This window comes from Cryptomeria japonica, chromosome 2, assembly GCF_030272615.1.
Source record: "Cryptomeria japonica chromosome 2, Sugi_1.0, whole genome shotgun sequence".
NCBI lineage: Eukaryota > Viridiplantae > Streptophyta > Pinopsida > Cupressales > Cupressaceae > Cryptomeria > Cryptomeria japonica.
The window spans coordinates 668,342,686-668,486,864 of record NC_081406.1 but is presented as its reverse complement, the minus strand read 5'-3'; the positions used below and the strand labels follow the sequence as shown (position 1 = coordinate 668,486,864).

General features: G+C 36.2%; 2 protein-coding genes across 5 annotated transcripts; both read right to left on the bottom strand.

The window, feature by feature from the left end:
• Positions 1 to 24,564: 24,564 nt before the first annotated feature.
• On the bottom strand, positions 24,565 to 26,669 carry LOC131034030 (UDP-glucosyltransferase 29-like). Its single transcript, XM_059216827.1, has one exon. It carries the CDS (start codon positions 26,433 to 26,435, stop codon positions 25,002 to 25,004), a length of 1,434 nt encoding a protein of 477 aa, XP_059072810.1. The 5' UTR covers positions 26,436 to 26,669; the 3' UTR covers positions 24,565 to 25,001.
• A 6,083-nt stretch (positions 26,670 to 32,752) lies between these two features.
• On the bottom strand, positions 32,753 to 139,067 carry LOC131034032 (phenylalanine--tRNA ligase beta subunit, cytoplasmic). Of its 4 annotated transcripts, none has more exons than XM_057965377.2 (20): positions 138,891 to 139,067; positions 138,692 to 138,791; positions 138,527 to 138,582; positions 138,222 to 138,319; positions 119,555 to 119,684; positions 119,359 to 119,474; positions 107,393 to 107,459; positions 105,362 to 105,403; positions 94,078 to 94,119; positions 93,679 to 93,755; positions 93,294 to 93,420; positions 92,823 to 92,990; positions 82,244 to 82,357; positions 81,950 to 82,060; positions 62,502 to 62,636; positions 60,861 to 60,935; positions 55,826 to 55,933; positions 42,003 to 42,098; positions 41,779 to 41,862; positions 32,753 to 33,448 (listed from the first exon to the last, which is right to left on the bottom strand). In XM_057965377.2, the coding sequence occupies exons 2-20, from the start codon at positions 138,747 to 138,749 to the stop codon at positions 33,380 to 33,382; spliced, it is 1,773 nt and encodes a 590-aa protein (XP_057821360.2). In that variant the 5' UTR covers positions 138,750 to 138,791; positions 138,891 to 139,067; the 3' UTR covers positions 32,753 to 33,379. The 4 variants fall into 4 exon arrangements, with proteins under 4 accessions (XP_057821360.2, XP_057821361.2, XP_057821359.2 ...); XM_057965378.2 differs by having other exon boundaries at positions 138,877 to 139,063; XM_057965376.2 differs by having other exon boundaries at positions 138,692 to 139,063.
• Between the last annotated feature and the right edge of the window lie 5,112 nt (positions 139,068 to 144,179).

Here is a 144,179-nt window from a genome sequence, read left to right as displayed (position 1 = left end):
TGGCTACAATACTCGATTAAGGGTTAAACCTTGTTACAGGTTACCTTGTTAGAGGATTTCAAGAACTCAATAGCTAAAGGATTTCCAGAGCTCTCTAGCTTTCCAGATCTCAATAACTTTGAGTCACCCTGTTAAGGGATATACAACAAGCTAGTTAAGGCAACCCTGTTAGGGGATTTTCCAACTGTTGAGGTGGTTAGACATCAACAGGTATTTCAATGATCTGGTAACAACACTCAATGCCAATGCAGAGCCACTTAAGCTCCTCTTCACCTTATGTACTTACACTCTACAGGTATCACTTCTCTCCTCTGGTCTGGCAAGAATCGTGTATACCTTCTCTTGGATACTCCCACACAACTTTTGCCAACAACCTCTGAAAGAGTCACAACATCAACCTTATAGGACAACAGACAGGTCGGTAGCATAAACCCTAAACCCTAGACCTATTAGGTTAAGGAATTCAAACGATTCAATCCTGACCATTGATCATACTGTATTGAATGCAACAGTCTTGATCTAATCTCAAGACATTCTCCATCGTTTGTTTTCCATCGATTTCATGGCAGTTGATAACCCATCACACGTTATCACCGTTTACAGACTTCGCACATTCCTGAGGTAGATAGGAACAATCTCCTTTATGCAAGATCCTTCACGTGCACAAGGCTAACGTGGCAACATGATCTATTCTTCATTACAATGCTAACTCATCACACAATGTCACCGGTTGAGCCATACAGGCTTGAAGCACTTCAACTGGAAACCCTGAAGTTGAGACTACCAACCGGTAGTCATACAACGCTTCCATGTGTCGGCTCCCATAACCATATGTCGGTTCATCTTGAACAGGCACACCGCTTCACTTTGGCACAAATGTTGGTTCACAGTGTTATACCAGTTCTCACATATGTCGTTTCATACCTCTTCAACATATTGACATCAATGACAACATACGATGTTATTATGTCCATACCGGTTCACATAATTGCAACATCTAGTCCCAAAAAGAGTGTGAAACTGGGCCCACATCATTAAGGAGTATAATTTATGACACTACACGCTAGAATAATCTTGTGGATATAGACATTCCACATTCGAGTCATCCCATTGCAGCTAAATGGGTGGCCAACCCATCTAACTACATAACTTGTAGATCCTAATCAATGAAACATGTAAACTCGTCACCATAATAGCAATCAACAAACCAAGACATCAAAGAGGATAACCTGACATATATCTTGAAAAATTCACTACATGAATAATGTCAAATCTAAAAATAGATCAAAGCACACCAAGTCTATCTCTAGTACTTCACATAGAAGATACGACTAACTCCTCCATTACATAATGTCAAGGAAACAAAAACTGATGTAAATCCTACAACCAAACATTTTGCAATGCCTCTCTTATCACTAGTCTTCATAGATCTCCCAAGTTCTTCACACTCAACCATGTGAATACAAGCATCAAGGAAGAAGAACAAAACCAAAGAGAGAACATGCAAATCAAACCATGTCCTTGTTCCACATTAACATGTACATATTTGTGTAAAGTAAGATCTCCTTCACCATTCCCAAACTGAAAGAATATCAACATATAACATTTAAATCAAATAAAAAATACCAAAGGTAGATCAAATAATCCAATCATTCCCACAACAAAGGGAATATGCCCAAAGCCGCAAACCATTTCTTGGACCTCTCCATATAAATCCTTGGAATTAGATCCATAGCTCAAAACCAACAACAAGGAGTGTTAGGGTTTCAAGCAAATCCGAAGCAAATACGAACTAACAATTATATGCAGATCTAAATACAAAAGATAAAGGAATAAAACAGGACACAGATAACACAGAAATTTAACGTGGTTCACCCAAAATGGGTTACGTCCACCATACACAGTCGTCCAATCTTACTTATTATCCAGCAAAAATAGTACATCAACCTCTCAATGCCTTAAGCATCTCAGTCGCTTATAACATGCATTTTTAGGGCAACAAACAAAGTCGGCCTTTTTAGGGTTTTATTACAATGTCGGTTTTCATCAACAAAAAACGTCCAAAAACATTTTCTCGGGGGATGCCGCCCCCGAACCCCCGCAGCGGGCTACCGCCCACATTGCCAGGGCCCAGCCCGACCCTAGACCCCAGCGAGAATACGTACTGAGTGTACAGTACTTTGTTGATCAGTTGCCACATATCAATAAGGAGAACAAAGGAAATTCATATAACCATACATCTTCTTCTTACACAAGTCCTTAGAATTACTATATTCAAGATTAAAAAATGTGATAAGACAAGATACAAAATAAAGAATGTATCAAATAATCAAGTGAGAAATACCTCTCAAATAATTCACTTGTTTAGTAGACTAAGAGTGAGATACAAAATTAACATGTGCACACAACACCGAGCAATGAAATCTTACAATAAATGAAAATATTCTCTATAGCTCCATAATGGATTCGCATTCATAACCAGTTGTAGGCTCCTCAATATTTTGCTAATATCCTTACCAAAGAGTAACCAATTCAACACATGATATCCAAAAATAAGAGATCCATTAGCCTCACTTAAGTCTCTCTAATATACATGCCCAACCACTAATCATTCCTTGCCAACTTCAAATGCAACCCTACAAAATCATGAAGCTCCAAGAAAATGCTTTTTACTCAAAACCAAAGAGAATCAACAAGATCATTGTCAAAGTTACAACAATAAAATCAAAAAAATATCATATCATGATCTAGAATCTCCTCAAAGGAAGATCATATGCTTCAAATAACATATCATGATCTCAAGAGAAATTTCATCATGCCAACACTTTAATTTGAAATCAAGAGTACATCATGACATAATACAAATCATACTCTAAACCAATAATCAAAATCTCCAAACACATGAAGATAATCATCCATCATTAAATGATGAATCCATGCCACTTCCAAAATTCCCAATGATCCATGCAACCAAGTTACCCAAGCATCATGATAAATATATCTAGTCAATGAAACCTAAGATCTCAATGAACTCTCATTGTTGATGAAACATAATCCAAGAGCCCATCCATGAAACCAACAAACACTGCAAAACAACATCCATCTTCTAACCAAAGATTATGCATGACTCACTACACACTACAACAACAACAACAAATTAGAACCAAAATCTTGAAACAAAGAAGACAGAAGAAATTATGTAACTACATAAGCTCCCATTGGAAGTGATATCGATTTATGCATGGCATCCTAACCATTATCATTACCAAACTCCACTAAAAGTGAAAAGAGATTCTCATGCACCATAAACTACTACTAAGATTCAAATGAACAACTAGATCAGGTACTCCCAAAAATACTTTCTCACTACAATAAACATACCAATGTAATAATGGTGACCAACAATAAGGCATACTAGAATACACATTAGAAATTTTTACAAGATCTACACATATGCAACATCTCAAAGGAGAAATACATAATCAATGCTTCAATCTCAATAACTGAAAATATATTCAACTTCACATCAACATCATAAGAGATAAAGATACTCGGGCATAAAATGTAGATTTCTAAAACTCAAACACTAGAATCAACATTAGAATTAATTTTTCAAACAAACCCACGTAAATGTAATAATAGATCGATAAGAACTCTCCAAGAAGCCATACAAACCTATATCTATCTTTATCTAGAGCATCCTAAATATAACCTTATCACAAATATATACATATCACAAATTTTGATTAACATGTAAAACCTACCAAACCATCTTCGTAAACATAAAATCCACTTAAACATATAGACATTCACATAAAAAAATGTCATATGAATAATGGAATATGCGCATATGTACCAACCAACAACTGAAAACAAGAGAAAGTTACAACCCAATAAGAAAATCAAGTTGTCTGAGAGCTTATAACATATGGAACATATCAGTTGCACAACTCACAAAGAGGTTAATGGGTTATATCTAGTGCTTTCACATAATAAAGGGCTATGGATAAAATAAAAGAACTCCATTTTGTAGCCCAAATAGTCAATGTTTCTCCATGTAACCAGTATGTCAAAACTACCCATCCAACATGATTTTTTCTCGTTGCACATGAGCGCAATTTAAAGGAACAAAATCACCAAATAAGAGTATACACACATATTGTCAAAGAAGAGCTTCAAGTTACCAAAATATAGTCAACTCCACAAAGATCCATAGTCATGAGCTTCCACTACCCAACATAGATGACATTGACCATATCCATGGATCCCAATTTCCTAAATCTGCAAAACAAAGTTAACTCACCAACTATCCATTGCAGCCCCATAGGCCTTCAACAAATTTTAATCCCTTCTAGCAAATTTCCATGACTTTCTAGGCTAAGATATAAAAAATAAAGGAAGACCCTAAACTAGTTAACCTTTGACTCTAATACAAAATGTTGAGAAATATATAGGTTCCACTACCAAAGGTTGGAAAAATTAGTCAATATCCAAATAATCAATCAAAGGATGAGATATAAGACTTAGAATAATATAACATGAAAATTTGAGACATATAAAAAAATTGAAATAACAGCCCTGCACTTGGTTACTGCTCTAATCACATAGGGAATCGATTGGTCTATGTCTCTTCGATATATTTGTGTCGACTCTACTGTGCTTAGTCTATGTTCGGTCTTTCTATGTTGTTACTATCTGTAACGTCAGATCGTAAGAATGTTTGGAAGATTTGACTCACCTGCTTTTTGTCATATGTAGGTGGCGTAACTGTTTGTATTTTTTCAGAAATTTAATAGAGGGCGCTATCCCCTTACTAGATAGCACTTACCTTATATATAGAGAGAGAAAAATTAATTTGCCTTAATATGAAATTACCATGATTAAATTTTTCTTCTTTATGATGCATATCATGCTTAACAACACTAGCACCTTATGTATTTAAAACATGGTACTCAATAATGATACAACTACGAAGTCAGAAAACAATGTCCATTTGAAGGGACTGGAGAAAAGGTTTAAAGCAGCGAAGCAGTGCAACTGTGTGTGGCAAACATAAAGAATGATGTTGGGAGGCAAAAAAATGGCAATAGAGAAGCAAAGTGTTTGCAGCGTGTGCTCCGCTAGTGATGCATTCTTTATAGAGGATGACTATACAATGGATTGCACAATAGATTGGTTGCGAGTGGAAGAAGTGTGCATGCTTTAGAGCATGGGTTTCTAGTTTTTTACCTACTTGGGTAGACTTCTGTGTGGCTTCCAACACCGCAAATGGCAACTAGGAAGAAATTTCTTGTTGGTTCTTGGTTTGTTACTGTAGACTCCTCTGAGCCTAGGGTTTCCCATGGCTTCTGAAACTCCACAAACCCATTCTGTAGATGTAGCGATTTTTGCAAAGCACATGTATTGTCTTTTGGCCCTACCTCAAAGGGTTTGTGGGATTGAGTTTTTTTTTTCATTTGGGTTCAATGCCCTCTACTGCACAAGTGAAGGATTCCTCACTTTCCCTTGAGCTTTCACCTCTTAGCCTAGAGTTGGATTCTTCTTGTGCATTGTCCCTCGGAGATAGTTTTGTTACATTCATAGATGGCCCTAAGGAACTTTACACGGCTTCCTTAGAAATGTAAATGTCATTCTTTGGAGGACTTCTTTGCCCAGTGTTAGAAATCTAGGAGTAATTTGGCAATCTTATCCATGGATTTACTGGACCTTGGTTTTTTTCTCGGTCTATTTTTAGTTCTTAGAAGATTGCAGGTTTGCAATGGATCATGACCCTTGGTTTTTCAATAAAATAGGCTTCTTCATAATACCTTAATCCCCTTTCTTCAATCCTACCTTTGATAGGAGCATTTCCAACATTTCGATTTGGTTGTGTCTCTACAATCTTCCTCCAGTAATGAAGAACTTTGGTCTTATTCAAAAATTTGTGAATCTGATTAAGGCTTTTGTTAAGCTTGAAGATAATATTGAAGACCAAAGAAGAAGATACACCAGAGTTTGTTCCATGATTGACATATCCAAGCTTGTGACACATAAGATCATATTGCTTTCTTCACATGGCTCATGGATGCAATATAGCAATTTTGAAGCACTACCAAAGTGTTGTTTATGATGTAACCACTTCAGTCATAAAATCTTTGGTTGCAAGACCAAGCCTATTCATGGGCTTCGTTCTTGCAATTTCAGAAAAGGGGTTCGCAAAGAGGGAATCAATGATATTAAGTTCATTAAGTGAAATCATGGAAAATTTTTGGCTCATCCTCAACCTCCTCCTTATTTCTATGTTGTGGTCCACTGGATCCTCCTTGAGGTGAGGCTTCTTTGGAGGCTTCACCTCACAAAGTGCAAATTATTAATAATCCTAAAAAATATTAAACTACATGAGCCTTTGTCTACAACTCAAGAGCATTTGTCTCAGTAGTCTATGGAAGAGGATGAGGCTCTCCTTGCTCTTCGTCTTAATAGTTGGGTAACCCCCAAAGTTGCATCTATTTTCAACACAGCAAGAAATAAAACTAAGTCTGCCTATAATCAATTGGGTAAGTGTCGTGCCCAAACTTTTGGGCAAAAAACATAACAACAATTTTCTTTCTTTTGAACCACATAAGCTCTCAAAATAGTCTACACTATAATGAAATCAATTGAGTTTTGTCTTAGATAAGATGTAAGTAGAATTGTTCACTAACATTGGATTAACTAACTCACTCAAAAGGGCGACATTAAAAAAATGAGGGCTAATTATTCCCTAAGAGGGTCCTCACAATTTAATGAGTTAACTTAATTAACTTAATTAAATTGCCGCTAATTAAAGTCGAGGGAAAGTTAAATATCTAAATTGTATTTAAATTATTCTGGGCTAATAGGATAACGATGCAGATATCTTAAATCTAAAATTTAATTATTCGAGCGCAAGCAAAATTCTTGATTTATATTTAGCCATTAGGTTTCAAATTTAATAAGGTTATTTGCCAGCTAAACCTAATTTATACTATGGCCAAGTTTAATTTCCCCTAAACCTTCAAATTTCGACGATTAAATAATCTGGCCAACATTGGCCTCATAGGTTAAAAGTCCGTTTAAAATAATTAATAATTCTCATTATTTGATCCATTCATAAGATATGCAACCATATTTCTAGCATCATAATAAAGTCCTGCAAATCAAATAATGACATACAACGCCTCAATGTTACCCTATTCTAGAGTCATATAAAATTCTATATCTATAATGCATAGAAATGAAGCATCAATATATCAATGTTGCCCAATTCCTGGGATCATATAAAGTCCTACATCCATAATGAAATAAAATAGAGCATCCATAATAGTTCCAACATGAAAATCATTGAAATACTAGGATGGGTCAGGGTAGGGCCTCACACCCTCCCCCTCTAGGCATGAACGTCCTCCTGGAGTTCATCAAAACGATGAGGGTACTATGATCTCATACATGTTGCATCCTCCCATGAAGTTGTAACCTCATCATAGCAATCCCACTGGACCCTAACCTGGTCCAGCTCTCGACCTCGAAGGGCCAACATCCGGCTAGCCAAAATGCAAATGGGCTCCAAAGCTAGTTGCCCATCCGACTCCACCTGCACGGCATCCTAATCTAAAATATGAGACTCATCATAGATATAGTTCCTCAAAACTGATACATGAAACACATCGTGGATGCGTGACAGGCTAGGTGGCAAAGCTAGGTGATAAGCAACTGGTCCTATCCTCTCAAGGATCTCAAAAGGTCCGACAAAGCGAGGTGCGATCTTAGAACCCTTTCCATAATGGATTGGACTCTTATGTGGCTGCACTCTCACAAAAAATATGTCCCCAACCATGTAACTCTGGTCTATCCTCTTTGCATCTGCATACTTCTTCTGCCTATCCTGTGCCTCTCTAAGGTGTTGTCTAATCAAAATTACCTGCTGCTCCATATCACGAACCATCTCAGGACCTATGGCCACTCTATCCTCAATACGGTCTCAACTCAAAGGTGTCCTGCAAGGTTTGCCATACAAAGCCTGAAAAGGTGGCATCCCAAAAGAAGTGTGATGCCCATTATTATAGGCAAACTCTACTAAATGAAGGTACTCCTCCCATCTAGTCCGACGATCCATGACGTACATGTGAGGCATATCCTCTAACACCTGGTTAACCCGCTCTGTCTGTGCATCCGTCTTCGGATGATAGGCTGTGCTAAAATTGAGCTTGGTGCCCATTGCTGCCTATAAGGCCTTCCAAAAGGAAGAAGTGAAGAGGGAATCCCTGTTAGAAATAATCTTGCGTGGAACACCATAAAGCCTGACAATGTCTCGCAAGAACACCTGTGCCACTGTTAGTGTTGTGAAGGTAGTCCGGACTAGTGAGAAGTGGGCCACTTTGGTTAACTTGTCAACTATCACCAAGATAGCATCATGGTGACGAGATGACATGGGAAGACCAATGATGAAATCCATGGATATTGTATCCCACTTCCACTCTGGTATAGCATGAGACTGGAGCAACCAACCTAGATGGCGGTGCTCCGCCTTGACTCTGACACTCAAGGCATCGAGCTACTAACTCAGTGATAAGTTGTCACATACCTGGCCAATGATATAATTGTCTCAAGTCTGCATGCATATTTTTAACCCAGGGATGCGCTGCATAAGGAGCTCTATGAGCCTCCATGACAATGAACTCTCACAGTCCCCTAGGCGAAGGTACATAGATGCGCCATCTATGGTGTAATAGTCCATCAGACTCTAATGAGTAATCCACATACTTCCCCTCCAGGGTCTCCTGAGATCGAATCCTCTGACAAACCTCTATATACCATCCATCCTCTGGCAACCGCTGCAATATACGGTCTCTCAAATTTGTGCTCATAGATATGGTGTATACCTCATGTCGTCTCCTAATCAAGGCATCTGTGACTACATTCTCTTTCCCCTTGATGTAGTGGACATCAAAATCATACTCGCAAAGGAACTCCATCCATCTCCTCTGACGGGCATTAAGATTAGGCTGGGTGAAGATATATTGCAAACTTTGATGGTCTGAATGAAGCTCAAAGTGATGACCCAAAAGGAAGTGTCTCCACCTCACAAGTGCATGTACTACTGCTGCAAGCTCTAGGTCGTGCTTAGGGTAGTTAAGCTCGTGAGTCTTAAGTTTCGTAGACTCATACGCTATAACTCTACCCTCCTACATAAGGACTGCTCCTAATCCATCCAAAGAAGCATCTATGCATACCATGAAATTAGTCGTGGGGTCTGGCACAATAAGAATAGGTGCACTAGTGAGTGCCCTTTTTAGATCCTGAAAAGCCCTCTCACATCTCTCTGTCCACTCGAATTTCCTTCCCTTTTGCTGGAGGGATGTGCAACTCTGGAAAATCCCTCAACAAAGCTTCTGTAGTATCCTGCTAAACCCATGAAGCTCCTGACCTATGTCACATTGGTTGGCGTTGGCCATTCCATAATAGCTTTGATCTTTGATGGGTCAATTGAGATCCCATCACCAGATATAACATGCCCAAGGTACTTGACCTCTGATCTAAAGAAAGCACACTTCGACAAACTGTCGAATAACTGGTTGTCCCTCAAACACTGCAAAACCTGCCTCAAATGCTCCTCATGCTCCTTCTCATTCCGAGAATATATCAATATGTCATCGAGGAACACAATCACAAATTGGTCGAGGAAAGTGCGGAATACCCCATTCATGAGACTCGTGAATACAACTGGAGCATTCAGAAGACCGAATGGGACCACAGTGAACTCATAGTGGCCATATCTGGTGCGAAACGCGGTCTTGTGGATATCACTCTCCACAATCCTCAACTGATGATACCCTAACTTCAGATCTATTTTGGAAAACACTTTAGCACCCTGAAGTTGATCAAACAAATCATCGATCTTGGGCAAGAGATAATGGTTCTTGATGGTTACTTTGTTCAGTTGCCTATAATCCATGCATAACCGAAGGGACCCGTCCTTCTTCTTCACGAAGATGACTTGTGCGCCCCAAGGGGAGACGCTAGGACGAATGTGACTCTTCTCTAAGAGTTCATCTAGCTACATCTTGAGCTCATTAAGCTCATGTGTGGTCATCCTATAAGGTGCTCTCGAAACTGACTCAGCTCCTGGTACTAGATCTATGTGGAAGTCAATCTCTCTGCTAGGTGGCATACTAGGTAGCTCGGCTGGAAACACATCTGCAAACTCCTCAAGGATGGGATGATCGTCTAGGGAAGGCTCCCTCTCATTTTCTTCCTCTCTATCACTGATGGTGATAGAAAACAACTGGCATCCCTTTCGCATGCTCCGCTTAAGTTGCATAGCGAAAATCATACGAAGAGACACGGGCCTCTGAATCCCAGTGATTACTATGGGAGCACCATGATCATCCTCACACTCGATCTTTTTCAGGCGACAATCCATCTTGGCTCTATGGGCGTAAAGCCAATCCATGCCAAGTACGATGCCATAAGATCCGAGTGGTGTAACTCTAAGGTCTACTAAGGTGGTGGTATTACAAATCTGGAGCAGACATCCCCTAGCCTCTGAATCCACTGAAACTCTAGCTCCTGAAGCTAACTCCACTTCTCAACTGACACCTTGCCTAATTGCCACTAGCCCGCAACGCTCCACAACCAATGGAGATATAAAGGAGTCAGTCGCTCCTGAGTCAAACAATATAGAAATACTGATACCTCTGATCATACCTGCAGCCTCAATGACTATGGCCTGGTGCTCTTCTTGGCGGTTGTCAACCGCTGCGAAGACTCTATGGGACTTGCCCATATCTCCAAATCTAGGCTCTGATGCTGCCATCCTCTGACTACCTGCCATCTGACCCTGCAGGCACTCTCTCGCCATGTGCCCCATGGCTCCACATGTAAAACAAGCACCGCGTGCTTGAAACTGTGCGCCCTAAGGCCTAGAGAAAGGTTGCCCACCTGTCCTACTCGAACCACTGTACCCACCCCTAGAGGACTGTTGAGTCCGTGCCAGAGGTGCGTATGTACCCTGTGCTCTCTGGTCGTGCCTAGGACCCTGTGACTGCCATTGCTTGGGCTTGGAGCCCTGTTGTCCCTGAGGGGGCCTCTGCCTCTGACTCTATTGTGACTACTGCATAGGAGGGGGTTTATAGGACCCCGATGCATTTCTGTGGTTACCTTTCCAGTGGGGTTTTTGAAACCCGAAAGACTAGGGTGTCGGGTTTCGATTCTAAAACCGATCCCTCATGTCCTATGGCCTAACGTGAATCTCCTCGGCTATCAAGGCCTTCTCCACAGCAACCCAAAGGCTTCCTGGAGTGGCCATCCTCACCGGTCCTGCTATCCTGATGTTCAGTCCCCTGACAAAACGGTTAACGAGAAGCTTATCGTCCTTCAGGTAATCCACACAGGGTGGGAGCTCAATGAACTTGCTCTCGTACTGGGTCACTGAGAGACCCTTCTGTTGGAGGTCGTGGAACTCATCTATCTTATGATGTCTGAAGTGCTCTGATAGGTATCTCTCCCTGAACCTCTCTATGAAGATTTCCCATGTGAGGGTGTCTGTAGCTAGGCCACACTTGTATTCCCCCTGTCTCCACCATGTGGAGGTGTAAAGCGGAAAATCGAACCCTAGGTGTTCCCCCACTCCAAGGAGAGAGAAAGGAGGTCACTAGGATTGACGGTTTTCACTTAGGAGAGACTTTACATTCAAAAGAGGGGTTGAAACCCACAAGATCCAATCCCACACAATGCAGGACTGAATTCTAAATGAGTTTCAAGGGTTGAGACATCAAGGATACCCTCTTTTGTAAAGAATGCATATAGAAGGATTGAACTAGGAGTGTATGTAAAAGTAAGAAAGATTCGCTTGTAGACGGAGATAGGGACACAGGATGAAGCTACGAACCTGAAATTAGCAGTAAAATGTCGAGACGATGTTGTCCTGCAAGTTTGAGCGAAAGTTGAAGGGACGATGGCGCCCGAAGTGCACACGGTCCTCCAAAAAATCCGCGAAACGAAGGGGGATCTGTTCGTCTCTGCACAAGGATTACAGATCTTCAATTACAGCTGCGTACCTGCAACCTACACACAGAAAAGAGAGGACGATTGGGGGGTTAGGGATTAGGGGTTTGCCTTCAGGTCAAACCCCGGTTTTGGAATTAACCAAGAAATGAGAATGCTGTAAATGTAAGTGTTTGTAATGTAATCAAGTATTGATACCTTGTTGTAAGAATGTTTGTATTCTTACATGCGAAGGTGTAATGACGTTGTATGTTGTATGTGATCTCCTCTTCAATGGTTGAATCCTTGTCTTGAATGCAACACCTAGCCTTGAATGGAGACCTAGAATGCTCAATTGCTTGAAGGAATGCTTGAATGCTTGAATGTTTGAATGTTTGCCTATCGCTTCCGCCTCTTGCACACATATCTTTTTCGCCCCCTTCTGGGAGGGGAAATGTAGTTTATATACTTGTCAATTAGGGTTAGGAGACTGATTTTTCCGACCTTAGGCCGACCTAGGAGCATTATTTTCCAAATTGCAAACTTGAAGACCCAATGCCCAATAAGAGACCGGGCCCAAAATAGGGCCAAGGACCAGGGCGCTGGGCGCCATGGTCCCACCTCCCGGGACAGCAGGGTGCAAGGAGGATCAAGCCAAGGTGCAGAAAGATGCAGTTTTTGATGTCGTAAACAGGTTTCGGGGTCTCCATTCAGGTTCAATGTTGCGCCGCCATCGTGAAGACCCAAATGCAGTCGAAATTGCAAGTGTCACAATTTTACGACGCTACAGGAGGTCGTTCCTCTCAAAAGGTGGACTGCAACTCGCACCTTCAGATTGCTTTCGTAAGAACGCAATGCGAAGCACCGATCTAGGCTCAAAAGCCAAGCCTCGGCTTCTACCCCGTCGGTAGATCCCCCAAAAGATGGTGGCTGGAGACGCAAAACCTCTTTGATCAGATCACCTGGTTCCCGACGTGCTCTCTCAAAGTACACAAGTGTTGCTACTGGAGGTGGTCCAGGTAGATGAACGAACTCAGGCATATGCTCAGCCTGGCCCTCTATGGGATTAGGAGGTGGACTCCTACTCCGTTCCCTATCAGTTGATCTATGGCTCCCTGAGTTCTGGTTTTCTGTATGGCGGTCAACTGCTGGAAGCCTATCTTGCACTATCTCAATCAGGTTTTGAAGTGCTAATAAGATGTCTCGGTTTGGGTCAATCGGTGGTTCAGGAGGGGCCTTTGGGTTCCCTTTCGGAACCGGTTTCTCCCTATCAACATCCTCGCGTGCCATACGTGTATGCCTTGGACCCCTTCCGCTCTTGCGAGCTTGCCGCGTAGTTGGAGGCATCCTTATGAGAAAATAAAATAAATAAATAATTTTTGAGGAAAAATTTAATTAATTAAATAATTAAAGCGAAACGTAATGGAGAAAGGTTCCTAGTGTTGGAAACCTTGCTCTGATACCAAAATGTCATGCCCAAACTTTTGGGCAAAAAACATAACAACAATTTTTTTTCTTTTGAACCACATAAACTCTCAAAATAGTCTACACTATAATGAAATCAATTGAGTTTTTTCTTAACTAAGATGTAAGTAGAATTGTTCACTAACATTGGATTAACTAACTCACTCAAAAGGGCGACATTAAAAAAATGAGGGCTAATTATTCCCTAAGAGGGTCCTTGCAATTTAATGAGTTAATTTAATTAACTTAATTAAATTGTCGCTAATTAAAGTCGAGGGAAAGTTAAATATCTAAATTGTATTTAAATTATTTCGGGCTAATTGGATAATGATGCGGATATCTTAAATCTAAAATTTAATTATTCGAGCGCACGCAAAATTCCTGATTTATATTTAGCCATTAGGTTTCAAATTTAATAAGGTTATTTGCCAACTAAACCTAATTTATACTATGACCAAGTTTAATTTCCCCTAAACCTTCAAATTTCGACGATTAAATAATCTAGCCAACATTAGCCTCATAGGTTAAAAATTTGTTTAAAATAATTAATAATTCTTATTATTTAATCCATTCATAAGATATGCAACCATATTTCTAGCATCATAATAAAGTCCTGCAAATCAAATAATGACATACAACACCTCAATGTTACCCTATTCTAGAGTCATATAAAATTCTATATCTATAATGCATAGAAATGAAGCATCAATATATCAATGTTACCCAATTCCTGGGATCATATAAAGTCCTACATCCATAATGAAATAAAATAGAGCATCCATAATAGTTCCAACATGAAAATCACTGAAATACTAGGATGGGTCGAGGTAGGGCCTCACAGTAAGTCGGGGGATAGAAACCAAGGATGCTACAAGAGAAGGAACCTAATGGACTACAAATTCTCTTCTCACATGGAGCAAGAGCAAACAAAAGAAAAAGTTAAGTTTATGGCCTACTACTTGATTTTGTTCGAGCTAATTTCAATCTATGACTACGCTATTTTAAGTTTTATGTGGATTTATTCCATTTGATCAAAAAGAGAGGCCAAGTATTTATTATCTTCAAATAAATGAGATTACAATGCATTCACTTATATCATCCACTTTTCCACCAACATGGTAGTTCGTGTGTACCTATAAACAACCTCTTTATGCCGTAACTTGTACTTTTCCTACAAAGAAACTCTACATTTAGTTGTTCCTCTTTCTAATTCTACATCCAAGAAGCTATTTATATAGACATGACGAGCTCTAAAAATAAAATAAAAAGGCATCCAAAGAAGATTTTTCATTCCAAACATCCCCAAACCTTGTATTGCTTCCATGAAATGTAAAAGCACCCTAGTTTTGGCTTCATTACTTTCCCTCCAACTTGAGTGACCAAACATGGACAATAATTATTACATTAAATGCAATAAATGAAAAATACCAAGAAATACATATTGCCTCTTCCAAGTGTCCACTTGAAGAAGCCCAAAGGTCTCTCATTTTTCCTCTTCTCATGCCATTAATTATCCCATTCTAGGCGTCCACATGTGGGGAAAATAATATTAAATATTTATGTCCACAAGTCACCTTTATCATTGTTAGTAAAACTTATCACCCCTTATGAATATATTACAAACAATAGTGAGAATAAATATCACAAATTATTTTTTCAATACATGCTAATTACCTAGGGACTATCCAAGAATGTTGGAACCATGCAATATGACATAGGATTTACAAAGTAGACGACACTTTAATACTAAAATTAACAAGATACCTACCCCCACAAAAGCCAAGAGCCAAGATAAACTAGGAGCCTACTAAGAAAATGTCACAAACAATAAGATAATTACTAGTCAATCAACAAATGAATAACTAAGCATAATAAAAAAGACAACTCTAAATTACATCTTGCTCCCTATAAATCAAGTAAAGCTTGGAGTTTAATGAGTTTGTATATTCACTAGTGTCAACTTCCACTAACTCATCTCTCTTCATTAGGCCTTTGATATTGTCTTTGTACATTATCTTCATACAAGTAACCATGCATTTAAGGATAGCTTTGATCAATTTTATCATGTTATTTATAGATTCCTCTAAATCACTATTTTTGTATTGAGAGCATTGTAGCTTGTAGTCACCATCTATTTTCTTCTCATTAATGTAGCAAATGACACAAGGAACGCCATATTTACTATTCTCCACTTTCAACTTTATTTTCTTATCAACCAAGGAGTCTTCTTAAGAATTTCATCACTTTTAGGACATGGCTCTTTAGTCTTCTCAAGGGAATTTTTATCCTCATTCTTCTTATCAGCTTCACTAGCCATTTGATTAAATTGGTTGGGTTCTCCTTCAAATCCTCAAAAGATTAAATAAAATCTCCATCAAAGTTAGAATAAAAATTCGCATAAGAAGAGTTCTATATCCCTACTCTACTCCTTCGTAAACTCATTGCCCTAAGACTCATAGCTCACTTCTTTAATGGATCTCAAACCATAATGGTTATCTTCACTCTCACTTGAAATACCTATGTTGGCATCATCAACATCTATAATTGAATATTTGTAACTAATCATCCTAGTGTTGGTATGTTTGTCGTTGCACCAAAAACTCAAGCTGTCAACATACACCACAAACACCAAACTTACCCAGATCCATGAGAGGCGATTAAGCTATGTCATGAATCTCGAAGGAGGTGCTGACCGACTAGCCAACAATCCCCCACTCAACATCGATTGGGGGTTTCGCAGACTTCTTTTAAGGAGACCACAGGGTGACCTCCAGGGATTCAAACTCGTGACCCAAGGCTCTGATACCAATTGTTGGTATGTTTGTCATTGCGCCAAAAGCTCAAGCTGTCAATGAACACCACAAACACCAGACTTACCCAAATCCACGGGAGGCGGTCAAGCCATGTCACGAATCCTGAAGGAGGTGTTGACTGACTAGCCAACACCTAGTAGATAGATGAGTGGATATTCTGGCACCTTTAGAACTATTGCTAACATAATGTACCTATATTTTTAACATCTGTTGACTTGGTATTTTGTATAGCCATAGGTTTATTTACAATATTTTATTCTAGGTACAACTTTAATTAAAAATATATATCTCATACTTGTGTAGTTTTGTTTTTTACTCAAATTTTGACTTCAGGTGGATCATTTTTGGGGAATCTATTTGTGGTTGGATCATTTTTTTTGTTTTAAGCTACATGTGGTTCGATCATTTTAATGTGCTTTTATTTTGAATTATAAAATAATTGTGTTATCTATAAGCAATCAAATTATTCTTTAAAGAGGAAATAGATGAAGTGACAATTGGAAAATTATTAGCTAGAGTCAAACTTGTTGGAATGATCACCTTTGTCAACATCAAAGATTTGTTAATCCATTGGGAACATAGCTACTCTTTTGAACATCTACAGTATAGCTAGGATTAACACCTTCTGTTTGGCGTGCTCCCTAAGAATATATCGATACAATTTGGTATAGATTTTAGCTTATTATATCATATACTTAAATGACAAATTAGTATTTCTCTTATTATGTAATCAATCTTTCAAAATAATTTTTTTATATAATTATTTTGATTGTTGTATCACCACTATCCTCAAATTTTGAAAAAATATGCCATCCTCAAAACTCACTCCTTGTCTCAACACTCACAAATGGAACACTACTGAAAATAATTTTTAACATAATTTGAGAGATTTCCATCATTTTACATTTAAAGTTTCCAACTTTGAATTGTGTAAAGTTGGTGCAAGCTTCTACAAAATTTGATCATGACTACTAATGGTTTTCTCTTCTAGTACACTTTGTCTGCTATTTGATAATATAAATGATCCTTTCATTGCAAAATATTTGATGTGAATCACAAAATATATGATTGAAGAACTAAAGAAAAATTCCTTGGGTTAAACTCTTTGAAAATAAGAATAAATTCAGCTCAAACTCATATGTCATTCTTCTTTGAGGATGATTTTGTATGCAAATATTAATGTATTATGGATAAATTTACTGACACAAAGTGTTGGTGATAAGTTTGGTGGCACTTGTAAATATTTTACTCTAGGTAAAACTTCAATTAAAAAATGCATCTCATACTTGTGTTGTTTTGTTTTTTACTCAAATTTTGACTTTAGGTGGATCATTTTTGGGGAATCTAGACATGTGGTTGGATTATTTTTTTGGTTCAATCATTTTAATGTGTTTTATTTTGAATCACTCTCTAAAGAGGAAATAGATAAAATCACAATTGGAAAAATATCAACAAGAGTGAAACTTGTTCAAATGATAGTATCACCTTTGTCATCATCAAAGATTTATTAATCCATTGGGACCATAGCTACTCTTTTGCACATCTATATTATAGCTAGGAGTAACACCTTTTGCTTAACGTGTTCCCCAAAAATACATTAATACATATGTATACATTTCACCTTGTTATATCATTTACATAAATGATAAATTGGTATTTCTCTTTTATATAATGAATCTTTCAAACAATAATTTTTATCTATTAATCCGATTGTTGTCTCCCTGTTGTCCTCAAATTTTGAAAAAAATGACATCCTCAAAACTTACTCCTTATCCTAAACATTCACAAATCATGGAACACAACTAAAAATCATTTTTAATATAATTTGAATCTCATTAATAATTTCTATCATTTTACATTTAATGTTTCCATCTTTGAAATTGCATAAAGTTGGTGCAACCTTCTACAAAATTTAATCACGATTACCAATGATTTTATCTTCTTGCAAACTTGTTCAATGTGAAATGATCCTTTCATTGTAGAAGATTTGATATGATGCATACTATATATGATTGAAGAAAAACTCCTTGGATTAGATTCTCTAAAAATAAGGATAAATTTAGCTCAAACTCATATGTCATAAATCTCTAAGAACAATTTTATATGCAAATATTCATACATTTTGTTGGTGATAATTTTGGTAGCACTTGTAAATATTTTATTCAAAGTACAAATTTAATTAAAAAATGTATCTCATATTTGTGTTGTTTTATTTTTTACTCAAAATTAGTATTGAATAACAAAAATATATTCATTTTGTGTGGTTAATAACTCATACATTTGCATTGGGTAATTTGAGTTAACTCTTTCGAATAATTTCACCCAAGACAAAAAAAAAATTATAGAGGAAAACTTTAATTGTAAATTGTAAACATTTCTTTTTTAAGTTAGTTTTTAATAATTTTCAGGATGTAAATTTTATCTCACAAATTTAATATTTTTAATTTAGTGAAAAATTTTACCTTTGACATTCACATATTTATCTAAGGAAGACTTTTAGCTTAAATTTGTGGATATTTTAGCCTTGATATAGTTTTAGAGAAGATCTATAAACTAATGATAAGAGATTTCCACAATCCATATAATGAATCAAAAGTTGTTTCTGGATTAAATTGTGTGCAAGATTTTTGAATCATACAAAGATATAGCCTGGATTCAAAAATCTTGCACACAATTTAATCTAGAAACAACTTTTTGATTAGATCTATAAATATTTTGTCTGTATAGAGCAAATTTAACTTATGTTTGTAAATTTAATAGATATTTTAATTTTGGAATATTTTTAGTCAAATCTTGTAATTATTTAACTTAAAGAACAAATTTATCTCATTATCTTCAATAATTTTGATTTCAAAGCACATTTAGCTAAGATTTTAGTGTCTTATTATTTTCAATTTCTAGAGGTAATTTAACTTAGATACACATACATTAATGATAATTTAAGTAAAGACTTGTCCATTCTTTGTCCTAGGGAAATGTCATCCAATGTGTCAAGTGTTAAAAATGTTTTTATTTTTATTTTTTACAACCTTTTGACAATTGTATGAAAACAAATTGACATTTGTCTTTTATTAATAGAAAATTCACCACAAGTTTTTTATTTAAAAGTTTTTACAAATTCATATCATCCACTATTAAATATGAGTTTTTTGGTCTTATATTTTTTTTATGCTTGCATTTGATAATTTTTTTAATAGTTAATTAAATCCAACTATTGTTTTATAAAATGTTATGTACAAAAATATAACAATCATTTTTTAAATAAAATAATATAGATTTTGGAAACCAATCAATTTGTTTATAAAATCTAAAGAAATACTAATAGCAAGAGTTAATTCAATTCTTTAGGTCGCCTATGTAAGAGGAGAGCTATTAAAAAAGAGTAGTCATTCTCGAACTTTTGACAAAATAATTTTAATTTGTAAAATATTTTGTTTAGGTGTATAGATCAATTGCACATCAAACCTCTTATAAAGTAGATTATATATAGACAAACACTCAATTATTGCCAAACACTCATTAACTTTCTACCATATAAACTTACAAATATTTTTTTAGCGACCTAATTATTACCTAGAGGAGTAAAATGTAATGCCTACCAAAATGCCCTAGAGGAATAAACCAAAATCTACTAACAAAAGAGATTAAAAAAAAAAAAAAAAAAAAGATAACCATTACAACTACGCTATTACTAGTATTTATTAATGCAACATTACTACCATTATTCATCAATGCATCGTTAACTATAGACATGAATACATAAATCAACAAGAACATAACCATAGAATCATATTACACAAGCAAAATAACCATTTAATCATTAACGTAACTCTATATAAACTCATACAATGCAAATCCATTCCCTAAGGTATCTCAACGTCACTACTTGACAAATTCTTAACACATCACATATTCATCTTAGAAAATCATATTCTATCATCCATCTATCCATTCACTTTCCATACAACTATGATATATCCTTGACACATATGCATAACTTAGTCACATAACATACTCTTTATATTCTTTTAGAAACTACCAAATCAAAAGTTATTATGCTTGCATAATATATCCTAATATCCATTCTCCCATTCACCATAAAAGCAACATATATAATATAACCATTCTCTTTAAAAAGACTAGAATATCTTTTAAGTTTTTACTACAAATCTCTAAGACAAGAAGCTCAATCTCCTTAGTAACATAATCCATCACACTAAATGATTTCCATTACTTAAACAAAGTCTATAACAACAACTACTAATCTTTCATCTTAAATTTCCTTAAGGTCATACATACAATTCCATCTTACAATTTCACACAATACAAACATACAAATACTATCTCTTTCTTTCACATAAAATTATACTCTAACATTACATAAATGAGTATCCAATACATCAATGAATATTCCATAAGAACTTCTCCTACTACTACTACATGTCTCTTTTTCAATTACATCACCAATCATTCGAAGATACATAACATAAGGATACATAATCTCTTTTACAAATATAAAGAATCATGATACAATGTCTTCTTTTCCATGCACATAGAAATCAACTCCAAAGAATAATCACATGAAGAATCCAAGAATCTAATCCACACATGCTAACATCCAAGAAGAATATCCCAATGGTAGAAGGCATCAAACCACCCAACCATGTGGAACCAAATAGGAACACCCCCATGCTAGGAGAAGACATAAGGTTCCAAATCACACTCAAGACCTAAGCTGATACCTAACAACTAAAGGATACAATATAAAAACACAAACTCCAACACAGGAATACAACATCAAAATACATCACATGGCTAAATCAAAGAAATCAACCTCCAGAGGCATGATTCAACAAATCAAGGCTTATGGATAATGGACACATGTGGGGTAGATTGTCATCACATGCTAACCTCATGTGGCATCTATCTCCACCTTGGAGTCACTCAAGGGAGATCAGGTATACCGCTCCAATGGTCTTCCCAATCTAGGATCCCAAAACCACCTCTTGGGTCCGTCCAATTAGGGAATACAACATCATATTCTTAATCTTGATTAGGTGAATTCCTAAATACCCAATCTACTAATCAATTATTAATAATTTTATCACTTGCAAATTAAACCATAAACTCTTCATGTGGTTCCATAGGTCTAGACCCCCTTCCTAAAGATCTAGTGCTCATAACCTAGGTCCAACACATGCAAGAGCCCACTCTCCCAAACACGAACCAAGACCATATGGTAAAAACACAAGATACATCTTACAACAACATGAAACTCAACATGGGAAGCATCAAAAAGTCATTACAAAACTGATACAACTCAATTACAAAGATAGCCATCAACATACAACCAAGAGCCACTTAACAAGGATCAAGCCATAAGCTCATAATGCCAAAATGAAACAATAAAGAGAACCTCAAGAATGTCAAATACACATGAATAGGGGAAATACATGAATCCAATAACATAAAATGATCCTCCACAGCGAAGCACAACATAACCTCTCATTGGAGCTACAATTAACCATCCTCAACAACAAGGAATCACTCAACTTGCTGGAGCAACATATCAAAACCTCAATGGACAAGCACAAAACCACTTGTCGGAGCCCAAATGGATTCACACATATCGCAAATGAATGGTACAGTGCCCCAAAACCATCAAACATAATAAAACAAGCCTCTGGAATGAAGACCAAGCAAAGAAATCAACTAAGGGACTAAAAAACCAACCCATATGTTTGTTGACACTACTTTGGCGCTATTGAATCCCAAAGTAGCACTATTGTAAGGGAGAACCAACTCACAGAAAACGGGCTACAAAGATACTCAAATTTGCCTAAATTCGGGCACGAGCCTTACAATAACATAAATACGACCCAGAAGTCACTAAAAGCCAATAAGAAACCAAAACAAAGCCTTCTTAAGGCCAACAATACAACACATCCAAGAATTCCAACTTATACTGGCAATAACTTGCACATAGAATATTACAAACATAGCCACTCCATATTTAATCAAACTAAAAGGACACAAGACGGGGTATGCAACAACAAATGAACCTCACAAAACCAATCATTACCACAATGCTTCAACATATCAACATACACAAATGCCCTTTTTCGGCAATGCAACACACAAACTCATAAAATCATATATAAATCTTTTTCCCAAAATATTACTCCCAATTACTGATAATAGAATAACCATTCATTCCCACAACTCTCCAAACAATCTTTTAGCAGTCACGAAGAAAACATCTCTTTTCAAAAATCAAAATGCAAGAATGGGAAAAGATCTCCAACCTAGAAGTAGAGTGATGGTATTGCAATCGTAGAAGAGCAAAAATCCAAACCAACAAACTTTCCAAAATCTAACCCAACCAAACAATTCTCACTCCAAGCAATTCTAAAATCCAAAAGTCGTAGAAAGATATCCAGAAGCTCACCCACAAAAATGCTCACAAAGCCAATAAATAGAATCTCATTCAAAACTATAGAAGAATATACACCAATCAAAATATTCCACTAAAATATATTCTATACCAACCCCCTTCCAAAAATCGAGGTAAGAATATAAAATAATATTATTTACTTACCCTCAAATCTCAACCAATAAAATAATAGGGTAAGTATAAACATAATATTTAATTACTCAATTAGTAACAAGAAAATGTAATAATAATAATAATATAATAAACAATAATAATAAATTAAAGCCTAATAAAATAAATCAAAAGCAATATAAATAAATGCTCCAATTAAATAAAAAACCACAAATAATATAAATAATATTATCCTCACAATCACAACTCCCAAGAAGGTCAATCATAACAAGGGGTAGGTACATAAATAATAACAAATAAATAAAACAACAATGCTAATAAATAAATAATCAAAACAATAAATAAATAAATAAATAATAAAGAAGATAAATAAATAAATGCACAGACAAACATAAATACCCATCTAGTAATTAAACAATAAATAATAAAATAATAATTCATTAAATCAAAAGCTCAAATAATAAATCAAAACCAATATAAATAAATAATAAATAACCAATAAATAGATGAGCCAAAAATAATTAAATAAATAAACAATGAACAAATAATTAAATGTACAGATACATATAAATGTTCTAGCCAATATAATTTAAACTCAATACTACAAATATCCCCCACATACATATAAAATAATCAAACAAATAATAAATAAATAAATGGATGTACCAATGGCTATATGCGGTAATTTGATTAATTAATTTTCACAATTCCAAATAACCAATAAAATATAAATCCATAAAATAAACATTAATGAATAATAATTCTCCAATAATAATAATAATCACACTTTAATATTAAAAATTAATGTCATCCATTGATTTAATTTAATATTTATAAACCATATAAACCAATTAATTGTTAATTAATAAATAATCGCAGACTCTCAAGTCAACCTAACATAAGGTTGAACAACATACCACATGACGTAGACCAACAACTCAAGCCAAGCCACTAATTGACAAGGGTATCAACTTAAACCTAGAGTATGAGAGGGAAACACATGTCATCTCCAACAACTTGTCATTGGGATAAAGACACGCTCAGACTTGTGAGATCAGGTGGAGTCGATGTCTGGTACCTGCAATATTGCATCCATCACTAAACGCAATACAACATATATACAAAACACATATTCATCATAAATGATCAAGCAAGTGATAGAGAATCGCAACATCATATCATGCTCGCAATGAGAAGACACTAGAAGACAATCACAAACATCGTAGCATCAACTCAGTCATCATAATCATAGAGTAGGGTTAGTGTAATCATAATGCCATCAAAATCTCATAAGCAATATAATCCATCATGAATAATGATCAAATATAGATCCATCATCATATCCAATACAATCATGAAATAGGGTTAGTACAAAACATGATACCTTCGAATCATCATAAAGTATCAATATATTTCTTTGATGTACAAAAAGACAACATGAATAAGGGAGGGGCACTACATAAAAATCGAATGACACTTCATCATGGAATGTATAGCTTAACCTAAATGTTACCTAAGGGAGCCATAGAAATAGAATGGCATTTCATCATAAAATGTTCACTTTATGGAGATATCCATACTCAATATGAAAAAGAGCGTCTCCATACTCAGTATGAAAAAGAGCTAGTCTTGGAGGTTGATAACATGCACCAGCTATTTGAAAAATAAAAGATTAATCAAACACCAGCTTCCTTGTCAAAATTAATAATAGGAAGTCCCACATAAAAAAGAACATGAAGATAAATTAAGAATATTTTTTCATGTCCCATAAAATATTTAGTCTTTAATCTTGTGAACACCATTAATATCTTTAAATCTTTCATTCATTGTGCCCCCTTCCTTGTTCAAGTGCTAGTCAATACACCAAACCACTTTCACTTAACAAATATCCATACATATGATAAACAGGCTCACTTCATTTTTTAATGTGCTGCCTACCAAGATATCCATAATCAATATGAAAGCAACTTGAAAAATGGTTGTCTAAACCAGTGTCTTTTTGAAGAAGCAAGGCTTCACAATACTACTAGTTTCCTGATAATGATTCATAATTAAAAAGTTTTTTTTAAAAAAACCTAAATATAACTTAAGATGTGTTTCTTGATCCCTTAAACAGCTGAACGTCATTAAAACTCATCCATTCGTTCATTTCATTCTTCCATCTCTAACCAGTATAGTCACTCTGTTGTTTGAGAGGGTGATGCAATCTGAGAGTTACCCGTAAGCTGCAGCAGGAGGGCAATAAAGTTGTTGATATACAACTCTTGTAACGGAATCCCCTCCTCGCTCCCTACAATTTTAAACCTGAACACTTCTCCCATTTGACGAGCATTGAGTCTAAAATCCCTTCCCTGTTCCTCGTCCATCACCATCCTTGCAGCTCTGCAGATTTCTTCTCTGCAGAGAGACCCATCTTCTGTTCTTCCCACATCAAAACCCACTAGCAAGTGCTCACAGAGGAGGCGGGCATTGATGGCCTGATCCAACATGATGGGCAATGCAATGAAAGGCAATCCACAGCTCAAGCCCTCCATTACAGAGTTCCACCCACAGTGAGTGAGAAACGCCCCTGTGGAGGGATGGGATAAAATCTCCCTCTGTGCTACCCAATCTCCTGTCACAAACCCTCGCCCCTCAACGCGGTCCTTGAAACCCTCTGGCAGAACATCCTTCATCGCCCTTCCATGAGGCAGGCGCAGGGCCCAAAGAAACGACAGGCAGCTGCTCTCCAACCCTAATGCTATTTCTTTCACCTGATCTGATGACAGAAAACTGTGGCTTCCGAAAGCCACATAAACAACCGAGCAAGGTGCCTGCTTTTCCAGCCAAGCTAAACACGCAGATGCCCTAATTTTAGATTGGGCAATTAGGGCTACCAGAGGGCCGACTGGAACAACCCGCTTACACACCACTTTTTTCTGCAAATACTCTACAAAGCTCCCCTCTATCTCATCGCACGTTTTAATGGCCATTGCCGTGCAATCTTCATAACATTTGAGACCCCGCTCCAGAAAGCTTATTCCCCCTGGATTCTGCGGCTTATAGCACCCAATTACGGTCTCTGCTTCGAACAGCTTCCATGAGATTACAGAGGATGGGTAATCTGGCGGGGGTATTGTGAGATCGTGGGCTGTGATTTCTTTGCCATGGCCGCGCCAGGCCGGATGGATTGAATAGCCGGAAAAGGCTGCCCCACAGGTCTGGAAAAATATGGTGGGTGTTCCAAATTGGGCGGCAGCCACTGCTCTTGGAGTCCACCACTGGAAAAAATCGAAGACCACGCAATTTGGGCGAATTTGACGGATGATTTGCTGGAAGGGCTTCTCCAATCCGTCCATTGCTTTTTCGAACAGAGGCATCAAATCCAAGGGGAGGTCGGCAGTGTTCTCTATCTCGCCAGGCAGCCCTTCAATTGCCGGCAAAGGTATCGCCACCAGCTGCACTAATTTGTCTGCACTTTCTCTTATTCTTGAAATGTTGAGACCAGTTGAGATTAGTGAAACTTTAAGACCGGCATGAACAAGTCTGTTTGATAGCTCTAAGTATGGAGAGATATGACCGTGGGCAAGCCATGGGAACATGGCAATGTGAATCTGTTTGTCATTCTCCATTGTCAAGGATAAGCAAAGCTTGCTACTCTCTGTTTAAAATCCAATCGAAGTCTACCAACCTCTCCTAAAGAAATCTTAATTGTTTTAAGAAATTTATAAAAACAAGTATTATACTACAATGCTGTCAACTACCAAACACCATGATCAGGATTCCATTGTTTGTTGTGCTTGTCTTTAGCCTAAATTTATTTTGCAGAGAACTTTCAGTATGTTGAAAAGAATATAACCACAGGGAATGGAAATTAGTAGGCACCCATTTAATTTTGCTTATCCTAAGTTTTTAAACCGTATATCAGATGCTTATGGTTATTATTTCTTCGAGTGAGAGGTGAAAAGATTGGTTATGCATACAAAGATTAAAAAAAATGATCAATAGTAGCCACCCGTTTTAATGAGACGGGTGAAAAAATTGGTTATGCACACCGACATAAAAATATGATCATTTGGATGTGACATCCACTTTGGTGGGTTGATGGGCATGGCCCGTGCTGCAATTGCAGTGTGTGATGATATCATGCAAAAACAAAAGACGCGTAGCATAGCCACAGCCATCGTCACCAACCGGCTTATTGCACCCACCACCAACGTGACTGCTGATCTCATAGATCATAATTGTATCGTCTGCAGAATAGAGCAATTTAAGCACAGGGAATTGTAATTCTATTTCGGAAAGCCTAAACACAAACAACGATCGAGGGTCTTGCTTGTTCATCCTTCAATCCAAAAGCTACCAGTTTCTCATGATTCGACCTGCTGATCAAAAGCTTCATACTTTGGAAGCAACAATAATATCTATCTCAATTTTTACTCTCCCATTCAAAAAAAAAAGGAAGAATTAACAAAATTGGAAGTGATTGCTTGTTTGAACTTTTATATTTTTACATTCATATCTTGAATTGAAATATTATGTAGCAGTGACAATAGATTTATATTGTTATCATTTTGTGTATTTATAATCATCTATTGTTGACAAACTGCAACAAAATATTAGTTAAAATTAATTTTGCTCACAACTAAAATTCATGGTTAGACTTACTCTCACAACTAAAATTCATGGTTAGACTTACTCTTTTGCATACCAAATCTAAAGAAAACAATGACTAGAAAAATAAAAATATCGAAGAAACCACACATATTCATATTTAGACTTGCTATTTTTCATGCATGGTCAAAACAAACAAGAAGTTAAATAACTAGAAAAGTGAACATTAGATAAAGTGAAAAAACATAAAATTGAACTAATCCTATGGAGTCATGTCTAGACTCTCTTTTCCATGCAAAATCTAAACAAAACAAAAGATTCAAAGTGAAAAAACATAAAATTGAACTAGAAACCAATCCCACACAAATGTTAAGAATTTTTTTCCCATACTAAATCTAAACCAAACAAAAGGTTACAATGACCAAAAAGGCTCAAACATTGAATGGGATACCCATCCAACACATTTATAATTAGACTTTCTCATTTTCATATCAAAGTTGAACACACAAAAAGTTACAATGACTAGAAAAGTGAACATTTAATGGGGAACCAATCCCACACCCCCATATTTCGACTTACTATTTTTCATGCAAAATCTTAAACAAAAAAGGTTACAATGACTAGAAAAACAAAAAAAACATTGAACTAGGAGCTATTCGCACACTCATGTTTAGACTTACACCTCTTTTCCATGTCAAATGTAAATAAAACATAAAGTTACAATGACAACAAGAATGAAAATATTGAAAAATGAGTGACTTTACATTAAATTTAGACAAAGTTTCAATGTGCGAGGACCTTCACAAATAGATATCACAATTATTTCTAATAATATTCAGAAATTTATAAGACATTCAGTTTACTAGAGATCTTTACAACATGGGATTTGAGATATGCATGTTGATTTATTCTATAGAAATAATTAGATTACATAAATATCAACATGTCAAATACTTTATATTTAGGGCCAAGTTTAGATTTATACATATTACTTCATATGTATTACAATCAGCATAATTGTTAATTATGTTGCACCTACTTCTAATGCAAGTGCTAGAATAAGGACCTAAGTTTAGTGTCACCTCTTAGTTAATATAATAATCAAATTACATTCGGTGCAAGGAAGGTTTGTAACATAGCTGAGCTACACTCAAAATATCTAAAATGGGCAACGAAAATTCTCACTCCTCACATTCAAAAAATATTTAACATCACTCAACATGGTTTCCAAGCACTTGGACAGCCAACCTAGTGATACCTATTTCTAAGTGTGGGAATGCTAACACTATTTCAACTATAGAACAATCATGATCAATTCTGTGTTTGCAAATTTATTTGGACATGGGTTAAGAATGAAATCAACAAGCGGGCACAAGAAAAAAAATAAAAAGATCAAAAGATAAGTAGATTTAAGGTCAAAACACCTAAAACGAAATTATAGAATTATTTTGAGGCATCATTAAAAAAAATGAAAAAAAGAGCTTATTGTTGTCTTGTTGACTCTAAGAGAACTTCCAATATAATCCTTTGAGATAACTTATGATGTAGAATGATGTATCTTAGTATTCCAAAGCAATTTAGAGTGGTTGTCCATAGGCTTTATGAAGAGATTCAAGTAAGAATCGTAACTCAAACAAGCGTTTTAGAAATCTTTAATACTGACATTGGAGTTAGTGATACTCTCTATACCCTACCAATTTTTGCTTCTACATTGGCAAACTTGAAAAATGGCTAAATTTACATGGTGGACAAGGTGTTCTTTTATGTGAATATGTTGTGAGACTTGTTTACATGCCAACAATCCACTTAAGGGTTGGAAGAGAACTTATATCCTCTTGAGCACTTTTGCAAGGTAATAGATATGGAAATCACTAACACGACCAAGATAATGGTTTTCTTCAATAGAAAACCAAGAAAAAATGGAACTTTAATTTTGAAAGGAACATTTTAGAAAAAGTAACAAATCACAAATACTTTATGGGTGCAAATTAAGGGCTAGTAAAACTTCAAATTTTAAATGGAACCAAAAAAAATCTAAAAGTACAAGATCACAAGCAAATTGAAACTAAAAGTATTAGCCCCTTGTGAAATTCTTTTACATAAGTGATTGCTATGGTGTGTTTGTTTGGACATCTTAACAAATAAAGAAATGAAGGCTAAATAACTCAAGATTGTCAAAAAAAAAAAAAAATCTCTTGAATGAGAAAAAGAAGTCTTGGATGAAAAAAAAAAACATCAAGCAGACAAGCAAATGGAACATTCACTTGAATGCATATCTTTATAATAGCAAACCTAAAAACTTCCAAATAGATAAACTCTATAAATCTACATTAAGAAATGTATTTTAAAGAGGAAGAAGAAACATTGCTTCTATGAATTTGTTTTTACTTATGAGTATAAAAAAAAAAATTTAAATAGGGATAGATATCCCTTGGAGAGAAAAGATTCTCATGGCCTAGTTAAGAAATAATTCACACATTTGATGTGAAGAAAACAAATGAAAAAGAAAAAAAAAAAAAAGAATTGGAGGAGAGAATTTGTCTTTTGCACAATTAGAGTATTGATCTAAAACATTTTAGAAACAGCTTCTTGTAGCTCATCAATAAATTAAATAATTAAAACATCGATTTAGAAAAAATATTGTGTCAAGCCCTATTGTCCCATAAACTGTAATCATTAAATTAAATAATAAATAAACATTGATTTAGAAAAAAAAAATTGTGACAAGCCTTATTGTCCCATAAACTATCTTTGACCTCACAAGCATTAGAAGGCTTCCCAGTTTTATCTTTGACCTCACAAGCATTAGAAGGCTTCTATTTCATTATGTAAGCAAAATACTCTAGTTCTTCAGAGCAATCCTTAATTCATAAGAGGGAAAATTCGACCTTGAAATCCATTTTAACTTGACTCTAGACTTTAGAATGTCCATAAAAGTCCCCATTAAAAACAAATAGTCAATTTGTTCGTGTTTAGGCCGAAATCAACTGAATTTTAACCTATAAATGATCATCTGTCCTATGTACTTAACACAAACATTTAATTTGTAATCTCATTTAAGGCAAGAATGCTTCGGCCCAGTTAGAGAGTGAGTAGCACCAAAAAATGAAATGGTCTATCACTTTCCATCTACTTGTGGATGGTCAGATCTAAATACTCAATAAAACGTTGTCTAAACTCTTGAGAGAGTATAATAAGCAGCATCCAAAGCCGCAACAGAAACTTCACAGCCATTGGCCACTTAAACTATATAGCAATTCACACTTCAGTAAACGAGTCTCCAAGAAATGTTTAACTTGCCTCCTAACCAATTTATTATTGAAACTTCTAATAAAGAAAACCCGAATCAGATACGTTAAGATTAAAAAATCCAAAGAGTGTAATAAGCAGCATCCAAAGCCACAACAGAAACTTTACACACATTGGCCACTTAAACTATATGGCAATTCACACTTCAGTAAACAAGTCTCCAAGAAAAGTTTAGCTTGCCTCTTAACCAATTTGTTATTGTGGTAGGAAACTTCAAATAAAGAAAACCCAAATCAGATACGTTAAGCTTGAAACGTTCAAATTTATTTCTTATATCAAAACAACTGACTACAAAGTAGGTTTACCTATCTTAAAAAAGATTCATGCCACACCAACCCCAAAGAATCAAAAAGAGTAGGTAGTGATATATGGATAACATAGAAGGTAGACTCTTAATATAGCTAAGTAACTTCTTTATATAATTTTAAAGAAAAAAAATTCATAAAAAGCAGCGGAATTGTTTGACTTAGACAAAGTACTTGGGTCCTTGAGTTAGAGATGGGGTGACTATTAACTATAAGTCAATAGTACTAAGCTCAAACCGCAGAGGTATGGCCCATTTAAGATTATTAAATCAACACTAATGCATTCAATTAAAACCTGCCTCCTTACATAAAGATGTATATTCTTGTGAATGTCGAAAACTTGTGTCTTTCTGGTACATCTATGTTCGATAAGAAAGATCAATTATTACCTTTCATTGCAGGTGCAACCAAATGCTCAAGAAAACTTGGACAAAGACTTTTTCAGAAAATGTCAACAAAAATAAAAAACAGTTTACTATGTTAAGATTGAATGGCCAAGAAAGATGGGTATTCCAAAGACGAGTGATGGAATTGTGACCACATCTTAAAGCCTTTGAGCTTTTGGGGACCAGAGGCGTTTCAATTAGTTTGATTGAGATAGTTCGAGTTGCTTAAAAGTTTATATGACTATTAAGTGTTCAAGACATGGTTCCAACTTCCTCTCCCTCCAAGATACAAGGTTGGGCAAACACAGAGCATATAATTTGATCAACCTCGAAGCAAACATGTACAAGTTCAGGGGGTGACCCAAACGCGCAAGGTACATCGGCCGAGGAATCAAATTATACTTACATCTTCGGCATATAATGTGGTCAAACGCAAAGCAAACATAAACAAGTTCAGGGGGTGACCCAAACGCCCAAGGTACATCAGCTGAGGAATCAAATTATACTTACATCTTCAGCATGTCTAAAAGATAACACATCTTTACCTCCACCTAAAGATTATGCACGCCAAAGTTCAAGAAAACAACTGGGGAAGTTCTGAACATACTGAAAAAAACCTTTTTAAACTTCAACTGCCTAAATAGGCAGCTAGGAATATTTTATCTTACATCTCTTCGTAGGAGTGAGAGTTTGAAGTCAAACGTCCAAACATGGAAGCCAATTGCACTAATGTCCTAAAAAAACTCAAAAACATGTCTCCTGGCCCAAAGAAATCATGCTCAACAAAATGAATGTAGACAGCTTGAGCATGTTGTAAAAAATATATCTATATCTTCAACCTTAAACGATTTGAAGAAGACTTCTAGCAAGGCAAGCTTGAAGAACACTCCAGTAATTCTAAAGAAATCCCACAACATTCATGGAGGCTGAGAACTTTGCTTTGTAGATATGGCATGATAATAGTCGATGAGGGTCAATTTAAGAATTTAACTTTGTAAATATGGCATTACAATGGTGGAAATGACGCACATCTTCTTTAGGTTTCCAACATTGGGTTTTTCCCCAGGAATATTTCTGCGTTAATTCTTTTTCATTATTGTTCTAAATTTTTAATGATATGCTTGCTTTAGTTTTCTCATTCCATACAACTGCTTTCATATTAGTCATCACTTAGGGCATTACAATTCTAACTATAATTTTGTTCTTTTAGCATGGTTCTTCAAGAGGCGCTTCAATCATAATCTTATTTCTATCATATTGATATTTGTATTGCCCAAACAGAATGGAATATCTATATCTTAAATACAGAGCATATCATCTATTGGTGCAATAGAATAGTAAGAAAAGTTCATATAGCTTAATTATTCATTAAAAATAGAATATATCAGAAATTTAATATAAACTATTCAACATAACAATCATTCGAGGCTTCTTCAGTCAAACTTATTTTGAATTAGCCTCATGCCCAGATTTTTGAATTGCACCGAGTACTTCGATTTTATTACACACCACATTAGCTGATCTAATGTTCAATCTTGTATGGCAAACTTTTGCCATAAAAGCAATAAATTAGTTTTGGTCTGTCTACCTTAAAGATCATCCAGAACCAGAGCACTTCAAAATAAGATTAGAAAACCAAGAAAGTGACATTTATGACCAATTCTGCTTCCACAATCCAGTTGCAATAGGGATGCTAAACTTTGGAATGTTGTCATACACCTCATTCGAAAATTGTTTTTCCGAATACAAAGAATACAAAACGGCTGTTACAACATAAAATTGCCAGTTTATGTGAAGAAAGATGGAATGCATCCTCAAGTTTATGTCATTGGTGACCCTTGTGCGCACACACATGCACGTGTGTGTGAGTGAGTGTGAGAGAGAAGCTTTTTTCAGATAAAAGGTCGCAACATTCACAGAATCTGTTGGTGAAATTCATATTGCCATTCCACAAATAGCAGTCTACAAAAATGGTTCAATAGTCATCTCGACCATAGAACAAGGATCAAGAATATCAAAACGAGCCAGAACCTGGAATCAAAGAATTATTAGAATTTCAATTAACAGAAATGCTCTGCAATTCAAATGCTGAGACTAAGCTAATTCACAAACCTGCCATATATGGACATAACAAACTAAAAATATTCTCGTGGATTCATCAATTACAACAGATAAAATGCTTGTATATTATTATTTGTTAAAAAAAATCTGTTCAAGAATTTAAAATATCAGTGATTCCATTATTCATTTATGTACTTTTAATCCTCCTAATATTAAAAAGTGTGTTCTATTGGTACAATACAATATCCTACATCATATTTGTGTATATAAATATCCTCCTTATTTTGAAGCCCACTACTTGACAAGCTCGCATTTAACAATAATTGCTTGGAGGAATAACCAAAATGTTCTAGATTATCATCCATATGACTTTTGTACTGTGAAATAACCCAAATCTGAGGAGATACAGGAATCATCTTGCCACACTAACATCAATTATCATCCACAATTATTGAGCCTAGCTGTTTTGAAGCTTTCAATTTGGCAGATTGGTTAACAAGAAGGTAAGCTCTCAAAAAATCAGAATCCTAAATCAGGTGTAGACCAGCCTTCTATTGATTAAGTTGATTATACGTTATAAATCCAGGGCACAGCTCCTGTTGATGAGTATCCTCTGAGCCACCAACCATATTAAAACTGTTTCAAGAATTTTGGTCATTGCAGACAACTTATCAAGAAGATAAACTCTCAGAATGTTATAATCTGAATCTAGCTTCAAACAATTTGACCTCCTTATTTGTCTGGTATATTTAAATATCAGGCACAACTCATTTTGACATCCACAAAAGAATGCTCGAGGACAGAATTAATGATGCAGAGGAAGGACTTATATGGTTGTCAAAACAATTGGCAGGGGTTACTACAATTTCAACATGAGTTTGACACTTTGAGGCTTCCTTCTAGACCCTTGCTTTAGGGACTCACTCCACCAACACCTTGAACAGGTCTGTAGGACCTTCACACACACTTCCAATACCTTCTCCAATCACAAAAAGCCCAAACTATGCATTATTACATTCAGATCTTCCCTTCTCTATCTTAACAGTCTTATATACTACGAAAATCAGACCAACAGTCCTTCAAAAGCACGTGTAAACCTCAATTTCAGCCCCTATAAGTTTGGAATATTGTAAAATGCATATATACAGACCTTTCCACCCATTTTGGTGATTTTTCACCAGTGGAAAGTCAAGTTATACATTTTTTTTCACTTGCTGGTTACCCTAGGGTAGGGCTTTGACCAGTTTTCACAAAAAATGCAATATCTTACAAAATACTCAATGAAAGTTGATGAGACCAGAAGCAAATGAAAGTAGATTCACATGCCAACCAATCCCAATTGGTTTCAAATCATAATATGGACCGTACAGTCCATACAATAGGAAAGCGCAGCAAAAAACGTGAGAAATGCACTGAAAATGACGTTTTCATTCACCAAATTCACCAATAAAGGTTCTCCAACCCCAAATGCAAGTTGGAAGGTTATATTTATACATTTTCCACCCTACAAACTACTCCAACTGTTCAACCAACCAATTTGTTAACAAAAACAACTTTTGGAAAGTTGCTTGACAATTTTTTGAGCAACATGACAACTTTTGTGCAACTTTTACAATTTGTAACAACTAGACCTCAAACTTTCCAAAATGGATCAAAAGGATCCCAAATGGTCTTAAATGGCCTTATTAGACCCAAAAACACCAAAACACACTAAAAACCAAAAAGTGACATAACCCATGCTTATGAGGCTCCTCATGCCCTTGCATCAATTAAATAAGTGATAAATCAAATTTGGAGACAAGTGGAATAATATAGAAATAGGAGATGATCCATTTGTACCATCCTTTCAAAATGAGGCATAAAATCATTTGCCCATCAAGGCTCATCAAATCATTGTTGATTTGATAGACACTAACATCGTCAATTTTAGCATTGAGATTTTTAGGTTTGACCCATGCATCATGTAAATTTGTAAATGCTTCAATTTGAAACCTAACATCAAGGGGAATATAGCTGCAAAGACATCAAAGTACTTTGGTATGTTCAAGCATCCATTGTATCATTTTCTTATCATCTTTGAGTTCCCCAACCTTTTGTTCAACATAGGGTGTAAATCATTGTTGCATTAAGGCATTCTATGTATTTTGATACCATGATGCATATTTCTATGGAGTTAAACAATGAAAACACACAATGTCCATTTTATGAGGGAAATATAAAGCACAAGTAGAAAGAAAAGATATAAACAATTACAAAAAACACACCTATAGGCGACGCCCCTTGCCCCACCCCCATGCCCCACCAAATTTACTCAATCAAAGAACCCCACAAAAAAAAATGATTTGGTATTTTGTATAATACCAGGGTTGTTTCAAAAGTTTTAGAATGCTGAAAATGTACCAAATACTGAAAGTAAACTCTGAAGCTTTCAATGTGACACCAATGTGTAGTGCTTGAAAATGTTCACTTTAAAATAAATCACCTAATTCCAAGAATCATGTGAAAGTAAATAGGCTTTGAAATTCAAAAAATTGCGACTCCCCACCAAATCTAATAACAAAACTGTTTTTAAGAAAATGAGATTACTTGAGAAGAAATTGTGTATATCACCACATAAAGTGCAAAAATATACCACATTAAAAAAAATTGTCCTGAAAAAAAACGTCATAAGCTCATGAAATAAGCCATTGAAGTTCTGAAAATCCAAAGTCGCAATGGTGAGGGGGCCAAACATTTGAAATGAAGCCAACTGATGTCATACTAATGTCAACAAGAAATATTTGAATATTCCTCCAAAATATTCCTTACTAAATTAGGATTCTAAAACCACCAACTTTTTTGCAAAATCGCTAAACATACTACAAAAATAGCCAAATTTGAAATCAAAATCCTAATGTAAGGGCACAAAATTGCCTTTTCCAAATCATGGTTCATTTTGAAAATATTACCAAAATATTCTAGCTAGGCACAAGAGTATCACTTAGACAATGGCAAGGAGGCTTGACAATGAAACAGGATTGAAGCTAGAGGGTTGGCAGAAGCTAAGTAGAGTAGTAAACAAGGGTTGATGGCCATGCTGGGGGCTAAGGCTCTAGTGGCAAATATGTGGACACTAGCATGATTGTTGCTGCTATAGGCAACATTCCCTACAATTGTGGTGGTGACCAAAGGTCACAACTCTACAATGCCAGCACATGCTTCATTGCTACCCAATGATCAACCTTTAGAGCTGTCATGAAATGTGAAATTTAGCTCACTGCAAAACTGAGATCAAGCCTAGTAGCAGTAAGGTAGATGAGACTGCCCACCAGCTGCCTGAATGCTAATTCATTCACCACATGTGAATCTGATTTGGCTGTTAGCTTCAGCCCTTTCTCCATAGGTGTGGATGCAGGTTTGCAGTCTTGCATCCAAAACTTGTCCAGCAAACTGTGAACATACTTGGACTGAGATAAGAAGATACTAACTTCAGTCTCCCAAACCTCAACACCTAACAAATAGTGCAGAAGTCCCAAATCTGTCATGTCAAAGGAGTGGCACAAACTCTGTTTGATCTGATCGATCAAAGTTGCCGAACTACCAATGATAGGTCATCAACATAGACAACAAAGAGAAGAATATCATCACCAGTGTTTTTGACATACAAATTAGAATCAGATGGACTCCTCTGAAAGCCATTATCTGTAAGGTACTTGTCAATTTTGATGTACCAAGCTCAAGGAGCCTATTTCAAGCCATAAAGTGCTTTCACCAGTCTACACACCTGATGTTCTTTTCCAGCAACCTTAAACCCTAGAGGCTGAATCATGTAGACCTCTTTCTGCAACTCACTGTTGAGGAATGCACTCTTAACATCCATCTAATGGATTTTCCAACCAAACTGAGTTGGTAAGGCAAAGACGAGCCGTATGGTACTAATTTTGGTTGTAGGAGCAAAAGTCTCCTCATAGTCAATTCCTTCATTTTGTGAAAAACCCCTTGCAAGAGACAAGCTTTGTATTTGTCAAGGGTTCCATCAGCTTTATACTTAACTTTATACACCCATTTGCAACTAATGGGCTTCTTCCTTGGAGAAAGATCAGAGAGGACCCAAGTGTTATTCTTCAAAAGACTATGATGTTCAGCTTCCATAGCCTTTTCCCACTCAGGAATCCCTTTAGCCTCAGAATATGTTTGAGGCTCAAAAATACTATGAATGTTGGCCATGAGAGAAAAATTGATTGTATTTTGTTACTTGCTCTTATTTCTAGAAGATCTACCCTTGATGAGCTCATCAAGTCGAAGACCACTTATGGTCTTAACCCACCATTTAGGTCGAAGAGTAGAATAGCCAACATCAAATGCAGAAGGAATGATTGGAACAGGATTTGGAACAGGTTCAACAGGAGGAGGATTAACATCATTCGGAGGAAATTCAGGTAGTGCATCATCAAATTCAGAATCTGCATCATCCCTCCCATCAGGTGAACCAAATGGAAGACGGACACCCAAATCAGAAGCCTTCAAAGGTTGATCCTCAAAATCATGCTCAGACGAAGAAAGCTGAAAAGGTCCTCGTTCTTCATCAAAGACAACATCACGACTGAAGATAAGATGATCAGTGTCTACATCAATCAGCCTTGTGGTTGTCAATGCATCATGTGAACATATGCTAAAGAGCCAAAGACTTTCAGATGACTGATCCTAGGTTTGTGACCAGCCCAAGCTTCCTCATGAGTCTTGCCCTTACCAACCTATGTGGGAGACTGATTTAGGAGATAGACTCCAGTAAACACTGCTTTTGCCCAATATTTCTTAGGAACATTCCTGTGTTCCAACATTGACCTAGCCATTTCAAATATAGTGCAGTTTTGACGTTCAACAACGTCGTTTTGCTAAGGAGTGTAAGGTGTGGTTAACTGGTGTTTGATGTCGTGTGTATCACAGAAGGTGGAGAAAGCAGTAGAACAAAACTTCCCCCCATTATCTGACCTAAGAGTGACTAAAGGATAACTTGACTCTTTTTCTACGAAGGCCTTAAACTTTTGAAATACAGTAAACACATCTGATTTTTGTCTAAGAAAGTATACCCACATTTTACGACTGAAATCATCAACAAAAAGCAAGAAATACCTAGAACCAGTAACAGAAGGTGCATTCATCGTACCACATACATCAGTGTGAACCAGCTGCAATACCTTTGAGGTTCGCCATAAGTCACCATCCTTGAATGGTGTCTTGTGCTGCTTTCCATCTTAACACGCTCCACAAACTCGGTGATTCTGAGTCTGAATCTCAGGTAAGCCAGGAACAAGATCCTCCCGAACAAGCTAAGCAAGGTAATGAAAGTTAAGTGACCATACCGTTGATGCTAAAGACCGTTGATAGAAGATGATTTAGTTGCAAAGGCATGCTCAAGAGAATCACCTGTATCCACAAGTTTGTATAGACCATGATCCTCAATGCCAACAGCCATAGTAGTGCGAGTCGCATGATCAACAATCGAACACTTGTGTGAACTGAATACCACATCAAGTTGAGGAGAATGTCGCATAATGTGGCTTGCTAAGCGAAGATTCAGTTCCATGCTAGGAACGTAGTATACATTGAGGAATATGAGATTCCTCCCACCAGACTGTATTTGAACGTTGCCCTTGCCGATAACAATATACTCTTCACCTCCTCCAAAAATGATTGAATCGGTGAAAGGTGAGAAGTTTGTGAACCAATAACGCCGATGAGTGAAGTGTCAAGAGGCACTGGAGTCTACATACCAAGCAAAAGATTTCACATGATCTGCAGGATGCTTCGCCATGAAAGCGTAGAATGCAGATTCTTTCTACTCTGAGTGCTCTGCGACATTGGCCTTAGTCTAAGACCCTGCTTCCGTTGTTCGGAAGCTATCTGATTCTGACAATCCTTGATCATGTGACCAAATTTGTGGCAGTTCGAGCTATCCTAAGACTGATTGAGGCCTTTCTACTGAAATGACTGAGATTTACCTTTATCCTTGTTAAAGGATTTGGCTGTGAAGGCTTGTTCTAAGGAGGACGAAGTGGCACTGCTACCAAACTGTTGTTTCCAACGACCCTGTTGCAAAAGTTTGGTGCACAACTCTGGAAATTTCAAATCATCGTTCGTTGCAGTAATGTTGAGAGTTTCTATGAAGTGCTCATAGGATTTAGGTAGAATTTTTAGGGTTAGAACAACCATATCCTCTTCCTCCATTTTCCTCCCAATTGCTTCGAGCTGATCTTGAATGTCCTTAATCTTTGTTAGAACACAAAAACAACACAACTCTTATCTGATGTCTCATGGAGATCCTTCAGAATCATCCAAATCTTTGCAGCTATCTTGCTAGATGGCACTTGCGGCAGCTAATCATCAGTCACTGAAAGCTTGATAAGCATGACTGCTTCCCAGTTGCGCTCGTCAAACTTATCCTGATCTTGTCCAACTGTAGTAGGATGAGTCTCTTCCCAAAACGAGATCAACAAGGCTGCAGTATTCAAAAATTGTCATCATCCGCTGCTTCCATGTGTTATAATTTTTGCCATTGAATCGCCGACAGCCCTCCAACATGATGTTGGTCAATAACGCCATTGTGCACACTTTCCGAGGCACAAAAAACGAGAGATTTTGAAAAGGTGAAAAACTGAAGATGAAATTCAAGGCACAGATCCCAATGTTGAAACAAAGGTAGAATCAAGTACAAACTTAAAAAAAAATACGAAGTACAACAAGCACAAATCCCGAAGTAAATTTTGATAGACCCCCACAAATATGGGAAAAACCCACAAGGAATCTGCAATTAAAAAATAATTCCGACAAAAATTCAAGGGTTTTATGCAAAACCCTAGCTAGTAGAACAAAACCCTAGATCGTCAAAAGAAAAACTTGTGTAGAAAGCTGAAAAAAAATAGCAGAAAAGCGCGCAGAAGCCAAGAAAGGGCACAGAGAATTATTTCCATCACAAAATGCAAAAAAATGTAGAACCCATCGCCTGAAAATCCGACACGAGTCGTGAAAAAGTTGAGAAGACACGCCCGTCATGCAAAAAAGAAATCGCGTGAAAAAAACCACAGAAAAAAGCCTGCAGATCGTACAGACAGAGAAAGACCGCACGTAGGTAGAGAATAATAGCATCGCGTCAAGCAGGAAACAAGAACGACGCCTTAAAAATTCGCCACACGATTTTTAAAACACAAAAAACTGCCACACGAGCAGGTTTGATCACAAAAATCGCAAGCAAAGAAAATAATACGACGGGTGGGGAAATGCCACTAAAAACATAGAAGAAATCACGTCGGAAACAAATGTAAAAAACTCACGATCTATAGGAAGGTGACGCGAAAAATGGCAAACGCCAAAAAATTTCGTCACAATAAAAATTCACCCAAAGAAATTCAATTTTTTTTTCTTCTCAAAAAACCCAAATAAAATTCTTCTGAGATTTAGAGAAAAAAAAAAAAAAATATTCTCTTTCCCACTCTGATACCATGTTTTGGTAAATAATCAAATGAATAAAAGAAATGATCAAAAGATCATTTAAAGAATTTACAAAACAATGTTTCTAAAAAGAAACAATCGTAAAATAGAAACTAATATTTACAATAAATTAAATAATTGACCCCTAAATAAACATTAAATATATTAGTCTAATATTATGTTTAATGAGCCTAGATTCACTCCAAGAAGTTATGAAAGGAATCCCCCACAATCTAGTATTTCTTTCACACTATTCTAATTCTCCATATCATCCAAAGATGCAAGTAAAGTCCATACTCATGTGCTTGAAATGATAATGGATTTGGACTCCAAAATTTCCTAGAAGCTAACCCACAACTCACAACAGTGCTTTGGTATCATGTAGGTTTTGACAATGAAGCCGCCCAAGAATGCAAATGAGTGAAAGGAAAACATTAATAGAAAATCAAAACTATTCAAATAAATTGTACTCATTTCAATAGAAATGCAAAGCTATGTGATCAATTTTTAAACAATTCTGAATTAGTAAGAAGAAATTTGGTGAACTCTGTGACTTAGCTAAGAACTATATGATAACCTTATAGAACATAAGAGTTAAATTATAAACATGCTATGTGATCATTATAAGATAAGATTCACTGAACATAACACCCCTCTACCATTCAAATAGAGTTCAAATATTGGAATTGATCCCAGATAAAATTTGCAGGTTAGTAACACATTGTTCTTGCTCTACAACTTGAAAGTAAATGTAAGACAAACTTTGAATAATTTATACTATAATTATTAACAATCAAATTTTAACATTCAGAAAAGCCAGGACATATTACTACCTCGGGATGCACAATTCCAAATGCTCCAATACTCTTCCCTTTAAATATAATATTTGCTTGTCTACCAGGGAAAAACTCTGGCTCCTGCAATTGGAAAACATCAAAACAATGTTATTTATAAATTTCAATAAATTGTTGATGCTAGAAGAGAATACTAAAATCTTCAAAGAAAGTTCATTACCCTTTTTCCCCTAAATAATTAAACAAAACCATTCGAATCTTACATGAGATGGCCTTATATAATAGCCCGAATCATCTCCCACTGAAACAAAAGGTACACCAACAACTTCCATAATTCTGTCCACCAGACCATGAATTACCTGCAGGAATCAATACATACAACATGCAATGAGAAAATGGAGGGCATCTCAAACTTAATATTAAGAACTACTTTTGTCTGCAATGCTTGAAAGAATAAAGACCTTTCTATAGGATGAAATGATCAAATTTTGATTTTATTTTGTGGCAAATTTATTTCCATTCAAGATGAGTTTCATTCATTTAATTATTGAAAACACTGAAACAAAAAAGCATCCGTCATAATAGACAATGAAAATATATTTAATGCTCTTCTAGGAAACAAGTCCTATGACGAATACATATAGATTGCAGAAATAAATGACTGAAAAGACAAAATAGGAAAGCAAGAGAACCAATTCGGAATTTGAAGAATTTGAGCATGAGATTATAAGAAACAACCCTGGAATAACAAAATGGTCTTAGGCTACTAGTAGGGCTTTATACCACACCATGGGCCTCGAATCTATTCAACTAGATAATATTCTTTTTTAAAATAGGTTTCAATCAATGTTATGAGAAGATAGCTGCTTGCCGTGAGAACCAACAGCAATCCTGACTCATTGAATACTCCAAAATAGGATGATCATTTTTATGATTGTCTTTTGAGATCACAGTGTAAGAGTTTCTAATCCCAACAAGACCACCATAAAATATATATTCATGGCGAAAAAATTAAAACCAAACTATTGACATCCAAAATCACACTTTACATTTGGGGAAGTTTACCTAAAATTTGTCCCATCCTTGGTCTTAAAAATCCTATTCCTCTACCCAATTTTTCCTTATAGAGTTAATATTCTTGCTCTATCAAATCACGTTGATCTAAATCTTAATTGATGAACTTAAACATGGGGTATCTCGTTGGTAGTCAAAATTTGACCTTAGACCTAACCATAGGTCATTCACTCCTAGAATTTGAACTTGAGATGAGGAGGCCCAGCCAGTGACATCAAATTAACTCTTGCCTTGGGTTCTCACAAGTCCAAGTCGAAGAGTTGAGTTTCAAAGTTGGTGTGTCCCAACTCAAAGGACTAGAAAAAGAACTCAAACAAAGAAACAGATATATCTCTTCAACCAAGGTGTTGTGATGAGGAATAATCATGAAAAGACTGATTACCTTCAAGAAACCTGTTATCTGTTCTTCTACAACTGACTCTTCAGGCTAGCCACATAGTGAACAGTTTTTATTGGTGAATCAACATGTCTCCTTAATCATCTTGTAGCACAATTGACTAACAAAATGTTATAGTTCTAGACGACTGTGAATTGCTTAAGTTATTTAAGACATAGCTTATCGTCAAAAGCTTGATAAAGCACTAGCAAATTGACTGTGGGTAAGCACCAAAAGAAGAAAAATGGCAGTGAGACGATCTCAATTTCTAAGCCCCTCATAGATTCTAAGTTACTGTTTAATACAGTGAACTTTGCTTTTGAATCTATTATATAATAGCAGACGCAAGATACCCTATGATTGCTCCCAGGTGTAATTGATTTTATCAAAAAGTTTTAAGCATGTCTTCAAATAAAGACATTTTAAGAGTGCACTCTTTATTGTCAGAGTTCTAGCCTTGATAAATGTACCTTATAGTTTCACTCAATATCAATAACATTAAAGGAGCTGACAGTACAATCATGTGCCAAATTCAATCAAGAATCTATGAAGAATATGTTTTGGACTTTCGTATCCTGCCCCACTGATCTCACCATAATATTGGGAAGAAAAAATCAATTTTTTGATTGCTTCAAACCTCTCTCATGGAACCTTGAATGAATTTTAGGGCCTACCATCGCTACTGACAATCAATCCTTGTTTACACCAAGGAGCAACTCAACAAGAAGTTAATAAAGAACCACAATACAAGGTTGCATGGGTACGGGGGTACTTGGAGACACCGGAGATTAGTACTGGTACCGGTATGGCTATTTTTTCAACATAGGAGACGAGGGTACTTGGAGACGCCAATTTTTTTTTATATAATTTAATAATTTATAGAAAATCTGAAAATATAATGACATTGAACTTTCAAAACAAGAATTAACAATAACTTTGATGTTTAAGTACACAAATGTGAAATGAGTCAAATCAAAATGTCATACAATAGTTGTGTCAAAGTTTCAAACTGATTACAAATTGAAAATAGCTTGATAAGCAGCAAGATGATACACAAACAAAAATCAGAAATCTTATATCTATCATCTACTCTTCTATGCCATGATCATCCATATCAAGGTCCTCATCTATGAGGCTATCCAAATAGTCATCACTCTCAAATTCAAGTTCCTCTTATGGTAGAATAATAGGAGGTAAATCGTCTAGTCCATTTGCTTCGACCACTTCATCCACAATGACTGCAACTTCTCCATCAAGTGAAATTTGATCCCATTTTGTTGAAGGACCCTCATTGTATCCAAGATCTACACGAGAGAGAAGACGAAATGAGCTATGAATCTACACCAAGTTCTCTGTTTTCTTTGATCCTAATCGGTTCCTCTTTAGTGAATGAATAAACCCATAAGTACTCCAATTTCTCTCACAAGAAAAAGAGTTGGCTACTTGTGAGAGCAATCGTATTGCAAATGATTGCAATTGAGGGGTTTCATCTCCATGGTTCCACCACCACTCTATACGGTCTTACTTTACTTTCATAACATATACAACTTCCACGGAAGCAAAATCACCTTGCCCACAAAAAAAATTTATTCCATTTAGTCCTCATAATTGAAACATCCTCACCTCGGCCATAAATCTTTTTAATCGCAGCCCAAAATCATTACCTCTCTATCTTGATTTGGAGCCCTCTTTTTGGTCACTTCTATATCATACCATTTAGGATTAAAGGCATAGGCAACACTAACAACCATGGAACACAAAGCTCCTTTGACTTCACAAAGGCAGTCAAGAAGAATGAAGTAAGAAGCAAAACGTGTATTAGCAAGTTTGAGAAGTTCCACCTTGGCAAATTTAAGATAAATGGCTTGTGTGGTGATGGTTACATATAAACATTTGTATTTTTATGCCCTTCTCTATGAGACCTGAAATCCATAGGAATTTGCCAATATCTGAGTGCATTATTGAACGAATGCACAAAACATGGTGTCCAAAATATCTACTTGTACCTCTTTTGCACCAACATGTCTACTGCTTTACAAACAAGGGCAACATCAATAACAACTTGGAGTACATGTGATGCCCCCACCTCCTCGATGTTGTCACGTAGCTGATTATGAAGTAATTCTGCATATTTTTCTTGCCTTAAAAAAAAAAGGCCCTTTGATGCATGTTACCATGATATTAAGGAGTGGATGATTCCTAGCATTTGTCCACCCATCCATCACAATACTACATCCTTTTGTAGCCCACACTCTTTTCAATGTGTTGTTTTTTCCTCTAATCGAGTTTTTTCTTTATTGACTATAGTAGTGCGAAGCTTTTCATACCCAGATGGTTCATTTGTCCACCCATCCATCACAATACTACATCCTTTTGTAGCCCACACTCTTTTCAATGGTGTTGTATGTTCCTCTAATCGAGGTTTTTCTTTATCGACTAGAGTAGTGAGAAACTTTTCATACCCAGATGGTTTATAGCCTGCTAGTGCATTATTGATAGCATGGACCATCTTTCTATAGAAAGACGAGCGAACAACATTAAATGGTATTCCATTTGCATAAAAGAATCATCCAATTGCTACATCAACTGCTTCTTGACCTTGCACATCAAACAATCTTTCAATGGGGTTTGAGCTTCCAATGTGTCGTCTTTTACGAGCCTGTTAATTTGCTACATCTCTGAAAGTCCCATCCACCTCTAACTCTATATTATGACTGTGAGCTGCAGTAGTTGCCCCTATTGTTGAAGCGTGATAACTTGGAATAGCAACTTTCCCATCAGCCCTTTCTTGTTCCCTCATAGCATCATATTGTTCTAACTCATTTGTACAACCTTCAACAACGTTACATGGTAGGTGAAGGAAATGAACCCTCACCCTCATGTAGGTACCTTTCCATGTAAATGGACAAAGTTTGCTTTTAATAGTGGCTGTTCCACCTGATCTTTTCGGCCCCAAAATATGGTCAACACACTTCCATAGTGGGTACAACCCTTGTTTTCCTCCACTTGACATTTTGAACTTGCACAAAAAAATAATAAATTAAAATATTAGGTGCAATCATTGCAATGCTTAACTTCTCACTGTTTGTCTATGAACATCATAGTTTAATTTTAATTTCTAGGTTAAATTTTTTCTTTTGATTTCAATTTCTGAGTTTCATGATGTTAATAACAAATTAAAAATTAAAATATAAAACTATGCATTTTTAATTTCTATGACTGAATATTATATAAAATCATAGAAATTAAAAATGCATAGTTTTATATTTTAAATTTTAATATTTAAATAAGTTTCTTCAATAATATTCAATGTAGAAAATACGGGAATAAAAACTATGAAACAAAAAATGAAAAAATCAAAGGGAATAAAAACTATGAAACGAAAAAATGAACAAATCAAAATATGGGAATCTAGAATAGTAGAATACATTTCAAATTTTTTTGTACTGATTTTCGATTCTAGAACAACTTTAGCAAAAAAAATGAAAAATATTTCACATTGCAAAGAAAGGGATCAAAATCAATTGTTGCATCAAAAAACCCTACAAAATGTGTTCATGCGGCTCTACCAGTGGCTCCAAACGAGTTTTCCTTCCTGACTCGTGTTTTTTCGCCTTTAAGATGTTGCATTTTAGGGGTTTATTTTTGTGTCATATTCTCGACCCGTGTTTTTCCATTGTCGCGTTTTAGGGTTTTTTTCATTTTTTCAACACGAAAACGTTCCGAGACATCTTGCCAACTACTGCCCATGTCTCCTACAACTAGAAACACATCCACTCTCATCTTAGACACGGTATACACATCCTAATCTCCAGTTTGTGTCCTAGGGGTCCAGGTACATTTCCCTGCAACTTTGCCACAATATGATTTGCTCCTCAGGTTTGATGATGTAATTGTGTATCACTACAAGTTAACCATCTAGTCATCCATTCAAAGCAAGAGCAAATCAGTTGTCTTCTATTTGGCTGCCTATATATCGTCCAAGATGAAAATGCAGTTTTAGTCCTATCCAAGAACTACTTTCTTCACCTAACCCTTGATGTTGTGCTTTCATCTAATCTCCAACATTCATCTAACCATGGGTAAATTGAAACAATTTGGTCCTCATTCACAAATGATGTTTAGGGATGAAACACTACATGAACATACATGTAGTCCTCATATAAGCAATTGTTCCATCACTCAACTCCCAAGGATTTGGCCATTCTCTCTACAAGCCATCACAAAAGGAAAGCTGACTATTCCGGCTAACAAGAAATCAGATATAAGAAGACTAAGGATATTAATCCTCAACATTCAGATTGGTACCTAGAAGAGGCCCACACTTATACCAAATATTTGGCGACAAGGTTCCACCATATTGGATCCCAGCGTTCCACACAAAGCAGATATGATATCTCAAATTTTCAAGGCAACCCACCCACCTGAGAAGCACTTTCTTAAGAATGCGGAGCAAATTATTCACTAGCCCTGTCATGCTTGACAGTGTCACATTCACCACTGAAGTGGGACTTGTCATTGCTGAGCTACTTCTCCTTAAAATCAAATTGCTTCAAGTTTAAAAACAAATCATGATCTAGAAAAGTTCTACCAAAAACACTGCTCAATGCACCACGTTAGGTAAATCAAACATTAACCAAATTCAGTAGAGAAAATGAGAACTACTCATGGGAAAAGCTCTTACAAGAACAAAAGCTATGTTAAAGAAGACTCAACCTCAAGTAACAAAACCTCTTCTCTCTCAAACACTCAACAAAGAAAGAAAGCCATAAGCAAAGAAGTGGAATCTAGAGAACAAACCAGACCTTATGTACGAATCAAAATCACACTCCTATTAAGAAAAAACAATCCCCAACTCAGAATCACTGCCTCGTAATTTTAGATCAGTGCTGAGACTCATTTCACCAAGTCAAGCATATTTGAGAAATATCAGCGTAATACATTTTAAATCCATGAAGCTGCAAGCAGTTCACCTCAGCCCATTGTTTTTCAAAGAAAAATTAAGTCAGTATATTTTAACTTTAATTTTTTTTAAAATAGAGAAGAGTTTAAACAAAACTATATTTATAACCCTATAAAGAAGTCAAAAGAAAAAGATTGGAATTAAGATGAAACGAGAACAATACAGTGGCTTCCTCAATGGGAGATGCCATTTTTTCCATTACCTCCTACAACACTAAACAATAGCAAGCAGCACCCAATGAAAGAATGATGAGCTCTAACAAAACCAAATCAACTCAAGCTTAAGACTAGCTTCATGCTCTGAATAGATATTTTATGAGGAAACAATTGATATCAATTCCCCATGTCTCCAAATACCCCATCAAACAAACCTGCAAGTTATACTCCACAAATATGGCCTACTCTATAGTATAGTAGAATGCCCACATTACAACAATATAAGAATGAACAACATAACCATGAAAATCAATAATTTAAATCTGGAATTGGATCTAAGGTTATTTGCTCTATGCTACAAAAATTGAAAAAAATACAATTGTCTAGGGTTTTTAAGGCATCAGTCTACCCTTTACTCCTAAAGTAAATCATCTCCTGAGAAACTGGTGCAGGAGCACCTAGGCATCATTTTCAACATAGGTTTGAGAGCAAGTTTTGATTTTCATTAGCTTTGAGTGGGAATGGTTGTTTAAGTTGTTTTTGTGTTGCTTTAAGTTGTTTGGATGAGTTTTGAACTCATTATGAGGTTTTGTTTTCCTGTTTTCATCTTTTGCTCAAAATTGTCAGTTTTGGAGTTGCCTGGCAAAATGTTGTAAAAAGTGAGTTTTTTATGTGATTTTGTTTTGAAAAGGTCTAGGCATGTTTTGTGTTTGGTTTTTAGGTGTGAGAAGTGTTCTTAGGTGTTTTGTGGGTTTTGAGTTCAACCTTACACCTTCTAGGCACAAAAGTTGTCATTTTAGGCAACCAAAATGTCAAATTTAGTGTGCTTGGACATGTACCTGTCCATACAAGAGGTTAACCAACCTGGAATGGTATTTATTCTCTTGTTGGAACTATTGTAAGGGTTGTTCAATCGGAGTTTTTAATGATTATGAAAGTTTGCACTCATTTTACCTTGTTTTTCCCTAGTTTCTAAATTGGTGTGAGCAACAGTCCGTACACCTGCTGTACTTTTCCGTACTGTTCTTGCATTTTCAGTTTCTATTATGTTTTCTTAGACTTTTCCCTTTGGTGGCATTAAGTTTGATTAAGTTTTGAAGTTGTAACAAAATTGGTTTGATTTCACAGTTGCACTGCCCAGTCTAGGAATTTGGGCAAGAATGCTTGACCAACTTGGTTTCTTGGAGTCCTAAAGTGTTCATGGCTTGAGCAGGGTGAGCACAAAACCCCAAAAGGAGGGCTAATTGCTTGTAGCCTTTTTAGGCCTAAAAATTGGGTTCTGGTCAAATCGGGTACACAAATGGTGAATGAAAAGCACAAAAGACATCAATGTCGGTTGAAACAAGTTGTCCTCACATGAATTTGACACCCTTTGTGGGGTAGACTCCAAAATATTTAGTTTTAGCACTTGAGGAGGACTTCTACATCTCAAAACGTAGAAGACAAAAGATACCATTGGGAGCAAAACTTAGTTTCATGTGTAAACCAACAAAAGGAGACCTTGTGCAGTCAAGGAGCAGGTTAAGGACAGAGTTATGAAAGCCTAAAGGATGAACAAGGAGTCAGTTTACCAAGCCAGAGTGGTTATGGGGTTGAAGCCCTTGAGCAACCAAGAAGTCTTGTCTTAGGGAGGTGGAACAAGAGGAAGTTTCAGGTTGTCTATGAACCTTTTCACTCTGAGTACAGCAACAATACCTTGAAATAAGTAAGGACCTATTCTTAGTGAACAAACAAGTCACTTGAGCATTCCACTTGCACTACCTCCCTATCAGAAACCCTATACTATAGCTAATTCTCAAGAGAAGAACCTTCATCAACAAAGGCCGTAATTGCTAGCATCATTACCTCCTCCTAGAGCCATTAGTCATCAAATTGACTTTATACCAGGAGCTTCTTTGCCAAACAAAGCAGCATACAAGATGACTCCTGAACAAAACAAAGAGGTAGCTAGACAGATTCAAGAGTTATTGGATCAAGGATTAATCAAAAAGAGTATAAGTCCTTGTGCAGTGCCCACTGTGTTAAAACCTAAGAAAAGGGGCACATGGAGATTGTGTACGGATTCCAAAGCTATCAACAAGATCACAATAAGATATAGATTCCCCATTCCCAGAATAGAAGATCTGATGGATTGTTTAGGGGGTGCGAGGTATTTCTCCAAAATAGACTTAAAAAGTGGTTACCATCAGATAAGAATAAAAGAGGGTGATGAGTGGAAGACTGCTTTTAAAACAAATGAAGGTCTTTATGAATGGTTGGTTATGCCTTTTGGACTCTCTAATGCTCCCAGTACCTTTATGAGGTTAATGAATGAAGTATTGCAAGATTTTCTCAGTAAGTTTGTGGTAGTCTACTAGATGATATTCTCATTTTTATTAAGACTAAAGAGGAGCATTTGAAACACTTAGCTATTGTTTTGCAAAGATTATCTGATGAGCAGTTAACCATAAATCTTGAGAAATGTGATTTTATGCAGCAAGAGTTAGTCTATCTTGGTTTTGTTGTGTCCAGTGGAGATCTTACGATGGATCAATCTAAAGTTACAGTCATAACAAGTTGGCCAACCCCACAATCAGCCAGTGAGGTTAGGAGTTTTCATGGTCTAGCCCAGTTTTACCAAAAGTTTATCAGAGGATTCAGTGAAATTTGTGCACCCATGTTAGATACAATAAAGGGTGGTCATAAGGTTAAGTTTCAATGGACCGAAGCAGCCAATAAGGGGTTTGAGTTACTCAAAACTAGAGTTGCTACACAACCAGTGTTAATCCTTCCTAGCTTTGATAAGCTCTTTACAATAGAATGTGATGCCAGTCATCTTGCAGTAGGTGCAGTCTTGAGTCAGGATAACAGACCAGTTGCTTTCTTTAGTGAAAAATTGAATGATGCAAAGAAAAAGCATTCATCTTATGATTTAGAGTTATATGCATTGGTGCAGGCACTCAGGAAATGGAGGCATTACTTGCTTCCTAAGGAGTTTGTTGTGTATACAGACAACCAGGCAGTCAGTTTCTTGAATTCTCGGGATAAACTCAACCATAGACATGTGAAATGGGTAGAGTATCTACAAGCACATACATTTACTCTTAAGCACAAGAAAGGCCAATGTAACAAAGTAGTTGATGCTTTGAGTAGGAGATTGTTAACTATACAGGAGATCCAAGTAAAGAGTATTGGAATTGATTGCTTTCAAGATTTATATCCTAATGATGATGATTTTGCTGCTGCTTATAAAGTTTGTCTTTCTTTTGAGAATCATTTTCATAGAGAGTATGCTGACTATACATTGCAGAATGGTTTGTTATTTAGGGGAGGACAACTATGTGTTCCTAAAGGCTCCATGAGAGACAATCTCATTCAAGAGAAACACAATGGGTGTTTGAGTGGCCATTTTGGTCTCAACAAGACCTTAGAGTTGGTTCAACGTTTTTATTACTGGCCTAAGATGCAGAGAGATGTCTGGAGGTATGTTGAACAGTGCATGGTATGTCAGAAGGCCAAAGGTAATAGCACTAATGTTGGTTTATATCAGCCACTTCCCATTCCTTCTAGGCCATGGGAGTGCATCAGTATGGATTTTGTTGTAGGTTTACCAAGGACAAAAACAGGGCATGACAGTATCTTTGTGGTTGTTGACAGATTTAGTAAAATGGCTCACTTTATACCTTGCAAAACTACTAATGATGCTAGTCATATTGCTTTTCTTTTCTTTAAATAAGTTGTCCGTATACATGGTTTGCCATCTAGCATTGTATCAGATAGAGATGTTAAGTTTTTGGGTCATTTTTGGAAGACTTTGTGGAAGAAATTGGGTACTAACTTATCTTTTGGCTCAGCTTACCATCCGCAGACAGATGGCCAAACAGAGGTGGTGAATAGAACATTGGGTAATCTACTCAGATGTCTCACCAAGGAGTATGGACAAAGTTGGGATCAGCTCATCCCACAGGCAGAGTTTGCCTACAATGACAGTGTAAACAGATCCACTGGTAAGAGTCCATTTCAGGTTGTTTATGGTATGCATCCAAGAGGTGTTTTTGAGTTACATGATGTGACTAACTTGCAACATGTTAGTGGGACAGCAGAAGACATGGCACAATCTCTCAAAGAGATACATGAACAGGTTAAGCAGTCTTTGCAAGATACCACAACAAGAGTCAAGGCAAGGGTGGATGCTTCAAAGAGGGATGTCCAATTCACAGTTGGAGATTTTGTGATGGTACATCTCAACAAGTCTAGATTGCAAAAGGGAGTTCCTACCAAGTTACAAATGAGAAGAATTGGACCTTGCAGAATTTTGGCTAAGTATGGTCCAAATGCTTATAAAATTGATTTACTTGCTAATGTTTCTTTATCTCCTATCTTTAATGTTGCAGATTTGGTACCTTTCAAGGGGCAGCCTCCAACAAAGAATCAAAGAATTTCAGACATTTCAAATTCCCTTTCTGATCTACCTCTCCCCTCTTCTTCTTCTCCCATTCCTGAATAGGTACTTCATTCCAGAATCATCAAGAAGACTCAAAGGCATGACTACTTTGAACGTTTGGTCAAGTGGAAAGATCAACCAGCCTCTGAAGCCACTTGGATACCTGAAAGTGACTTCCCCAAGATTGGTATTCCTCTCTCTTTTCTGCCCAAAGGAGTCACATGACTTCTTTGTCACCGGGGGAGTATGGTGCAGGAGCACCTAGGCCTCATTTTCAACACAAGTTTGAGAGCAAATTTTGATTTTCATTAGCTTTGAGTGGGAATGGTTGTTTAAGTTGTTTTTGTGTTGCTTTAAGTTGTTTGGATGAGTTTCAAACTCATTATGAGGTTTTGTTTTCCTGTTTTCATCTTTTGCTCAAAATTGTCAATTTTGGAGTTGCCTGGCAAAATGTTGTAAAAAGTGAGCTTTTTATGTGATTTTGTTTTGAAAAGGTCTAGGCATGTTTTGTGTTTGGTTTTTAGGTGTGAGAAGTGTTCTTAGGTGTTTTGTGGGTTTTGAGTTCAACCCTACACCTTCTAGGCACAAAAGTTGTCATTTTAGGCAACCAAAATGTCAAATTTAGTGTGCTTGGACATGTACCTGTCCGTACAAGAGGTTAACCAACCTGGAATGGTATTTATTCTCTTGTTGGAACTATTGTAAGGGTTGTTCAATCGGAGTTTTTAATGATTATGAAAGTTTGCACTCATTTTACCTTGTTTTTCCCTAGTTTCTAACTTGGTGTGAGCAGCAGTCCGTACACCTGCTGTACTTTTCCGTACTGTTCTTGCATTTTCAGTTTCAATTATGTTTTCTTAGACTTTTCCCTTTGGTGGCATTAAGTTTGATTAAGTTTTGAAGTTGTAACAAAATTGGTTTGATTTCATAGTTTCACTGCCCAGTCTAGGAATTTGGGCAAGAATGCTTGACCAACTTGGTTCTTGGAGTCCTAAAGTGTTCATGGCTTCTCAAGAACCAGTTGGTCAATTTGTAAATTATGTAAATATGTGTTTTGGTTTCAAGAGTGCAGGTACAAGGTGTTTTGTGGCCATGGAGCCCTAGGCAAGTATGCCATTTGGCTAGGGTCTTGCATAAATTTGATGCTTTGCTCTCCCATAGCAATTGCATTCTTTTGGTGAACAGTCCTATGTGATGTCCAAGTGATATGTGCAAGCAAAGAGATTTCCTAAGTCTGGAAGAGGAAGGTTATATGTTCCAGTTTTATGAATTGTAAACCAAAACAGTGAGTCACTGTTTGGTAGGAGTTTTCTTTCCTAGTTTGCTCTCCACCATTCATTGGTGTGTGAAAACCTCTGTCTATACTTTGTTTGATTGTAAACAAGAACAAAGAGAGGTGTAAGCCCTGCCCATGGGTAATGTAAAAGCCAAGATCAAACAATGATCTCCTTAGGCAAAATGAAAAACGCCCAGCAGGCTGTCACAGTCAAGTATGACTGATTTTTGTATATTTGTTGAAGTTGTATATGGTTTTCTCCTCTCCAAATTGCAGGTATGAAGGACTTCATGCATGAAGAAGGCAGAGCATTGCTAATAAAGCACAAACAAACCTTCAAATAAGAGTTTTAACATTGCAAAGTGCAGGTCCAAAATGGGAAAACAGTGAAAAGAGAAAAGTGCAGTCCTATTTAGTTTGACAGTGAACTATTTGCTATTTGTAATTGCCTAATGCCTTTTGTGCAAGGCAAAGTGGATTCCTTCTTATCTCTAATGTTGGCTATGTTCATATGCTTCAATTGTAGTTGGAATTTTGCAAAATTGTGCTTGTAGAAGGCAAAAAGTGAAAAGTTGTCAAATGTTGCATTTCCCTTTTGTGCATATTATGAAAATCTTGTTCTTCACTTTGTGAGGTTTAAACCTTTTTGTTTATGGCCTTGTTAGCCAACAGCAAGGTAGAATTAGATGTCTTTGAGTCATTTTGAGGTTCCCAAGCTTGAAATGTGGTTTTTGCCAACAAGCCCTACCAAAACCCTCCTTTTATGCCCATTTTTGGGACAGTCACGGAGAAGGCTTTAGGGACCCCTAAACTTGATAAATCTTCAAGAACACCCAAAAGGGTATCCAAATATGTGATGCTTTCAGTCTGGAAGTCCATCGCTTGAGCAGGGTGAGCACAAAACCCCAAAAGGAGGGCTAATTGCTTGTAGCCTTTTTAGGCCTAAAAATTGGGTTTTGGTCAAATCGGGTACACAAATGGTGAATGGAAAGCACAAAAGACATCAATGTCAGTTGAAACAAGTTGTCCTCACATGAATTTGACACCCTTTGTGGGGTAGACTCCAAAATATTTAGTTTTGGCACTTGAGGAGGACTTCTACATCTCAAAACGTAGAAAACAAAAGACACCATTGGGAGCAAAACTTAGTTTCATGTGTAAACCAACAAAAGGAGACCTTGTGCAGTCAGGGAGCAGGTTAAGGACAGAGTTATGAAAGCCTAAAGGATGAACAAGGAGTCAGTTTACCAAGCCAGAGTGGTTATGGGGTTGAAGCCCTTGAGCAACCAAGAAGTCTTGTCTTAGGGAGGTGGAACAAGAGGAAGTTTCAGGTTGTCTATGAACCTTTTCACTCTGAGTACAGCAACAATACCTTGAAATAAGTAAGGACCTATTCTTAGTGAACAAACAAGTCACTTGAGCATTCCACTTGCACTACCTCCCTATCAGAAACCCTATACTATAGCTGATTCTCAAGAGAAGAACCTTCATCAACAAAGGCCGTAATTGCTAGCATTCAGCTAAAAATCAATGAAGTGTGATATATGTGATGCAGCTACTTTGTAATTTTCTCAAATGAAATAGCTTTTATCCTTTTATGATATCTCCATTTCACTTATCAAGATTATCTCAGTTAGTAAATAAGGCAACAACACAACACATCTATTATTTTCTTGATCGGATTTAAGACCTTATTAATAGTTCACACTTTAGGCCCGGTTATTAGCATTGCTTTCAAGTAAATATACCATGTTTCAATATATTTCCACTGCCAATTGAGAGAGAGAGAGAGAGAGAGAGAGAGAGAGAGAGAGATAACCTCAAATCCTGAATTTGAGTTGCAATATAATGCAGCAAGATGGCGATGATTTGCAGCACCAACATCCCTTTCACCATCCAAGATCACAACATCGCCCACCTCAAATATCTTCCACAAAATAAATACAGAACCCATGATTCAAAATTTATCTCTTGAATATTCCTGTTAAGTATACTCCATTTTTTCTGGCTATCAAAGTTGCTATTAATAGAACTAAAAGAACAAGAAGAGGATAGAAAAAATCTAACAGAGTATAAATCATTTAGTAACACGTGATATCTGGATTTAGTAGATACTTATAAATTAGTTTAGCAATACTTATAGTTGTCCTTTTGATGCTATCCTATATATCTGTTTTGCAATTTTTCACAAGCCTATAAACACCTTAATCTATCTAATTTCTTTGAACTTGAGAAATGCAGCCTATTTATAGAGAATCCTCAATTAAAAAAAATACAAATCAAGGTAGCATAGCACAATTGTGCTATTACAAATCATACACTACCAATCTCTAGACCGAGCAATCTAATATTCTGCTTTGTTTGGCTTTATAGACATAACCTACCTTATCCAGATGGCAAGAGCATAGTCATGAAAGATCGTGTGCATAAAATTATAATTTTTCTCATGACATCCATTAAAAAATGCAATGATTCATCCAAGCCAAAAAGAAGAGAGTGATCTTCACTAATCCCATTTTGCTCGAGAGTTCTGTTTTTTATCCAAACTAATTCTCATCATTTATTTTTTCTACTTCTTGGTTATCCACCAGTCTATGTTCTAAATTAATGACATATTTGAGTAAGAATGCATTTATTAAGGTGCGTTAGACTTTGGGATTGTCTGTAATGTGATAATTGCACTTCCAGTAGATCATTTAATGAAATAGTAGTGGTGCCATTCCTCGATATTAACATCCTTGTAATGAAGCCATTCACACTCTCATGTTTTACTCATTTAGTTAGACAATCAGTTACAGTTAGTCAAACTAAATTCATGACAGTGAAGGATGTCCTTGGAACGATGTCATTCACTCTCTGTTGTGATTTTCTCATCATGTTGATAGTCAGTTAAAGTTATTCAAGCTAAAATTGATGATGATCAAGGATGACCTTTATGGAAATTAGAAATTATTACCATCGACAACTTCAAGATGACACATCTATTTGGTGATTGAATGTGATTACATATATGAATTGTGAGACATGAATTAATTGATAGCTCTTCACATCTTTTTGACTAGCATCAAGTTGATTGTATGAGACATTGAGGTGTAATGATAAGTCACGTAAAAGACAGTCATCATGAAGTGAGTTCTATTTATGCACTTTTACTAATGTAAAACATAGTCAATAGTTGAATGAATGAATAAGATAAAGGTTGATGGAATTTGTTAGAGCAATCACTTGTTTTACACATTGTGATTATTTTGAAATGGCTAAAGTCTTTTTCTATCTTCTTCCTCTATGATTCTCCTTTTCTCTGTCTTTAACCTTCTGCTTACATGGTTTTTAAGGTGTTACTAAGCCTGCAATCTTACTGCAATTTGCATATGAAAAAGTTTGTGATTACAGACAACAGCATTGATATACAGTTAAGATATCATTTGTGGCAGGCCTTTTGACCTGTGAATTTAAGAATCTGCATTTTGAATGATACCAAGCATTCATACCATGCTATCCTCATTTCAAAATTTCAGCTACAATGCTGGATACTGCCCTGGAATCTCCCATACCAATACCAAAAGGGTTCCCGAACTGGTATGGGTACTGGTCCAGATAGCTTCAAGGTTCTTTTATTAATTTGGGTGCCTTCATAATAAAAACTTGAAAAAAAAAACCATGTATGTCTGCTTACAAGAGTCACAATATAACCCAAAAAGTAACAATTACAAACTATGACCATTAATCATTTCCCTCAGATTTTTTGAGTTTAACTTTGATTATTGACATTTTTCCTATTTTGAACTGATAATATATGTGACATATCATATCTTAGGACATATCATATATGTGTTATTTATTGATAGTGTCTTTTTGTTTTACGTTTAGTTATCATATACAACATTCATATTATATTTAATTTTATTTCTTCTGTTTATAATTTTTATGTTTCTTTAATTTTTTTTGTACAAACATCCAAGCCATACCATACCTGGGATCCAATTCTCTTTTAAAATGCAAAACTCTTAACATCCAAACCTGTACAGTAACTTAGTTTTTCACACAGGCTCCATTAGCTTTTATTATCACAATCACCTCTCTTCCTGTCAAGCTCAAATGATGTGTGAGCTTCATCTGTGGACATCTATGGGTTTAATAGGCGAAGAAATGTCATTTTGCAATGTGAAAACCACATCTGAAACATGTTAGTGTGCACATACCATGTATAGTGAGTTTTAGGGTCGAACTCGCCAAGTAATTGTGTGAGTTTGGCCCTAAAATTCACCAACTAATCTGTATTGCTGACTCACAAATTTAAATTGTGAAATCTAGGCCCACAAAAAAACCTGCAAGTACTCAGTAACTCAACTCTAAAACTCACCAAGTAATCTACATTCCTGAGTTACAAGCTTAACTGTAAAAGGTAACCGAAGAAAAAAAATAACTGAGTAATCAGCGACTCACAAAATACTCTGCAAGTTTGCAAATTATGGTAATCATTATATGCACACATTCTATATCAACTTCTTTCAAAATACACAAATTGGGATAATTCTATGCTTCAATATCTTGGCACCATTGCAGAGTTTTATTTGATGTGGGAATACTTTGTTTTCGAAGAACACTGGTAAAAATCAATATAATGCGAGGGTCATTCTACATTCTTTGGTCCTTATGTAGAGTTCTTCAAGACCTTAATTAGTAGTGAGATAAGTATTTGAAATTAATATTTTTAAAGAGAATCAAAACACTCATCAAACTATGCAAGATTTAATATGTAGAAGATGTAATCTGTATTAGACTCGCTATTGGGCATATTTCAAACATATCAGTACTTTAAGGCCAATTCACATACAAGTGCTCATGATAGGGGCCAATGAAATGGTAACGTACGAGCTTGTTAGAAAATGACTCGAAGACAACATTCCATCACAGAAGCAAAGCTAGGCATCTATAATCAACATAGCAAAAAAGAGGACAGAGATAGTTTAGAAAGCGTAATGAAGGAAACATTGGACTGAGGTGCACAACTGAATAAAGTCTGAATAGGGAAGGAAACACTGATAGATATGCTAATCTATAAGAACAAGAAAACCTCAAAAATCCAAGATTTTCTCCTACGTGACTGGCTCAAAGATGCTAATCACTCAATCAAATATAAAACCATTAAAGGATGTTTATTTCACCAAGAGATATTATTTACCATCTCACATAATCTATGGAGATAACTAATGACTCCAAAAAATAGTCTCAATAAGGAAAGACTGGGACCCTATTCAATTGATTGATAGACATCAGTTTATACTCTCCTAATGTCACTTCAAGTATGTGAGCCATCAATTGTCGTCACTTCCCCTTACACACACAGACACCTTTTCAACTTTATTCTTGACTTTGATAACAATGTGCTTATCGACATAGGTCCCAATTTTATCAACATAGGCTCCATTTTTATCGACATAGGCTGATTTTGGTAGATCTAGTATCTTCATAAATATTTCCTATGTACCCTATAACTATATGCTTCAGCATTTGGAACTCTGTAATGAATAACGCTACATATAGACTTGCAGAGCTTTCTTTTTCTTCAAGAATTTAGCAAGTAATGTTTCATACAATCCAAAAATGCAGGCAATCAAAAGTCACAGCCTAGCATTCTTTATTATGACTACCTTGGCTTCTGAACAATCTAAACATAGACTTCAGGATGGAAGTGTTTGTTACTAGACAATTCCATTCTTTGTTGTAGACTAACTTGGCTTCTGAACAATCTACGCACATAGATATTCTATGTTGTAATGAATGATGCTACGTACAGATTTGCAGAACTTCCTTTTTCTTTATGAATTTATCAAGTAATGAATATCTCATGCAGCCCACATATGCAACCAATGAAATGTCACAGTGCAGTATTCTTTGTTGTAGACTAACTTGGCTTCTGAGCAATCTATACATAGACTTCAAGATGGTGGTGTTTGTTAATAAACAATGCCATTCTTTATTGTAGACTTACTTGGCTTCTGAACAATCAGTAAACATAGACTTCAAGATGTCTCCCAGACTGTACTAGTAAATTCGTGCCTTACAACAATCAGCAGATTTTCGCTAATTTGGTATACATTATTCCTCAGTATATTCAAAACAATAGTCAATCTAAACCATTGAAAATGTTTTCCCACGAGCCAAATGATAAAAGATGCAGGCTATAAGAAAAGGCCTTGTAACAGGCTAACCCCAGAACACTTTTCACAAACCACAAGCTAGTAAATTACAGCTGTGATCTCACTAAACATGATGAATGATTCAGTTTTGTACATTTATTTGCCACTCCCTGTAATGTATAGACTACATGTATTAAAAGCTGACTCTAAAATGCCAAGTATAAACAAGAACAAACCAAATCTGAGGATCAATAAGAAAATCAAAATATTATCTGGCAAACACTGGATTCTTCAAAACATTTTGACACGATAATAAAGGTTATACAAGGGAATCCAGAATTCCTTGTTGCTAGGTCCTTGTGTCTGTTTGATGAGGCAATAATATCATCTTCATGTAACCAGAATTTATGAGTTGAGCTAAATCATAATTAATCCTTTTATGCATTCCTTCTTTTATTCATAGGGCAAAAGGCAGGAAACCAGATTTAGGAGAATCTGTACTTAGATTTAAATTCAAATATCTCAAATATTCTTACCATAAAATTTATCCATGCCACAGTAAGATATTTTTATACAGTTCATTTGGTCAAGCGAAAACTAAGCCAGTCTGTTTTCCTTCTTGATACTATAAATTCACATTCATAGATTACTTTTCCAGGGACATTCTGTCAATCTCCTTTAAGTCTACATTAATAGCAGTAATTATAATACCTTTATAGGCCGAGGATGATCTTTATTATGTCCTGTTGTCTTCAAAATACCAGGCAAGAGACTTATTCGAGCAGTCTGTAAAAAATATGATGAACATCACATTCAGCTTTATTATCATCACTGTACACAAATAGAAATCAAAAACCCTTTCTAGCTGTAATGTGCAGTAGAATATACACAAACAATCAACAAATTACATCGAAAAATATGCCATTAGAAGAAAAACATCTTAAAGGAAATGTTGATCTTTGACTATTACAGATCTGAGATGATATATACTTGTTTTGAAACTTGTATGCAACTTGATACTTTAAAGCACAAGTTTCAAGTAGAAGAGAAAAGATGCCTAAGACAGAAGCAGATAAAATCCAAGGTTCTGCTGTGATCAAAATAATATCATTAAAAAATTTAAAATACTCAATTTACTTTAGCACAGACAAATCGAACTCTACTTTCCACATCAAAATTACATGCATACCAAGAAAGATATGTCAGGAAGCCAAAGCCACTATGGAATGAATATTTGTATAAAAAATAATCAGACTGAAGGTACCAAAAAGCAAAAGATACGAAAAATTACTAATACACCAGACTGAAGAAAGAGCAGAAAAGTTGAAACATAATGAGATAGAAATTTACCCAATTATATAAATCACTATGATTTCATTAAAACAAGGCACTACAAGAATCCAAAGGTACAAATAAATAGTATCAAGATTCAAGGCACTCTGCATGGTTTCAAAAAATGTTTTTTGGAAGAGCAGAAGACAGAAGACAGATGACTGAATTTCTTCAAATTATTATCAAAAGACTGATAGTGTTGATAACCTGTTGAGACCTCAACCTTTCTTGTACATTTTATCTTATATTTAGTTTAGAGACCATACACAACAAAAGGATCATCTTTATATAAAGAATGATGGCATTCAAATGCAAAAGATTTCAAAATTTCATAATACATTATAGACAAAAAGACAAGCAGAAAAGTTGAAGCAATATATAATACAAATTATCAAAATAAATAAATCGCCAAGATTTGGTCAAAACAACATGATAAAAGAATACAACACACATATACATAATGTCCAAACACTCTGCCATTAACTTGAAAATACATTTTCCTGTTGAGTAAAAGACGGACAACTGAAATTGTCCAGAAAACATGCTACAACAACTATCATAAGACTCTATAGTAGTCTATAAACTCGCAAATTTGTTACAAAGTATTTTCAATGTAAATTTTTCTTTCTATTTAGTTTAGTGACAGGAAACACCATTTTAGCCTCTATGACAATCTTAACTTTCATCTACATATCAATATCTATAAAACTGTCTTCATCATATATTTATGAAGAAGCATTGATCTCATATTTGTTTTCACTTTGTGAAAATATGTTCATTGAATTAAGTGGAAACATCACTGCGGTATACATGCTACATTTTGCAATCAACATAGAATGATGTATATTTATGAGAAAACATCAGATTGGAATCATGAAGAATTTATCACAATTAAAAGAAATCACTAAGTTCTGTAAGAAAATGGCATACCATACAATACAATAAATGTATTTTTCTAAAAGATGTAAGTCTCCATAACCTCTAGTGTTTATATTATATTGACAACAAAAGAAACTACACCTCAAATTCACTTGATCGAGGGTTTCCAATGACCACTGAAGTCTTTTTGTCATCCTTTCTATTCACCATAGAAAAATTTTCTTCATAAGAGCATAATATCCATGTTAACACTTCTGTGAAGCCTGCCATGGCAATCTACATAAAAGAAAAAATAAAAAGGAAACAGTTACAATTTTTCAACAGCATTCACATTACCTACACTTATATACAAACCAGGATACAAATAATCCAAAAAAAATTAAACATAAAATTATAGTTTGCAAACCAAATCAGATGCAAAAACAACTTAAAAAGGGCAACTTCTCATGCTCTTGAAGATAACAACCAAATGAAACACATCAGTTCAACTGCAAACAGAAAAATATTTTTAAATGAATTGTGGAATAAAATTTTCTGCCTAACCATAATAATATGACTTGAAATTATTAATTGTCTTCTAATTCACAAGGTTTGAATTCGAGTTTGAGTTCGACACCAATAAAATTCAGATGAATTTGGGGAAGGGTAAAAATTCAAAAAAGAAATCGACATTAAATTCGTCTTATATAAATTTGGATTTTGAAAAATATATGAATAATAAAAATCGATTCAATTGTCAAAATAATTTAACAATGCTAAATTTGAAATTAAATTATATTGTAAAATAAAATAGTCAAATGCATTATTTATAAAAAAAAAATAATATTACATTAAATTTAAATTAATATAAATATTTTCACAAACGATGTTATTAAATTTAAATACATTATTCAATTGATTGGGAGCTGCCCCCTTTGGCAGCGCGAAATAAAAATTAAATACATTATAATAAATTTAAAAATATAATAATATAAATATATTCAAAATTTTAATTTTAATTTGTAATATATAAATAATATGTTAATTTTTTATAAAAGACGTCAACTTTAGATGGAATTCATTTCCGTCATATGGAAAGCATGATGGACTTTTCCGTCATTAACACATCTAGGGGCGATGGACTTCATTTCCACCCGGTTCTACTCTAGCCGACTCTCCCGATAACTACTTATGGTGAATTTTCCAGGTAAACATAAACCACTACCCTTGTCCTTTTTGTCTCTATTATAGCGAAATTGGCTCGGATACTTCATTAAATGCCATCTATGATGGATTCTAGTGATTCTTGTATATGGAAAAACACCTAAACCTTGTTTTGTACGAATTTCATGGCGAACTTGAATGTATATTTTAAATTTTCCGAGCTTCAAACTTCATACATTAAGTCCGGCAAACCCTGACACAGCTTGTCTTCAATCAAAAACAAACCCAAAAGATCAATTTTAAAAAGTTGTCGAAAATATAAATAAAAAAAAATTTAAAAAAATTAAAAACATATGAGATGAGAAGTGACATTTTTGCATCTTTTTTGTCCAAATCTCAGCTGTTCCACTTAAAGAGAAACACTTGCCTCCATGAAATTGGTCTACATGCTCCAAGAAAAGCTTTTCATACTTTAGTTACTTCGATCCATTGCAGCCTAGTTGGTTGGAGGGTGAATTGGATGGATGTGAAGACGACCTTCTTGAACAAGGAATTGAAATAGGAAATTTCATGGTACACATTGAGTAGTTTTTAATGCTTGATAAAGATCATCTATTTCGTAGGATCATAGATGGCAAACTCTACCAAGCCCTTACCGATTTTTTACCGAGCAAAATAATCACCATTTGAACTCACCAAAATTACTTGTCGAGTTTTTGGCAAGCACTCGCTTAGTCAAAGCAAAAAAATTGCTGCAAGCGGACAGAACGTGGGTCACGTCAAAAAGGTCATTAAAATGTCATTAAGCAACTTTTTGAAGCAGTTTCTCCCCTCTAAAACCTCCAACGTCCCTCCCACTTTGCACACAGCAATGACAATGCTCTTGCATCACAATGAGAAGATCTCAAAGGGTATTTTGACAAATTTGAAGAACAGGTCAGTAAATTATTTTTTTTCTTTTTGCTTTTTGAAGCATTTTACTTCATGTTGGCTGCAAAATCCAACATCTAGGTTAACAAAAATTTGTCATTTGCTAAAACTCAGTAATAGTTTTGCATTTTAATTCCACAAAATTGGATTCATCGCCATTTTTTGATCATTTTTTCTGATCTTATAATGAATTAAAAGTTTTTTTAATACAAAAGTTAATTTTTTTTTTTAACCATTTTTTTGGAATAAAATGTTTAAGATTATATGCTGATTTTTAGTAATTTATATTGAAATAATATTAATTTTTTTGTATTGAAAAATTAAAATGTAGTGCTTTCACTTTCAGAAATTCTGGTGTAGGTTAAATACATCATTCAAAGGAAAATAGAGAGTCTTTTGGATCAGGTTCAGCCTCAGGCTCCACCCAATTAATGTCGCCACTAATTACAAACTCTCGTCCTGCTATAGCTGGATACTGTGCTTGGAAATATGTCATACAGGGACCAATACCTAGGACATTTGTTTGCATGAGATGTGCAAACTTATATCATGGAGGCATAAATTGCCTAAAATATCACCTTGCAAGCATTACTCATCATGATGCCAAACCCATCCATGGAGTAAGGTACTTTTTCAACCCCCATTCTTTCTATTCAGATAGCTTCTCGTATTCTAATGGAGAGGTTATGGAGGGCCTCACGACATGCATTCAGAGGATGACAACCCAAGTTGAGGTGGCCATCTACTAGTAGGATGGAGGTTAAGTCACAATCTTCTATGCCAAGCAAGGAGCCACAATAGACTCCAAGGATTAGAACCTCAGCCTCTCCCAAAGTTTTCACTAGATTAGGAAAGGTGTAAAATGTTGTATTTTCATTTTGTCAGCTATCTATTGTACCAGCCATCAGGGTTCCACATGATGAAGCAATTTTGTAATCAAATTGTATTCAAATTAATCAAATTTGATAGAAAACACTTTTGTACTCATTTATAGCCTCACTGGATACATATTGTCATTGAAGTTTGCAAAAACTGTGTTTCTAAAGAGATTTAAGTATTTTTTTAAAAGACATGAAATGAAAAGTTGGGACTCCCTCAAACATGAGATATAAAAGGGAGAAGAGAACCTCATTTGAGAGGGTCAAGATAGAGAAAGGAAGAAGAAAGGGAGCATGTAAATCAAGGAAAGATTATCAGAGGTAGAAAAGAAATGGGAAATAGATAAGGAAGTAGCTCTCTCAAATGGAAAAAAATAATGAAGGGTTGTACTATTTCAAAGGGGGGAATTGTGAAAGGTTGCGTCTCTTATCAATGACCATACATGATTAAGAGGTGTGACCTCTCCCTCACATTGGGAGATATAAAGGGAAGAAGGTTCATTTGACGAAGGGATTCAGGGGAGATCAATCTGGAGAAAAATATATTATTCTCAAAGGCAGCAATGAAAAGTGGTGACTCAATTCTTATGAAAGGTGGTGCCTCAATCCCTATGAAAGGTGGTGACTCTTTCACCAATAAAGTATAAAGGAAGGTTGCGTCTCTTATCAATGACCATACATGATTAAGAGGTGTGACCTCTCCCTCACATTGGGAGATATAAAGGGAAGAAGGTTCATTTGACAAAGGGATTCAGGGGAGATCAATCTGGAGAAAAATATATTATTCTCAAAGGCAGCAATGAAAAGTGGTGACTCAATTCTTATGAAAGGTGGTGCCTCAATCCCTATGAAAGGTGGTGACTCTTTCACCAATAAAGTATAAAGGAAAGATCATTCTGTTGATTTTAAGATCAGATTAGATAAGCAATAATTCAAACACAATAACACAAAATGTACCCTGGGAAAACCTTCCTCTTGAAGGTGAAAAACCCAGCAAAGAAAGATGTCTTTATTATTTTAATAGTCCCAACAGATATTACAATGAATTTACTTCACACTTGAAGCTATGGGATGATACAAATTCACCCTTGATAGAAGCAAGAAATCCGAACTACTGTATATCAGACTGTGTAGATAAATTCCGCCTTCTATCTTAGATGATCTGCCTTGAGAATACACAGCTGTAATGTGAGATCAATCTGCAGATGGAGATGAATACACAAGACGTAATCAATATGAAGTATACGATCTGCCTCAGAACAACCTCGAACAGCAATGAAGAAGACACGATCTGCTTGCTGTGGATAGCACAAACTGCTGAAGATAATAATATATTCATCCGATGCATTATGGACAAGATCGATCTTTATACCTATGTGAAGGTGTTACCAACCAAGACATCTCCTTCATCAAGTCGGCTTTGAAATTGACCAACGCACCTCTTCATTAGGAGCGACTTATATTCTAACCAACACGCTTTAGGGATTAGTTAAGTCATAATGAACACGTCTTGTTCAAGGTGGTGGGTTAGATAAATACACATTAGAAATCGATAATTATTAGAAGCATACTTTGTAAATGTGTAAGGCCGATAGGCCATTCACACATTTACCAACTGCTACGTCGGCTGGAAGGTTTCGACCATAGCTACTGCATTAACACATTCAACTTAGAGCGTAGGGAGGAACAAGAGAGCAGATCCAATATGCAGATCTGCAAATCAGTAATCAGGAGACTTATAATTGTTCAACTCATTGGGTCTAAATCAAGATATTAAGTTGACAAGTTACATTCCCAAGTATAATCTAAACCCCATTTGAGAATTCGAGGGAAAATTGAATAAAATCCCAATAGGGGACATTACAACTACAACATTGAAATTGGCTTATGTTATACTTCTGACATTAGTGACCTAGGCCTCATATGATATAGCTTAGGAGTAGAATTTTGGCTACATAACCATTTAATTTCCGTGGCTCAAGTCAAGTGTGGTACAAAACTTTTGGAAATTTTTTGCATAACAAATTGCGGACCTTCCACAATGTGTATGCAGGTCAAACTAAAATTGTTAGCCTATGACAAATCATCACTAAACAATGAATCCATGTGACAGCCAACAAAACCAAAGCTTGTACAATGACAGGCAGCAAAACATTTGTTGAGACATAAGAAAGATACTCTTTACTTTGGCATTCTCTATCAAAGGACAACAGATTTCAGATTTATGGGGTATAAATCACTGATTGGGACATATTTGTCGATACTTGGAGATCAACTACTGGCTGCATTTTCTCCTTGGGTACAGCTGTTGCGTCATAAAAGAATAAGCTTCCACACATTGTGCCTTTCTTTTGCATTGAAGCAGAAAAGAGAACAGTTGTCAATGCCAGTTATGAAGCATTATAGCTGCATAAACTACTTTGTGATCACCAACTTGTGCACTTTGCATATGAGGTTTGCATTATTTGTTCTGTATATTATTACACTTGAATCCTTTTTCACAAGGACTACAAATAGTTTTTAAATAGACATTGCATGCGATTTAATATTGCAACACATGGCAATCATTTAGAATCTTGATTCGTCTTCCAAACAAAGGGCTATTGTTAATTCTCCCATGCATATTTAACACTCAAGCCAATGTTTTATCCAAAATCACATACTAATCTTCTATGTGACGTTTTTGCTTCGCCATTGGTCATATGTCACACACCCAAAACCACTCACTTCATTCAGCTCTCTCCTACATTGGTTGCCAACATCACTGTTCACTAGCACATAGCCATCAAAGACCACCAACCTTTGAGGGAAAACGAGGAAAAACTAAGGGAATTTTTCATAAAACAAAAAATGGAGTCCTAATAGTTTTTGGAAAGGAATCGGAAAATTCAATCAAATGTGAAGATATAATATGCATCAACTGGGATTCCATGAAACCAGTACTCTTTGGACAAGTTTCTACTGTCTCAAAACTCCAGAAAAAAATTATATATGCACTCAGAAAATGATCATTGCCTACGATCTTGTTGAATCTATTCTCTTTTCAAAAAAGCAACCTTAACAAAGGAAAAAAAGTTGCAACCCAAATCCAAATGAGATATTGCCACTCCTTTGCACACCTTCTAAACAACCAACAACAACAAACTATGAGATTAATGACACATACTATCAAACAAATACTCGTACTCCACATGCAAAAGAGAGAAAATCGATATGTGGCGGTGTCAAGTATTAGAAGCGCCAACAAAAAACATCACTATTAAGTGGAATTCTCCCATAAATTAGTTTAATTATTGATAGAAAAGATCAAAAGCATCACCTTTATTTATGCACCTCTCAACAAGTCAAATTAGGGTAGGCCAACCCATTAAGTCTCTAGCCCCAATACAAATAAGGTGGAAGTTACACATTTACACATGCAAGATACACATAACCCCATGGTATTGCCTAATTAAAGGTAACTTACAGAAATCATGTCAGATAGGATGTACAACAATTAATTTGGTAAACCGTAAAACCAATTATACAGGAAACCCTTTGTTTTGATATCATACTATGCTATAATATCTGTAATGTTTAAACTAGAATGGGCAAGAGATACATTGTTTGTTTCTATCTATGTTGCCCATTGCTACAAGACAATTGGCACCCCCACTAGATGAGACAAAATCAAAGACAGATGTCATTTGTCAACAAGCTCTAGAAGAACTTCAGAATTACTTGTCCCCAAAGGTCACCACTTGAAGAAAAGAAACGGGCACCTTTAATGAGGGTATTGAATGAAACGGAAGGATATTCCTTGATAGGTTTGGTATATCTCAACTTCCTTGAGTGAGCGTATTGAATGAAGTGAAAGGATATGCCTTTATTGGTTGTGGGTCTATCCTCAACTAGTTGAGATATTGGCATTAAACAATGAGAGGTAGAATGGCTAATGAAATTTGTGTCATGAAATATAAATAAAGAGTTTATAAAAACCAGCATCAAAATTCAAAATCTACGATACTTGGGTATGGAATTGCAGAGCAATAGGTTTGTGAGCTTGTTTACACAAGGAAGTCCCTATGATGCCTTCTATCTATTTTTTTAAAATAAGAATGATACATTGCATAAACAAACTAAACCCTAATAATAACACCAAAACTGAATTTGATTAATAAGGAATAATAATATATGCCAAAATACATCAACAAAATGATAATAATAACGTGGAACTAATTAGAAATCAAGCATCTAGTGGAAGATCCTTCCCCAAATCAAAATTGATGCTACTATATTAATGCCACCCCAGCTGCCTCTCAAATGACTTTGCCAATAGGAAAGCGAATGCTTTCAGTTCAATGAAATCCCTAGATGAAGTTGTGCATAAGATACCAAAAGGATTTTGTCCCCAAATCTCTAAATCCAAGGTTTTCCATCCTTGAGCCAATAGGTAAGCTCTTCTTGCTGCAAAAGCCCACTCTAGGTCTGAAAATATGTGAAATGGGTATAGAATGAAAGCCTCAAGATCGGGCAGCCTCTATTTATTCATTGAAATACTCCAAACCTTTAGCTCCTAGACCAAGGGTCAATAGAAATCAATTATAATTGTCTTTTACTTGATAAGATACTAATATCACTTTAGAATATGTAATTTTAATGTTAATAATCAAGTACCACATAACGTGGCGCCAATGTCATAACATTAAATTACCCAAGTAGCCATTAAACAATGACCCCTAAACAGTAAATCAATCATAGTTTGAGAACTGCTCACCAAAACAGACCTGAAATAAATCATTATGAACAGCTGACTCACAGCGGAATCCATTAACAAGTTGCATGACATGTCTAGTCCTTAGTAGCCCTCCAAAACCCCTAAGAACTAGGAAACGGTTTTACCCAAAGAAACGGGACTCGGACTTGGCTTGGACTCGGCAAGGCCAAATCGGACTCGGACTCGGACTCGGACTCGGGACTCAGAGTCAGACTCAACTTCAGACTCGGCTGGACTCGGGAAAGTGAAAAACTCAAGAAATTTAGAGATTTTTAAAGATTTAAAACTTGTTTTAGGCACCCTTTATTGAATACACCTTAAAGACACAATAACATCATCAAACTCGGCTCATTTGATTACATACACAAATATACATCAATCACATAAGTATAAACGCAAATTGTAGCTGAAGGAAATAACAAACATAGATATATAAATATTGTCAAATGTACACAATATTACAAAACTCGTGGAATAAAAAATCCATGTCATCATATGATCATCATCAAATGTTTCATACAAATACCAAAGGTAAATACAACTACAAGCCTATGGCTCAGAGGAGCCTATATGGCAGCACCCTCCGGCCCCGCCCCCTGCGAAGGCGTCTAAGGTAGGTCCTGGATGATTCGACAGCCATAGCCTCTCCTCGTGACACCATGCCATGCTCACCAACATCAGGAACATCTGTGTCACTATCTGCCTCTGAACCTCCTGTCTGTGCTCGTGCTCTTCGCTCCTCCTCTGCCATGGCTACAGTCTCAGCCTCTATATCTACCTGGTCGATCCAATCAGTGTCAGACTCGGAGGTTAAATTTTCCCTACTTCTATCGACGCAATTTCCCCCCATATTTTTTGACGGGGGTTTGGGGGCAGTGCCCTGCGAGGCCAAAAAAACTTATTATTTAATAAAGGCGTCGGGTGTTATTTTTCTATTGGCTGACATGTTGTAACCCTAATTTTTCTCATTCTCAGGTGGAGGTTGTAGTGAACAAAGACGAGACCACTCATTTTAAAAAAACTTTTTAAAATGTTTTTTTTTGTCATTTTACTTAACCCAGGCAGTAGCCAAGTTTGGGGCTCGGGACTAGCTGAGTTTGGCGAGTTTGAGCCAAACTCGCCAACTCGGCAAGTCTGGCGAGTTTGCTCGCCACACTCGGACGAGTCCGAGTCCCAGTCCCAGAGACTCGGCGAGCATGGCTCAGACTCAGACTCGCCGAGTTTAGGCGATTCATGGCAATTCCTATTTCTTTGGTTTTACCCCATGCATTTATAATGGACATGTACACTTAAAATCTTTGAGGGCATAAATACTGTCAACAGTAAACAAGTGCAATTAGGGTAAATCCCCCATGAGAAGACTAATGGTGTGGGTCCCACCTCCAACAAGCCTCCTAAAGTTTAGTATATGGTCCAAAACTCATAAAATACTAGGCACAAATAAAAAAACCAATCCTCACCAAAAACCCATAGAGAAAAACAAAAATGGGCTCGCAAGTTCCATTCATGTTGACTTAGTAGAAAGGGAACATTACAATCCCTAGTTAGATTCCTATGTCGAAACCCTCAGAATGCACACAACGAGCTCATTTTGTACAATTTTCAATGTCAATACACACTAATATCCCCTACAACTAGAAAATCTAAGAAACCATAGACTTTAGAAATTTAGAAACCTTGTCAAGCATTTCCAAATATTGATTTCCTAATTTTCAAAAAATATTTTGAAGTATTTTGCAACTTCCTTAAGGTTTTGATTTTTCAATACAAACATTTCATTTTGGAACCACCCATACCGTGCCTTCTTATTACAAAAACATTGTAGTGGTTTGCTCTGTTAGAATAATATATCTCTACGTAGTTAATGGTCAAGTTAGTAGGTAGAGGTTGTTAGACATTTAAAATGTCTACACTTGTAGGTAGTTAGAAGTAGGTAATTTCTTTAATATCTACAGTACTTTGTAATTACTTTATATTGTAATCTTTTCTCAGTTAATACATAGCAATTTTTACCCGTGAATCTTTGATTTTCACATGGTATCAAAGCCCAGGCGACCAGAAAAATTTGGTCTTCTAAAATTTCAAAAGGAATTTTTAAAGCTTTTGAAGTTCTTCTATTTTTGTTTTTTATGCTCTAAAAATCGCGGATTTTTTTCTAGAAAAAAATTGAGGGTTTTTGTTTTTTATTTTTGTGAGTCTCTCTCATGAAAAATTCAAACCCTTTTCTGCAAATTCGTGGGGTTTTTTGCTGAGGAAAAACGAAGGGTTTTTCCAATGTCAGATTTTCTCACAGAAGCTTGCGATTTTGCTCGACACGAATTTCGCATTTTTCTGCTCTGCAATTTTTATTCGCGTCGCTCTATGTTTTCTTGGTGGCGGCCGCTTTTTATTTTCATGTCTGTGCTATCTCAAACCCGCACATCATTTTTTTCTTTTACTGAGAAAAATCACGTCGGGTTTTTCTATTTGTACCCTTTGCATTTCGCATCAAGTTTGTTATTTCCGGCAACAACTTCTCCTTTTCCAAAGACGGCTACTTATTTTTGCAATTTCTTCTTGTTTTGGACTCAATTTTTGAGGGTTTTGGGCCAAGTTCTCGCTTCTTTTTTGGAAGTTCTCTTTGCCCTAGCTAAGGCGTCATTTTATCTCTGATTTTGCGAATTTTTTGAAGTCGATTTTTAGTATTTTTTGAAAACGCGACCTGCGGCTAGGGTTTTGTGATTATCTCCTTCATTTCAAGTCAGAAAAATATTTTCATTGCAGATTATTTGTCAATTTGTCGAGATCTCTTCTGGGTTGCTTTTAGATTATTCTAGGTCTTCCAAAATTTTTACCTCGAAAATTGTGCAAGTGGGTGATACCGAAATTTTCTAGATTTTGTCTTAAAAAATCTGCATTGGTTTTAAACCTCAAAATCCATGCTAGGGTTTCAATTTCTGCCTTAAAATTTGTCCTACAGGACTTGTTTTTTGTTTCAATGCAGTGGTTTTTTTGTGCCTTAACCAATTTGACCTCAAGAACGTGATGGCATCCTTGACAAATATAATGCTCAAAAGCAGCCAAAAGTTCAACGGGAAGAATTACAACACCTGGAAGCAGCGCATGCTTATGATCTTTGAATATCATTGTCTGGCAAAAGTTGTTCTCGGCACCATCTCTCGTCCTACCACTGCTGGAAAAGACCAGGACAAATGGGATGAGCGCAACCGTGAAGCAGTGATGCTCATCAAACTCTCAGTGACTAACGATCAGCTGCCCCAAGTGTCGTCAGGCAAGACAACTGCTGAGATCTGGAAGCACCTGAAGGATCTCCATGGAACGTCAAATAAGAGTCGTGCATTCTTTCTTAAGAACATGCTCTTTTCGATAATGATGGACGAGAAGACCAACTGGAAGCTGTTGGTTGAAAAATGGAGGAAGAAGATATGGTGCTCATTACTCTGAAGAGTCTCCCATGTTCATATGAGCATTTCATCGAGACGCTGAAAATCACCTCCACCAATGTTGATCTCAAATTTGCAGATCTTTGCAACAAGTTGCTACAACAGGATCGTTGGAGACAATAATTTGGGAGCAGTACTAGTTCCACCTCCACAGAGCAAGCATTCTCTATCAAAACATCTGCTAAGAACAAAGGGAAGGCTCAATCTTCTCAATCGAAAGGCTCTGGTTCTTCTCAGGACAGCAAGAAGAAAAAGAACATTTAGTGTAATTATTGTCATAAAAATGGTCACATGAAGGCTGATTGTCAGGTTCGATAGGCTTCTAAACAAAAGAAGCAAGGAGGGTCTGAACAAAAGGCAAATGTCGTAGAGCACTCTGAGCAAAAAGAATCTGCATTCTATGCATTTATGGCCAAAAGAGCTGCAGATCTAGAAAATTCTTCTACTTGGCATATTGATTCAAGGGCTTCTCGGCATTTTACTCATCGTCGGGATTGGTTCACCAAATATGAACCATTCACTAATTCAATGATCTTTGGAGGAGGCGAAGAGTATACCGTTGCCAGTAAGGGCAATGTTCAGATTCACTCTAGAGGGAGAAATTTAATATTTCTCGATGTCTACTATGTTCCACGCATGGAACATAATCTTCTCTCCATTGGCTAGATCATGAGGCATTCTCCCCAGTTGGATGTTGTTTTCAGTTCATCCACCTACAACATTGTTGATAGGGTGACTCGTACTCCAATCACTATGGGACTTGAGGATCATGGCCTGTATAGACTTGCTGATTCCGGTGATTCTCAGGAGCACGCTGTCGTAGCCAGGAATAATTCCATCAACAAACTTTGGCACCAACGTTATGCGCACTTGAATGTGCACTATCTCTCTCAACTATCTCGAGAGGGTTTGGTTGAAGGTTTGGTTGCTGGTCTACCTGAGATCCAAACTCAAAATCATGGAGTTTGTGGAGCCTGTCAAGTTGGGAAGCAGCATAGGACACCATTCTCCGATGGTGATTCTTGGCGAGCCTCCAAGGTCCTTCAATCGGTTCACGCTCATGTATGTGGACCGATAAACACTCCATCCGTTACTAGGTCCAGGTACTTTTTATTATTTGTTGATGACTTCAATCGGAAAATGTGGGTGTATTTATTGAAAAATAAATCAAATGTGTTCACTACATTTCAGTTGTATAAGGCCTTAGTTGAGAAAGAATATAGTTCTCAAATTGTCACTCTAAGGTCAGATAATGGGGGGGGGTTTTGTTTAGCTGACTTCTCTACATTTTGTGCTACACATGGCATTAAGCGCCAACTCACCACACCATACACCCCTCAGCAGAATGGTGTCGTTGAACATAAGAATCGCACCATTACTAAAATGGCTCGTTTTATGATGGAGTATAGAAATGTCCCCAAGAAATATTGGGCTGAAGCAGTTTATATTGCAGTCTACCTCCTAAATCAGTCACCTACACAAGTCGTTAAGAAGATGACTCTAGAAGAAGCCTGGTCAGGACGTAGGCCTAAGGTGGGCCATCTGAAAATCTTTGGTTCTACAGCTCATGTATGGATTCCGAAAGCCAAGCATGTCAAGCTGGATTTCAAGAGCGAACAACTTATGTTTATTGGTTACTGCAACAATCACAAGGCATACAAATTGATTGATGTGGAGACAGATCGTCTCATATTTAGTCATGATGTTGTGATTGATGAGACTACTAGTCCATTTCTTCCTACTACCAGTCCTGCAGATCAGCCTATGAAGGTTTCTAATGAGGGTGTTTGTCTTCCTCTTGGTTCCCCTGATGGGAGGGCTTTAGAGCATTCTGACTCTAAAGATGAGGAGTCTACCGGTCATGATATAACACCACCTGATTTTCCTCAAGACTCACATCCAGATGACTTTGTTCCAGAAATCACAGAAGATGTTGTTTCTCCTATTGCAGATGTTGGTACTTCTACTCTTCGGCATAAGTGGTGGGCCAAGACTATCAGAGATCTTCATGATGATGAGCTCATTGAGGGCAGATCAGCTCGCGGGAAGAGCAAGCAGCACAACACAGTCAATTTTGCTCTTATGGCCAACATCCACAACATCTATGAGCCTCAGACATATTCAAAAGCTAAAGGAATTCCAAAGTGGGAAAAGGCTATGGAGACAAAATACCATAGCCTTCTAAAGAACAACACTTGGCTTCTTTCTGATCTTCCTCCTGGGAAGAAACCTATCAGCTGCAAATGGGTTTATAAGGTCAAGTATCATGCAAATGGTACTTTGGATAAATACAAGGCCAGATTAGTTGCTCGGGGATTCACATAGCGGGAGAACAATGATTATGAGGAGATCTTTGCTCCTACTGCCAAGATGAGCACACTTTGTCTTCTTCTCGCTATTGCAGCCCAGTTTGGATGGAGAGTTCATCAAATGGATGTCAAGATTGCCTTTCTCAACGATGAGTTGCAGGAAGAAGTCTACATGACGCAGCCTCCTGGTTTCACAGTTGTCGGCAAAGAGCATCAGGTATGTAGGCTTGTGAAAGCACTCTATGGACTGAAACAAGCTCCTTGTGCATGGTACTTCAAAATTGATCAGCACTTGGTTGATCATGGTTTTTAGCACAGCCCTTCTGACAGTAATTTGTATGTCAAACCCTCTAGTGATGATATTCCCTTTCTTGTAGTCTATGTTGATGACTTGATCATTACTGGAAATTCAACACATTTGACTGTCGCACTCAAACAAGAATTGTGTCAAGCTTTTGACATGACAAATTTGGGGCTTCTCCATTACTGTTTGGGTATTGAGGTTTGGCAGACAACTGATAGTATTTTTATCTCTCAGTCTAAATATACTCGAAGTCTGCTTGACAAATTTTGAATGCAAGATTGTAAACCTGCCTCCACACCTATGGAGAAGGGGCTAAAGTTGTCAGCCAACTCTGATTCACCTCCGGTCGATGAAACGACGTTCAGGCAACTAGTGGGCAGCCTCATCTATCTCACTGCCACTAGACCTGATCTCGATTTTGCAGTGAGCTACATTTCTCGCTTCATGACAGCTCCAAAAGATGATCATTGGGTTGCAGTGAAACGAGTGCTAAGATATGTGAAGGGCACTTCAGATTTTGGCATTTTGTATGGCAGATGCAAGGATCCAACGCTGATTGGTTATACCAACTCAAATTGGGCAGGTTCCGTGGATGACCACAAATCCACTTTTGGGTATGTATTCAGTTTGGGTACGGGCGATGTAACATGGACCAGCAAGAAGCAACAGGCAGTGGCTCTTTCCTCGATTGAAGCAGAGTATCGAGGAACAGTTAAGGTAGCATGTGAGGCAGTTTGGTTCCATAGGATGCTTTCTGACATGCACATGTCACAAGCAAGACCTTCTCCCTCGTACATTGATAATCAAGGGGTGCTCAAACTGGCCAAAAATCCCATCTTTCATGAACGCACCAAGCATGTCAAGCTTCATTGTCACTACATCTGCAAGTTGGTAGACGAAGGATCAGTTCAGCTACAGTATGTTCCGACAACAGATCAAATTGCAGATATTCTCACCAAGTCTCTGAGCCTAGATAAATTTGTCAAATTCGACAACTTGGTGTTGTTGACAGATTGACCATTAAGGGAGGGTGTTAGAATAATATATCTCTACATAGTTAATGGTCAAGTTAGTAGGTAAAGGTTGTTAGACATTTTAAATGTCTAAAGTTGTAGGTAGTTAGAAGTAGATGATTTCTTTAATATCGACAGTACTTTGTAATTCCTTTATATTGTAATCTTTTCTCAGTTAATAGATAGCAATTTTTACCAGTGAATCTCTAATTTTCACATCCTCTAATTTTAACTACATTTCCAATGTCCACATAAATGACATCACGGATTCTTTATGATTGAAACTCCTTCAATTCTTTAAAAAGAAAATCATTTTTTTAAGTCATGTTGGCATCTTATCTTCGCTCTATTGTGGTGTCAAAAGGCAATGTACTAGTTGGTGTGCAAGTTAATATTCAACTGATGATGATCCAAGACATTCTCACTATGATGCTTTCTTCTACTTAATTTCCATGCGGAACATGTCCACTTGAACATGGGTCATGTCCCTCCCTCCATAAAACACAAATTTGTAATATCCTGATGAAAGAGTTGCACAAGGATAAGACTTGAATCCAATGGAAAATTGTATGAAATGTCTAGTCCCCAATTGCTCTCTAGAAGACCCTACGAAATAGGAACAAATTTCCCCAAGTACTTGTAATGAAAATACATACTTAAAAATCTGTAAGGGCATAAACAATGTCAATAGCAAAGAGGTCTCCCGAGGGTAAATCACTCACAAGAAGACTAATCATGAGGGTTTATACTCAAACCTACGTGCTAAAATTACGAAAATGTCCCTAAAACAATAGGAAATGATCTAAAACTCACAAAAACACTAGAGACAAAGGAATGATACAAACCCTCAACAATATATAATTCTTTAGCAACATACACTTCTCTAGTGATCACCCTCATCCACCAAATTAGATCAAGTCCAAACCTTGGAATGCCCAAAATGAGCTAATTTGTACAATTTTAAATGGCACTATACACTAATATTCCCTCCAATTCGAGAATCTTGGGACCATTCACTTTAGAAGTTTAGAAACCTCATTAATAATTTTTAAATTTCAAAAAAAAATCTTAAAATATTTTCCAACCTCATTTAGGTTTCGAATGTTTCATACAAAAGCTCATTTTGGAAACACCCACATTATACCTTCTTATTACAAAAGCACTATAGTGGCTTCCTCTAATTATACCTACATTCCCAATGCCCTCATAAATGCTTTAAAGGATCTTTTATGATCATGCCTCCAACAATTCTTTGAAAGGTAATATTGGCTTCTTACCTTCCCTCCATTGTGGTGGCAAAAAGCAATTGCATAAGCTACTTTTGACCCAATGATGAACCAAGATGTTCTCATTGTGATTGTCCTTGCTTCACTCAATTTCCCCAGGGAACATGTCTGCTTGAACATGGATCCTATCCTCCTCATCCTATAGCACACAAATTTGTAACATCCATGCGAAAAAGTTGCATAGAGATAACTAATTATTGAAACCTTGTCAAAAAATATATATGGCTCAAAGACCACTTCCCATCCAAAGTAGTTGTCAAAGAAAACTAATTTTGTCAAAAACTATAAAGCCCACTCCCTCCTCCCTTAAAAACAAGAAAGCATCTTTCCCTATATTTTGAGCATACTTTTTTCTAAAAATCATTCCAAATTGCCTACCCTTGCAATTTTGCATTATGTTTTGTGCTCACTTTGGTATATGTCCCCTTGTGTGTTTATAGGCTCATTTTTGCCCTTGCATTAGCGTTTTTCCCATCCATGGTGTGAAGGCCTTATCTTGTGAGTTCTCTTTCTGTCAAGATGATGATGCATTTATGTTAGCCTTGTGTTTGTCCAGTGTCTTGTTATTTCTAGAGCTCAAACCGGCCACAGATAGAAACTTGCTCAATGCACTAGCGTCTTGTAACAATTTCTCATTTAGCCATCATTTCTAAACATTTTGCCACTTGTCACCTTCCCAGGTCAAGGGAAATGGCTTGGAACATATCCAAACAATGTGTCAGCCTCATCTCCTTGCCTCCATCTCATTTTTAAATCTAATCTCAACCCATCACCTTCTCCTTCCAACTTTGGCTCTTGTTGGACTTCCTTTACACTCTCTCAAGAATTCTACAACACCCGTCCACATTTCACCTTCAATTCTTTTGTTTCCTTGGCTTATTCAAGCCTTCACAAGTGATATTGTTCTTATATTTTCATTATTATCGTTTCCTTCATCGTTTCTTTGATATTGCAACTTCTTTTTGATGTGCTCCTAAGCACCTTGGGATCTTCAAGTCCCTTCCCTCTCTTTCATCCTAGTTTACACTACTTGTACGATCAAAACTCTAACCATTCTCAAACACAACTGGAATAGGAGCACTGACACACTAATTTATTTTCTCTATCTAGGTTAAAATGGGGGTAAAAATACCAAAGTAGGGGTTTGACCTCAAGGCAAATGCCAAACCAGCCCCAAACAATTTTTTTTCTCTTCTTTCCACTTGCAAGTATTCTAAGAACACTCAATCACGAGAAGATTTCAAAGGTGCTTTCTTGTTTATTAGATCACTTCGATTATTCATTTAAATAATGTAAATCTTGTAATTTGTTGCATTTCTTTATCTATTTCATCAAATAGCATTGCTTTCTAGTTTTGCAAGCTAGGTGAACTATTATATTGAAGATGCAAATTTTCTAGAAAATCTTTAGTATTCTAGCCATACTGACAATGCTTAGCATAGATACCTGTACAATGTTCTGGTGTCCCAATTTTCAAATTTCCCTCTTTTCGGTCTTGTAATTTTGTAGAGGTCTTGTAATAATCCTCTAAAAATCTTTATCCAATTTTCAAAAAAATAATATTGTATCAATTTCCCTTAAGCCGTAATTAGATAAAACTCTTTCATTTAAAGTACTTCTGGGATTGTAGATTTATTTTGTTGAACAATAGTAAACTATTCCCAATCCTAGTGTAAATTACTGCAATTTCTTTAAGCTAAATCATAATTTTTCCTCTTTTAAAAGTATTCCCCCTAATGGCAATTTTCTCTCTGACATCCTCATCAACCAATATGGATGGTTCAAGAAAATATCAAGTTCCCTACCATGAAAATTTTATGAATGTACATATATTTTAAAGCAAACCAACTCTAAAAGCACTAGTCCAAACTTGTCATATTATGGGAAAAGGTCTATACTTGATTGCTTTATGCTTTACCCCTTAAGATTGCATTCAATATGATACAATGCCATCAAACCCCAACTTAAGAATTGTAAGTCACTTGATATCGCTCATGCTTGGCTTTGTACTTCAATTGAAAATGTTTAAGTCGTCCATGCACTTTTGGTGCATCCAGTTTATCATTTTTGTGACCATCACAGCCTTATAAATTCTGCACTCTACATATCCTAAAATGGAATACATTGTCCAATGAGTATACAGCACAAAACTTGGAAAAGTCTCAAATGAAGACAAGTAAACCTATGGATGAAAAGCTGTTGATCTTTTCAGCTTTGTGTCCATCCTAATCTACATCCACAAATCTTTACAAAATTAACTCAAGAATCAAGAGATCCAACAACATCAATGGTTTTGGAAAACCAAATTGAACCCAAACATGCTCAACAATCATTACATAATCCTCTGTCCTTATTCAACTTCTTGGAGGATATTATTTCACCCATATAACTAAAATAATCCACAATGACGAACAAATAAATATTAACTTTCAAGGTCTGAGGTAATGACTCGTGGATATTAATACCTATGCTCTCCCAAGCTCAGTCAGGTACTTCTAGAGGCGTATACAATCCAAACTTCTGTAAATCGGTTTATTGATAATGTCAAACACACATACTCAAATGAAGCTACCCGCATCTACTTGTACCTTTTGCCAATGCACATATTTCTGTAAGCTAGAGACAATTTTGTTAAATTTAAATTGTCCAACTTCTGTTGAGGTGTGGGCCTGTCTACTGAGTTAAATCGTAACATCTACTTCTTTTATGCACAATTTGTCCATATTATAGAATAATCCCTATTTATGAAAATACTTTGTTTTTTGTACAGGATTTGGCATGCCTTCTTTTTGCGATGCAAAATACACTTCAAGAAGTTTCAAACCTCCTACATCTTGGTGCATGTATTCCTTGTGACTAAACGGCTCCAATTGCATGATGCTGCCTGTAGCAGGTATCATAGTCTACAGCAGTTTTGAAAGATTATGAGAAATCTTATTTGTTGTCCCTTCCTTGTATGTAACCAGCAAATTGAATTGCTGGAGAATACCCATCCATTTGAAGTGAAGCCTACTGCAACTTATCTGAGTTTGCAAATATTGCAATGGTGGTTATCCATGTGTAACATATCTTCCTTTACCCAATAAATACTGTTTTAATTTTTTCAAAGCTTGTACTATTGCATACAGTTATTTGCCACAAGCAAGATGGTTAGACTTCTGTTCCCAAGGATAACTCAAAGTGATAACACACCGGTATTATTCCTTGTGTCAATGCTGCTCCCATCTCATAAAGTAGTGACTATCTCCTTGAACTTTCAAACTACACTTGTTCAGAATATTGCTTCTATGGGTGTCTAGTTTGAAAATATATTCACCAAGCTTTGCTTAATTGCCTTGACTTAAATTTTCATGTACTAGCTTATTATTGCAAAAAGATTATGGTCATTAACCAATCAATTAGCCATATATATCTTATAATTTGGATACTATTGTACCTGGAAACAAGCCATAGGTATTAAAACCATCATCGAATAACCTCCATATAAAAATTTCAATTGAGATAAGAGTCTATCATTTCAGCCATACCTCTAACCTTATCAAGTCACTGACATGATTCAAGCACTGTTGCTTCCCTTGAGTTAAGGACTTCGGCTTGGTCTTGGGAATATTATTAAACCCATAAGCAATAGCCACATCCTGTTCCACAAAAAACAACAAACTACTTTACCATTGACAAACACAACAAAAAAATTTCAAATATAAATAAATTATAGAGAATTTCTGCATAATTTCGTCAAATATGGCTCCAATAAAGTTTTAATTTTCCATTTAACAGCAATTGTGAAAGTAATTACAGCAATGAAGTGCTCAGAGAACTACCTCCATTATATCACACTTATGGAGAACGTCACTTCTTGTCGGTGGTATCGACACCAAGATATTAGAATTTTCACTTATGGAAGGCAACTGCATCTTGTTCAATAAACTTATTGCCTGTTTTAGGAAGTTAAAAAAATACATATTAGTATTTGACCTTCATTAAGCAATATATCTCATTACCCCAGCGAATATGGGTCACTAAATCGGTATAGAAGTTAAAGCCACTAAATTTAAATTAAAAAAGAGTTCTTCGCTTCATGAAACCAGAAAATAAAAGAAATATGTTGCATCGAAAGACAGTAACAATTGTATCTAAAGCCATTCAGTTACCTAATATCAATATGACCCAATGCCACCATCAACTACATATACTGATAGTGATGGTGTATGCATATTCATTGGGGCTTCAATATACAACAACAAACAATCCCTGTGAACTGAGAGTCTGGGATTTTCCTTTTGGAAACAAAAAAAAATTGCTAAAAAATCCTTCAAAAACCATGTACTAAGACATTATTCAGCGGTGAACTAGTGCATAGTTTAACAGTATATGACTCTTTGGTTTCAATATGTCTGCATGCTTAACAAGATCATTTCCCTAAAACATGGGAAGTAAAAACATAGTTATAATCATGTTAAGATGAAATAATATTCTACAGTACTTGGTTGATCTTGTAAGTGCCAGTACTAACAGAGTGATTACACAGCCTTCTTTAGCCTAAAGACAGTGGCTTCAGCAGTTTCACAACAGACGTGATGATTACACTGTTCTGCTGAAAGAGGTATTCAAAATTCTGCATTTTTTCTCTTCAGTGTTCAGAGTCAGGGTTTACAATTTTTAAAGTTGACACTCGACTGGCCTATTTTTGCTAGATTTTCAAACTTAGCAAATCGAGATAGCATCTGCAGTTAACAATAGTGATGGCAACGACAGTAATTCCAATTGGAGGCATTGCACATGAGCTGCAGAGGCAATGCCAAGAATGGTGGTGTCCAATTATTGTCCCTTCAGGATAGGAGAAGACTCGGTCAAATTAAATATCACACCTTGGACAAATCCCTGACCAAGATGTGCAGTTGTGTAATTTAGTAGACTGGAGATTATACAAAAAATTAAGACTCTCTTTTCTTTGTACAAGGAGTAGAAATCAGATAAAAAGAGGATGGTAGAGGATACAGAAGCTCTGATGAGGAAACATGTTCTTTGACTCACAAATGTTTTTGGTTATTTGGCATCATTGGATGTTGTCATACCATGCAACATTGTCCTCTATGCACCTACCATGCCAACCAATTTTCTTTATACTTCTAAGTTTCTGACTACCATTATATTTTAGAATTGTGTGGAGATTAATAACTAAACAATGGAACATTTAACCACATAGCATAGTCCTCACTGATGTTTCCTTGCATTACATGTAGCCTACATGGAAACCTCCTGTAAGTTTTCATTGTCAATACGTCAATTTTATCATAGAGTATGCATTGACCAATCTATTTGCAATCTGTACCCCTCCAAGCTTGCATAGCTATTTTTTGTTGCCATATGGAACCCCCAACTCATCATTCTATGGACTATCCATCACACGTCACCAGAGGTATATGCTCTCTAACATATGGAAACCACTCCATATGATGAGCTTTGCACCTTGCTAATTGCGTGCCACCTCATATGCTAACTATACAATTGCATGGTGGTTGTTTAAAAATCTATTGTTAAACATCTTGTAAAGTCTAGAAGAAATATTACTCAGTTAGATCTTGAGTGTAACCCTAATAAAAATTTACAAACAAAAAATTATTGCCTAGAATCCTTTGATGAGATCAACATCAATTTTGTTAGCACCCAAACTTTTAAGGGGCATTACTCTATTATCGAGCATCTTTTTTAAACCAATTTCTCTGTGGACCAATTTTCACAAGCTTCACAACAGTATCATCCATTCTCGATTTTGACACTGCAATTTCTCAAATTTTGTCATGTAGTTCCATTTTTCAGACCTTTGAGGGCTACATCCTACACAATTAACACGTTTTTGGGTTCCTTTTTTGAAAGTGTATTTTTCTATGTAATTCTTATTGTGTCCTTTTTTTCTTCTCATTCTATATCTGAACTATACTTTCTCCATTATCCACTATTTGAGAACCCTGAAACATATCGAGTATTGTAAACACACTAATGATAAAATGCCACATCCTTGTACTGTAAAGTTCCAATCTTGGGGGTTCTTATTTGTTTGTGTGACTGATTTGAGGAGTTTTTCATGGGAATTTCAAATATTCATCTTCCAATCATTAAGTTAAATTGAGGGAATTGAAAGTCCTAGCAAGATGGAATCTTGAAGCGTTTTAGGTGGCTTCATTTCTTGCCCCATCTCTATAGACTTGTTCTCAAACATAGTTGTTCTAGCAAACACAAGTATCAGATGAAATAAATGATCATGTCTTAGGATTAAATTGTGGTTATGTCAATATCAACACCATGTGGACCCTTGAGCACATCATTAGCCTTTGTGCCCTTTGGACCAAAATATAGCAGATGTATGGAGATCTAGATGAACCTCCATTCCCAATTGATGTTGCTAAGGGCTATCTTATACTCCTTGATGTATGTCAATTATAAGTGTGTGACAATATAGTGCAGCTTATTCAACAAGGCCTTGTACATTTTCACGACTTAGACATTCCAACTGATGCTTCTTCTCCTCTAGATACTTATATTGATTGATCAAATTCTACGACTCCTACTACAAAATTAAAGGGTTCATCTTTTCCAAGACAGCATTCTAAGGTTGCAAATTCTTCTAATTTTAAATTGGTTGATCTGAGTCTTGTTCATACTAGCCATCTAATGTGACCACTAGATTGTGGGATGAATAGTGTATTTCAATGACACGCACTAAGATTCCACAACCATCAGATGCTGCTTCATCAAAGTTCAACATTGCTTTATCAAAGAGTTGCAACAAATTCATATCAATCCTCCTGGTCCACCTCATTAGGAGGTCTACTTACTAAACATTTCACATTTGTTTGTAAACTCCCACATCTGAAATCTTGAGGACACCTTTGTGGACTTAGCCATCCTCTTTGTTGACAATTCCTCATCAATTGTTGTCTCCACATCATTGGTATCTATTCTTCAATCATTTCCACATGGTTTTGAGACGTAACTTCCTTTAGGTAGGTATAGGACTTTTGATTCAATTGTGAGACTTTTTAGCACTACCATGGAAGATTTGAGCAGTCTCAAAGGACCTTCATGTTTTCTGAATTCATTCCACCTTTACAGGGTGAATTCAACAAACTTGCACAATGTGATTTTCTTCTACCAAAAGGAAGATGCATTGTTCAATGTCGAGGTACCTACTTCAACACTCGTTATGGGGCCATTTAAACCTACATTCTCTCTTTGCCATGTGGAGTCATTGATCTTGCAAGGGCTATTCTATTTAGAGGGGCTACATTATCCATCTCTCTCTCTCTTGTTTCCTTATTGGATCTTTCTCTCTCTATTCCGGAGGGGCTTCTCTCTCTTTTCTTTGGGGAGTAGAGGAGGGCTTCTCTATGGAAGGATTCTGATGTACATGGATACCCCATCAGGCTACCTTGAAGAGCACAAGGTTATACTAAGAGGGAGGGGGGGTGAATCAATATAACAACAAATTTCACCAACGTTAACTTTTTCAACTTCAATTACATGTATGTAACTTATCTTCTAAACATATCCATTGCTTATCAACATTCATATGTGATTTAACTAAATAGAACACAAGATATATACGTGGAAACCCTTACGGGAGAAAACCACAGTAAATCAATGCTTTTATATATTTCTACTTTTACAATATTTGTAGGCACCAACCCCTAACATTGTTTGTGAGCACCAACCCACTCGAAGCACCAACTCCCAGATCTCATTTTGTGAGCACCTACCCACTGGAAGCACCAACTCCCAAATTTCATTTTGTGAGCACCAACCCACTGGAAGCACCAACTCCCAAATCTGATTTTGTGAGCACCAACCCACTAGAAGCACCAACTCCCACTTCTGAATTTGTGAGCACCAACCCACTGGAAGCACCAACTCCCCAATCCAGAATTAGTGAGCACCAACTCCCCAATCCAGAATTAGTGAGCACCAACCCACTTCATATAAATATGAATTCCCATCTTGACAATGTTGCTATCTCAACTGATGATGGACAGTTTAATCTTTTGCATATATTCCTTCCTCACAAGCATATATTCTTCTTCATAAAACTCTTATAGTATCTTCCACAAATCTGTTATGATCTCTTCATAATTCTGCTGTAATTCTTCTTCAAATTCTGCATTAAAATCTTTCTTATAACTGCTGCAAATTCTTCCTTAAATCTGCTATTTCAATGTTGTCCCATACAGAACATACCATAGTTGGACTCCTCGCGACTCAACTCGACTCGGCTCAACTCGCCAAGCCCCTGAGAAAAAAACTCGGCAAAAGCTCGGAAAAACTCAGCAACGTAAAAACACGCTTAATTTAATAAAAAATGTATTTTTTATGCAATATTTAATGAGAAGATGCATCCAATGAGTCAATAAATGATAACACAAAAGAAACAAGTTAATTCTAGATATATTTAAATGCAAAGTGTCTACAAAATTGCATCCTCATGAGGAATGCTGATGGCTGGAAGCAATATAGTAAATAGTTTTTGTAAAACAAAAAGTAAATACATCATTACAAATTACAATTACAACTTCCTCTTCCCAGCTCTAGCTAAAACTATTTACTATTCCTCTTCCTCTTCCTAGTGGAGGTCTTCCCAGTTCTAAGGGTGAGAAAAAGAGGGGTAGAGAGATACGTCTAGATCTTGGTGGAGATCTACAAACGCGCAATATTTGAAATTTCATCATTCATACTCATAGTTTCAAACTTTCAACTCTAAAATGTATAATACCAAGATTTCTTCAATGCTAATTATGTTGTTATATGGAGCCTAATCAGACTCGAAGGTTAAATTTTCCCTACTTCCATCAGCACAGTTCCCCCCTATATTTTTCGACGGGGGTTTGGGGGCAGCACCCCCAAGTTGGAGTCAAGGGGCAACATACACTATATCTTTTGCACAAATTCTGAACATGAAAGTATTTACAAATTTGCTGTAAACTTCATTGCAGAATTCTTATATTAATCCTTCATGAATCTGCAATTCTCATCGATCTCTTTGGTAAATATGATGTTAATCTTCAATGCTTACACACAGCTTTGTATTTCTCCTTACACCCAACAATACTTGTGTCTGATTATATTTTCAGAATAACACACCACACACTACATGTCTGAGAATTCTTTATTTTCTGAGTTATAATCTCAGAATTATTCTCTCATACTTCTGAATTTTCTTCAACATATACGTATCATACTTCCCTCTGTCTAAATATATTTTCCAGAATTATATCCTTATATCTTCTTTTCAACAAACCCTGGTGTATAAGCTTTTATATTTTATACACATATACCACGAACACAGTATTACCCTCTTTTTCAGATTATTTCCTTAGCATATATATTTTCTCGAACACTTAACGCACTCACCTTACAACTCAACATATATTTTCTCAATATTACAACTCACCTTACACACTTAACATATTCTTCATACAGATATAGCAATATTCTTCTGTTTTCACTAGTCACACTTATTTTTCCAGCATATATATTTTCTCGAACACTTTCACAAGAGGTGTGAACCATTTCCAAAGAGTGATCCTTATTCAAAACAAATTAAACTTTATTCAGAACTAAACACTCCACCATTGATCATTGCATCACTCTTCGGCATTTGATAGAAAAAATATGGGACAGTCAAGGGGAAGAAGCATATTGCTGTTTTGTAGATTTTAAGAAAGCATTTGACACGGTACCTAGAGACAAACTTTGGAATAGAATGGAAGATTTGGGGTACCTGACATATACAAAGCGGCTGTCCATAGACTTTATGAGAACGTTAGAACTAAAATCAAAACTAGTGAAGGAATGTCTGAGTGTTTTGGTAGTGACATTGGCATTAAGCAGGGGTGCCCCCTATCTCCCACTTTGTTTGATTTATACATTGATAAATTAGAAACATGGTTAAGCATGTCGGAAGATGAAGGTGTCCATCTTGCAAACTATGTGGTGAAATTACTTTTATATGCGGATGATCTTATCCTAATATCTAAAACGGCTCATGGTTTGAGAAAACACTTAAGAGCTCTAGAGCACTTTCGTAAAGAGGTAGGGATGGAGGTGAACATTACCAAAACCAAGATCATGATTTTCTCTCTAAAGAGGAAAGCTAAGCAAATAACATTTCTTTTTGAAGGTAGTCCGTTGGAAATTGTGAAAGAATACAAATGTCTAAGCATTGAATTTCAAAGTAAACTTAGTTGGGAAACTTGTAGAGCGAAAAGGATACAAGGGGGATGGAAAGCGTCATATTTACTTCAGAATAGGTGCAGAAAAGCTGAGTTGTGGGATTGGAAAACCAAGAAAACTCTTTTCGGTTTGCTGGTCACACCAGTGGTTTATATGGATGCGAGGTTTGGGGGGGGCAGCATGTCAAAATGTGGGTGGAGACAGTTAGAAAGAATTCAAAAGCACTTGATCACAAGCAATCTCAAAGTTAAAACTTCAGTGCCTTCTGATATCCTTTTAGCTGAAACAGGTACTTTTCTGTTGGAGGCATCACTATAATCTGGTTAATAAGTTATCTAAAGAAGGTTGAAAACATGAGTAACCAAAGGTGGCCCAAGATTGTGATGGAAGAAGGTCTTAACCGTAGGAAGAAAACTTGGATGAAACAAAACAAAAAATGGTTGAACAAATGGAACATCCAGCTGCACGAATGTCCTAATACTATTGGGGAAATAAAGAAGTTTGTCATTGAAAAGTTTCAAACTGCCGTGTGGACTAATCAAATTGGTCGTAAAAAGGCGTATTACATCAAAGAGTTTAACCCAACCGGAGAACATGATGAGAAAGCATACTTAGGGACAGCTATTAAAGGGAAGGCAAAGTTGTTACTTGCTCAACTAAGGACTGGTTCACATCATCTCAAATGTGAAACGGGTAGGTGGCAAAGACCCAAAGAGGTCTAGGAGGAGAGAACTTGCTTGTTCTGCAAGGCGGGTGCTATAGAGACTGGACGCCACTTTCTCATTGAGTGCACTGCTTACGATGATGTACGTGCTCAATATGAGTTTATCTTGAAAGCCGACAACATGTATCATTTATTTGATGAGGACAATATCAACCAAACTGCTAGCTATCTGGTCAAGATTCATAACGGGAGATCTGACATGGAAAGGAATTCAAAGGGTCTGGTGCTATGATTTTCTTGGTCCCATAGACTGATTAGTCTCGTGGACGTCATTAAAATCATTCATTGATTCATTCATTTAACATCCTCAAAAACAAATCGCACCTCTTCATACGTATTGTTGCCTTAACCAAATGGGTTGACCTTTTAGAAGCTTGTTTATAACTTTATATTATTTAAGTCACTGCTTCTTATAATGGCTATTAAAATAACCAACACCTTTTCATTAAGCGCTGCCTCAATAGGATTTGCTAATGCTTTTAATTTTAAATTCAAATCACCGCTTTGTCTTTGCTTTTGAATAAGACAAAATAGATTTTGTCTTTTAGGAAAATGCTTTTGCCATTATTCACAAGATAAAGAGATCGTAGCTTTCTATTTTTACTTAATCGCACCTTTTACAATTTCACTTATTTCCAATTTTGTCTCATGTGCAATTTGTCTTATTCATATTTTTGTCTTGCGTTGAATTAAGTCAACAGACTCCTTGGCCATGTCAACGTATCACTTGATGAGTTGGTTGTGTAAGACATATACACATGACTTGATTATTATTGGGTTTCTTCTAAACACGATTTTTATTATAGACATATCTATAAAACAAATTAAATCGCATCCTCCTTTACAAAATTATTTTTCTTTTTCGTACATGTTCAATGTAAGTTTGAATCAAATCATATCTTCTGTTTCCGCAAACTGCTGGACATTCTGTATCCATTGTTTGAATGCTCCTTCTGTAGATATCAATCATACATATAAGTTAATACACCAGTATGCATCATTGCTGTGTGACTCCCTTTTTGATATGAAGTTGTCGATACAGATTGAGACTGTATTATAATCAAGCCATACACAGAAATACATAGTCACTGATACACAGTTTATGAGAACATTGTGGCTTTATAACTGCACACAGTATAGATTCATTAAATAGCTGATTGCTGCTGATAATAATCCTTTGTTTCTGCTGCATATTCATATCCTGAGAGGATGGCTTTATAGTATGAACAGACTATAAAGTATAAACCAATATGTAATGTACAACATACTTAATTTGATATGTGTAAGTCATACTCAATTTGATCATTGTCAACCGGCATAATAATTCCAACTTGTATAAGTTAACAGTCATCTAAGCATCATCCAATATGTTCATCATCCTCCAAATTCCTTTGACATCAATGACAATATTTCCATCATACCCATCGTTGGGACCCATATAGCTTACAGATTATGTTAGTATAGTTTTTCGCTTTCCATTAGTTTATTAGTTATTTTCCTACATCTTTAGTTTAACTTGCTTAGATAGGCTTATTTAGGCCTAATAATGGTGAGTGAGGTGAGTGAAGTTAGTGATGTCTCTCCATACTCCACCTTTCTTCTCTGCATTTCTTATAAATACATTCAGCTATATTTTCTTTTTATTCAATCTTTTGCATTGTATTTTTCTCTCTTGATTAGTTGAAAACAGCATCATTCAATAGATTATCTAGTGTTGTGGCTATCAGCATGGCATTAAATCTTCGTTGCTTTCTTGTTTATTGTAATATCCAAAACTTTTATGGTTTAAATAGAGATGCATTGAGCATATGATAGAAATTTGGATTGAAGGCTAAGTGTGTGTGTGTGTGCGCGCGCGTACGGGCATACCCAAAAACAATTGCTGTACTAATGTTTGCAAACCACCATATCTAAGCATGAACCAGTAACTTATATTTTAGGGTTAGGGTTAGGGTAGGTTATGTTGTTTTTCACATTTAAAGAAAATGCTACAATTTGTATTAAATTCAAACCTTTAACCTATAAACTTGTTAAGGCTTAGGTTTTTCTTTAACTAAACATAAAGGCTGCAAGCATAAGTTTTTTTCACTAAGTGCCAAACTTGATAACATAAACTAACCCTAACAGTCCTAAACTATTTTTTGTATTTTAGTGTACACATAGCAATCCCTCATTTTAACTTAATCTAATAATTAAGGCAAAGCTCCAGGGGTTCTAGAATAAAGGCCCAAATTAACCATGTAATCACTATGATAGACATCAATCGTAAGATTACAAGTTTTGGTTTGATCATACTATATGTTCTCAATGACAACTATTTAGCAATAACCAATGTGTTTACTATTTTTATAAATATTAATATGTATTATACTACAAGGTAAATGTCCTCGGAATGATGGATTTAGAACATTTATTATCAACTTATGATTAAGACAATGTTTTCTAATCTATGGTCTAAGGGTAGGATACTTCAAAGCAAAGATGTAAATATCTTAATCGGCAATAAATCTTTTGGCCGAAATTTTTTAGAAAATCGGGAATCAGGAAAAAATCGAGAAAAAATCGGCAATAAATCGGCAAAATTATCGAACATTTGAAAATATATAATTACTTAAAATATTCTAAAAACACACACATATACACTAAATTTATAAAACACAATATACTTTGTTTACTTAAATTAACCTAGATTTGTTAAGTTTTATAGATTTGTAATTTTAAAAGTAAATTAAGCATTTTAAAATATTAAATTTTAATTTATCAAATACTAATATTAAAAATAAAACAATAAAATAAAGTAATAGTATACGATTTAATTTTTATAAATGCACATTATTAAAATTTTAAATACATATTTGAAATTTTATAAAAGAAAGAAATAAGCTAATTTTAAAAAAACCTAAATAAATTAAACACAGCGCAAAAAATTGTAAAAATCATTTTTTTTTCGGCAGCCTTCCTGGAGGTTGCGGTACGAGAGGCGACTCCCAACATGGGTCAAGCAGGCTTTGTGCAGGTCGACGCCCAGCATGAGTCCCTCAATTTTTTACAGGTTGATGACTCGAAAAGAAGTCTGGAGTCAACATACGCGATTTTTTACATTTAACTTGCGATTTTATCGTGACTTTTAACCTACGAAAATTGCGATTTTTAAAAAAAAATCGTCTGCGGTTTTTCAGCCGATTAAATTGGCAGGGCAAATGACTCGGGATTAATCAAGATTTGAATGATTTTTACCCGATTTTTTCATCTTTGCTTCAAAGTAATAATTCACCCACATTAATTCCCTAAGCCCATTTACAGAACATCATGGGAACTTATTTATCTAGGAGACAGACACTTCCATATTTAAAATTTGCACAAATTTTCATTTCTTTAGTTAATAAATGAGTATATTCAACTAAAACATTATCAGGTTTAAAGAATATATGGAATAATCAAAAAATATTCACCTCATTCGCTTTTATAGGAATGCCAATCGATTGAATAATATATGGTATATCAACCTCCAAGTTCCAAACAGAGAGATCTGGATAAATGAAAGATTTTTCATCCGAGGTTATCACCTCAACTGGCTCCACCTCAAATTTCTTTTCACAGTATATTGAAAACATTGTCACCTGCACACAGATATAAATAGAAGATTGTGAATACATTTTTTAAAACCCAGACATCACAAAAGACTGATTCTTTGTTTCCTTTTTCTAAACACCCAACTCTACTTTTTATGCATTATTATATTACATATTGTTATTAAACCCAAAAAAAATACAAACGGAAATGGAAAATTCAAAGTTGTGAACTGGAAACCAAATCCGCTGGCAGAGGAAAAGTTCCTACTGGGATTGCATAAATTGTTTGCAAAGTTGACTTTCCCGATAAAAATCAACAAAGAATAGCACTTTGATTTATAAGTAACTTACCATTGTATTCAGAACAATTTTTGCTTTTGTCAGGTCAGTTGCTGTGCATTCAATGAATACATTCTTCGTTTTCAAAGTAATAGCAGAATGAGCACCATTAATTATGGGAGGCAAAGATAATACGGTCCTGCAACATATAACCATATATACAAAAAGGAAATACCAGGAGGGAAAACAAAAGCCTATTGAAGAAGAGGTCACTAAGAAGGAGCAAAAACTAGTTGGTGTTAATCAACAGCATATAAGGTTCAATGCACATGAAGAATTTCCAGCGCCAATCATATGACTATCATGTCTTATAAACGTATAAGATTCTCAAAAGCAATTGAACTTACATCTACTATATTGATCGAAAAAATGGCAGAATAATAACGCTAAAATGTACCTCTTGCTGTCATAGATCACTGGAAATACAGAAGAGCTCTCAATGATATGTAAAAACTTCTTTAATTTCATGTCCGACTGCAGAAAATGACACAATGTTCTATAAGCAAACAAATCAAAAACAAGAGTGTCTATTTTAGTCAAATATTAATAAATATATCATGACTAAGTGAAGGAGTTCATAAACATTCGTGTCAAAATGCCAGTTTGAGCTTAACTTGTTATCATACATGTAGTATTACAAGGATTTTTGCATTCATCACACAATAATATATTCTGGTGTTACAGTAAACCATACAAGATAAATTGAAAATATGGTTAGAAAAGAAAATGGCAACCCATTTTACCCCTGAAATTCACATGTAAGACTAGCAGCACTATTATACAGATTATATCATACCTTATAGAATTCCATAAGCTCGTCAGCTCTAAATTCCCTCACCTGCAGGACAAATTATCAACAACTCAATACAACACAAAGGAAACTAATTTTCACAACTTGAAAACAACTATATATCCATCTCTTGTTATTGAATAAATCGAGGAAAGGAAAATCAAAAAGAGCATGACATTCAGAAATTTTATTAATCATTGCATGATGAGAACTTCTCTTTCCAACACAAAAAACAGTGTTTGTATAATGTAATCATTGAGCATGACATGTTCAATCCCCGGGTAGAAAGCACCTTTCTCATTCTATAATTAAATGACAAATGTTTTTGTTCATTCATGACATGCACAGCATTCTTCTCATCAATATCAAATTATCAACGAGTAACATAAAACTTTTTTCTATTAAAAATTCACAAAATCATTTCACGAGGACCTTATAGAACTATGTAACATTAAAACCAGAATGTCACATCCCTGGACATACAAGATGTCATAGATATCGAATATAAAATGTCTTTATATTGCAATCTTGATTTCATAATAGAAACAAAATCTGCACCCTATGTACATTGTATTAAAGTAATATTGTAATATTACTACAATGGTCATCTTAGTCATTAGTTGGTATTTAGAAACTTTCGTTTATGTCTTTCGTCTTTAGTTAGTTTTAGGAGTTTTCTTTCTATCATTCATGTTTCTATTCTTGAACATTTCCATTATGGAAAGATCCTCTTGTATTCTCTATATAAGGAGTCTTCGTCTCCATTGTAATTAATATATAACGGATTATCATTTCATGGTATCAAAGTGGGTTAATTCTTTTTAACAAATTTTTAAAAATAAATCATGGGTATTTATATGGAATTTATTTCCAAAACTTTTTTACATTTTTTTATTAAAAATCATGGTGGTGTTGTTACCAGTGTTCCATTGTCGTTGGAGACGAGGGGACGGCTGGGGAACCGCTGCTGATATAGTTAAACATATACTTATAGTACTTGAAAAACTAGTTGTGAAAAGATGTATAACAGTATAAGAATTACATTTCAAAATAAACTATGGGAAATTAGTAAAATTATAAAATAGCAAAATTTCAAATACTAAATCTAAATATTAAGATTTCTTGAATGCTAATTGCTAAATAAAATTTGAAAAATGAAATTGTCAAATTTGAGATTTCTATTATATCAAAAATATGAATATCTGATAGCACAGTCTATAAAGATGATTATACGATACATCATTACAATGAGTAGCAAATAGCAATAGCATTACAAAAGACAAAAATGCCAAAATGTCAAAACTCAAAACTCAAAACTCAAAATGTAGCGAAGGGAGGCCTCTAATCATCTACAAACTCCTCATCACTAGAACTACTAGACTCCCCACGGTCAAGATCCCTCAAGCTAACACCAACCAGCCCTACATCTGAAGTGGTAGGATCATCCTCATCAATCTATGATGGCTCCTCTAGCTCTACATCTCATCGTGTCACTAGACTCTCCTTGTACACAAGTGTCTTGCGGTTAATGAGACGCAAAACACTATGTACAGGTACAAGCTTCTCTACTCTCTTGGAGGTAAGTTTGTTCCTCTTAAGAAAGTGGACGAAGCTATATGTAGACCATTTCCTCTCAGCAGCTAAAGAACTAGAAACCTGGGATAGCATACGGATAGCTAGAGTGGTAGTCAAAGATTTCTGACCATGACAATTCCACCACAAAAGTGCGTCCTCATGTGCTATAGTTTCTATATCCATCTTTGTCGTGTCTAAATAACCCCTAAGAGTGGCAAATTTCGTCCACTTAGTGTGAAATATGCCAGCATCTCTAGCATCTTACATCTTCTCTATGCACCTAAAGAACCCGGCCTTCACCTCATCATCCTAAATCAATGTAACTCTACCCGGTGTAGCCTTGTACCACTTAGGATTCAAGGCATGGGAAGCCATATGCAAGTGAGTGTTGAGCTTGTCCCATCTGCGATGAATGATTGGACCAATGTGCTCATTGTAGAATGCTAAAGTAGGGTCCTTCACTCGCACAGCAGCCCTCATCTTGCCAAGCATAGAATCGATGCACTCATACACCTCTCCAAGGTTAGGTGCATCCCCATCCCCATATCTAATGACCTAGAATACTGGAGCAATGATGGAGACAATGTATTTTGCATCAATCCAAAACACATCACTCTTCACTATCTCCTTCACCCTTCTCCCCTACTCTGTCTTGGCCTCGGCCCACCTATTCCACTTTGTTGTCATAACCATGAGTTGCAATGCCTCTTGCAACTCAATCATTCTCTCCAAGAGAATGAAATAGGATGCATATCCTCTATCAACTGGTTTCAAGAACTCCTCCTTCGAGAAAGTCCTGAAGATTGCATGTGAAGTGTGGTGGTTGCAAATAAAAATCTGCACATCTCTCGCATCACTGACCACTCCTCCAATCTAGTCAATCTTCCCCATGTCCTTGATTGCATTGTTCATGGCATGCACACAACATGGAGTCCAACAAATATGTCAATAGGCTGCCTTAGTAAGTTTCCCCGTTGCTCTACACACATGGCTGCATTTGTCACTACTTGGACAAAATTTTGTGGCCCAATCTCTCTAATAGCCTCCTTGATGACCTCAAACTGAAAATCGGCATCTTTGTGATGCCCTATACAATCAACTGCTCTAAGAAAGTATGGGCCATTTGCACATGTATGCTACACCCAGAGGCCACCCAACATGCCTCCATCATCTCCATTAAAACATTGATCTTGGAATAGCTCTTATCCAAGATCATGGTCCTCAATTTTGTCTCACCTAGTGGCACATATGATGGTCCTCCCTTCGGCACCATGGACATCATCTCCCTATAATAAGGAGATCGTGCTACATGAAATGGGATGCCATTGGTAAAGAAGAAACTGCTAATGGAATCATCTATTTTATTCTTCAACTGTGTTGTGACGTTTCACACATCGCCCCATTGCAAATGGGGACCACCACTTTTCGCTTTTTAGGGTAGATGTTTTGCCTAATTTCCTAGTTTTAGCCTTTGCTAATGATGGATAAATGTGGTCAATAGGATCAAAATGGTGAAAGGATGTTAACGAAGTGTTAGGTTGCCATAGAGTTTTGATTTATTCTTGCTAAGTGTTGAGTTTCAATTTTGCCTTCAAATGTGAGCGAAAAATGTTGCAAATTGGTGTGATTTCTGTGCGCAGGTGCTAAAAGTCTCTATAGGAGTCGTTTTTTCACTCCTAGGAGGTAAATTATGTCAAGCATGCACAAAGTCCCGATGGACCACAGTTTTCCCCCACTCAAATCCAATTAAAATGTTAGAAGTCCGGATGGAAATAGAATTTCCATTGAGCGAAATGGTAAAATATGACAAGTTCGGGCTTTTTCAGTGTAGAAATCATCAGAGTCCCGATGGAAGCCATTTTTGCCCATGAAACTAAGGCATAAAATTGAAAAATCCTAAAGGGAGACCTTTTTCCACTAAGTTTTAAAGGTGAAAATGGACTTTGTCCTGATGGAGAATTGATTTTCCACTGCGTTTTGAGCATAAGGAAGTGATTTTTATAATGTAAATGATCTTTGTCCCGATGACGTGCATTTTTTCCCTCATGGACAGTGTTTTTGGGAAAATCCCAATGCATCTAGATTCTCCACTGTCATTTTGTCTCGATGGAGGTCATTTTTCCACTCAATGTGAATGAAGTGTCCCGATGACGCAAGTTTTTCCACCAGGCTGCTATTTTATAATATTTATCCCACATTCATTGTTGAGTGGAACCAAATGAGGTAAGGATGAATAAACATGCAAGGACTTGAACAAGTTTATGTGTCCCGATGGAGGTCGATTCTCCACTGGGGATAAAATGATGGAAAATGATAAGATTTTCATGTCCAGATGGGGTTCAATTTTCCCCTAGGGGATATTTTAATGGAATTTGACAAGTTTTAATGGAATTTTGAGTCTCGATAAAAGGTGAATTTCCACCAGAGGGTATTTTTACATGAAATGATCAAATTTATTTGTCCAGGTGACCATCGATTTTCCCCTGGAGTGAATTTGGGGATGCAAATGAATTAAGTGACGGAAATAATTTCTCCAGATAGGGATCGATCTTCCCCAAGTAGCTAAAGATCGAATTTAAGTGCAATTTTAGAGACAAATGTGTCCCAATGAAGATCCATTCTCCCCTACCATATTTATTTAATGATCAAGCAAACGAAAATGTGCCAAGTGTTGAATACCCAATGCATATCGATTTTCCATTGTGGCTAAAAAAGGGGCAAATTTTAATCCCACATTGGTTGTGTGGTGACTTTTCAAGGTAAAAACATGGATAAAGGAACCGCCCAGCCCCTTATATTTTATTATAAAGTGACTGAAGGTGCTGAAGGGGCCGATTTGAAGTTCGCCATTGCTGGAGTAAGGGGCTATTTTATATAAGGCATCATTTCCCTCATGATTGAAGGTTGTTGAGCTGAAAGGAGAGGCACCATGGCTGATTTAGACTCAAACAACATTTCCAGCCATTTTTTATTTGCTTTGTTCCCAACTCTCATTCTTGTGCCAAGACGTGGCCATTCCCAGCCATCCATGACCAAAGTCGCTTCAAAATACCAAGGGCGCCATCATTGGAGGAGATTGTAAGCATTGTAGGGGAGTGACGTTGCTGGTCCAGGTCTGAAACATCATCTCCAGCTGTCATTCTCAGACCAAAGACATTGTTGCACCATGGCTGATTTAGACTCAACAACATTTCCAGCCATTTTTTATTTGCTTTGTTCCCAACTCTCATTCTTGTGCCAAGACGTGGCCATTCCCAGCCATCCATGACCAAAGTTGCATCAAAATACCAAGGGCGCCATCATTGGAGGAGATTGTAAGCATTATAGGGGAGTGACGTTGCTGGTCCAGGTCTGAAACATCATCTCCAGCTGTCATTCTCAGACCAAAGACATTGTGCCCAGCCATTATCTAAGCCAAAACGTGTTCATTTTCAGTCAATTAAGCACGAACTGCAGTGCATGTTGATGTGGCGACATGATTAAAATTGTTCCCAGCCATTGAAGTCGAGTTGCAAGGGTGTCTTCAGACTTCCATCAGACCTGGAACATCATAAAAACACTGAAATTATTCATTTTCAGACCTTAGAGGGTGTATTCGGACTTGGTGCTCAGAAAAGCAAATCTGAGACAATTTTCCAACACCTAAATCAACCACTTTCAGGGGTGTCCACCGACTTTATACTCAGAAATCAGACCTGTAAATGCATCAAACACGCCATTTTCTGAGTTTACAAGGGTGTCTTCAGACTTAGTTATTGCAATCAGATTATCCTAAGTCTGAAAATCAGGTTTGCTGAGGACAAATTTTCCACATTTTAATCAAATATCTTATATTTTCCAGAATTTGTGTTACATAATTGTTGAATTTCTGATTTTCATAAGCTAATAGGTCTGAAAACTATTTGAAATCAGACCCTTAATTAATTCTAGAATATTATTTGTGAGGACTGAGCCATCCCTACAAGGATCAATTTCCCACCAAGGTTGAAACAATGTTTATCACATGGGTGTTTGATTCAATGTTTGTTTGCTTTGCAGGTCTGCTACAAGGAAGGGACGCAAGATGATCGAGGCTCGATGTGAAAGAGGATTGCCCAAGGCATGGAAAAGACTTGATAAAGATATATTTCAATGAGGAAGATCAACATTTCAATGATTGGAAGAGGATTTCAAGACAAAGATTTCAAAGGCAGGGATGCGGACTAGATCAAACATGAAGAAGCTTCTCCATGATGGTAAACAAATGAAGGAAAGCAAGTTCAAGGTTCAAGACATGAGCACGAAGGATTTCACATCAAGAAATGTTCAGGAACTACATCAAGAAATCTCAAAGTCAGCAAATGTTAAGGAGGAAATAGCTCAAGGGGCATTCCAAACATCATGAGGAATGTACAAGACAAATTGATTAAGTCTACAAGGCAAGTTGAGGTGGCATCCCAGTCATCATTCGTCCAATCAAAGCATTCCAAGTCGGCATTCATTCAAGGATGGGATAAGTGACACATAGCGCTACATCAATTATTATTTATCTTACCTACCCTCATCTCTCATTGGCCAATGTAGTGGTGGTTGTAATAAACCCTAATTAGGGTTTCTATCTTTTGATTTGGGCCATTGATCTTGAATCAATCTGAACCATTCATTGTAATGAGCTATCTATATAAGGCTCAGCTCTCTCATTTATAAAGGTTAATAGTTAGACGTAGAAGAGTAGAAGATAGTTAGTAGTTAGATCATTAGAAGTTAGAGTAGAGTAGAGTAGGAGAAGAAGAAATTGTTGCTAAGGCTTGTAAACGAATATACTCTTGAAATGTGTTGTTCAACATGTTGCATGGTTTCCAATTCTCATTTGCTTTCATTTTGATTAGATAAATGGAAGATTTTGTGGATGATTAGTGATGAAATTCGTTTAATCCATAGCACTAGCTTCTTACTGATAGTAAGTTTGCATTGTGTAGTCAACTAGAATTTGAATCAAACTTAACTTCAATTATTCCTTGTCCATTGGTATGCATTGCCTTGATGGTATTGATGTTGATGGTAGTAATTTGAACATCTATAACTTTACGTTAAAAGATTGCACTAGCTTTGTGGAATTGTTCATCGATGTCAAAGCAAAGTCTAGGAGAGTCTCACCAAGTCATTCACTACATCCTACATTCCTAGGATTAGATTAGACTCTCTAAACCCTTTCCTTTTGATCTTTCTTTGTTAGATGAGTTAGGCCCGAGTTCCAGCAACGTCCAAGTATTCAAGCATTCATGTGCCAAGTAAGTCCCCTTGTGATTCTAGCATTATCACATCAAACCATTGAGCTTATCCACGTCAAGACCTAACATTTGGTAACCTTGGAGTTGTCTCATTTGATCGCGAAGCATAGCATTTGAGAGACTTTATTCAAGAGAGGATAAGATACCTTGGTATTTTATTTTGTGTTCGATTGTGCATAAAAATACATCAACAAGCTACACATTAAACAAATCAGCTATGGGGTTACTTTGCATCTTGCATTTCGATGTCCCCTTAGCCTCTCGTGATTGGGGTATGGCACTAGAAGTGGAAGTGGATGAAGGTCTAGACATCACTCCTCTCGTCTGCAATGTATGAAAAGAAGTATGTTGCACTTGTTGGCTCTGTTGAAGGGCTGCCCTAGCAAACAAAGTAGTAGGGACTGCAACTGCTCTATCATCTAGAATGGCCCAAAGCTTATTGATCTCAATTTTGCATTCTATGGTTTAAGGTTCTTCCAAAAACTGACATGGATCCACACCTTTTCCTCTCCAAAAAAGGAAGTGTGCATTCACTCTAGTGATGCTACTAAACCATGTAAGACCACAAATCTTGCATTGCCACTTCCTTGTTTCCCCACCTATACTTGATGTGACTTGTATTTTTTAAGCAAACTGTTTTACAGGAGATTTAGGATCATAAGGACCCCTAGCAAACTATGCCAATAACTTTGAAGGGCAACCTGTACTAGCTGGTGCACTTGCCATGGAACTAGATTGGGCTCCAGGATCAACTCCATGGTCACCCCCCTCAACCTCAAGTTCAAAATCTGAATCATTTCCACCATGAGAATGGATTTCCATCTCATTCTCACTCATGTCATGGGAGCTCATTGTGATAGCATTTCACAAAATGAAAATAAAAATAAATTCAACAAGCATGTAACTTCAGCTTAATTTAACAAATAATAAATTTGAAATTTCAATTTTGAAAACAAATGTCAAAATTTAAAATTTGATATTGAAATTCATTCATCATTTTGCCTTCAAGATTCAACACCAAATCTGATTTTGAAATGAATCAAAAAAAACAAGTTAAAACAACAACAAAAAATTGAAAATCAGAAAATAAAACAAACAAAAAACAAGAAATAACCTACCTTGTGCTTGAAAAATCTCTCCAAAATGTTGTAGAATCCTCTTCCTCCTATGCTTCTTGCTCCTTCTCACTCCTCTTACACTTGCACTCACTCTTTTCACTCCTTCAATCAGTCTTTTGTAAGTTTTTTCCCCTCTTCAGCTAGCTGGTAAAAAAATCAGACTTAAAAATGTGAATGAAACACTAGTTTTAGTGGTTTTGTGTTGCACTGGGGGAAGGGGTGGGGCCCACATCAACTTAGGGTTACCCCTCAAACCCCAAAAATCGCTAAAAAAATTTTAAAAAATAAAAAATTCAATTGCTTTTTCACGTGGTCGGACGAGAGACTCTTCTGTGTCTCCCCGCCCCTTAAGAGACTCTAGGCGTCTCCCAAGGAGTCTTGGAGACGCCGAGACGTCTCCGCGTCTCTAGCGGAGCATCGGTGGCGGTGGCAGGACGACAGGAGACGCCACCTCCCTGTCTCCCCATCTCAGAGATGTGGGCCTGAGAGGGGGGGAATGCATTTCCATGGAACACTAGTTATTACCTTAAAGTTTTTTCAGAAGTTTTGATTATTTTTTAAATAAAATCATGGATTTTTCCTAAATTTTTTGTGAGAAATTTTCAGAAGGGTATTTTATGGAAGACTTTCAAAGGTGCTTCATGGAATGGTTTTGCATGATCTTTTCTGAAAAAAAGCATGGTCATGGATTTTCATTTTTTGTCGATTTTTTCACATAAAAATCATGGGTTCTTTCTTTTCTAGAGGGTTTTCTGATTTTTTCAAAAAAAAATCATGGTGGGTTTTTCCGCAACTAGGGTTTCAACGCATGAAGATTTTTTGTTTTTGGTCGTGGTTTCTAGAAGGTTTTCTAAATTTTTTTCCAAAAAAAATCATCCACAAAAAATCACACAAGGTGTTACTGTTTTTCCACAAAACGGTGTGTGATTTCAGCATCACATCAAGGGTTTGACGATTTTGTGGTTTCAATTTTTTGCTATTTTTTATCAACAAAGATGGGTTTTCTGATTTTTCCCACAAAAAATCACACAGGTGTTGCTGTTTTTTAGGTTTTTACTGTTTTTCCACAAAACAAAGATGTGTAATTTCAACATTGCATCGAAGGTTTGACGATTTTTCCACAAAATCGTGGTTTCAATTTTTTGCCGATTTTTTATTAACAAAAATCGAAGTTTTTTGAGAAGCTACTCTTGGTGTCCCTAGATAAAATCAAGTTGGAAGGTTAAAAGGATTATGGTAAACTTGGTCATATCCAAAAGCTCCGCAAAACCAGGGAGGGTCTCAACAGTAGGCTCATGTCACAGAGCATTCTAAGGAGAAGGGAGCAGCAGCCTTCTATGCATTGGTGACCAAATGACCTGCAGATTATGTCAAGTCTTTTATAGGGTAGTTAGCAAGATGACCATTAAGGGAGGGTATTAAAGTAATATGGTAATATTGTTATAATGGTCATCTAGTCATTTAGTTAGTATTTGGAAACTTTTGTTTATGTTCACGTGAATGTTATAGCCAACAAGCTATAGGAGCTCCAAGCCTCTAGAACAATAGAGTGGATCAATACTACTATAAGGCCCCAAGCCCAATGTCTCATTCTATTGATCTATTTTGGCTTTCCATACCTTATTGTACTATTGATGACATTTTTTTTGTATTGCCATTGAGGTGTATAGAAAATGTAATTAGATTGTGCTTTCCAATGATGTTAATGTGGATTGTCATCAAGGTGTATGTATTTTGTATATCGATGTACATGTTGAATTCAATAGTGTTTTAGTTCCATTATTTTCAGCATGATAATGCTTAGTGAGTTCAACATTGTGATTATTATTGTGCATCTATATATCTGAATCATGCTAGTGTTAGATAATTTCTAGTAGATTTGTATTAATATTTTCTCATTGGTGGATATTCATGTTGTGTTTCAGCTATTCTGCATTGGGCATGCATGACTAATGTTTTCCTTGAGTGTGCAGGTACAGTCTATTACCACTGTTGATAGATCAGAGAAATCATCAGTGTATATGTTCTATGTTCTACCCTATGTCGTCTCATTCAAAGTCGAGCTATGAGATGTGTCCTCTTCAGCCCTATGAGCCTCAATCTGAATTAGTTGAATGTGGATTCTCAAGTGGTGAGCAAACCATAATTGTGTCTATGTTGTCCAATTCCTATGATTCGTATTATTTACTTATTTTCCGTAAAATGTGTGACTTGTGATTAAATTCCTTTAATAACATTCCATACTTTATTGTGTACAGGTAGTTGATTAAAAGTTACAATTTTTATGTTTTATGCAATGTATGTCAATGTCATGTTATTTAATGCAAACTATGTTGTATCAGAAAAGCATATTATTTATATCCATAAAAAGTGAAGAATCTCTTTTCAACATTATTTAATCAAAATATCATGTGTTTTAAAGATTGCAGAAGTGAGATTCTATATCAAAACTATTGTTATTATTATTAGATATCACCTTAGAGAAAGAGTGAATCATGGGTGGCCAATTTGTGGGTGCCAAGTTTGGGGTTAAATGTAAACTGTTCACTCTGTGTTCTCCAACTCTCTGTGTAACTGCTAGCTGAAGGACCACAATAAAGTATGTATGTCCTTTAATTGTCAAGATGCTAATAAATTCAATCTTTCATTTCACCATTTCCTTTGGTTACAATTTCCTCAAAATTCAGCTCCAATGGGAAGAAAAAAGTTAAAAATCAGGATATCTGACCAATAGGATTAGAAAATTAGAATTTCTTGACAATTGAAATTTCTGAAATAGGTATACTGAAAAATCCCTAATAAAAGGCAAAATCTAGTTTTAGATAGTCCAACTATTTTCCTGGAGGAATCTAAAACACGTGTCTCTGACTGCACCTACATAAAATTCAGAAAACTCAAATTAGGATCTCCTCCCAAAGAATAGATCCTCTTCAACTTAAACAAATTTCATTAACTCAAAATTTATTATGCTGCAACATGGCAGCTAGCTCTTCATATTTGATCTTCCTTCAACCTTTATTTCTAGGACGTCATTAAGTCAACCTCTTCGTTTTTGAAATAGATCTATTTCATCTGTATATTACATTCCTTTTCATTCTTAACTGCTTTTTTAGAAGAATAAATGCGCTACTCATTTGAAAAAAATCACAACAAGAATTAACATCTAAAAAAATCAAGAATTTTTTGTATGAATCACTATAGTAATGGCAAGTTCAAAAGAACCTGAAAAATAGAAGAGCATAGGAGACATAATTACTTATTATCTAGTCTATAACACTAAGGTCAAGACAAGTCACTCGAAATGAAGGAGGCTGTAAAGATATGAACCTGTTTCAATGGAATAAACTTAATTTGGGATGGCGGCAATGCCTGCAAAAAGGTAACAATACACAAGAATATTAGAATTTTCATGCAAACTAATTTTCCAAATCACAAAACCGACTGAAAATATTATACATGTCAGGTTATTAAATAGGAACAATATCAAGAGCAGAGAAAAGAAGTAAAAGAGATTATATTTATGTCCACAAGTGAACTGCACACTAATCTACAGATGGGATAAATCATAAATTTAATAAGGTATAACAGTGATGCCTGCAAAAAGGTAACAGTACACGAGAACATTAGAATTTACATGCATGCTAGTTCTCCTAATGAATCAATTCTTACATTAATCGACCTCATATAATCGTGTGGTAGGATAGCTCTAATAATTAGCAGACTTATTCTCCACAATTCTGTTATACTTTTTACTTTTAAGTCATACCTATTATGACATCTTTCCAAGTTGTTTGAATATATCTAGCAATTCAATACCATCAGACACAATTTTGTTCAGACATAATCATTTCCATTCAAAAAAAAAAGAGGTAGAGAAACATGTAAGGTGTAACTTAAGAGATGCTAGGGCCATAGAAATTTTTTATGTTACCTGATCCGTGGTCCACTTCAGTTCCCCTGTGGATTCTAGAAACACATGGCCATGGAATGTTGGGTTCGTTCAGGATGAACCCAAGCAAACCCGGGGAGGGTCCACACAGATCCCATTGAACCTGTCACATTTTTAACCCAAAGAAAAATTGCTTTTTTCTATTTTTTCACCTTTGACTCTGCCTTTTAAAAGATTATGAAAATGGTGTGTACCATGAAGATATTTAAGGTGTTGAAGGTCTTCATTTACCGCCTCCGTACACCACAAGGGCCACTGCCCCTTGACCACTAATAAGTTGTGCGATATGATGCCAGAGCATGATGACTCAGATGCTATAAATTTCCAACATGTTGCACTTGAGGAGTCCCAAATCGAGTAAACTTTTGATGCATATGGCATTGGCACTGCTTGTGGTTCTTTAATTGTTCCTACATCATCTAATGTCAATGATGATGATGATAATGTTGATGATTTAAAAAATCCATATGATGCTCAAAACTGATTGTTGAACTTGATATTATTATTTTAATATGGAACTTGAAGTTTGAACAATGAAATATTTAATAGCATTTATCATTTATAATTTAAAAGACATTTGAGTTTTTTGTGGTTTTGTTGATTATATGATGCTATGTGGTACTTCAAACTTGATTCCTGCTTTTCGACTGCAAATGTATATATGATTTTTACACCTTTTTTGTATGGACAAACCCAACCCCCAAACAAAATTTCTGGATCCATGAACTGAATCTGTAAACCAGAACCAGCAACTTAGGATTTTTTAGTAGATAGAACTGGGCTTTGCTCTGGTTGTGCTTTCTAGTTCAGGCGTTACTGTTCAAGACACTAGCTATCCTCATGGCATGCGGATATATGATAAATTTTATGCATCCTATGTTTCTACTATAGCAAAGAAAAAAGCAGATGTGAAGCCATTACTTACATTATGAATGTTGTATCATAAGTCCTCTTTCACTCAAATAAGAGTGTGAAATGGCTGTATATATGTTCATCTTTGAGCTATTAATAAAATATTCTATTTACAGTTCAAGAAAAAGCACAAGTTATTTCAAAAAAAGAAGATGCCCACCTGACCTATAAAATTGCCTCTTCTGCTGAAATCAATAATTAAAATATCTTAATTTCATTATTCAATAATGAACTGAGCTTATAGAAGCCATTCTATCTAGATGATCCTTGGTTCATTGTTTCATTACCAAAATATCTGCTTGCATCAAAGCTCATGCATTTTCAGTTATAAAATATCCAAAAATGGCAACTACATGTAATTAATTTCCTATGATTTCTACTTCTTGTGGTTTCTTTCTCATCTAAAAATTGCTGATAAGCAGGTAAGCATACCACACAAAAACATAAGTGACAGAATACCATAATGAGGCCAAACTAGATGTTTAAACGGAATTTACCTCATATGTAAAAGGTTCATGTAATGTGTCCAAGTCATGCGTTCCAATTGCAACCAAGGTTCTCTTCCTGTATAAGAACAAAACAGATAGACATTTTACCTTCTGTACATGAACTAAGATTGTAACACAATCTTAACTATAACTAACAGCTATCACAAGGCATTAAACACTCGAGAATTAAAAATGGTAGCATTACCCTTGCTGCAGCTAAAACATCATATACTACAACTTTCAAAAACAAGGAATGTGCATCCTTGCTAACTGCAATACGATTGTCTCGACTCTCATGAATTTACTCACAAGATCAGAATCAACCAATTCTTAAATTTATATTTTTATAGAAAGAACTATTTTTCCAATCCAAAGATGCGAAACACATTAAAAATGTTAAGGTATTAAATTTCTGACCCAAAGCATTTATCATTTATGGAATGGTCAGGAAGTCGAAACAAGGGACCACTATAATGGTAATTGTATATTAATACAGAAAACAGAGTTTACAATGTATAGGCGATTACATTACAATGTTTCTTAACAAAACAAATGTAAACAGAAGCCAGAATTAGAAACTAACTAAACTAACTAAAATGACCATTAAAGAAACATTACATTATTTTATTACCCTCCCTTAATGGTCATCAGTCTAACTACCCTGCAGAAGACAATTTGCAGGTCTCTTCGTCGCAAATGCATTGAAGGCTGCCACCTTCTCTTCAGAATGCTCTGCGACATGCATCTGCTACTAAGACCCTCCCTGACACTGCAAAACTTATGGAAATGACCAAGATAACCAAAAACCTTCCAACCTAATGTTGGGAAACAAAATTGTCCCTCCCTGTACCCAAGGATACCACCAAACTGAACCACGATTTTGAGGAGAAAATTGCCAAACCCGAACTGCTTTAGAAAAACAGCTACAATTTTGTTCAAAATATCACCAAAAACTTTTGCAAATGTTCACCCCAGCAACTCTAGGTGTGACCCAAAACAAATTGCAAGAAACCATGATTTTTGTGGAAAAAAACCGTCAAACCCAGAAAACTGAAGTTACAAATCATAGTTTTTTGTGGAAATAAATGGTAAAAACCCTAAATCACGAACACCCATCATAAGTTTTTGCGGAAAAAATTAGAAAACCCTGCAACAAAGAAACCATGATTTTTTAGGACAAAATCAAAAAACCCACCAATAATTTTTTAGGAAAAAAATATAAACCCAGAAACGATTTTTAAGAAGAAAATAAAAAAAACCAAACGCTATTGTTGAGGAGAGAATCAATCAAAACCCACAAACTGACACATCAATCATGATTTTTTGTGGAAAAAATCAGAAAACCCTCTTATAGAGAAAGATTGCACGATTTTTCTATGAAAAAATCGAGCAAAAAACGAAAATACATGATCACAAATTTTGAGGAAAAATAAAGCAAAACCCTTGTACAAAATGAGAAAAATCGTACAAAACCCACAATAATTTTTTTAGGAAAAAATTAGAAAACCCCAGAATAATTTTTTGTGGAAAAGAAAATTATAAAACCCATCTAGAATTTTTTAAGGAGATAAATTATAAAACCTATGACCATGATTCACAAAAAACCAAGTCACAATCACAGCCACGACTTCACAAAAAAAACACTACAAACCTGAACAAAACACCCTTGGCGGAAGACCTTTGTAATGTCCCCTACTTGATCTATTTCAATATACTAAAATTGATTGATATTCTTCAATTAGTTATTAACAAGTGCTTATCTATTTTTCTCATTAGATGATTAATATCATTATTAATATAGATATCAGACCCTGCTACTACTTCAGTTTTAAGGGAGAAGGGTTTATGTATGTTACCAAGGCGCTTAGAGCCCAACTACAATAGGTTTCCTCAAAGTTTACAGATCCAAGCCCTTACCTATCTTGGGTCTATACCCCAAGGCTTATGGGTTGCTGATCCCCACCCTATCTTGGGACTTAACCTATTGCTTGGATTTAGATTGCCCCTCTTTGGAACATCTCATCCCCATCTTCTTAAATACTGACAGTAATAACATGATTTAGACTATAAGTACACTAACTTCTCATGTATTATGAATATATATGAAATTAAGTATGACTGTCATACATATTGCAGTTTATAACAATATTATTACTAGATTCTGCATAACAACTTTATCAGGCTTCATATACTAAGCATACATATTAAGCACATCCACATACATACCACCAAGAACACAAATGTTACTGCCTGTAACTTGATAACAATTCTGATCTGATCTTATCAATGGTGATGTCACTAGATGCTTTTGATTCCTTACCTTTATATCTCTCAATCTGAGGGAGAGGTCACACCTCTTCATCATGTATGCCCTTTGGCAAGAGACATACCCTTTCACCATTAGCACCCTTTGAAAGAGTGCAACTCTTCATTATTTCTACCCTTTGAAAGGGACACAGCCTTTCATAATCATATCTGCACTTCTCATTTCCAAATTATCCTCCCTCTCAAATGAGGTTCTCTTCTCCCTTTTATATCTCATTGTTGAGGGAGTCACAACTTTTCCTTTCATGTCTTTTGACTTTTCATTAACTTAATTAATTTTTCATTAATCATATTTAATTATATTATTTTATATTTTAATTTAATTTTTAATATTTTAATTTTATCATTATCATTTATTATTGAATTCTATTTCAAGGTGGGAACATTAGCACCTTTGCACGGCAAAAGTTCAGGCTTCGCACGGAAAAACCAAACAAATCCCAAAATGACACTCAAAAAAGTTTGCAAGGTCGTGAAACCCTTGCACACAGGAAACTCTACAACCCGTCGCAGAAAACACCCAAAAAAATTTCAAATTTTTCAATCGTGAAATACAAAGAAAAGACCCGACAACGCCAAAAACGCAAAGACAACACCTCGTCGCATGGAAGACACAAAAGCGTTGTGATTTCTTCAACAAACCCAAACGCACAAACAAAAAACTTGAAATCCATTGCGGACACCTTTTCATGTTTAGTTTCTTTTTAGAATGTTTCCTTTCATGTTTCTATTCTCGATTGTTTCTATTATGGAAAGATCCCCTTGTAATTTTCTATATAAGGAGTATTCCTCTCCTTAATGAATTACAACATCAAATTATCATTACAACCACAAACTTAGACCAACTACTAATGACCCATAAGAACACAAATTGTACTCCTTATAATGCTACAGTTACATTCTCATCACGTTAAAAAGAAAAACCAGTTACTAATTGCTGCCACTCCAACCATATATCAGCTTGTCTTTTAACAGGGCAAAAGATAGATAACTGCAAATTCTTTCTTCAACTTGAATAAAAACACACTGTATTTTACAATTTATGAAAAAGCATCCACTAAAACCAAAGTTGCACAGACGTGGATACGAATACATATACAAGTACGGTATCAGATAGGGATAAAACCATTTTTCAAGACCTCTTATTTGGATACGGCAGGATACAGCATTCATAAAAAACACAAACATATAATGAATACGAAAAGGCCTCTAGGCAGATAATGAATAAAGAGAAATTACAAGTGTACTTCTCGAACACTAACAGACAAGTCCAGATTAAGATTGCTCGACTGTTGGAATATCAAATTGGCTCGTTTCCTCTCAAGTATTTGGGAATCACTATCAACTCGGGTAGCAAACAAAACCAAATCTGGAAGGACGTGATCAACAAATGCAAGGTCAAATCAGAACAATGGAAGAATAGATGACTATCTCAAGCAGGGAGGTTAACAATGATTAGATCGGTATTATCGGCCATCCTCATTTATAGTATGTCATGTTTCAGGATGTCTTATGCGGCTGGTAAGAAGCTAGATGGGATGCTCAAGAAATTCATTTGGGAAGGGGTGAATGAGGTTAAAAAATCCCACTGATCAATTGGGAGACCGCCTACCTGATTAAAGGAGGAGGGGCAGGGTTGAGGAAAATGGATTTTCAAATCCTTGCATTAGGAGCAAAATTAGCCTGGAAAATGTATAAATTTCCAGAGAGACTCTGGTGCAGATTGCTTAGGAGCAAATTTTTGGATTCGGAGGAACCAGAGACAATATTTTCTGTGGCAAATGCAAATAAGGGATCTGCTGTTTGGAATTTTTTGTGGGAAAGTAGAAACATCATCACTGAACATCTTTCTTGGCAAGTAAGGAATGGGCGGAAGGCAAAATTTTGGGATGACTTGTGGGAAGGTGAGAAACCTCTCAGGGAAATGTTCTAAGATCAAAACTAGGTGAAGGATGTGGCGAATGTAATGAGGGACAGAGTGGGTCAGTATTTCGAAAGAGGACTAAGGGGAGTCAGGATCAGGTGGAAGAATATATGGATAGTGAGAAAGGATCTTTGTACCAAACTAGAAGGAATTCTAAGGTCGAGGACGATCTTGGTGTCAGAGGAGGAAGATGATCTTTTATGGTGTCCTGGCAAATCAGGGGATTACAGTGTAAAGCTTGGCTATGAAATTCAAAGACATAGACTAAGGGACACCGTTTGGCCGCACAAGTTGTGTTGGAGCAATAGAATTCTTCCTGAAGCTGGAGTCTTTCTTTGGATTGCCCTTCATGACAGGGTACTTTCTGGGAGTAGACTGAAGATCACTTGCATTGCTAGGACCTAGTCGATGTGTAATGTGTAAACTTTAAAGAAGAGGAAGAGACAACGAATCACTTGTTGTACAATTGTCCCTATGCCAGCAAGTGTTGGGATTGGTTGTTTGATATGGTGAACTTGTATACTGTCAGGAATGAAGGACTGAAATCTTTTCTACTATCGTGGCCTCAGATGGTCGGATCTAAATGGGGAGACATTTGGCTGGTAGGACCGGCTATGGTGGCGTGGCATATTTGGAAGGAGAGAAATAGGAGAATTTTCAAGGAACTCGGTCTCTCTATCGAGCAAGTTATTTCAAAAATTAAGGTAGCCATAGAGAGAGTCGTAAATGGTAAAAATTCCAAGAGGAGACTTATAGATATAACAATTGGGATAGGAGCATGGAGACAAAGTGGTCTTTGAAAGATATAGGGCCCGGTTTCTCATCCAAGAGACAACTGGATGGGAGTCGGATTAAATGGACTGCGCCACCAACGGATTGGGTGAAACTCAATTTCGATGGGGCCAATAAAGGAAATCCTGGGAGGGTTGGCTTCAAGGTAGTACTTAGAGATGAGAATGGTAGTATGATTTGTGGAGTGTATGGTAACTCACGAGAAATTTCAAACAATGAAGTGGAAATTAGAGCATTGGAAGCAGGTCTGAGTATGTATGTTAAGGAGAATATCTCCAAGGTTATCATAGAAGGAGATTCCCAAGTCATCATTAACGGTGTGATACAATCCTCATTTCACAACTGGAAATTAAACAAAAGGCTGCCTTGCATCAATAGCTTGTTGGCTCAGATTGGGGTATTTGAAATTATCCACACCTATAGAGAAGGGAATAGAGTGGTAGATCTCCTGGCGAGCATGGGAGTTGAAGGGGAGAATCAGTTTTGCTCGATCAGGCTAGACGAAGCTTCACAAGAGTTAATGGAAGCCATCAGAAAGGACGCTCCCTGTAGCCCTCGACAAGGTATAGGGTAGGGGAAGACATTGTATGTGACACATGAGGTGACCAGCGCTTCTTTTCATAAGGAACTTAAAGTGTACTGGAAGATCAGTAATCCAGACTTGTATTGCAGACAAGGGTTCAGAGTTCTTTTGATTACCGTCGGATAAAACAATATAGCGCGATTTGCCCAGTCACGAGGAGAGTGAGATAGGTATTTGGAGACTAAGGTGGTTATTTCCAGAAGGGCAAGACAACTCAGAGATGGCGGCAGGTGCAGAAATAGCAAGCTATGAACCAAAGGTGCAGAAATAGCAAGCAGAAATAGCGCCCTATTGATTGTTGGGGGGCAGGGCTCCGCTGATGGATATTTGCCCAATCCGGGATAGGAGATCTAAACAAGATTTGTACAAGATTTCCTTGACTTGGGATTTGATACGCTTGTAGATTGTCAAGCCGCCTTAGTAGCTTCTAGAAGCGACGGGAACCTATATGTGGAGAGCTGTTGAATAGATTTTGACAACTCCAGTAGAAAGAAAGCAGATTTGCCGATGTAGGATGGCTCCGTTTATAGGGATTTTGTACAGGAACTTTGAAGAGACACTTAAGCATCAGTGTATCACTCTGTTTAATGCCGATGAGGATATTTATGAGGCGATTCTGGAAATGGTGGACACTTCTTTGAATCTAGAAAGGCATTGGTGTGATGGCTTCATCTACGAAGCTGTGTTAGTACCGATTGTGGATGTACTGGAATCGAAGGAGAGGTGTGTGGAGATTCTGGGGGATTTCGTGAATGAAGACTATGGGGATGCGGTAGCAGAGGCCCTGTGTGAACTGCAGAATGATGTAAAGGAAAGCATTATGAAGATATATTTCAACCCATCAAATTATTATTCTTCAGATTCTGAAGAGGAATCAGAAGCGGAAGGGGATCAAACTAAAGATGAGGAGGAATCCGATACGCGGGATATGAATGACAGTGAGGAGGATAGAGAGGAAAGGGATCGGAGAATTGCGAAGAGGAGAAAGAGGAAATTTGTGAAGGAAGCATGGCCGATTTTCAGAGACGAGGTATTGAATGGTGTTCTGACAGAATTTAGGCAGCTTAAGGGTGCAGAGGATTGGTGGTTGACAGAGGCATCATCAGATACTCTCTTCAACTTGGGAGAACTAATATCGCAACTGTTGCACTTCTTGAGAAATGGGTAATGGGTGACATTTGTTAATGGTGCTGGTATGTGATGTATGAATATTGTGTCGGGTCTAGGTAGGTATAAGGTAGTTTTTGGATTTGGGTCATGGGTTGAATTCGTAGTTGGTTTGATATTCGGCTAGTATTGTAATGTGACTGAATACTATATGTATTATTTCTGGAGCAATATAGGTAGCTATCCCCATAAAAGATAGCACTTACCATTAAAAAATAAAAAAATAAAAAATAAACAATTTTCTAACTTATAAAAGAAGAGTTTCATTTCTATAATATTTAATAAAATTATAAATATAAAAAATTACAATTGAGTGCTATAATTTATAAAGTGATTTAAGAATGTAATTTAAATGATTTGTAGTATATAAATAATATTTACTATTCAAATAGGCCTGTTAATGGGCTTTCTAGGGCAAGACCAATAACGGCGAGAGGGCAAGACCAATAACGGCTTTGGGTTTATCATCTTTGCTCTATCAGTCTAATACTTTACTGACACCTATAGGAAGTGTCTCATTTCCATTAACTATTCCCCACAGGTTCTTGTGCATCAATTGCATCTGGATTTTTATTTTCTAGGTGTGAAATTTGAAACCAGAATATTTACCCAACAAATTTCCCAATTTCGAAAAATATAATAAAGCCAAATATTTTCAAACATTAATACCTCCTTGCTGAAATTTTGAAAAACCATGAGATACTGGTATGCATAAGACATCACAAAAAATCCTTATCTAAATATTGGTACAAACCCTAGCTTCTAGTTTATGAGAAAACCTTGCATAAACATGTGCCCTAGCTGCAAGATTCTGGAAACTGATTTAAACCCTAACCACAAGCAAAAAATGACTCAAAAAAAATTTGAACAAATCGCCAAATTTTTTTCTACCCATGCAACCTTCAAACCAAAATAAAAAACCATGCAATTTTTTAGTAGGCACGTGTGCTTGCAACTTCTAAAATCCTCACACAAAAAAAAATGACACATTATTTTAATAATAGGCGTATCTTTTATAATTCAAGTGCAAGCCTTACCTTCTAATACTTAATATTACTCTTCTCTAGCATCCTAAACAATATTGATATTTTGAATTCCCCCATAACTGAAAAAGATAGGAGATCAAAAATTCACAAATTAGAGCATCTGGAAGAAGGTTCGGAAACACCAAAGGAGAATAATAAGTTAATAACTAGGGTGTTCCAGAAGTATCAATTAGCCAAATCAATACACGATTAGAGAAACCTAATTATGAAGATCACAAAAGCAAAGGCAAAAATCAAATAAAAAACCCCAGGACACTGAAGGATCAGCTGAGGGACAAATGAAGTTAAATTGCACAAGAAATGATATGATTATCCACACTGGAAACATTTACCTCGGAACCCTCTGCTCCTGCCACCACGTCCTCTTGATGAGAACTCCTTTTCCTTTGTGCTTTGGCCCACTTCCTTGCTCCATTTGGGCTTGGATTATTCTTCAATCTGCTTTCCTTTGCTGCTGCTCGCTTGTCCCTTCTCTGCTGCAAATCTTCCGCGACCTTTGGAATTGTTTATTTGCCTTCACATTAACTTTTCCTCAGCCTTCAACGCATATTGATATGCTTCCTCCACAATGTTAATCTGAAACATACTCATTTCATCTTGGACATTAAACCGCAAGCCATTCATATACCTAGCTACCTTTACCCAATCAATTTCATGTCTTCCTGATCGAATGGCCAGCTTGTAGAACTCCTCCGTGTATTCCTTTACACTCATGTCTTTCTATTTTAGATTTTGCAGCTTCTTGAATAACTCCATTTCATAGTCTCCGGGAATAAATTTTCTCTTTAATTTCGTAACCATTTGATTCCATCTTGTTATCCTGGGGTCTCCATTCATTACCCACTCTCTTTGCAACTCTTTCCACCATAATGCAACATGCCCTTTCAACTTTGCTTGAGCTAACTTTACCCTTTCCGGATCTCTGATTTCCTCCACTTCAAAGTATTCTTCCAGCTCCCCTATCCAATCAATCAACTCATCTGGATTTAATGTTCCAGAAAAGTTTGCCACATCCATTTTGTTACTTTTTGTGATTCTCAAAAGAACCCTCAAAAATCTTTCTTCTCCAGGATCTACAGGTTGTTCTTCTCTTTCAGGTTCTTGTTCTTCCAATTCACCTCCATCATTCACGTACTCTTTCTTCATTCTCATGTTCTCTCTCGTTTCTTGTAGCTAATCTCACCTCATTTTTAATATCATTTTGTATCATTTCTCGAAATTACTCCAATACCTCCTCAATTTTGGGCATTCCTCTTCGAGGCGGGATCTCTATCTCCTTTCAATCACAGCTTCAAGCTCTCATAGCTCAAGAATACTCTCTTCCACCTGCAACAGTTTTTTCAAGCTTTTTTCTACCGTGCTTTCTCTATGCACCCACCACTCCTGGCATAGGCTGCCTCACGTTCAGCGCTCTGCTTATGCACTCAGAAACTCTTGCTCTGATACCATTTGATGCAGAAGAAAATACACTCTGCTTGCAAAATTCAAAACTACAAACATAAAAATAATACGGAGACCAAATTTTCAACTAGATTGCAACAAATTTATTACAAAACTTTGACCTTCCATTGGCCTTTCATGGCTGCTACCACTCTATCTGCAAAGCCCGCATTCAAAAATCTTGGGCCATTTTTATTCTCTGGTTGATTCTACATAGCCACCGTTCTTCTTTCTTCACTATCTTGGGCCACACTTCTGCATTGTCTTCTTAAGTAACATTTATATCTGCCTGTCGTTTTTAATTCACATATCCTTCCGTTCGAAGGCTTTTCAGCTTCATGCGTTCACTTAGTCTTTTCCCATTCTATGTGGTTCTCTTGTCATGCAGCTGTTCATTGCACCTTTTCATATTCTACTTATTATCGCAGCCCCTCAACAATGATGTCTTTTTCAGTTTTCACCAAAGTTGGAGGATCTTTCTTGGCGGTTAAGACTACCGTTTTGGGTAATGTTATAGATGTTGGCAGGTAGCAGACATTGAATCTGCAATCATTGCGTTCCATGAGACGTTATCTCTGAGGCATTTTGTCAGACAACTTTGTGTGCCTGTCCATGCTTACATACATATCCGCCAGGGCACTTGCAACAAAAACATCAAACTTTATTTCAAAAGTTCTTTTTGAGCACAGGCTGGTAGGACGTTGGCAGAGGTTGTGTAATTTGGGTTATACATCTTCCATATGTTTCCACTTAGCTTTTATATTTCAGCATCTAAATTTTCAATGTCAGCATATGACCCCAATGATGCCTTCTCCATTTGTCATGAACAGGAACGGAACTTTGCAAAACTGAGTGGAGAGTGACCAAACAAAGCAAAATTTGAAACAAACAACAGAAATAAATTATTTTTGGATGGTGCTGATTGCGCATGCACCTGGGTGCTCCTGCACCAAAATGCAAGACTGCTCAATAGCCTTTATCGGAGGCATGTCCAATTTAAGACTAAAATAGGTATTCATAACTTGACCATAATCATACATGCCATAAAACTTGTTTTAGGCGAGCCCTTTATGGTCATAGACCATCAGTATAGAGAAATTGTAGATATATCTTCTATGTCTATAACAGTTATCTTGGATCTAGGAAAGGTTGAGGAGACAATACAGGCAGTGGTGATGGCACTAATCCAACCTCATTGCAGAATGGAATCAAAAAACGTTTCCGATTCGACTGTTCTAACTGTTGATTCCCCTCTGAGGAGGAGTGCTTGGATGATACTAGTAATAAAATAACCAGACCATCTCTCCCATTCATTGCTCCCTCCACGGATTATAGTGATGATCATCAATGGAACCAGGCCAATTATGACATAAACTTCCTCAAATGTGCTACAAATGTTGCCCAGGCTCCCGCAAATGTAATCTACTAGTCCTTCGCATTCTTCACAAATGACTCAGAGAATGACAATGATATGGAGAAGTGTATGGATTAATGGTTTTTTAATTTTTTTACTTTTTTGCTTTCATTTTGCTAAGTATATGTCCAGCTCACTTTCAGTATCGATTCAAACAATTGTTTCTAAATATTTTTTTTCTCTCTACCTCCAAAGATGCAATTAGAAGTTTTGGACAGCCAGAATATAGCTTTCTTATAAACTGCTAAAAATAGAACATAACTGGCCCTACTTTTTTGGAACAGCTAATCTGTAAAAAAAAAAAAAAAAATTAAATATAACAAAATTGGCCCCCTAGGCCATTTTCATTATTAAAAGAAATAATGTGATCACTTGATTTCATTAAACTATAAATCATCGATCTATATTCTTGTCATTTTGGTTCCCTTTTCTGAGACATGTTCTATGTGATCTTTGCACTATTTATTAATAAATCACTTATTAAAAAAACAGCTATGTATTTTGTTAAAATAATATTAGTATCTATTCTGTAATGGTCATCTTCTATTCTTAGTGGTCATCTTAGTTGTCGACTTATTTAGCTATTTAGCTTTTTAGTCATCTTATTTAGCTTTTTTAGTTCATTAAGTGAAACTATTGCTTCTTTATTAAAGACGCATAGTTAGCTTTTTATTATATAGCTTTTTAAGCTTTATTTAGTTTTTTAAGCTTTTAAGTTTTTTAGCTTTTTAGTTTTCACTTAAAACGACTAGTTCTTAATTTAGAACGTCGTCTTGTAAACTCTTTATATACGGTTGTATATCGTTGAATAATGAATCCGATTATTTTGAGCAATCAATTTTTCATATTTAACAAATTAACATATAAAGTAAATATCTTTTTTGTTTTCATTTAGCTTTTAGAATACTATTAAAAAAAAACTCTTCAAGTATTAATAAAGTAATTGAAAAAGGATGTATTTTAGTAAACAAAATAGACTATTATTTAAAACTGTCAAAATAATTTATTTTCGTGAATCTTTGGCACTATCTAAATAGTTATGTGCTTAAGATATGGAGTGAAACTTAAGCAAAATTTACAAGTTTCTAAAAAGTTTTGATCACAGATCTTTTCCAGATACTATTTTGTATTGACTATGGACTGTGAAAGCCTTACCCCTCTTCGAAATACATATGTTGCCTACAAGATCATAGAAAAGATTTCTCATTGTCTTAATTTTAGTTTTCAACAGAGTTGTTGATGCCAAAATTGGAGGAATGAACAAATCAGTGGTGAAACAAGTACCTGCAAAGATTCTGGTGGAGCCTGTCTTGAAGATCAATAAAGCTGTTATACCTAGCTTCATCGAAAGTGATATTCCTCAATACAGCACAAACAATAAATGGTCTTATCAACGATGTCTGCCACCAAAAGCGCACTATGAGAAATCAAAAATTCCTGAACTTTGCAAAATTTGCATACTGAGCATCCAACCGCTTACCTCTGGCTTGACATGCATTTTCAGCATAGAATTGACTGGTATATCCATTACTTTATAGTTAGGAACTTTTTCTTTGCCAATAAATATGCGTAGTGCTTGTGCAAGACCTTCAAGGCATAGTAGATCATAGCTGTAAGAATAGAAGACAACATACATCATTAACATTTTATTTAAATTATCGCTTCAGGCTTATCAACTACAAACAGAATACAGTCTACAGTTGTCAACAACTAAAAGTTTATAAAACCAGAAAAGTTTTTTAACATTACAGAGTGCAGAAGGATCCATTATGATGCATAGTTCTAGTTTCTAATTTAAGAGGCATTGCTCTTAAACGAGCAAAATAAACCCATTATGAACTAAGAAATAAAGAGGTATTGGCAGGCTTTGTCAATAACTCTATGGAGACCAAAACACTTGAAGTCCAAGTACTTTACTACATGTATTGGAAGTTGAGCTCCAAGTTATTATTTACATAATATTTACAGAAAACGTAATCACAAAGTATGTTATTTGGTAAGAACAGCAGAATAGAGAGAATGCAATAATCTGAATATGGATTAAGGTAATCTCATTTTAGTGTTGAGTTCCAGCTTCTTCACTTAAGCAAGAGGAGACATCACAGACATAAAATCACATTGTCAAACTCGAAGCCAATAGTATATTTTTTAGAGTGGGCATAATCAGAGCTAACAGTATGACTCTATTATGATCTGTGAGGCGTATGCACTAGCAAATCTGATAATGTTTGCATGCATTGAGAAACTCTTGCAATTCCTTGGAAAAACCTCTCGTACCATTCTATTATTCAATCAAATATATGCCAGTATCAAATCTAATAAAATTTGCATGCATTGAGAACCTATTGCAATTGCTATGGAATTGAAAAATTGGCACCTTCTCATATACCATTCTATCGCTGGAGAAGATGTAGATATTTTGGTCTTGTTCAAGCCTAATTGTGCAACTAGAAATATCTACTATGGTTGTACACCCTACAGGCTAAAAGCACAAATTTTATAAACTACTTGTTATTGTTTGTATCTAGGCTAAGAAAAGGGGGGATTCGGATGTTGCCTTAGGCAACATCCGAATCCCCCCTTTTCTTAGCCTAGTTACAAACAATACTCCCTCTCAACTAGGGAAGAAAATGAATACATAAACAGAACCTTTAGAGTTCCATCTAGCACACAAGCATAGAATGGATCTAGCCCAAAAGCATAGAATTACATCTTCCACCTAGCACACAAGCATAGGATGGTTCTAGCACACAAGCATAGAAAGTGTAATACACAAGTGGGTCTTTACATAATTATAATTTTCCATCTAGCACACAAGCATAGAATGGAACCTTCCATTCTTGCACACAAGCGAAGAATGGACAAACCCTGCAGTAGAGAATCAGAGTTAGCAACAAACGTACTGAACCTTTCAAATTAGTTTCCATAGGAGTGGACATAGGTTTGCAATCCATTATTCTAAATCTTTTCAAAACATTAATTGATTTAGTTATACTTCTAATCCTAGAAGGAAATGCATTAGTTCCTTCATTTCAAATTCTCATGCTAATTCTTACAAAATCCTAAGCTTACCGAATATTGCCAATTCTTCCATCTAGAATTCACTGCGGATTGTAGGGAACGTAGGGCTCCCACTTAATCCTTGATATGAGTAATATAAGAATCCTATTATGGAAAACAATCAAAGGATTTTCATAAATTAGAAGAATGCTAAATTTCCTTTTCCTTTACTTTTACTTTCTAATAAGGGATCCATATCATAATGACATATCGTCAATCATCTCTTTAAGTAAGGAAATGAGCTGAAAACTTGTATAGTTCTCATGCCTATTCCAAGCTCCCTCTGAAGCATAATAGTTTATTGACATCAATATTAGAATCAAACATGATTAATAATAGCATGAATATGATACAATCATATATAAAACTTATCTCTTTTACCCGCATCCTTAAGTTGTTTCATGAGTCTCTGGTGGCTGAGTGGCCTTTGGCTCTTGCCATCTACCTTCAGCTTAATGACGATGCTCAGAATGTTGGCATAACAACCAAGGTTGTTGATGGTCAAACAATGTGCATGACGGTGAACTTTCTGAATAGCCTACACCCCTTAACCCTGAGAATTACCTCAAAACATGAAGCTGAAATGTCAATACTGAAATCATACATGATTTAATGACAACAAAATTTATTCAACCATATGAATACTTATCTCTTTCTAGGTTGGTCTTCTACCAACGTTTTGGCTCAGTATCGGAGCTTCCAGCCATACTGAAGTATCTAGCGAAGATGGTTGCATGGCCTTCGGCCCTCGCTATTGCTCATCGTCTATCTCCATCTTGGTGGCGTCAACCTACCAAGCGACCAAACGCTTTCACTATAATTGACAAACGATCAAGAATGTCGACCACGCACTGAGATCATATTATGCGATTGCCAATTTCTTATATTGAGACCCATTCAAATGCGAATACAACGAACTCCTTTCGAGGCTCTTGCGCATACAAACACCGTGAATATGGCTCTCGGCGAGCATTGCGGCAGCGACCATCCTTCCAATTCTAAATGACTATGACGAGGCAAATGTTGCAAACATACCCCTGTGATCATACACGGATACACCCTACAATCAATAAGATTACCCGCAAATGCACTCTTTGATGGTCATGGGTAATGCGAATAAGAACGCCTCATGCCACAGCATGACCAATCAATTTGTCAAGATGATACGATTAAGCCAACAACATGCTAGCACCCGAGGACACAATGCAATGTGAATGAGACCACCGTGAGTAACCTGCGATCACCACCTTCTGCAATCTTCGTGTATCAAGATGAGTCTCCATACGCCCCTCGATGCACTGATTATGTCCGTGAAAACCTCCCTGTTGCACGACTATAACCATCCATGGCTCACACTATGAACATAGCACCCTGCGAATATCTTGAGCATCATGACCGTGCAAAACAAGGCGAATATACCAAGCGGTAAGGGATAGCGGCTTCCTCCTTGCATTTACGCCTCCAGGTGAAAATGGCGACTCCAATGTCTGGCAGTCACCCTGCGAATGCGGCTGTCAATGGTCGCAAACAATGCATGCACTTCTGCGATTTATTTTGAACATGACGAATACAAAACTTGAAATGTGATCATGATTATGCGATTATGCGAATACACCGCAAACATCACTAACACGGTCACTTAACAAAATTACCCAAAGTCTTAGTTGAACCCCGCGAAGAAGTAAAGACATCGTCAATCCCAGCAAAGTGCAGGTCTTTCTTAGGCACACAGGCAGCCACGATTGCAACCCCTCAGGGGGCAGGAACCATCCTGACAGTAACGGATCCACACTAGCCCGTGACCTTACACGGCACAGTATGCACCTTCCCGATCTTGTTCCCCCAGTAACCACGCCTCACAGGGATGATAGAAAGCTTGGCCAAAATCAAGGCCCCTCTACTACCAGTGGCAACTTCTTTGCTGCACTTGATGCCCAACCAAACATGTCCGTTGCAGATCTTGCAAAGCCATGGTAAATCACTCGAACTACTCAGGCTCCCATACTTTTCGCTGTCATAACGGACATAACTGTGATACACCCGCACACGAATTCAGCCTCTGCGATTGTCTTCGAATACAATCCACCATCATTAGCGATCAGGCAAACACGAGTAACACGAATATGGAGGCTGCGACTTCACCACCTCAATGTGAATGCTCCTTGCGATCACAGCGACTACCCTTGACTATACGGTGATTGCCAAGCGAACATTGAGATTGTCACACTGCAATTGCAACTCGCTCAAGCCGCACTGACTAACTCTGCAATTTAGGAAAGTCGTAGCTCTGATACCATGTTGTTTTTCCGGGCTGTGCTTGTTCACCGCAGGCAAACATCAGATTGTTGCCTTCCCAACCATAGACGATAAGGTCTTATCGTCACCCCCAAGCACAAGTTCGCTTACTGCGAATTGCTTGTCTTCATTATCTTTGAAAGACTACAAGACAATTGAATATATATGTGGTAAGGCTACCTAAAAGACCTCAAGTCGGCCTTATTGATATGACGCCAAGAATAGGGTCAGTCCTATTTAATTACAAGTTACTTATTTAGGGCCAGACCAATACCTTTATATTAAACATATAAGCTGTGAAAAGGCCAATTAGCAATTCCAAGACCAGGTCGGCCCTCGCTAGGTATGCTTGTGTGCTAGGTGGAAGATGTAATTCTATTCTTTTGGGCTAGATCCATTCTATGCTTGTGTGCTAGATGGAACTCTAAAGGTTCTGTTTATGTATTCATTTTCTTCCCTAGTTAAGAGGGAGTATTGTTTGTAACTAGACTAAGAAAAGGGGGGATTCGGATTGCCTAAGGCAACATCCGAATCCCTAAAGGGCTGGACCCTTTTGCCAAAGGGTAACGTGTAGAGCTGGACCCTTCACGCCAAAGAAGATAGCGTGTTCCTAAATAGGGCCAGCCCTATAATGAACACGCCTCACTCAGATCTAAATCAAATTGGCGCCAAAATATATATTTAAATAAGCCGACTTAAAAGGGTATATGCACCATATAAATAAAGTTTATTTGGCAAGTTTAAAATAAAAACAAAAAAAAAAAAAAACAATCATTCATTCATGCTCTTAGCGAAATTCATCTGCCTCTTGGCATGCGAAAATAATTAGTGAACTTAGCGAATTTACCCAAGGAAATATAGTCGTGAGAATCTTTGCAGGAATAATCAGAGATTGATATTCAGGGATTATTAATCCCAGCAATCTGCTGAAACACTTCAGTCATACACCCATAGAGGTACTGTGAAAGGAAGACACAGAACAGAAGTCAGACTTGGTATGTGAATATTACCTTCTTAACTTTAAACAGCACTATGAACAGATTATTTGTATAATCAAATGTATATATAAATATGCACCAACCTTATTATTATCAGTTCTAAGGAGAAGAGCAGGGGTGTGATTAGGGAAAGGCCTGTGTAAATCTAGCCAACAGGCTGTCCCAAGAAAGTATAGGGATCAGCGACCCTGAGCACCTTGCAGGCAGGGCCAAAGAAAGGCTTAAGGGCTTGGATCCGACAACTTGAGGGAAGCCATTGAGTTTGGTGTCAAAAGTGACAACCTGTCTTCAACTTGTATCTTCTCTCACATTGGAGTGATAATAAGACTGGCATGTTTCTAATGACTTATTAATGTTTACAAATAATTGGCATTTTGTATTACCACTTGAATTAAGTTAATTTATTACTTTCAAATATTCAATTCATGTACATAGTAATAATGATGTCTAAATTGGTTGAGAGGGAGTATCAACCCCAGTGATACATTTAGTTGTATCTTCCACCCTCTGCGGGCAATGCAAGGTGGTGTTGTATTATTCTCTAAAGAGAAGATTGAGGTGAAAATCCTCTTCCAGCCTCTGTGGGCAATGCAAGGTGGAGCCATCCTCTGTGGGCAATGCAAGATGGTAGTTATCCTTCTCAGGGAGAAGGTTGAAAGATCTCTTCCACCCTCTGCGGGCAATGCAAGGTGGATCCATCCTTTGCGGGCAATGCAAGATGGATATCATGGAAGACGTCCATGACGTGTATTTATATACTTGTATGTATACTCACTTTTGTAGGTGTGCACAGTAAGATTTTGGATCCATCCTCTACAGGCAATGCAAGATGGATAGCATGGAAGAAGTCCATGATGTATTTTTCTGATTCGGGTATGCTTGATGAATATCATAGAACGTCATTTGGTTTTTATGGGAGCAGCCATGATGTGACTTGCTTATTTGGAAGTATCCTCCCTAGCTAAGAGGGAGTGTTGACATGTAGCTAGGTCGGATACCTAGTGAGGGCCGACCTAGTCTTGGAATTGCTAATTGGCCTTTTCACAACTTATATGTTTAATATAAAGGTATTGGTCTGGCCCTAAATAAGTAACTTGTAATAAAAAATAGGACTGGCCCTATTCTTGGCGTCAAATCAATAAGGCCGACTTGAGGTCTTTTAGGTAGCCTTACCTCATATATATTCAATTGTCTTGTAGTCTTTCAAAGATAATGAAAACAAGCAATTCGCACTAAGCGAACTTGTGCTTGGGGGTGACGATAAGTCCTTATCGTCTATGGTTGGGAAGGCAACAATCTGATGTTTGCCTGCGGTGAACAAGCACAGCCCGGAAAAACAACACTTGTACTCAGTGTTTCTCCAAGGTACCAGCAAGGAGGGGCCACAAGTACTCAATTTTGGGGAAGACAAAAAATTTCCTAGATTTAGGGAACAGCTAATAAAATGTACTTAAAATTTAAATTTAAAAATAGTTTAATGTAATTGAAAAGAAGAAATCCAATTTTTCCTTTAATAATCATAATGACATAAATAATAATGCAATTTTTGAACTGTATTTATATCAATAAAAGATACAAAGTTTAAAAGTCCGAGTTAGCTGAGAATCACAACTACTTGTTGACGTGTCTAAAGTCGCATCGCTGCAAACTCCATCCGGCCAACGTAGAATAGAATGTACTCGTTGAGTATCCTATCCTCTCTTGAGATAAGGAAATCCCTAATGCTGGTTTTGTTGATCAAAGGGGACGACCTCAAGGTTTTGATTGTCAGGTCTTGACTGCGGGATTACTCAGTGATTGATGTGATTTGCTAGGAGCACAAGTGGTCTTACATTTTGCAACAAGGTGGTCTGCTGTGATTCTCAGACTACGAAATAATATCAAAAAGGGAAGGGTTCAGGAAGCCTAAGGACAAGGATGATAACAGCTGATGCAACGGGTAGATAGATTTCAATAAACCAGTTCTTGTTTCGCCAGAGATACCCTCACAACTAGACAAAAATGGTGCAAGCTCCAAGGGATGAAGGATTTTCAAACCGGAGACACTCGTTTTAGGCACCCAATTCTAGCGCAACCTAAGACGAACACTTTGCAGTTGAACTAAGCACATTTTGGGTTCAGACTAACCATGCACGGTGACCTACAATCAGCAGACCCCCAATGGTATGAACCAGAAATGCATCAAGTACCTCTCCACACTTCACCATTAAAATCCCTGCACTCTAAAATTAACCAGCTAAAGGAAACCATGCAAACAGACTAAAACAAAGACAACAAACACCATATTTCAATGTTCATATATTTGCTTCAGCTGCCTTTACAACAATTTCTGCAACATCTCTATGCTATGCCTAAAATCTAACCTATCCTAACTCTATAATCCAACTACAAAATTCTCTCTAACTGTCTAACTATCTAACCCTTTACAAAAGAAAGGCCTCTACCTTTTATAGTTTTTACAATATTGAATCAGAGGCTAGGATTGACTGCATCCAAGGGTTGCAACCTGCCATCCAAAAGCTGGCAGCCTTAACCCATGCCCAATCAATTCTCAGTTATCCAACCAACCACAATTCCAACTACTTGCCACAAAAATATCTTGCGCGGGACCCACAGGCAATTTTATAATAAAACAGTTTCAGTTTTTAAAAACTAAACTTCTGGAGTTAAATCCAGTTGTGTACTTTTCCTAAGAATGCATGATTGTTGCATTCGGAGTGTTCTTCGGTCTTTGGTGGTGAACTTTAACTTGTTGCCCGGGTGGCATGCTTCCCAATGCTTCATCGCTTTGATCCTGCACTGCATCTTTTCTCCTCCAGCTTCCAACACTTGGCCTTGGTTGCGATCCCTCTTCGATTTGCATTTTCAGGCCTTCGCCTGGTTCTCTGCGATGGCGTCTTGCGACCTGCAAACCATTAATCCCATTTTAATAAATTAATTTGAAAAATTAAAATTAATTTAACAAACATTAAATTTAACGCCTGGAGGGTCATTTGAAAATTTCCCAAGTTTTAACGCTTTTACTCCTTCCGCGAATTTAGTTGTTCCTGGCAATTTTGGGCAAGAGGGGCGTTCAAAAAGTTTTTTAAAAAGTTCATACTTAGACGTTTTCGAAATTCAGCCTAAATGGCACTTCCGCAAACTTTAAGTTAACGCCTTACTATTTTATTTTCACATTTTCGGGGGGTTTGAGAGCAATTGCAAGGTTTTTAAAACTTTAACATTTTCGCCCCTTTATGCGAATTTCGGGATTTTGGGCACTTTTGAAAGGTTTTAAACCTTTGACATTTTCGCCCCTTTATGGCGAATTTCGAGATTTTGGGCACTTTTGAAAAATTTAAAACTTTGACATTTTTGCCCCTTTATGGCGAATTTTGAGATTTTGGGCACTTTTGAAAGGTTTAAAAACTGTGACATTTTCGCCCCTTTATGGCGAATTTCAAGATTTTGGGCACTTTTGAAAGGTTTAAAAACTTTGACATTTACTCCCCCTTTATGGCGAACTTCGGGATTTTGGGCACTTTTGCAAACTTCGGAGATTTTAGCCACTTTGCAAACTTCGGGGATTTTAGCCACTTTGCAAACTTCAGAGATTTTAGCCACTTTGCAAACTTCATAAACATTTCGCACTTTTAGAGCCTTTTGCAAAGTTTTGACATTTTGACAATCTTTTCTCCTTAGCAAATTTCGGGATTTTCAGACTTTTTGCAAAGTTTTAAAACTTTAACATTTTTCCTCCTTTCAATCTCCCTTTGGCAAAAATCGGCATTTTGGGTCCTTCTGCAACCTTTAGACGCTTCATCATATTTGGGGAATTTTGCAAGCTTCTACCATTTCTCACCTAACTTAGGCGATTTTACAAGTCAAAAAAAAAAACACTTTGAAGCTTCAGACTTAGCGTTTTCCCAGCTTAAGTGATCTTTTGAAATTTTAACGCCCGAACGTTAAACTCACCCTGCGGATTCCCAGGCTTACACTCAAAAAAGACGCAAGACACCCTGTGCAGAACTCAACAGGGCGAAGGCGAAAAGACCAAAAAGAGGAGGACCTATCGGCGACAGGGAGCGTGTGCAACGCACGACACTACTCTATATAAGTTTTCTTTGTGAGATGCACAATTCTGGGATAGCTCTTTAAAAGGATGCCGTAATCCCAACAACATAAGCTGCGACTCCACAACTGTTCTAGAATTATAATGACTGCTCAATATAGAAATTGAGGGCAAGGAAAAGGGGAATATGAGTTAATTGCATAACAAAATTAGACAAAAAGCACGGTTACATGGTTAAAACACACATTTTAAGCCGTAAGAAGATGCAAAGGAATTTTTCATATGCAAATGTCTCATAACAATGACCATTTGAGAGATTCTAGTTTTAATAAAAAAATCATTGAACATGCATCCAAAAGTAAGTACAAGTGGCTAGGAAATGTGTTGTGGTCAGAGAGTGCAAACAACCTTGCAATGTGAAAGATGATAGTTACACTATTTGACATATGATGGTCAATGTTGGGTGTTAGAGAGCTACATTGCAGACAACTTCCAGAAGCTCACTGCTGACACCCCACTGTCCCCAAATCTAGGCCCTTGGTCCCCCCATCCCGAGACTCTATAGAACATACTAAAAACATGCTCTCATCTCTCTCAAATGAACTTAATGTTTGCCTTCGTTACTCTTCCATTAGAGAAGCTAAGTGGAGACTAGACTTTGGAAAGACAAAACCACCATTTCCTATCCTTTTGGGATTATATTACCAGCTCATCTAGCTTCTACCTTTTCAGGAAATCTCAGAAGTAACTTCTTAAAAGATAGATGCAAATTTTAGGTCCAAAAAAAAACATTTTAGGTTCTCTGACGGTTATATAGCCATATCTAATCAATATGCTTCTAACACTTGCCTTTGTTTTGGGTAATTAATTGATTTGTACTTTCACTTGTTGCCTTTCAATTTTTCATACACTACATCAAATCTTGTCCAATGGAAATATTTATTATTGCAGGCCTCAATTTCTAAACACAATAACTAGAACAGGTTTGGACGTGCTTGCTACTCATCTAAGCCAGGCAGTGTAAAAATTATTTTAACTGTTCCAGAAATTGACCTGGATTATTACTTGCAATAAATAACTTCATGTATTATCTAGGCGAGAAGCAGAGTGCTTCTGTTACAAAACTGGGGAAAAGGGTTCCTGGGCTACATTGTTCTTGGTTCCACCATCCCATGTGTTGATTAAATCCTTTTCTTTTGTGATGCTTCGAACACTTGCCTTTGTTTTGGCTAATTAATTGACTTGTATTTTCATTTGTTGCCTTTCATTTTTTCATCCACTACATCGAATCTTGTCCAAAGGAAATATCTATATTGCAGGCCTCAATTTCTAAACACAATAACTAGAACAGGTTTGGACGTGCTTGCTACTCATTTAAGGCAGGCAGTGTAAAAATTATTTTCATTGTTCCAGAAAATTGACCTTGATGATTTCTTACAATAAAATAACTTAATGTATTATCTAGGCGACAAGCAGAGTGGTTCTGTTACAAAACTGGGGAAAAGGGTTCCTACGCTACATTGTTCTTGGTTCCACCATCCCATGTGTTGATTTAATCTTTTTCTTTTGTGCTTTGAAAATTGCGATTGACCAAGAATGGCCTGACATCTCCAGGAGTGATGTCAGAAATAACAGGCCATTCCTAGTAACAGGCTGAAAAGGGGACATCCCAGGAAACATCCCCCAAATTGGATAGATGTCCCACGGTTAGTGGCAGCAATGAAAACATTTTTGCATAAATCAGTATCCATGCTGGACTTTAGATGATAAACAAACTGTTGTACTGCTTAAATGAGAGGCTGTTTTTACTGCTTGTTGGTTGTAATGTCCCCACTTTGAAATACAATTTAATGATAAATAATAATAATAAAATTAAAATTAAAAATTAATATATGTATATATATATATTCACTAAGCGAATTAAAATGACGATAGCGACTGGAATATATTGTGGAGCCGCAATAACTATCGATTAAGGAAGAAGACTAAACAAAGCTTCGATGGGAGGATTATAATGCTTCATAGATCGATAACAAAATCCATTAGGAATAAATGGACAGCGACTAACATGGATCATCAGTGATAACAATGCAGATTGTTGGTTGGTAATCAGTTGTCTATAGGCCAAGGCATATTGATTAAGATTGATCAACACCCATTACACAAAAGTTAACTAATGCCACACATAAATGGATAACAGTGATTATACAAGTAATTGATCCATTGATATACTGTAAGGGAACACGATCAAGATTAATATTAATCATCAATGTAGCAGCGATTTGGTTAGTATGGGACAAGCCTCGATTTATGCTAAAACGACAACTTAAAGAGATTACATTATCAGCAATGATTAAGGATATCGGTTTAAGAAAACAGTCGACCAATCGATGATTAGTCATAGCCAATGTTAATGACAGCAGGTTGTTATGGGTGACGGCGAATAAACAGCCATTATGCTAATTGACATTGATTATAAAAATCTATATCATTACCAATGGAGTTGAGAGTTAGAAGATTAATGGCAGCAATCTATTATTATGACTTAAGAAGACAATGATTAATGAGAAGAAGACTAATTGGTATTCATGAGATAACTAACCAATTATATGTTATGTGGTGCGACTAGCATATAATGAAAAGAGGCGATCATGAATAGGCATTGGATATGTCTTTTGGGACACAACCTATCATTCTGTTTTGCAAGAGATAAGGAAGCGATCAGACTCACTTCAACAATCATGGGGTTTGGAAACCTTTATCTCTTTTATCGATATTTGGTTCTGCTCTTTGAGCATCTGCCTTGATGATTTTTTTTTATCAGTTGAAAGCATATCAACTACAAATCACAAACATTTTACTGTGTAATCACACTGCAGATCAGATCTCAGACATATTCATATTAAGTCATTGTTACATTGTTACAATAATCTTTAGCAACATATGCTCAATTAATAGTAAATAAGGAGTTGCTCACACATTCAAGAAGAATCATTGCTAAACTGAAGTTGTATAAATTGTTCTTACACCTATCGTTCCAACCAAGATCCTAGTATGATAACTACAATCGCCTCTTGATAGCATTATTTAACAAATCATTGTCAAAAATTATTACAAAGCCCACAAGGGGGCATTACACGTGGTATCAGATCATGTTCCTGGCAGCCTAAGGGGATTAGTTGATGCAATTAAGTCAGCAAACTTTAAGGGCCCTAGAAAGAGAAATAAAAGAAAGTAACAATAGCCATGGAACATGAGTTTAGAACTTTTATGGAACAAACCAAAGAAGCAAACATCTGGAAAAAATCGCGATTATACCTGATTAATCGGGAGTTGGGGAGCTTGCCGATTTTTTCCCCCAAAAAATCGGATTTAATCGGTCAACCCTGGGTCAACGATTTTTCCTAAAAAAAATCGCCAAAAAACATGAAAAAATGCAATTTAAATGCGAAAAAAACACGGAATAAAAATGTAACCCTACACGGCGCGAATACACAGCAGCAAAATCGAGGGCAGACAAAAATTTTGAGGGCAGACGGGAATTTTTCTGTGCAAGTCAAGGGCATAGGCTGGGTCAGGACATAGGGTTCACTGAATGGAGGGGGACAAGATTTCAATCCAAAAGTTTTTGTTATTTTTATTTTTAACTTTAGTTAAAATACAAAGTTTATTGAACTTCAAGTAAATAATTAAATTTTATCATTATAAAAAATTTCACTGTTAGTTTCTTTTATTTCTATAATAATATCTTTTTTGCAATTCATGATTTATTTATAAAATAATAATAATGACAGAAATATTAGATTTGCATCAAATGTAGCTGCATACAATGCATGTAAGAGAGACCAAATTTTCTTTTTAAAGGATTTAATAATAATAATATATTATTGGGCATTGATATCGAGGGCTTAGGTTTGTCCATATGCCAAATTAAAAGATTTAAAATATTCTTAAAGCAAACATACAAAAAATTAGGTGGTGGGACTTTTCAAAGTTGTTCATCAAGAAGAGGGGCCTAGCTTTCTACTTTATTAAAAATAAAGTTTAATAGATTTAGATATATGTTTTCTAAAACAATGTCAATTCATTTTTTAATTTTATTTTTTTAAAATATTTAAATTTAAAATTGAAAATATTAAACTAGTTCTTTAATTATAATGTATTTAGTATTTGATATGTGAACTTTAATTTTATGTATTTATTATTAATAATATTTAAATTAATACTGAGCAAAAAATAATATTTAAATTAAAATTTTACATATACTTATAAATAATGTATTCAATTCTTATATTTTAATGGATTTATTTTGTATTAAATTTAGTAGTTTAAATATTAAATTAGAATTTTACTTATAATACATTTACTAGTTAACATATAAAATTTAATATATTTATTATATAAATTTATTATATTATATTAATTTTTTAGGTTTTATTAATTCCAATTTTTTCCCCATTTTTTCTTGATTTTTTTCCGATTTTTTCAAAAAATCTTATACTTTTGTTTTGCCAATTAATTCCCCAAACGATACTCAAAAAACTACTCAGACACTACAAAAAATAACAGCCACCATAGACAATCTTAAGATCAAACCAGGGGAATGGAAGGGAAAGGTCCCCTAGTCAATCGGAAAGTGATGGTAGGACCACTCGGGAGTCTACACCTAGGACCAATGTACCAACTTTCCTAATTAGAGAATAACATTCCAGATGTAGGGAAAAGACTCATATCCTGGGCATAAGGGAGCTTGCGGCACAATACACAAGGTTAGATCCTGAAATCAAAAGAAGCATTCCCTTCTCTTAATTCTGTGAAGCGGATTCAAAAAGAAACTACAGGAAAGGTAGGACACAGCCTAACAGGGATATACAAAACAAGGTGGGGAAAATGACTATTCCCAACTTCGATGGTTCTAAGAAAATTTTAGCCCAGTCATGGATTCAGAAATTAGAAACTTACCTCACCCTCTGCCCTATGACAAAAAGGGAATCTATAACATTTGCCATACTCCACCTAAAAGGAACAGCACATGAATGGTGGCATCATGGCCTAGTTACACAAGACCATAAAAATGTTAAAACCTATGGTGTCTTCAAATTAGATGAAACTCAGAAAATCAGAATTTGTTTCTAACTAGGTTAATTAGATTTATTGGTTTTCAGATTTAAGCATAGTAAGAAATGAATGCAAAAGAGACAAGACAAAGTTACCTTGGGAAAACCTCCTAGGAGGAAAAACCCAGCCAGAAAAGATCCTCAGATCTGATTATGGTTTTAGATTCAATTGACAATTACACACTTATCTGGAGTATAGAAGTTGCAGTCACAAGGAAGATGATATAGAAGACTACACAGCTAGTTTGTTGACAGTGATCATGATTTACAGTCCTTCTAACTTGTCTTGCTGTGCATGCACCTTTCAACTAGTTCACAGTCCTTTGCTTGAGCCTTCAATGGAGATCCCTGTCTTTGATGATAACTTGTGATCGCCAATTAGATCTGCTGCACATACATGGAGTTCACTGTGATCACCAATTAGATCTGCACATACATGGAGTTCGCTGTGATTACCAATTAGATCTGCACTACATGGAGTTCGCTGTGATCACCAATTAGATCAGCACATACATGGAGTTCGCTGTGACCTAACTGATAATCTGCTGCCTATGAATGAAGTTCACTGTGATCTGCTGCTTGCAAAGGAGTTCGCTACCCAAGAAGGATATATTTCGCATTTACTTTAAACTGCATTGTTTATATTGTGAGAGGTATATGTCTTATTTATAGGAGAGCAACCACTCCTAATCAAGTCAGCTTATGATGAATTAATAACCTTTAATTTATTTGCATCACTTTAACCGAAACCCTTTATTAGATAGGGTCAGCCCTATTCATGTAAGCATGTTATCTTGCACGTAGCGTGGTATTGAGGAGTAGCGTGGTGTTAAGGAGTGTGTGATGTATAGGGCCCAGCCCTAAGAGTGGCGTGTGGGATGAGAAGGGCCCAGCCCTAAGAGTAGCGTGTGAGAGGAGAAGGGCCCAGCCCTTGGCGGATTCCAATGTTGCCTTAAGGCAATTGGAATCCGCATTCTACCTAGTTACAATCAACAGGACACAGCCTAACAGGGATATACAAAACAAGGTGGGGAAAATGACTATTCCCAACTTCGATGGTTCTAAGAAAATTTTAGCCCAGTCATGGATTCAGAAATTAGAAACTTACCTCACCCTCTGCCCTATGACGAAAAGGGAATCTATAACATTTGCCATACTCCACCTAAAAGGAACAGCACATGAATGGTGGCATCATGGCCTAGTTACACAAGACCATAAAAATGTTAAAACCTATGGTGTCTTCAAGAAAAAACTTATTGAAAGATTTGACCACATCCATCCTCAAAAACATTTTAAGGAGCTCACAAGGATAAGACAGAGAGGAACTCTTGAAGAATCTATTTCAGAATTCCAATGGTTAGCCATTATGGTCCCCAAGATATCCGAAGATAGGCTCATCTACCTATTTGTGGAAGGATTATCAGACACCACTCGCGGATTAGTAAGTGCCTTGGATCCTACTACACTACAAGAAGCAATTCTTAAGGCCACAAGGCTTGACTCCGCCCAAACAAAGGAAAGAAGTCACCACAAGAGACTACCACCAAAAGATAGTCATTTATTGAGGAAGATGAATGCAAGAAACCATAGTTGAAAAACACGGACTCGGCAATGACTTGGCAAGCCCAAAAATTTTAAAAAACTCGAGAAAAAACTCGGCAATAACTCGGTAACTTTATCGAACATTTGAAAATACAGTCGTATAATCATATTACATTTTAACTAGTTATTCATTCATATAATCGTATTACATCTTTATTCGCGCTCAAAAACTAGATGAAAACCTTGGCGCATCATGTCTCATCGCCAAAAAATAGAAGTTGCGAATCAAATTTGTAATTCCTGACGAGTTTTTTCTCGAGAAATAAGGTTTAACCCGCGAGATTTCGTGAGTATTTCCTCAAAAACGTTGTGTGTTTTTTATAGAAACTCAGAGCCAAGTTTAATGGCGAGTGACTCGGCAAGGGTTTTGACCCACGAGTACTCGCGAGTTTTTGAAAAACCCGCAGAGTTTTTCATCTATGCAAGAAACCATATCTTTCTTATAATGATCGTGAAGAATTAAAAAGAAAAGGCCTTTGCTTTGATTGCAAGAAAGAATGGAGAAAGGGACACATTTGTAAGCAAGATGAAACCAGCAAGGAAAAGGTGTGCTACAAATGCCAAAACGAATGGAGACATGGGCACATTTGTAATCCACAAAACCCTAAGCAAAAATACTTGTGTTACAGATGTAATGAAAGGTGGAAGCCGGGACATAAATGTAGGAAGAGAAGCCAAGCCCATAAAATAGAAGCCACATCCACTGAAGAAAAAGGAAAACAAGGGGAAAAGACAAGAAACACATGGAGTTTTGTGGAGGAACAAATCTAGTAGTTATAACACCCTTGCATCCACAAGTAATTATTAACCTGGCGGCTTTAGACTTTTTTATAAAACATCACGTAAAGATGCAACAGGCCCCTTATGGGTGAACAACATTGATGGAGTTAGATATTTCATTTCATTCAGTTAACATTTGATTTGGCCCAAGAGATGGTTCTGGTCCTAATTGGACACTCCTGCCTCTTGTGGATTAAGTAAAATGGCCCAAGAGATAGTTTTGGTCCTAGTTGGATGCTCCTGCCTCTTGTGGATAAAGTAAATTGGCCCAAGAGATGGTTCTGGTCCTGGTTGGATGCTCTTGCCTCTTGTGGATAAAGTAAATTGGCCCAAGAGATGGTTCTGGTCCTAGTTGGACGCTCCCGCCTCTTGTGGATAAACCAAATTGGCCCAAGAGATGGTTCTAGTCCTAGTTGGACGCTCCTACCTCTTGTGGATAAATTAAATTGGCCCAAGAGACGGATCTAGTCCTAGTTGGACATTCCTGCTTCTTGTGAAATAAGTAAACTATATCTACATGTGTATAATTGTATCTATCCAAGTGTCTACTTTGTGTTTTCATATGTATGCTCTGTGTTTTTAAGTGTATTCTTCGTGTCTTCATGCATTCATGTGTATAATTTGTATTTTATTTAGGAAAAGAAACAGTTTTGAATTGCTTGAGGACAAGCAATCTTGAGTGGGGAGGGCTGTAATGTCCCCACTTTGAAATACAATTTAATGATAAATAATAATGATTAAATTAAAATTATATATATATATATATATATATTCATTTAGAGAATTAAAATGACAGAGATAGCGACTAGAACATATTGTGGAACCGAAATAACTATCGATTAAGGAAGAAGACTAAACAAAGCTTCGATGGGAGGGTTATAATGCTTCATAGATCGATAGCAAAATCCATTAGGAATTAATGGACAGCGACTAACATGGATCATCTGTGATAACAATGCAGATTGTTGGTTGGTAATCAGTTGTATATAGGCCAAGGCATATTGATTAAGATTGATCAACACACATTAGACAAAAGTTAACTAATGCCACACATAAATGGATAACAGTGATTATACAAGTAATTGATTCATTGATATACTGTAAGGGAACGCGATCAAGATAAATATTAATCATCAATGTAGCAGCAATTTGGTTAGTATGGGACAAGCCTCGATTTATGCTAAAACGACGACTTAAAGAGATTACATTATCAGCAATGGTTAAGGATATCAGTTTAAGAAAAGAGTTGACCAATTGATGATTAGTCGTACCCAATGTTAATGACAGCAGGTTGTTATGGGTGACGGCGAATAAACAGCCATTATGCTAATCGACATTGATTATAATAATCTATATCATTACCGATGGAGTTGCGAGTTAGAAGATTAATGGCAGCTATGTGTTGTCATGTGATGACATTTTGAAGATCTCTCTCTTGCTAAGAGAGAGTGTTGAAGATTTATAGCTGCGATAGAGATCTAAGATAATATCTAACTCCTCCTCTCCACTGTGGAGTCTCTTCACTTCCCAGTCAGTGACTCTTCCTCTCCACCATGGAGTCTCTTCACTTCTCTGGCCGTGACTCTTCATGTCTATGTGGCTGACTGTGTAGTTGTGGCTGTCGGTGACTCTTCATGTCCATATGGCTGTTGATGAAGATGTAACTGTTGGTGTCTTTTCTTCTTCCTTTGTGGTGTCTCTTCACTTGCAATTCCGCTCTTCTTCTTGGACAGATGGATAGATATATATTGCTGGCTTCTCTCGTTTGTATATAGCAAGTTGAGAATATTGTGTATGTAGTCTGTCAGATCAGATATATTATATGTTTTCTGTGTTCTGAATTTTCAGACTTATGAAGGTTTATAGAATGTATAAGAGATGTATCATATGCTTGATTAACAGTAAATAAGAAGTTGTTCAGACATTCAAGAAGAACCATTGCTAAACTGAAGTTGTATAAACTGTTCTTACTCCTATCGTTCCAATCAAGGTCCTAGTATAATAACTACAATGGCCTCTTGATAGCATTATTTAATCAACCATTGTCAAAAATTATTAGGAAGCCCACAGGGGGGAATTACATTGGTAGAATTGACAAAGCTGTCTTACAGCAGAAGTGAAGGCAGGTGTATTTTTTTTTTGGCTCGGTAAAGGCAGGTGTATTTTTATTGCATTAACTTCTTAAATTATTTAGAAAAAAAAATGCAACCCTCAACCCAAAAAAAAAGCCCTTTATCTACTCACCGATTTGCAGGAACTTCTATCTTGTATATAACCTCTTCGTCTTCAGCAGCTTCCTCGTTCAAATGTTTCTCCTTCCTCAAAACCGCTTTCTCAGTAGTCTGAAAATATTTGTAATGTGCATTATGAACAATTAAAACTAAATTATCAAATGCAAAATTCCGACGATATGAATTTTTCAACAGAATATATTGTTCTGAGAATAAACTTCAACCCCTAAGAAATAGAAATAATTATGAATATAAAAACTAAACTAGTACAAAAGGCACTTAAAAGCTTCGTTCTATATCATAGATTTAGTTACTCACAACATCATCCAGTTCAATTCCAAAGTCAAAGCAGAGTTCCTCGAACTGCTCCTGCGCTGTAAAATCATAGCATTCAGAAACCCTACTTTCATTTTAATCAAGCGTCCAAAAAAGAAAATGAGAGTTTAAATATTATGAAAATATAATTTGGTTAATAATGCTTACTGTAAGATTGTCCCAGAGCCTCAAACAGGCGATCCCGCCCAACGCTAACTGTGGGCATGGCTTCGATGTGGGAGTTCAAAAACCCTAGCAGCTCTGAACCCTGCAGACAGACCTCCTTGCGAAATTTGCAAAAACCTCCAAATAAGCCAAATTGAATTTTAATTCATTTCTAACCGAGATTTTACCTCCTATTACTTACGAAGCGGTCCGAGGCTAGGTAATTATTAGCCGATAGTTAGCCGATACTACTTGAGCTTTTCACGAATAACTGTCTGGCACCGGGAAACAACTTTCAGGTTTGGAAATACCGGCAAAAAAATTTGGCAAACAACTTTCAGGGGAGATCGAATTGATAGAGTATATGACTCCAAACAAATGTAGTTTTTTTAAGGCTTTACTTGAATGGGTAGAATTTCTTTACCTCTTTACCTCCAAAAAAAACACACGACGCAAGATGAAATGCACGTAGGGCGGAAACCGTGGAGTCTGGACGGAATAAACGAAAAGCCACAATTAAAATATATTTAAAAAGCCTTTTTAATGTATTTCAAAAAAGCTCCAATTCTTTTTTGTGTTTGTGACATATAAGAGTAGGTATTATTTTGAACGCAAGGAATCTCCCTTGCTGCCAAATGGATATTTCATGCTCTGGAAGGACAAGAGTCCTGGAAGATTCTTGTCAGAAATAACATTCAAAATGGTGTTCCCATGCTTGCCAAAACTTGGAAAGCCCTCCCCTTTAGTGATCTGGGAGTGGGTGGTTTCTTTGTGTCTGTCCAAGGCACTTGGGTGTTCAAGTTCATCTGGAAAGCCTGAGAGCATGTGCGTAAACTTATTGTCAACTCTAACATTGACTGTAATAACACTCTACATGGGGAGAGATCGATATGGTAGAATCTCTATCATAACTCTAAACCCCTTGCCTTAACCCAATGATGCTCTGCTAGGTGCTGGTATAATAAGGGCATTAAATATCTCATGGACATCCTTGAACATGATAATCTCATTAGCTGGGAGGATCTTAGTAATGAGTATGGCCTCCCCGCCTCGCATAAGAGAACCTACAATATGATAAAAAATGCCTGTGCTTGTCTCAATCTTCCCAGGAACACTAATGTAGATGCTCACAGATACCTCTCATTCTTGTGGAATCCCTCCTCTCCAAGATCAAAGCCAAATATATTTACAAACTACTTAACTATGACACCTCGGTGGTCGATCATGTTAACTCCCTTTGGTATGTTGACTCTAATTCCTCTATGTGGCAGAAAACTTTTGAAAAACTATGGAAATCTCCTATCCCCCCCTGGATCAAATGCTTCAAGTGGCAACTTATGCTAGATAGATTGCCTATTAGGAATAACTCGGTTGCCTACGACCTATGCTCTGTTTGTAGGAAGCCTGAGACCACACGACACATTTTTCTTAACTGCATTTTTGCTAGAGAGGTCCGGTTAATGTTTGGAACCTCCCTTACTGAACATGTCTGTAATCTTGATATTATTACTGGTTTCATTCGTGGGCTTAAGAAGGATGCTAACCTATTCTGGCAAATTCTCTCTTCTTTCATACTTTGGTTTATTTGGAAACTTCGAAATGAGGAAAAGTTTCAAGGCAATGATAGAGCTCTTACTGGGTTTTTTAGAAAACTCACACGTTATAAAATTGATGTGCAGGTATGCTTCTTGATGAATGTCGAGAGGGAAAAGTTGTTGTGTTTCCTCAGGGACGGTCATGCAACCATGTTTATCTATGAGATGAAAGATGGACATGAATGGGCTAGGATTGCGGAAAATCAGACTGCCTTCGATGATGCATTAAAGAAACTGATCAAAGAACTCAAGGATAATAGAGGTCCCTACTTTGACAAGCTCGAGATGTTTACTCAGATCCTGGATAGGAAGAAGGTGATGTGGATGGAAGGTCCACAAGGCTGGACCACGTGGTTGGAGAATCAGGATGAGATTCTCCAATAGATTACTTTTATGCTGCTATTAGTGTAATGATAAATACTTTCCTTCGTGACTCTTTTTGGTAGTTGGATGACTGTATATGTTCAGTCGGTTAGTCTCTCTGACTTCGCTGCTTGATGGTTGAGGCTCTGCCTCCCTTGGTCTTTTTTGTATAAACTGTCCACCTTTTGGTCTCTCGATTTTTAATACAAAAAAAAAATTCTAATTTTTAAGATTTTAATACTGTTTTTAACTTTTTAATTTTTATGACTTTGATAATTATTAACAATTGATATTATAAAAAAAACAATTTTAAAGTTTTTTAATTAATAATAGCATAGAATTTTTTTTCAATTTTAATTTTTAACAAATAAATTTAATAATAATAGTATTTTTTCAATTTTAATTTTAAAAATGAATTTATTCATAATTGATATTTAGTAATAATCACATAATTTAAAAATAAAAAACTCAATTACAAATTATAATAAACTAGCTATAGCACCTTCGTGTCCAATGGGTACGCCAAAGAGGTGTTGAAGGTCAATTAGGAAAATTATTTGTTTATTAGTTACAAACATTCGTGTAGTACAGGAGTCAAGTGTTAGGCTATTTAGCAAATGATGTTGTTTGTGCAACAAAGGTCTCAATGGAGAAGTGAGAGCTTCAAATCAACTATGCATCCTTCCAAACATGAACAAAAAGAATTTCAATCATGAAGTTAAATCTATGCACTATATTATATAGTGGTGTCCATGAGGCATACAATCACATTTAGAGTCTAAATCTTCAAAGTCTTCTTAATGGCTAATAACACTATCATGTGATGTATAAATTTGTGCTACTAGTCTACATTGATAGTTTGATACCCAACTATTACTTTGTCTATATTGAGCAAAGTCTGTGGATGTACCTTACAACTCTTTCATGTCAAAATATTTAGAATTTTGTTAAGGATAAAATCACAATAAATTTACTCTCTTGATAAGTTGCTAATAAATATACAAGTTTTTTTAATTACTTTCGAGAATTAATTATATTTTGAATTCATTATTTTAGATTTATATATTTTTGAAAAATAATTATACACGTTTTTTTAATTACTTTCAAGAATTAACTATATTTTGAATTAATTGATTAATAAAAGGCTTTGACAATATGGTGGTATATAAGATTTCTCTAGATTGTAATTTTTTGTCCTTTCCAATTCATCAAAGAATATTTTAGTATTTTCCAATAAAAAAAAAGAATATTTCAATATAAATAATAATTTTGAACAAATTCTTAATAATGTGCAATATGTGGTCCTCTTAGTTTGATGAATAAATTATCCACTCGAGTGCCATGAAACTTCTTCAAGGGTTAACAGTCTTTTTTTCTAGACGCTCTAGTTCTTTCCCTTAAAACAAATCCATCTCCTCTTCCTACCAAGCTACCTTTAATTGTTATAAGTTAACTTGGTCTACCACCATTATTTCATTTGTCTTCTCTAACTATCTCATCTTGATGATGGAGTCATATCTAAAACATTAATAGTAAAAATAAAAAATCTACATAATCAAACCCAAAAATCTTGCCAAGCTAACTTTTGGTTGTCAATTAAATTTTGAATAAGTTGTCTTGGTTTGTGTAGCGTCCTAAAATTGCGACACTTGCAATTTCGACTACATTTGGGTCTTCACGATGGCGATGCAACACGGAACCTGAATGGAGACCCCGAAACTTGTTCATGACATCAAAAACTGCATTTCTCAGCACCCTGGCCTGATCCTCCTTGCACCTTGTTGTCCCTGGAGGTGGGACCATGGCGCCCAGCGCCCTGGTCCTTCTGGACTAGGGCGCCCAGCGCCCAGCGCCCTGGTCCCTGGCCCTATTTTTGGGCCCGGTCTCTTTTGGGTCTCAGGTCTTTATGTTTGCAAATTGGAAAATAACATTTCCTGGTCGGCCTAAGGTCGGCAAAATCAGTCTATCAGCCCTAATTGACAAGTATATAAACTACATTTCCTCTCCCATTTTGGAAGATGGAAAAGAGGCGGAAACGATATTCAAGCATTCAAACATTCAAGCATTCAAGCATTCCTTCAAGCAATTGATCATTCTAAGTCTCCATTCAAGGCTAGGTGTTGCATTCAAGACAAGGATTCAACCATTGAAGAGGAGATCACATACAACACATTACATAATACATACATTACACCTTCGCATGTAAGAATACAAACATTCTTACAACAAGGTACCAGTACTTGTTTACATTACAAACATTTACATTTACAGCATTCTCATTTCTTGGTTAATTCCAAAACCGGGGTTTGACCTAAAGGCAAACCCCTCATCCCTAACCCCCCAATCGTCCTCTCTTTTCTGTGTGTAGGTTGCAGGTACGCGGTTGTAATTGAAGATCTGGAATCCTTGTGCAGAGACGAACAGATCCCCCTTCGTTTCGCGGATTTTTCGGAGGACCGTGTGCACGCCGGGCGCCATCGTCCTGTCAACTTTCGCTCAAATTTGCAGAACAGCACCGTCTCGACATTTTACTGCCAATTCCAGGTCCGCAGCTTCATATCATATTCCTATCTCTGTTTATAAGCGAATATTTCCTACTTTACATGCATTCCTAGTTCAATCTTTCTATCTACATTTCTTTACAAAAGAGGGTATCCTTGCTATCACAACCCTTGAAACTCATTTATAATCCAATCTTGCATTGCGTGGGATTGGATCTTGTGGGTTTCAACCCCTCTTTTGAATGTAAAGTCTCTCCTAAGTGAAAACCATCAACCCTAGTGACCTCCCTTCTCTCCCCTCGGAGTTGGGGAGGGGAGAACGACTAGGGTTCGATTTTTCCGCTTTACAGTTTGCAATCATCCTTTCATTTCTCTACATATCTCATTATGACGATGGATCATGGAGTATTATTCAAAATATTAATAATAAATAAATACTTTAAAAAATGTAAAATCTTGCAAAAGTGACTTTTTGAATCTCTTGTATTATAAATACAATTAATATTTCTTATAATTTGAGTTCAAATCATAATTCATTGTAATTTGTTTTGATCAATTTTTAAAATAACATATTTGAAAATATACCATCAAAATAAAATAGAATAAATAATTTAAAATTAATAATAATAATAGCAATAAACAATTTATCCCAACACGGTTTTATTTATTTTCTCTCCCTTTCGTTCAAGTTTCAACTTGGAAAACATAAATCTATGGCAATTTGAGAAAAACAAACAAGAGCAATTAAAATCACCCCAAAAATGGAGTTAAAAAAGGTAGAGATGAATAATAGAGGGAAACAAAACCCAAGCTAAAAATGTCTCCACGTGGCCCAAATCAATCATCCGTGGAGATCTATCTAGCTTCAAAAAACACTATTTCTACTATGATTTTAGAAATAACTATATAAAAAAAAAATCTAATATTTCTAGCTTCAAAAGTCTAGGTTTGTCCATCAAACATATGTGCTAAGATTCACTAGGATTTAGAAAAGCATCAACGTCTTCCTTAGAGTCCCTTGATTTTCTTATA

Coding starts and splice junctions, on each gene's coding strand:
- LOC131034032 (XM_057965377.2), bottom strand. CDS start 138,749: ATGCCCACAGTTAGCGTTGGGCGGGATCGCCTGTTTGAGGCTCTGGGA. Junction 107,460..119,358: donor CTCCACCAGAATCTTTGCAG/GTACTTGTTTCA, acceptor GTTCTTATACAG/GAAGAGAACCTTGGTTGCAA. Junction 93,756..94,077: donor AGCTTATGGAATTCTATAAG/GTATGATATAAT, acceptor CATTTTCTGCAG/TCGGACATGAAATTAAAGAA.
- LOC131034030 (XM_059216827.1), bottom strand. CDS start 26,435: ATGGAGAATGACAAACAGATTCACATTGCCATGTTCCCATGGCTTGCC.